Source organism: Perissodus microlepis, chromosome 10 (assembly GCF_051167445.1).
Source record: "Perissodus microlepis isolate ML-2025 ecotype Zambia chromosome 10, ASM5116744v1, whole genome shotgun sequence".
Taxonomy (NCBI): Eukaryota; Metazoa; Chordata; class Actinopteri; order Cichliformes; family Cichlidae; genus Perissodus; species Perissodus microlepis.
In genome coordinates this window covers 17,873,943-18,018,121 of record NC_140470.1, presented here as the reverse complement: position 1 = coordinate 18,018,121, position 144,179 = coordinate 17,873,943, and the positions used below count along the sequence as shown (strand labels likewise).

At 41.1% G+C, this 144,179-nt stretch overlaps 10 protein-coding genes and 1 non-coding gene across 12 annotated transcripts; 3 read left to right on the top strand and 8 right to left on the bottom strand.

Annotated features, from left to right (window-relative positions):
- Positions 1–4,998: 4,998 nt before the first annotated feature.
- Positions 4,999–5,970, bottom strand: LOC146379220 (olfactory receptor 1500-like). Its single transcript, XM_084941652.1, has one exon. The coding sequence runs from the start codon at positions 5,968–5,970 to the stop codon at positions 4,999–5,001; it is 972 nt and encodes a 323-aa protein (XP_084797778.1).
- A 7,699-nt stretch (positions 5,971–13,669) lies between these two features.
- Positions 13,670–14,641, bottom strand: or80a8 (odorant receptor, family 80, subfamily A, member 8). Its single transcript, XM_084941651.1, has one exon. The coding sequence runs from the start codon at positions 14,639–14,641 to the stop codon at positions 13,670–13,672; it is 972 nt and encodes a 323-aa protein (XP_084797777.1).
- A 6,159-nt stretch (positions 14,642–20,800) lies between these two features.
- Positions 20,801–21,742, bottom strand: LOC146379218 (olfactory receptor 1500-like). Its single transcript, XM_084941335.1, has one exon. It carries the CDS (start codon positions 21,740–21,742, stop codon positions 20,801–20,803), a length of 942 nt encoding a protein of 313 aa, XP_084797461.1.
- Positions 21,743–33,899: 12,157 nt separating this feature from the next.
- LOC146379217 (olfactory receptor 1500-like) lies at positions 33,900–34,883 on the top strand. Its single transcript, XM_084941516.1, has one exon. It carries the CDS (start codon positions 33,900–33,902, stop codon positions 34,881–34,883), a length of 984 nt encoding a protein of 327 aa, XP_084797642.1.
- A 19,120-nt stretch (positions 34,884–54,003) lies between these two features.
- Positions 54,004–88,782, bottom strand: ubl3a (ubiquitin-like 3a). The gene is made up of 5 exons (XM_084940439.1): positions 88,036–88,782; positions 62,958–63,066; positions 59,874–59,960; positions 57,535–57,612; positions 54,004–55,837 (listed from the first exon to the last, which is right to left on the bottom strand). Exons 1-5 carry the CDS (start codon positions 88,060–88,062, stop codon positions 55,785–55,787), a joined length of 354 nt encoding a protein of 117 aa, XP_084796565.1. The 5' UTR covers positions 88,063–88,782; the 3' UTR covers positions 54,004–55,784.
- Positions 88,783–109,825: 21,043 nt separating this feature from the next.
- Positions 109,826–113,892, bottom strand: hmgb1a (high mobility group box 1a). The gene is made up of 5 exons (XM_084940437.1): positions 113,760–113,892; positions 111,333–111,493; positions 110,926–111,074; positions 110,664–110,838; positions 109,826–110,564 (listed from the first exon to the last, which is right to left on the bottom strand). Exons 2-5 carry the CDS (start codon positions 111,477–111,479, stop codon positions 110,415–110,417), a joined length of 621 nt encoding a protein of 206 aa, XP_084796563.1. The 5' UTR covers positions 111,480–111,493; positions 113,760–113,892; the 3' UTR covers positions 109,826–110,414.
- Positions 112,933–136,444, top strand: alox5ap (arachidonate 5-lipoxygenase-activating protein). The gene is made up of 7 exons (XM_084940438.1): positions 112,933–113,345; positions 132,446–132,545; positions 133,291–133,401; positions 133,479–133,560; positions 134,365–134,435; positions 136,042–136,123; positions 136,202–136,444. The coding sequence occupies exons 2-7, from the start codon at positions 132,503–132,505 to the stop codon at positions 136,362–136,364; spliced, it is 552 nt and encodes a 183-aa protein (XP_084796564.1). The 5' UTR covers positions 112,933–113,345; positions 132,446–132,502; the 3' UTR covers positions 136,365–136,444.
- Positions 116,576–130,923, top strand: uspl1 (ubiquitin specific peptidase like 1). 2 transcript variants are annotated; one of them, XM_084940435.1, is made up of 10 exons: positions 116,576–117,591; positions 118,584–118,655; positions 119,035–119,194; positions 119,800–119,922; positions 120,007–120,895; positions 121,279–121,389; positions 125,527–125,656; positions 126,103–126,228; positions 127,537–127,697; positions 128,814–130,923. In XM_084940435.1, the coding sequence occupies exons 3-10, from the start codon at positions 119,066–119,068 to the stop codon at positions 130,589–130,591; spliced, it is 3,447 nt and encodes a 1,148-aa protein (XP_084796561.1). In that variant the 5' UTR covers positions 116,576–117,591; positions 118,584–118,655; positions 119,035–119,065; the 3' UTR covers positions 130,592–130,923. The 2 variants fall into 2 exon arrangements, with proteins under 2 accessions (XP_084796561.1, XP_084796560.1); XM_084940434.1 differs by having other exon boundaries at positions 118,581–118,655.
- trnae-uuc (transfer RNA glutamic acid (anticodon UUC)) lies at positions 131,517–131,588 on the bottom strand. The gene has a single exon. It is a non-coding gene; the product is annotated as a tRNA-Glu (tRNA).
- Positions 136,445–136,499: 55 nt separating the features above from the next.
- Positions 136,500–138,147, bottom strand: LOC146379211 (mesenteric estrogen-dependent adipogenesis protein-like). The gene is made up of 5 exons (XM_084940436.1): positions 137,842–138,147; positions 137,599–137,735; positions 137,226–137,341; positions 136,976–137,143; positions 136,500–136,870 (listed from the first exon to the last, which is right to left on the bottom strand). Exons 1-5 carry the CDS (start codon positions 138,039–138,041, stop codon positions 136,856–136,858), a joined length of 636 nt encoding a protein of 211 aa, XP_084796562.1. The 5' UTR covers positions 138,042–138,147; the 3' UTR covers positions 136,500–136,855.
- Positions 138,148–141,608: 3,461 nt separating this feature from the next.
- Positions 141,609–143,372, bottom strand: LOC146379210 (mesenteric estrogen-dependent adipogenesis protein-like). The gene is made up of 5 exons (XM_084940531.1): positions 143,023–143,372; positions 142,780–142,916; positions 142,407–142,522; positions 142,157–142,324; positions 141,609–142,051 (listed from the first exon to the last, which is right to left on the bottom strand). Exons 1-5 carry the CDS (start codon positions 143,220–143,222, stop codon positions 142,037–142,039), a joined length of 636 nt encoding a protein of 211 aa, XP_084796657.1. The 5' UTR covers positions 143,223–143,372; the 3' UTR covers positions 141,609–142,036.
- Between the last annotated feature and the right edge of the window lie 807 nt (positions 143,373–144,179).

Genomic DNA, 144,179 nt, shown 5'->3' with positions numbered 1-144,179 from the left:
AGTTTTCTTATAAGCAATGAATGCAATACGTTAATGATTTGTGAGAGAATGTCATGGTCTGTGGGAGCAGCTTAGGGGCTTTTTGCATTTTGTCATCAGTATTGTTCCCTGGCTTCTCTCCTGGGCGGAGCCACCTGGGCAGCACCTGAGCCCCAACCGCTGCCAATTACAGGAGAACTATTTAAGCCAACGCTGCCTGCTACTGATCGCCGGTTTGTTCAGTTATCTACTGCAGTAACTTAGGGATAAGCCCTAAGACTACGATTTTATATATTTGGTTATGCTGGTATTTTTAAACAGTGCAATAAAAGTTTTGTTTGACAATTTTCTCTCCTTCAAGCAGGCCTGCATGATTGGATCTGAAAGCGTTATGTAACATTTTTGCTGGAAAATGATCGCAAACTGAGCTTCTCCACATTACAATGGGCTCTGGAGAAAGTCACTTATTTGGGACGCAACCAGATAGGGAGTCCCTGCCTAAAAGGATTCAGCGAGGTAATCCATTCTAAAATTCTTTTTTTGTTCTTTTTGAAATGTCATCATATTGCTGGCAGTAGAAACTTAATGTGACACGAGAGGTTCGGCTATCAGCAATAAACATGAGGACTGACTGGACTGACAAAAACTTGACTGACTTGACACCAATATGCAAGATTGCACCTCCACCCACAGAGCAGAAAGGGTGGAGGATGAAAGCAACATCTTAGTTTTGCATGTCTTGTAGGCCATGCAGATCTTTTGGTTGCCAGTTTTTTCTGTGTCTATTTACAAGCAGTGTGTTAATATGACCTTGTATTGTTTACAATGCAAAGGTCACTGTAAGAAAGTGTGCATACAAGATGCACTGGGCTAACATCTACATCTACTTTTTCTACAGCAGAGGGTTAATCATATGATTTAATCACATGATTTGCAGCAGGAAACACCACTGGCCAATTTTCTAACCACAGGTTTACAGGCCTGGAGCAGAGCTACTCCATGGGAGAAGCCCTGGAAATTTTAAGAGAGAATGGGTCACTTTATTGTGCATCTCTAATTGTTTTGCATTGACACATGGCAAGGACCATGTGGCAAAAGGGGTTTGCCAGGGTAGTTTTAATTTTTAATTACAGGTGCAGTGACCAAACTGACGGAAGGAGATCATTCATAAGATGCAGACTGAGACCTGGAGAGAAGGCTTCAAGAGCACCAGATGGGCGACCAGTCTTATCCCCAGAGATCAGAACAAGAGCTATTGAAGAGGCACATGGGTTACAGAGAGAGCACAGCTTGCTGCAGGAAGCTTACTGCAGGAAGCCTGGTGGGTACGTCTGAAAGTGATCAAAAGAAAGTGGCCGGAGCCGAAGTGGACAGGATATCGCACGCTGTTCGACTGAAGGGCAAAGGCGAAGCCGGGTAGCACTGGAGCCAGTGTGCAGTAGCTGAGGAGCCAGGAAAGTCGGTGAAGGAACAAGGAGCAACTTGAGCACCAAAGGGGGAATCGAGCCCTGACTCAAACGAGTCAGAGAACACCCAGACCTCAACCACGGGGGCAAAATAATCCCGTGGTCTGTAGCAAGGTCTCAGGGTAGTCTCCCCCTGAGACTGAATAAAGAAGAGGAGGAAGAACGCAGAGACTCACCCCACGCTGGAAAAAGAAGCCTGAGTGAATGGATGTTGATGGTTGTCTACTCCACACCACCCTATTCAAGCAGTTAAACTAGGAAGTGGGAAAAGCATTCACACAAAGAGAGTCCGTCAGGTTTAGGAAACCAGTTTTCCCCCAGGTTGAAGGACAGGTGTGATGTGATCTCTCATTGGAGAGATAAAAAGGGGGATTGTTGAGAATAGAAATAAATCAACTTAAGTTGTGCGCTATTTGAACACCTTGCCTGCCTGCAGCACTAAAGGACTCCGTGAGAGACGTCTGTCTCACCCTAGCAGCACCTGTCCCTCTCCTCCTCTTCAGTTCGCCTCAACATACGCTCGTCATATTCTGTGATATTCTTTACTCTGAGGTGTTTGACAAGGTTAGTGGTGTTGCCACAACCATACATGCCAACCCTCCCGATTTTTCCGGGAGAATCCCGAATTTCAGTGCCGCTTCCGAAAATCTCCCGGAGCCACCGTTCTCCCGAATTTCTCCCGATTTTCCACCCGGACAACAAAATTGAAAAAAACCATATCGCAGAATTCATAGCGCGGCCCAGCCAGTTCCAGCTACTTAGTTTTAATATTACTCTTATTTCTCTTTCTGAGTCGTGTTGAGAATAGATTTTGTAATATACATCAGAGTTAAAGAGAATATAGTTTGGTCGAAGATCAGACACCAGCGAGGGAGGATAAGAAGGACAGACGCAACAACATTGTCATCCCCTATGTACCCGGTGTATCAGAAAAACTCAGGAGAGTTTTCTCCAAGCATGACATCCCGGTGCATTTCAGACCCAGCAACACGCTCAGACAAAAACTGGTTCACCCGAAAGACAAAACTCCAAAACACAGACTTAACAATGTGGTGTATGCGGTACAGTGCAGCGAGGAATGCCCAGACCTCTACATTGGAGAGACCAAACAGCCACTTCACAAGCGCATGGCACAACATAGAAGAGCCACCTCCACAGGACAAGACTCAGCAGTCCATCTACATCTGAAGGATAAAGGTCACTCTTTCGAGGATGCCAATGTTCCCATTTTGGACAGAGAGGACAGATGGTTTGAAAGAGGAGTGAAAGAAGCCATCTATGTCCACTGTGAGCGACCATCTTTGAACAGAGGCGGTGGTTTACGACACCAACTGTCTGCCATCTATAATCCAGTTTTGAGTTCCCTCCCCAGACGCCTTAACGCCCACTCACATCCTGGGCCACCTGACCTCAGGAATTTGCATGATAAGGTGGGGCCAGGTTTCACAATGAGCTCACCCGAAACCCTGGCTGATTGGGACCCACACCCAGTTTCACACCTTGGCTCAGGCAATTAGAGGATCATCAGGGGGTCCTTTTGTCCCTCTGTGGGGGGATACTCCCACTAGGTTTAAATCTGGGACTCCCCACCATTTGACCTTAGAACTGAAGAAGCTTCTCGGATGAGAGGTGAAACGTCTTCAAGCAACTTAAAGAAGTCCAGACGCTTTTCTTTGCAAGCTCCTTTGACTACGATGACCTGGATGACTGAGAACCTTCACAGACATAGTTTGGGATTGTAATATTACAATATGGCCGTTAATGGGTGTAAGAAGGCCTGGAATGGGAACAAAGAACTGGGGTGCAGGGCAGGAGGACAATCAACCCCCACCCCCAGGCCAGGAAGCAAGAGTTACTGAGGGTGAGGGGCAGACAAAGGGCAAACGGACACTACCTTAAAAGGAGATGGGGGTCAGGGTGTCAGCACCCTTGGCCACTGTACTAGTGTATTTCCATTGTGGGGATGTTTACTGTAGGGGGGAGGAGACCAGAGGTTATAACTGTAACTGTTGTGTGGAGTTCTTTAGATCAGCCTTTAGCATAGGACTGCATAGGATGCAGTGTGCTGATCTCCAGATGGATCTGTAAGAATAATGGGTAATAAAAGGATTGTGTAAAACATGGAAACATCTCAGCGTGATCTCTACCAGGACCAAAAGAAACGCAGAGACCGGCGTTGTATCAACAATCGCAAAAAAACTTTTAACATATTTTCAGGTGAGAATGTAGCTGTGTAAACTTCAAATATCTGAGCCGACTGACACATCATCTTCAAACCCCCGTGATCTTTCACTACTCGGGTTAAACATGATATATAAGTTACTTTGATAACTTAAAAATGTTATTGTTTGGCTTTTTCAGTGTTTTATTTGTTCATGAATAAATTGGTTTGGCTGAGATTAAAGTTATTAGATTAGATTAAATTTAATTTAACTTTATTAATCCCTCGGGAGGGTTCCTCCGGGGCTTTCACTCAGTTGAATAAACGTCAAACAGAAAATGATTAAACAGAAGTTTGAGACAGTCGAGAGTTTACGTCAGCGCCCGGTTATATTTTAAATAGCAAGGAGCAGACAGCAGAGTTTCACTCCACCGAGGGAGCTCGTGCCGTACTACCCGGCTTTCTTTAGACTGCGAAGGCCAGGGCCTCAGGTGGAAGCAGCCTCTTAATTTGGACACCACCGCTGTTTCCGGGCCGGCCAATAATAACGGTGACATTTAACGTATTTTATCCGATAGATAAACCCTGTAAAATGTATTTATCCCCCCCCGGCCCAACAGCCCTTTTGAATATCTCCCTAGTATGGCCACAACACCTCACTCTTGGAGCACTTTTTTGCCACATGTATCGCAAACCACGTCTCAGCTGTTTGTGGAGGTAAAATACGTCCACACATGACTCCAATTACGCTCAGCCATTGCTGTGAGTCAAGGGGCTGCGAGACATTTATACAGCCGTATTTCGCACATGACTGAAAGGTGGAAGAGGAAGTAGTTCCTTTGAATGTAGACAATCCGAATGTTATAGTTTCTTTCCACTGTGTTCCTGTTAATGATAAACTACAAATTTAATCTAAATTATTAAAACATTGATATTTTAATGTGAGAATCGATATATTTTTTGTATTTTTCACATTTTTTTAGTATGTGACACGTGGTATTGTACGACTTTAAAAAAATAAATGATTATAATGGAAAGCAGCTTTTACAATTTCATTTTACTATGGTCATGCAAGAGAAATTACTCTGGTGTTACTTCACTTATATTTTTATTGTTGAATATTCTTTTTCAATTATATTAACTTGTAATTTCAATTCTATGGTCATTTAGATTCTATAATAGTACCATAACAGTGGCACACGCAGGTACTGAAACAACAAATTCAAAGAAACAAGAAGATTGCTGCTACTAAAACTGACTAAAGTTAAAATAATGTCTACATCTTACTCCTGAAAAATGCAGAGGAGCAGAATCTCTTTGGTCACAGAAAGACTAAATCTCTTACATCAGATGGCAGAGGGCACTGCAGACATTCAAGTCTAAATCCTTTTCTTAATATTTTGTGGCAATTTTGGATGTAACTCGAGTTTTCAGCAACTTCTTTAATGACTCTTTGATCTCCTGTGTCTGAAGAACATAGATAATCGGGTTTAACATGGGAGGCAATACAGTGCTCATAGAAAGGCTTATGATTCTAGCATTTGGATGTATTACACTCCCAAACATATACACAAATGTAAATGGAAGGAAATAAATTGCCACTAATGAAAGGTGACCTGTGTAGGTTTTGAAAGCTTTCACTCTTTCCCTAAATGTAGAAATTTTTGACAAAGAATAGCCAATACAGCAGTAACTTCCTACAATAAATGCCAGTGGAAACCCAAGAATTATAACTAGTGCCAGACCAGCAAATGCATGATTGGGGGTATTATCATTGCAGCCAAGACGATACATAGGACCATGATCACAATAGTAGCTCTGAATAACAACAGACTTACAAAAAGAAAGTCTTGTGAGAAGGCCAACTGCAATGAGTATAAGAGTTATGGCAAGAAGCCAGAAAAAAGCGATCAAAGATAAAATGAGCTTGTGGCTCACTCTCATTTGATAGTGCAGCGGGTACATGATAGCCATGACTCTGTCAAAGGACAATACAACCAGATTAAAACCTTGCATAAAAATTGAAGTAAAGCAGAAAAACAAGAAAGTCAAGCAGTCATTGTAGGAAATATAATAATGGTTAAACAGAAAAATGTCAACAACCTTTGGAACCAAAGCAGAGCTACTTAACAGGTCTGTAAATGCAAGGTTAAAAACAGCAATATATTTAGGACTTCTCAACATGTGATCCAATGTTATTACAATCATCACTAATGTGTTTCCCACCACTGCAAGAATGTAAATAAAACACAGAAAGACAAAATAATATCTAATATTAGGTATGCCAATAAAACCACTTATTATAAAATATGCAGGTCGCACAAAGGTGATGTTGTTCTCAGCAGCTGAGTTAATCAATGCCATGTAAAGAGCTTCTGTTAATCTTCTATAATTCTCTGTACTCGTTTGTGTAGGCTGCCTCCAGTTTGTGAAGGCTAGCTACAAATAGAAGCAGAGCAACTTTGTGCTCTGATACTTATAGCAGTACTCTGTTCTCTTGTGTATTGCTCTCCTCATGTGTGTGCATGTGTGCATAGGGTACACAATTCAGCAGCCAGCCAAACACCATTCAAAATACGGGAGTCAGATAATAGCGTCCAAGCTCCAGGTGCTTTATTTTAGGTTGCAGCTGTACAGCAGGTCACAGTGGTTGTATTGGACTACCTGGGTTCACAAGTGTTATCCACCCACTTAAAAAAAAAAGAAGAAAGAAATAGGCTTGTCCCTTGTCTTCTTGGCAGCTAAAGGTCAATCTCATAATTCCCATTCATTGCTAAGACTTATAATATTATTATTGTTAATAATAATAACTTAATTATATCACCCTTTCGAAACATCAAGTTACAGTGCTTTACAGCTCAAATAAAAGCAACACATAGAACAGATAGAAGTTAAATCTACATGTTAAAACATAGAGACCCATAAACAGGCATATAATCAGCCATACTGAGGGATATTCATCCCTACATACACGCATACATGGCTAGAAGGCCCTGGTTAGATCCAAAAGGTCGGCTGCATTGATAAGGTGTGCAGGGCCCTGTCCATGTAAAGTTTATATGTTAATAACATAATTTAAAGTGGATTCTGAATTTCACTGGAAGCCAGTGAAGGGAAGCAAGGATAGGTTTAATATGTGACTGCTGGCTAGTTTTCGTTAGCAGCCTTGCTGCTGCGTTCTGAACTAATTGAAGATGAGCTATGAAAGAACTGAGAGATGTACGTGAAAAGTGAATTGTAATAATCAACACAGGAGAAAATTAAAGTGTGTACTAAAAGTTCAAGATGACAAACTCACAGTAAAGGGTTGTTGTTCGCAATATTTCTCAGATGAAGGAAACAAGACTGGGTAACCTCTGAGATATGACTTTCAAAATTCAAGTGTTGATCTTGGTATCAAAAAGGATACCAAGGTTTTTAACCAGATGATTTGATGGTATTAGCGAGGGCACTGATGTACTGGCTAACTTTGAATGTTTGGGCCAAGCACTAGAACCTCAGTTTTACTTGAATTGAGATGGAGGAAATTAGAATACATCCAATTAGCAACACATGAGCGGTGCAGATGAGAACATACATTGATTAATATGAATTCATATTACTCATTTTACAGACCCAGCTAGTCTTAGAGTGTCCAACAAGATTTTGATGTAATGTAATATAGGCGAATATTGTGTTTTCCTGACGATGGACCTGACCTCTGCCTTTCATTCTGTTGAACATTATATTTTGCTCGACTGGCTGAGACGTTCTACCTGAGTTTGCATAGCTTCCACCTACAGTACATACACATGCACTTAGTGGGGTTAGGTTAATTGGTGATTACAAATTGCCCATTGGTGTGAGTATGAATGTTTGTCTGTGTTTTTTTTCTTCTTTTTTTAAGTTTTAGCCTGTGGGAGACAGGTGTCATAACCACAAAACCTTCTGTAAATTAATAGCATTAATCCCACATGAGCCTCCCTCCATATGCAGTTACATGTTGTCATAAATGCTGCCAATGGAACTTGCGTATCACACACAAGTTTTCTTATAAGCAATGAATGCAATACGTTAATGATTTGTGAGAGAATGTCATGGTCTGTGGGAGCAGCTTAGGGGCTTTTTGCATTTTGTCATCAGTATTGTTCCCTGGCTTCTCTCCTGGGCGGAGCCACCTGGGCAGCACCTGAGCCCCAACCGCTGCCAATTACAGGAGAACTATTTAAGCCAGCGCTGCCTGCTACTGATCGCCGGTTTGTTCAGTTACCTACTGAAGTAACTTAGGGATAAGCCCTAAGACTACGATTTTATATATTTGGTTATGCTGGTATTTTTAAACAGTGCAATAAAAGTTTTGTTTGACAATTTTCTCTCCTTCAAGCAGGCCTGCATGATTGGATCTGAAAGCGTTATGTAACATTTTTGCTGGAAAATGATCGCAAACTGAGCTTCTCCACATTACAATGGGCTCTGGAGAAAGTCACTTAATTGGGACGCAACCAGATAGGGAGTCCCTGCCTAAAAGGATTCAGCGAGGTAATCCATTCTAAAATTCTTTTTTTGTTCTTTTTGAAATGTCATCATATTGCTGGCAGTAGAAACTTAATGTGACACGAGAGGTTCGGCTATCAGCAATAAACATGAGGACTGACTGGACTGACAAAAACTTGACTGACTTGACACCAATATGCAAGATTGCACCTCCACCCACAGAGTAAAAAGGGTGGATGTTTCTTTTTTTTACAGGAACAGGAGGATGAAAGCAACATCTTAGTTTTGCATGTCTTGTAGGCCAAGCAGATCTTTTGGTTGCCAGTTTTTTCTGTGTCTATTTACAAGCAGTGTGTTAATATGACCTTGTATTGTTTACAATGCAAAGGTCACTGTTAGAAAGTGTGCATACAAGATGCACTGGGTTAACATCTACATCTACTTTTTCTACAGCAGAGGGTTAATCATATGATTTAATCACATGATTTGCAGCAGGAAACACCACTGGCCAATTTTCTGACCACAGGTTTGCAGGCCCGGAGCAGAGCTACTCCATGGGAGAAGCCCTGGAAATTTTAAGAGAGAATGGGCAACTTTATTGTGCATCTCTAATTGTTTTGCATTGACACATGGCAAGGACCATGTGGCAAAAGGGGTTTGCCAGGGTAGTTTTAATTTTTAATTACAGGTGCAGTGACCAAACTGACGGAAGGAGATCATTCATAAGATGCAGACTGAGACCTGGAGAGAAGGCTTCAAGAGCACCAGATGGGCGACCAGTCTTATCCCCAGAGATCAGAACAAGAGCTATTGAAGAGGTACATGGGTTACAGAGAGAGCACAGCTTGCTGACCCAGCAACACGCTCAGACAAAAACTGGTTCACGCGAAAGACAAAACTCCAAAACACAGACTTAACAATGTGGTGTATGCTGTACAGTGCAGCGAGGAATGCCCAGACCTCTACACTGGAGAGACCAAACAGCCACTTCACAAGCGCATGGCACAACATAGAAGAGCCACCTCCACAGGACAAGACTCAGCAGTCCATCTGCATCTGAAGGCTAAAGGACACTCTTTCGAGGATGCCAATGTTCACATTTTGGACAGAGAAGACAGATGGTTTGAAAGAGGAGTGAAAGAAGCCATCTATGTCCACTGTGAGCGACCATCTTTGAACAGAGGCGGTGGTATACGACACCAACTGTCTGCCATCTATAATCCAGTTTTGAGTTCCCTCCCCAGACGCCTTAACGCCCACTCACATCCTGGGCCATCTGACCTCAGGAATTTGCATGATAAGGTGGGGCCAGGTTTCTTTTTTTTTTCTTTTTTTTTTTTTTTTTGCCTGTCCCGTTTGGCTCTTTTGCCATCAGAATTATTGTCTAAAGGCAAAGAAAGATGCCCAACGGATTTACTTTACCAAATTGACCATCCCAGCCTTGCCGTAATGGTCCATTTGATTCACCTTTTATTGTTTATTTTATTTTCACTTGCTGAATACGGGACAGACTTGACTGGGGGAAAGAAGGGGAGAAAGAAAGAGGGAAAGAGAAACAGCTGAGAAGAGGGACAAGGGCAAAAAACAAAAACCAACAGAATGGGCAGAAAAAAAAAAAAAAAAATGCATCTATCGATCACCTGGATCACCTGTTGAGAAAGAAAAAAGAAAACAAGCAGAGGAGAACAAGAGTAATAGAATAAACAACATCACAATGATATATGGGAATATGACAGTAAATACTAAATATTAAACATTATTGTGCAGCACATAAGATCAACAGAACACAGTGTGCTTTGAGGTAGGAGCCAAAAAGGGTGTAGTTTGTGGGTGTGATCACCCGTGTGTACACCTGTGAGCATGGACGCGCTTGTTTTTTTTTTAAAAGATTCCTTCATGTAATGATCTGCTAGAGGGTGTGGGGGGGCCACAGCCCCGTCCTCCAGGGCATGAAGCAGGTATGGAGGAGATCAAAACTCCAGACATCCAGATGCCCCCAGAACACAAGAGACCAAGGAAGACCAACAGAGGGGCAGCCGCGCCACTGTCCCAGAAAGAGCTGAGGAGAGTCCCAGATGAGGGCTCACCCAGCAGCTGCGGAGCAGAAGCCAGGGGGGGTTGCAGTGACGCGCCCGTGAGCTCCGCCGGCAGCCAGCTGTGCCTGAGTGACCGAGCCCCAGGCCGAGAGGCCGGGGGCACCCCACCTCCGAAGTGGCCCGAGCGAGCCCCAGGCTCCAGGCCCTGATAAGCGGCCGCCAAGGAGTGAGCCGGTGTGTACCTGGACGCCCATCCCCAGACACAAAGAACCACCAACGCACCGATGTCTGAGGGAGTCCGCCACTGACAGGGGAAGTGGTGGTGGGGGGAGATAGGCCTCCATACCTTGGAGGGCCTGAGATGTCCCCAGAGAGGTGGCGTCTGATACCCAACCTGACATATAGACACAGACATACAGGCACACACAGATACAAACATCCATTCCCACCCTCATGCTCTCATATGCACTTACTCCACACTCAACCAACGTGGAGACAAACATAAAGAGACGCTGTACACACGATCACACTCCCCAAGCGTACTCTACGAACCGGGTCTAGGTACCCTTGCCCCTGGAGGGGGGAACTGCACCCAGACCCAGGTGGTGTAACCCTTTTCCCTGCGGTGGGGAGAGGCAGACCGCCCCGACTCCGCAGCAGCAGGGAGGCCCCACACTCCAGACCGCAGTCGGACGGCCAACTCCTCCTTCTAGCCCCCCCGCTCCAGCAGGCCGCAGAGAGCGGGGGTGAGAGAAGACTCCAAACCTCCCTCCACCCGCTCATTGTAGTGTTGATGCATGTGTGTTCTAAGGTGCATTTAAAACCCAGGAGGGCATGGAGCTACCTGCCAGAGAGCAGCAGGTAAGCGCATAGTCCCTCCTGCTAGCCCTCAATGTCTACGTGTATTTAAAATTGAGAGGTGGGCAACGACGCCAGGGGTAAGGTGTACACCCTGATGGTCTTTTGGAATCCGTGTAGCGTGCCCACCCCCAAGATCCTATATGTATGTGTAATGAGAGTGTGAGTAATGTGAATGTCTAAGTTGTGGGATAAAATTGAGGCAGAGGCAGCCAGAAGGGGACAGAGGGGGGGGGGTAGCCTCCTCTGCACCCTGGTGACACACCCCTACTCCAAGGCCCTGCATGTGTGGGTGGTTGTGGTGGAGCGGGAAGGGGGAGGCAGCTGGAGATGGGGAGGGAAGGAAGGGAGGGGCAAGTGACCCCTCCCTGGGGCCAGCTCCCCGCTGACCCCAGTAGGCACCCCCATACTCCGCGACCCGCCAGGGAAAGGGGGCCGAGGCCCATCCAGACCGGGGCCCAGTGCAGCAGCGCCGCCCGGCCCCACAGAGCCCGGGACAGTCCACCCAACCCCACCACAGAGAAAACTGCACCCACCCCACCATCCACTCATCTTCCAGACTACATAAGACAATAGACGCCCAGGCTGAGATCTTCCTCCACCTCTCCTGTATCTCCCCCTCCTGCAGAGAGAGTTCCTGAAGAGAGGAAAGCTCCTGCAAGATGTGACGACCTCCCTCACCAGTTGAAGAGCCCCCCAGGTGGCTCGACGCACCGGCGGCACCCTGCTCCAGGGCTGCACCATTTGACCTTAGAACTGAAGAAGCTTCTCGGATGAGAGGTGAAACGTCTTCAAGCAACTTAAAGAAGTCCAGACGCTTTTCTTTGCAAGCTCCTTTGACTACGATGACCTGGATGACTGAGAACCTTCACAGACATAGTTTGGGATTGTAATATTACAATATGGCCGTTAATGGGTGTAAGAAGGCCTGGAATGGGAACAAAGAACTGGGGTGCAGGGCAGGAGGACAATCAACCCCCACCCCCAGGCCAGGAAGCAAGAGTTACTGAGGGTGAGGGGCAGACAAAGGGCAAACGGACACTACCTTAAAAGGAGATGGGGGTCAGGGTGTCAGCACCCTTGGCCACTGTACTAGTGTATTTCCATTGTGGGGATGTTTACTGTAGGGGGGAGGAGACCAGAGGTTATAACTGTAACTGTTGTGTGGAGTTCTTTAGATCAGCCTTTAGCATAGGACTGCATAGGATGCAGTGTGCTGATCTCCAGATGGATCTGTAAGAATAATGGGTAATAAAAGGATTGTGTAAAACATGGAAACATCTCAGCGTGATCTCTACCAGGACCAAAAGAATTGCAGAGACTGGCGTTGTCTCAACAGTCGCAAAAAAACTTTTAACATATTTTCAGGTGAGAATGTAGCTGTGTAAACTTCAAATATCTGAGCCGACCGACACATCATCTTCAAACCCCCGCGATCTGCTTGGGTTAAACATGATATTTAAGTCACTTTGATAACTTAAAAATGTTATTGTTTGGCTTTTTCAGTGTTTTATTTGTTCATGAGTAAATCGGTTTGGCTGAGATTAAAGTTATTAGATTAGATTAAATTTAATTTAATTTTATTAATCCCTCGGGAGGGTTCCTCCGGGGCTTTCACACAGCTGAATAAACATCAAACAGAAAATGATTAAACAGAAGTTTGAGACGGTCGAGAGTTTACGTCAGCGCCCGATTATATTTTAAATAGCAAGGAGCAGACGGCAGAGTTTCACTCCACCGAGGGAGCTCGCGCCGTACTACCCGGCTTTCTTTAGACCGCGAAGGCCGGGTCCTCAGGTGGAAGCAGCCTCTTAATTTGGATACCACCGCTGTTTACGGGCCGGCCAATAATAACGGTGACATTTAACGTATTTTATCCGATAGATAAACCCTGTAAAATGTATTTATCCCCCCCGGCCCAACAGCCCTTTTGAATGTCTCCCTAGTATGGCCACAACACCTCACTCTTGGAGCACTTTTTTGCCACATGTATCGCAAACCACGTCTCAGCTGTTTGTGGAGGTAAAATACGTCCGCACATGACTCCAATTACGCTCGGCCATTGCTGTGAGTCAAGGGGCTGCGAGACATTTATACAGCCGTATTTCGCACATGACTGAAAGGTGGAAGAGGAAGTAGTTCCTTTGAATGTAGACAATCCGAATGTTATAGTTTCTTTCCACTGTGTTCCTGTTAATGATAAACTACAAATTTAATCTAAATTACTAAAACATTGATATTTTAATGTGAGAATCGATATATTTTTCGTATTTTTCACATTTTTTTAGTATGTGACACGTGGTATTGTACGACTTTAAAAAAATAAATGATTATAATGGAAAGCAGCTTTTACAATTTCATTTTACTATGGTCATGCAAGAGAAATTACTCTGGTGTTACTTCACTTATATTTTTATTGTTGAATATTCTTTTTCAATTATATTAACTTGTAATTTCAATTCTATGGTCATTTAGATTCTATAATAGTACCATAACAGTGGCACACGCAGGTACTGAAACAACAAATTCAAAGAAAAAAGAAGATTGCTGCTACTAAAACTGACTAAAGTTAAAATAATGTCTACATCTTACTCCTGAAAAATACAGAGGAGCAGAATCTCTTTGGTCACAGAAAGACTAAATCTTTTACATCAGATGGCAGAGGGCACTGCAGACATTCAAGTCTAAATCCTTTTTTAATATTTTGTGGCAATTTTGGATGTAACTCGAGTTTTCAGCAACTTCTTTAATGACTCTTTGATCTCCTGTGTCTGAAGAACATAGATAATCGGGTTTAACATGGGAGGCAATACAGTGCTCATAGAAAGGCTTATGATTCTAGCATTTGGATGTATTACACTCCCAAAGATATACACAAATGTAAATGGAAGGAAATAAATTGCCACTAATGAAAGGTGACCTGTGCAGGTTTTGAAAGCTTTCACTCTTTCCCTAAATGTAGAAATTTTTGACAAAGAATAGCCAATACAGCTGTAACTTCCTACGATAAATGCCAGTGGAAACCCAAGAATTATAACTAGTGTCAAACCAGCAATTGCACGATTGGGGGTAACATCATTGCAGCCAAGACGATACATAGGACCATGATCACAGAAATAGCTCTGAATAACAACAGACTTACAAAAAGAAAGTCTTGTGAGAAGGCCAACTGCAATGAGTATAAGAGTTATGGCAAGAAGCCAGAAAAAAGCGATCAAAGATAAAATGAGCTTGTGGCTCACTCTCATTTGATAGTGCAGCGGGTACATGATAGCCATGACTCTGTCAAAGGACAATACAACCAGATTAAAACCTTGCATAAAAATTGAAGTAAAGCAGAAAAACATGAAAGTCAAGCAGTCATTGTAGGAAATATAATAATGGTTAAACAGAAAAATGTCAACAACCTTTGGAACCAAAGCAGAGCTACTTAACAGGTCTGTAAATGCAAGGTTAAAAACAGCAATATATTTAGGACTTCTCAACATGTGATCCAATGTTATTACAATCATCACTAATGTGTTTCCCACCACTGCAAGAATGTAAATAAAACACAGAAAGACAAAATAATATCTAATATTAGGTATGCCAATAAAACCACTTATTATAAAATATGCAGGTCGCACAAAGGTGATGTTGTTCTCAGCAGCTGAGTTAATCAATGCCATGTAAAGAGCTTCTGTTAATCTTCTATAATTCTCTGTACTCGTTTGTGTAGGCTGCCTCTAGTTTGTGAAGGCTAGCTACAAATAGAAGCAGAGCAACTTTGTGCTCTGATACTTATAGCAGTACTCTGTTCTCTTGTGTACTGCTCTCCTCATGTGTGTGCATGTGTGCATAGGGTACACAATTCAGCAGCCAGCCAAACACCATTCAAAATACGGGAGTCAGATAATAGCGTCAAAGCTCCAGGTGCTTTATTTTAGGTTGCAGCTGTACAGCAGGTCACAGTGGTTGTATTGGACTACCTGGGTTCACAAGTGTTATCCACCCACTTAAAAAAAAGAAAGAAAGAAATAGGCTTGTCCCTTGTCTTCTTGGCAGCTAAAGGTCAATCTCATAATTCCCATTCATTGCTAAGACTTATAATATTATTATTGTTAATAATAATAACTTAATTATATCACCCTTTCGAAACATCAAGTTACAGTGCTTTACAGCTCAAATAAAAGCAACACATAGAACAGATAGAAGTTAAATCTACATGTTAAAACATAGAGACCCATAAACAGGCATATAATCAGCCATACTGAGGGATATTCATCCCTACATACACGCATACATGGCTAGAAGGCCCTGGTTAGATCCAAAAGGTCGGCTGCATTGATAAGGTGTGCAGGGCCCTGTCCATGTAAAGTTTATATGTTAATAACATAATTTAAAGTGGATTCTGAATTTCATTGGAAGCCAGTGAAGGGAAGCAAGGATAGGTTTAATATGTGACTGCTGGCTAGTTTTCGTTAGCAGCCTTGCTGCTGCATTCTGAACTAATTGAAGATGAGCTATGAAAGAACTGAGAGATGTACGTGAAAAGTGAATTGTAATAATCAACACAGGAGAAAATTAAAGTGTGTACTAAAAGTTCAAGATGACAAACTCACAGTAAAGGGTTGTTGTTCGCAATATTTCTCAGATGAAGGAAACAAGACTGGGTAACCTTTGAGATATGACTTTCAAATTCAAGTGTTGATCTTGGTATCAAAAAGGATACCAAGGTTTTTAACCAGATGATTTGATGGTATTAGCGAGGGCACTGATGTACTGGCTAACTTTGAATGTTTGGGCCGAGCACTAGAACCTCAGTTTTACTTGAATTGAGATGGAGGAAATTAGAATACATCCAATTAGCAACACATGAGCGGTGCAGATGAGAACATACATTGATTAATATGAATTCATATTACTCATTTTACAGACCCAGCTAGTCTTAGAGTGTCCAACAAGATTTTGATGTAATGTAATATAGGCGAATATTGTGTTTTCCTGACGATGGACCTGACCTCTGCCTTTCATTCTGTTGAACATTATATTTTGCTCGACTGGCTGAGACGTTCTACCTGAGTTTGCATAGCTTCCACCTACAGTACATACACATGCACTTAGTGAGGTTAGGTTAATTGGTGATTACAAATTGCCCATTGGTGTGAGTATGAATGTTTGTCTGTGGTTTTTTTTCTTCTTTTTTTAAGTTTTAGCCTGTGGGAGACAGGTGTCATAACCACAAAACCTTCTGTAAATTAATAGCATTAATCCCACATGAGCCTCCCTCCATATGCAGTTACATGTTGTCATAAATGCTGCCAATGGAACTTGCGTATCACACACAAGTTTTCTTATAAGCAATGAATGCAATACGTTAATGATTTGTGAGAGAATGTCATGGTCTGTGGGAGCAGCTTAGGGGCTTTTTGCATTTTGTCATCAGTATTGTTCCCTGGCTTCTCTCCTGGGCGGAGCCACCTGGGCAGCACCTGAGCCCCAACCGCTGCCAATTACACGAGGACTATTTAAGCCAGCGCTGCCTGCTACTGATCGCCAGTTTGTTCAGTTACCTACTGCAGTAACTTAGGGATAAGCCCTAAGACTACGATTTTATATATTTGGTTATGCTGGTATTTTTAAACAGTGCAATAAAAGTTTTGTTTGACAATTTTCTCTCCTTCAAGCAGGCCTGCATGATTGGATCTGAAAGCGTTATGTAAAATTTTTGCTGGAAAATGATCGCAAACTGAGCTTCTCCACATTACAATGGGCTCTGGAGAAAGTCACTTATTTGGGACGCAACCAGATAGGGAGTCCCTGCCTAAAAGGATTCAGCGAGGTAATCCATTCTAAAATTCTTTTTTTGTTCTTTTTGAAATGTCATCATATTGCTGGCAGTAGAAACTTAATGCGACACGAGAGGTTCGGCTATCAGCAATAAACATGAGGACTGACTGGACTGACAAAAACTTGACTGACTTGACACCAATATGCAAGATTGCACCTCCACCCACAGAGCAGAAAGGGTGGAGGATGAAAGCAACATCTTAGTTTTGCATGTCTTGTAGGCCATGCGGATCTTTTGGTTGCCAGTTTTTTCTTTGTCTATTTACAAGCAGTGTGTTAATATGACCTTGTATTGTTTACAATGCAAAGGTCACTGTTAGAAAGTGTGCATACAAGATGCACTGGGCTAACATCTACATCTACTTTTTCTACAGCAGAGGGTTAATCATATGATTTAATCACATGATTTGCAGCAGGAAACACCACTGGCCAATTTTCTAACCACAGGTTTGCAGGCCTGGAGCAGAGCTACTCCATGGGAGAAGCCCTGGAATTTTTAAGAGAGAATGGGCAACTTTATTGTGCATCTCTAATTGTTTTGAATTGACACATGGCAAGGACCATGTGGCAAAAGGGGTTTGCCAGGGTAGTTTTAATTTTTAATTACAGGTGCAGTGACCAAACTGACGGAAGGAGATCATTCATAAGATGCAGACTGAGACCTGGAGAGAAGGCTTCAAGAGCACCAGATGGGCGACCAGTCTTATCCCCAGAGATCAGAACAAGAGCTATTGAAGAGGCACATGGGTTACAGAGAGAGCACAGCTTGCTGCAGGAAGCTTGCTGCAGGAAGCTCGCTGCCGGAAGCCTGGTGGGTACGTCTGAAAGTGATCAAAAGAAAGTGGTCGGAGCCGAAGTGGACAGAACATCGCACGCTGTTCGACTGAAGGGCAAAGGCGAAGCCGGGTAGCACTGGAGCCAGTGTGCAGTAGCTGAGGAGCCAGGAAAGTCGGTGAAGGAACAAGGAGCAACTTGAGCACCAAAGGGGGAATCGAGCCCTGACTCAAACGAGTCAGAGAACACCCAGACCTCAACCACGGGGGCAAAATAATCCCGTGGTCTGTGGCCAGGTCTCAGGGTAGTCTACCCCTGAGACTGAAGAAAGAAGAGGAGGAAGAACGCAGAGACTCACCCCACGCTGGAAAAGGAAGACTGAGTGAATAGATGTTGATGGTTGTCTACTCCACACCACCCTATTCAAGCAGTTAACCTAGGAAGTGGGAAAAGCATTCACACAAAGAGAGTCCGTCAGGTTTAGGAAACCAGTTTTTCCCCAGGATGAAGGACAGGTGTGATGTGATCTCTCATTGGAGAGATAAAAAGGGGGATTGTTGAGAATAGAAATAAATCAACTTAAGTTGTGCGCTATTTGAACACCTTGCCTGCCTGCAGCACTAAAGGACTCCGTGAGAGACGTCTGTCTCGCCCTAGCAGCACCTGTCCCTCTCCTCCTCTTCAGTTCGCCTCAACATACGCTCGTCATATTCTGTGATATTCTTTACTCTGAGGTGTTTGACAAGGTTAGTGATGTTGCCACAACCATACATGCCAACCCTCCCGATTTTTCCGGGAGAATCCCGAATTTCAGTGCCCCTCCCGAAAATCTCCCGGAGCCACCGTTCTCCCGAATTTCTCCCGATTTTCCACCCGGACAACAAAATTGAAAAACCATATTGCAGAATTCATAGCGCGGCCCAGCCAATTCCAGCTACTTAGTTTTAATATTACTCTTATTTCTCTTTCTGAGTCGTGTTGAGAATAGATTCTGTAATATACATCAGAGTTAAAGAGAATATAGTTTGGTCGAAGATCAGACACCAGCGAGGGAGGATAAGAAGGACAGACGCAACAACATTGTCATCCCCTATGTACCCGGTGTATCAGAAAAACTCAGGAGAGTTTTCTCCAAGCATGACATCCCGGTGCATTTCAGACCCAGCAACACGCTCAGACAAGAACTGGTTCACCCGAAAGACAAAACTCCAAAACACAGACTTAACAATGTGGTGTATGCGGTACAGTGCAGCGAGGAATGCACAGACCTCTACATTGGAGAGACCAAACAGCCACTTCACAAGCGCATGGCACAACATAGAAGAGCCACCTCCACAGGACAAGACTCAGCAGTCCATCTGCATCTGTAATATTACAATATGGCCGTTAATGGGTGTAAGAAGGCCTGGAATGGGAACAAAGAACTGGGGTGCAGGGCAGGAGGACAATCAACCCCCACCCCCAGGCCAGGAAGCAAGAGTTACTGAGGGTGAGGGGCAGACAAAGGGCAAACGGACACTACCTTAAAAGGAGATGGGGGTCAGGGTGTCAGCACCCTTGGCCACTGTACTAGTGTATTTCCATTGTGGGGGTGTTTACTGTAGGGGGGAGGAGACCAGAGGTTATAACTGTAACTGTTGTGTGGAGTTCTTTAGATCAGCCTTTAGCATAGGACTGCATAGGATGCAGTGTGCTGATCTCCAGATGGATCTGTAAGAATAATGGGTAATAAAAGGATTGTGTAAAACATGGAAACATCTCAGCGTGATCTCTACCAGGACCAAAAGAATTGCAGAGACTGGCGTTGTCTCAACAGTCGCAAAAAAACTTTTAACATATTTTCAGGTGAGAATGTAGCTGTGTAAACTTCAAATATCTGAGCCGACCGACACATCATCTTCAAACCCCCGCGATCTACTTGGGTTAAACATGATATTTAAGTCACTTTGATAACTTAAAAATGTTATTGTTTGGCTTTTTCAGTGTTTTATTTGTTCATGAGTAAATCGGTTTGGCTGAGATTAAAGTTATTAGATTAGATTTTATTTTATTTTATTTTATTAATCCATCGGGAGGGTTCCTCCGGGGCTTTCACACAGCTGAATAAACATCAAACAGAAAATGATTAAACAGAAGTTTGAGACGGTCGAGAGTTTACGTCAGCGCCCGATTATATTTTAGATAGCAAGGAGCAGACGGCAGAGTTTCACTCCACCGAAGGAGCTCGCGCCGTACTACCCGGCTTTCTTTAGACTGCAAAGGCCGGGTCCTCAGGTGGAAGCAGCCTCTTAATTTGGATACCACCGCTGTTTCCGGGCCGGCCAATAATAACGGTGACATTTAACGTATTTCATCCGATAGATAAACCCTGTAAAATGTATTTATCCCCCCCCGGCCCAACAGCCCTTTTGAATGTCTCCCTAATCAATCACACTTTTCCATTACTGTAGTTGTCGATGCCAATCTTTTTTTGCTCCACCTCACTCTTGGAGCACTTGCCACATGTATCGCAAACCACGTCTCAGCTGTTTGTGGAGGTAAAATACGTCCACACATGACTCCAATTACGCTCGGCCATTGCTGTGAGTCAAGGGGCTGCGAGACATTTATACAGCCGTATTTCGCACATGACTGAAAGGTGGAAGAGGAAGTAGTTCCTTTGAATGTAGACAATCCGAATGTTATCGTTTCTTTCCACTGTGTTCCTGTTAATGATAAACTGCAAATGTAATCTAAATTACTAAAACATTGATATTTTAATGTGAGAATCGATATATTTTTCGTATTTTTCACATTTTTTTAGTATGTGACACGTGGTATTGTACGACTTTAAAAAAATAAATGATTATAATGGAAAGCAGCTTTTACAATTTCATTTTACTATGGTCATGCAAGAGAAATTACTCTGGTGTTACTTCACTTATATTTTTATTGTTGAATATTCTTTTTCAATTATATTAACTTGTAATTTCAATTCTATGGTCATTTAGATTCTATAATAGTACCATAACAGTGGCACACGCAGGTACTGAAACAACAAAATTGCTGCTACTAAAACTGACTAAAGTTAAAATAATGTCTACATCTTACTCCTGAAAAATGCAGAGGAGCAGAATCTCTTTGGTCACAGAAAGACTAAATCTTTTACATCAGATGGCAGAGGGCACTGCAGACATTCAAGTCTAAATCCTTTTTTAATATTTTGTGGCAATTTTGGATGTAACTCAAGTTTTCAGCAACTTCTTTAATGACTCTTTGATCTCCTGTGTCTGAAGAACATAGATAATCGGGTTTAACATGGGAGGCAATACAGTGCTAATAGAAAGGCTTATGATTCTAGCATTTGGATGTATTACACTCCCAAAGATATACACAAATGTAACAGGAAGGAAATAAATTGCCACTAATGAAAGGTGACCTGTGCAGGTTTTGAAAGCTTTCACTCTTTCCCTAAATGTAGAAATTTTTGACAAAGAATAGCCAATACAGCAGTAACTTCCTACGATAAATGCCAGTGGAAACCCAAGAATTATAACTGGACTCAAACCAGCAATTGCACGATTGGGGGTAACATCATTGCAGCCAAGACGATACATAGGACCATGATCACAATAGTAGCTCTGAATAACAACAGACTTACAAAAAGAAAGTCTTGTGAGAAGGCCAACTGCAATGAGTACGAGAGTTGTGGCAAAAAGCCAGAAAAAAGTGATCAAAGATAAAATGAGCTTGTGGCTCACTCTCATTTGATAGTGCAGAGGGTACATGATAGCCATGACTCTGTCAAAGGACAATACAACCAGATTAAAAGCTTGCATTGAAATGAAAGTAAAGCTGAAAAACATGAAAGTCAAGCAGTCATTGTAGGAAATATAATAATGGTTAAACAGAAAAATGTCAACAACCTTTGGCACCAAAGCAGAGCTACTTAACAGGTCTGTAAATGCAAGATTAAAAACAGCAATATATTTAGGACTTCTCAACATGTGATCCAATGTTATTACAATCATCACTAATGTGTTTCCCACCACTGCAAGAATGTAAATAAAACACAGAAAGACAAAATAATATCTAATATTAGGTATGCCAATAAAACCACTTATTATAAAATATGCAGGTCGCACAAAGGTGATGTTGTTCTCAGCAGCTGAGTTAATCAATGCCATGTAAAGAGCTTCTGTTAATCTTCTATAATTCTATGTTCTATCGTTTGTTTAGGCTCTATTTTGTGAAGCCTAGCTACAAATAGAAGCAGAGCAACTTTGTGCTCTGATACTTATAGCAGTGCTCTTTTCCCTTGTGTCAGCTGTAAGCAGGCCAGTTTACTCCGCCTCCATTACAGACAATTAGACATGGAAGTAGTAATATTTTAGTTTTGTAAAAAAATTTGTGAAAAATGATTGTCGCTACATTACCGTTCAGTTTGAGGCTTACATCAGAAAATTATATGTTTATTGTTCTCACGTGGTATGGGACAGGATTATTTTTAACAAACAAAGGACATTTTGCCTGATAATTATTTTTATCCTCTTGTAACTTTACTGTATAAAGAGCTAAAACCTCCAAAGTTTCAGAAGTAGTTTATCGTTATAAGAAGTGTTTGTGAACTAAAAATCAAGAATGTGGGATGCTGTTTGCCCATGATTTCGAGAGCCCAGCATGTGCTCCCAACGAAGGGGAAACAAATTCTTTCAGGGACGCCCACCCCAGCATGACACATACCCAAAAAGTTTCATGGTTTGAAAAAAAAAAAACTATGAAAAACACTTTTTTTACGTTTTGTATAGAAATTACACAAAATACAGTCAAAGGTTAAATGTGATAGAAATAGCTTACACTGACATACATTTTGAAAAAACATGAGTGTTGTGAAGCCGTGTTTGCATTTATTTGCAACGCTTTCCACTCTGGATGTCTATTTATGTTAAACTTTAAGTTTAAAATGGTCCATTCTACAACCTGTTTTTTTTTTAGTTGTTGTATATAAACATTATTTTGTGCTGCTTTTGCACTTCTTTTTCTTCAGAACCAAAAAGTTTTGAAATGCATATAATTGCATTTTAAATTACATTTGAATAATACTTTGAATACTTAGATTTAAAGTTCTGCTAAAAGTTCAAATAAAAAGATCAGTATTGCTGAACTGCAAAATATCTTGGGTGCAGTTGTATTTTTGCACACAAGTATAACAGAATAGCTTTAGTGTTTATTAAAATTTTACTATGAACTTATACAAAATGTAGCAAGACAATAAACAAACAGTTTCATTGATTATGAATTAGACAATATCGGATTCATATCGGTATCGGCAGATATCCAAATGTATCTTTCGGACATACAGAGCATACAGTGGTATCGTGCCATCTCTAGACCTCACCCCTAGTATAAGTCGTGCCCTTCCCCTCCAGACCAGGGATGTGATTATTAAAGATTATGAAAGGCCTGACGGGGCAGCATGGTGGCTAGCACTTTTTCCGCACAGCAAGAAGGTCCCGAGTTCAATTCCACCATCAGGCTGTGGTCTTTCTGGAGTTTGCATGTTCTCCCCGTGTTTGCGTGGGTTCTCTCTGGTTTCCTCCCACAGTTCAAAAACATGCAGTCAGTGCCATGTGAATTTAGAACTACTCGTATGCTCAAACATAGTGGTTAGTAATGGGTCAAGCTGTGGTTGGCACAGATGACCAATAACAGAACACAACTCTGGTTCAGATTGACCATGATGTTCCTCCCAAGCACTCATGCAACCCACCCAGCAACTCCAATAAGACTGGGTACTCTGAACTGTTTTTGGTGTACAGACACAAATGTCATTGAGAAGCCATTCTGACCTCATTTGGTGATTTGGACTATTCCATTTCACAGCTGTTGTTACATTTTTTTCCCTTTATCTCCTGTACAGGCCAACGCAATCTATTTATTGTTTCAGGTTGTAGTATTACACAACATTTTCAGATCTAATAGAAATAAAATTAGTGTTTTGTAATTCATTCAATGTATTGTCTTTATTTATAACTGGCATTATTGTTTCATTCTATTATAGAATCTTACAAAAAAAGATGCAAAGTTGTATTCCATTGTGCTTTATTAGCTGCTTCGGTGAAAAACAAATCAACAATGCAAAAATAAAAAATAACCATTGCAAAACAACATACTGGAAAACAGTTATTTATCACGTGATTGCTTCAAACAACACTTGGGCACATATATGCCTGACTGTTTGTGGCTGTTTTGATCTCGCTCGCTCTCTCTTAACCAATCAAATCTCACTGTGGTAGCAGCTTTAAACTCGGTATGACCCAGGTTGATAGAGGGCGCCCAGTCTGGATCGCATTCCAGCATTTTTTAGGCTGGTTTTCCTACAAAACACAACAAACATTAGCCCGCAAAGTGAGTTGTGAACAGTGAACAAAGCAGCACAACGAATTCTATTCAAATCAATATAAGGCTTATTTGTAATCTACATCAACAATTATGTTATGATAAATTGTGTAATAACTACAACAGAAGACTGCTTGGAGCAGACTAACATGTGAGCTGGAGTGTTCTGGAACGTTATATTTGGTCTTCGAATGGCTGCAATCCAGGCCATCCGTCGGCTCTTTGTTACTTCGGAAACATGGCTTGAACAATTTCTCTTCCACGACAGAATCTGATAAAAACCGATCTCTTTACCCGTCGGCTTCCCGTGGCTGTCATGCAACCTCGCTATTGCAGTTAATAATACAACACCTTCTTGCCATTCTTTGTGTTCCTTTTTATCGCTGTGTGACTGTTTTCTTGTAAAAGCCTGCGTGCGCTCGTACCTACAATCCTTTGCGGTTTTACCCCGGAAATGACGTCACATTTTCAATCTCTATAACGCAGTTCACCCTTCGCGGCCTCGCTGTTCCGTTGATTTTTTTTGTGCATGCTTTTTTTTTACAGTGCATTGTGTTCTGCGTCCTGATTGGCTGCAGACCATTGTCAATCTCATGCCATGTCTCCTGTACAGTACAGAATGCATTCAGCTTGTCAACTTTACATAAATGTTCGATCACTCGCAGTGTGACTGCTGTACAGTATGTCTGTAAGTTTTCTCCCCAACAAACACCAATGTCGATGAAACGTTTTGCACCATCAAAGGCAACCGTGGGTGCCTTTGGATTCATTTTATAATCCATCCATCCATTCGCTTCCACTTATCCCTTTCAGGGTCGCTGGAGCCTATCCCAGCTATCATAGGGCGAGAGGCGGGGTACACCCTGGACAGGTCGCCAGCCTGGGCCAACACACAGGGACAACCATTCGCACTCACATTCACCTGCACATTCACACCTAGTGGCAATTTGGATTATCCAATTAACCTATCCCCACAAGCTGCATGTCTTTGGACGGTGGGAGGAAGCCAGAGTACCCGGAGGGAACCCACGCAAACACGTGGAGAACATGCAAACTCCACACAGAAAGACCCCGGCCTGATGGTGGAATTGAACTCAGGACCTTCTTGCTGTGCGGCAACAATGCTAACCACCGTGCCACCATGCAGTATTTTAAAATACTGGACTTATCTTTCTATGAAGGTTTAAACTTTGAGAGTGTTTAAACAAGAGAGAAAAGTATGAAAATGTTCATGCCTGTCTGAGGAAAGTGTATACCATCCAATATCACCCAGCTTGAGGAATCCAGATCCTCACTCAAACCTGGCAGCTCTACACTCACCTTCAAGACTGAGGACATGGTGAGATATGGTGAGGTGAGGTATATATATACATATATATGTATATATATATACACACACACACACACACACACACACATATATATATACACACACACACACATATATATATATATATATATATATATATATATATATATATATATATATATATATATATATATAGCCATACTTGACTGTGGATCTCCACAATGTCCAGTGACTTATGACATTGTGATTGAGGAGTTATAGAGTCTAACTGCTGTTGGGATGATCTGCGAAAGCGCTCCTTCCTGCAGCGAGATGTGATGTGTAATGTAAAACAGATATAATGTGAAGCATTACCAATATTCCAAGATTCTTCATTTGTCACGTGCATTGTCATACAAGTACAACCCACAGTGAAATGTGTCCTGAACTGCTCCTTGACTGTGCAAACATTATAAACAATAAGTAAATTTAAATTTTTAAAACACCCAGAATTTTTTAATTAAAAAACTAGAAATGTAAATTGTGCAAATGGAATGTTAAAGTGCTTTGTGCCATATTACCACAGCAATCTATTAACAGAGCAATGCAAGTGGAATAAACAAAATGACCAAAGTAATGTAAGTGGTGTAATTTAACAGAGTAATTGAATGAGTGACCAGAGTAATATAGTGTAATGTAAACAGAGTGACCAGAGTAATGTGAACAGAATAACCAGAGTAATATAAGCAGTGAAGCAGTATGATCAGTGTAGCAGTGTGTGATGTAATAATAAATCAGATATAATATGAAATGTGACAGTGAGAATTATGAAATATGACAAGAATATGATAATAAGGTTGTGTTCCAGACCCTTATGGTGATGCTATGAGGGGAGTGGGGGCATATTCTGATTTAGGACTCAGATGGCCTGAGGATAGAAGCGCATCTTGAATCTCTCCGTTTTTGTCCTGATAGTGTGGAACCTTCTGCCTGATTGCAGAAGTGGAAACAGTTTGTTACTGGAATGGGACGAGTCCTTTAATATCTGAACTGCTCTGGACCAACATTTCCTGTGGTAACTGTCCAGTAGGGAAGGGAGAACAGACCTGCAGCAGTCGTCTGCCGCATGGACCACTCTCTGAAGAGTTTTTGGTCATGAACACAGCTATTCCCATACCAGTATGTTCTGTGTGAGGATGCGCTCCACAGCACCTGAATAGGAAGTCCTAAGGATCATTTGAGAGACCCCATCCCCGTCGGAGATGGTACAGGTGCTGCCTGTAGAATGACCACTCGGTAGCTTTCTTATGATGCTGCTTTATTGAGCGTGTATCCAGCATGGGTTATAACAGCACAACAACGGGTGTGGCAGCTAAGAGAAGAACTGGACATAGACGGCCCTGCCGCAAAGCATGTCCTAGTGGCGTAAAGCCGCAACGCCCACCCGCTCGACACAGGCAACCCAGTATATGACATCTCCCCCCTTTTTCATGTTATTTCCAATAACAAACCCCAAATAGAACAGCAACGACACAATGATAACATGTGACACTATAATAGCCTCTGGGCGATTCTCTTAAGGACCGGGCACAAATGGCTCACTGTCGGCCCGAAGGGCAGTGTCCACAAAACAGGACTTATTAAACATGGTAAACCTTTACGGTAATTAACTCAACCAGGTAACAGCAGTATTGGTTGCAGCTGAAAACACAAGTGCAAAACAGCAACAATACAACATTCCCACTCCCCAGTCCTTCCTTCTGTCCCATTACCCCAGTGTCTACAGATCCAGCCTCTTGACTGGCTTGCGTACCCGGCCGCACCTCGTGCGTAACTGATCCGGTACGTCGGCGTGAGTGGGTGCAAGCGTTGGGGCAAGACTAGGGGCCAAAGGTGGGGTCTCTGGAGTGCACGCACCAGCGCACTGAGATGGCAGCTCCTCAGCGTCCACAGTGGGTGTTGGAGGGGGTTGTGGCATAGCCCGTGGAGATGGTTCGAGCCGGAGATGGCGGCGGTTCCGTCGCAGCACCGCACCTTGGGGTGTGGCAACGAGATAGGACCTCGGAGTGACGCTCTCCTTGGAGATGATGGCCGGTGTTGCCCAAGCCTTCTCCTGGTCCAGCTTAGTTAGGACAGCATCCCCTGGATGGAGTGGAGGTAGGGGCTTAGTACCATGGCGGCGGTCGAAGTAGAACGCCTGCTTGGCCTTCTGACCAGCATCCCTGCGTTTAACCTCTCTTTTGTTTGGCCATTTAGGTTGAAGATTCTTCTCCAAGGTAGGCTGGGTTGTCCTGATCTTCCGCCCCATAATAAGTTCCGCTGGGCTGAAGCCTGTAGTGGTACAGGGAGTAGACCTAAAGCACATTAGTGCTATCAGTGGGTCAGTGTGCCGGAGGATTTTCTTTGCAGTCTGTACTGCCCTCTCCGCGTGACCATTTCCCTGTGGGTGGTGGGGACTAGACGTTATGTGAGCGAAATCCATCTCTCTCGTGAAGGCCTGGAACTCAGAGCTGGAGAATTGCGGGCCATTGTCACTCACCACCTCGTCAGGGATCCCAAACCTAGCAAAGGTCGACTTCAGTTTCTGAACAACTTGGCCACTGGTCGTGGATGGTAGGTGCAGTATTTCCAGAAAACGTGAGTAGTAGTCCGACACAACAAGATAATTATTCCAGTTGTGTTCACAGAGATCCAGGGCTATCCTTTGCCATGGACGATCCGGCAAAGGTGTGGAGATGAGCGGCTCCTTTGTCTGTGTTGGCCTCTGTGCCAGACATGTTTGGCACTGCAGCACTGCATTCTTTAGCTCAGTGGAGAGCCCCGGCCACCACACAGATGAATTAGCCCTATCCCTGCACTTGGTGAGGCCTTGGTGCCCTTCATGTAGTTTGTGTAGAATGGCTGTTCTCTGTGACTTTGGAATGACAATTCTGCAGCCTCGTATAACCAGGCCATCAGCCTCTGATAGCTCGTTTTTCACTTTCATGTACGCTTTAATGTTCAATTGCACACTAGCTCCGTATGCAGGCCAACCCCTGCGTATGTACGTGATGACAGTCTGTAGTTCAACGTCCGTTGCAGTGGCTGCTTTAATGCTTTCCATTCGGCTTGGGGACGCTGGAACGCCCTGTAACACGGTGGCTATGTAGCAGTCCACTTCACTGTGAGTGCTAGTGTCATCCTCAGCCCGAGTCTGTGGACTCCGTGACAACGTATCGGCGATGACAAGCATTTTGCCAGGGACATAGACGGCCTCCGGCTTGTACCTCATGAGCCTCATCAGGAGGCGTTGACACCTCAATGGAACATTGTCAAGGTCCCGGCTATTGACCAGGGGCACCAAAGGTCTATGGTCGGTCTCAAGCCTGAAGCGATCTAAGCCACATAGATACTTATCAAACTTCTCACAGGCCCAAACACTTGCCAAACACTCCTTTTCGATTTGTGCGTAGCGTGTTTCAGCCTCCGTGAGGCGTCTAGAGCAGTAGGCAACAGGTTTCCACTCTGCGCCATGAAGCTGAAGCAGCACAGCCCCAAGCCCGTAGCTACTGGCGTCGGCAGATACGGCTGTGAGTCTGTTGACGTCATAGAAGGCAAGAACAGGTGCTGATGTAAGCGCTCTCTTAATGTTCTCGAAGGCTGCCTGCTGTGGGTGGCCCCAGGTCCAATTGTTTTTGCTTTTAAGCAACTCGTACAGTGGCTGGCATACGGTGGCAAGAGCAGGAATATATCTGCCCAGGTAATTAACCATTCCTAGGATCCGTTTAAGCTCTTGCACATTTTCTGGTGACGACAGCTGAAGAATGGCGTTCACTTTCTCAGGGTCTGGCCTGACCCCATAATAGTCGATCAGGTGCCCTAGGAAGCGAAGCTGGCTCTGTCTGAAGGAGCACTTCTCTCGGTTGAGCTTCAATCCGGCTAACTCAATGCGCTGCAGCACCTTCTCAAGTCGGGTGTCGTGTTGTTCCATGGTGGCCCCATAGACCAGGATGTCATCCATAAAGACCTCCACACCTTCGAGCCCCTCTAAGGTCTCCAACATCTTTCGCTGAAAGATCTCTGGTGCACTTGTTATCCCAAAGGGCAGCCTCTTAAAGCAATACCTGCCAAATGGCGTGATGAATGTCGTTAGTTTGCAACTCTCGTGATGCAATGGGATCTGCCAAAATCCACTGGCTGCATCCAGCAAGGAGAAGACCGTTGCCCCACTCAACCTGGACATGGTTTCCTCAGGGGTAGGCAAGATATAGCGCTCTCTTTTGACAGACTTATTCAATTTTGTCAGATCGACGCAGATCCTGGCCCTTGCTGTGTTCTTCTTCAAGACAGGCACCATTGGGGCACACCATTCGGTAGGTTGGGTCACCCTCTCAATGACACCATGGTTCTCCATTCTTTGTAGTTCCTCCTTCACTTTCTGCAGCATGGGGAAAGGCACACGGCGTGCCGTATGCACCGCGTATGGCACAGCATCGTCCCTTAACTGAATTTTGACTGGCTCAGTTTTTAGTGTTCCGTGTTCACCGTAAAGTGGTTGGTTCCTGGTGGCAGTGATCGTTGCCTCATCAATTCTTCTCACCAGGTTCATCTGCACTGACAAGGAGCGGCTGAGAAGGTTGCTAACTCTGTGTCCACGAACCACATACACCTTGGACAGGTAGTCTTTGCCTTTATAACTTATTGTGGCCTTTAAGTAGCCAAGACATAACAGCTCTCCTCCGGGGCTATCTAGAGGGAGATTAGAAGGCTCTAGTGTTCTCTTATGAGCAAGTGTGTGGAATGTGTCTTCATTTATGATAGTGACATCTGCTCCTGTGTCAATCTTAAATTCTATTGGGGCAGAGTCTAGCAGTAACTGCACAGTCCATGCTTCACTATTTCCTTTTGCATTACACACTGAGCCTAGAAAATATGAGGCCTGCTCGCTTTTCTCCGTCTCTGTAACCTCATTCACTGATCTGGTGTTACGACACACCCTGGCCCAGTGCCCAATTTTTCGGCAGCCATGGCAAACAGATTTTGCTGCCGGGCACCTTTCATCCCTGGCATGCTGTGTCTTCCCACATTTACCGCATTTCTTGTCACGCCCCGCCCATTTTTTTTTCCGCGGGTAGCCTGCCTCGCTGTTGTTGTGATTTCCAGTCCATGCTTTTCCGTTTATCCCGTACCTCCTGTACTGAGCCTCCCGCATCTCCCTGCAAGCTGACCTGCGCTGCAACCTCCTCTGACTGTCTGACGATCTGGGTCGTTTGCGCCAATGTGAGGTCCTTCATCAGCTGTAGCCTGCGGGAGAGGTCCTTGTCTCGTATCCCGACCACAATACGATCGCGGATATTTTCCTCTTTACATGCACCAAACTCACAGTGCTCTGAGAGGTCATACAGGGCTCGGATAAAACTCTCCGCCGTTTCGCCTGACCGCTGGACACGCTGGTGAAAACATGCTCTTTCATGTATAATGTTCCGCTGCGGGAAAAAGTACTCGTCGAACTTCCTCATTACGACAGCGAAGTCGTCACGACTTTCATCGGCGGCGAAGGTGAGTGACTTGTAAATGTTCTCTGCTTCATTTCCCATCGCGTAGATTAGGCAGCTCACCTGTACTTGTCCTTCGTCTTTGTGGAGTTTCGTGGCGATCCTGTAGCGCTCGAAACGCTGTTTCCAGTCCGGCCATTCCGTCGGCTTATCGAAGGGGAAGTTTGTTGGGGGATTAAACTTAGCCATTCTGTTGTTTTCTCCCTTATGGCGTTATTCCGGCGATGGTCCGGGTCGCTTCTGACACCATGTAGAATGACCACTCGGTAGCTTTCTTATGATGCTGCTTTATTGAGCGTGTATCCAGCATGGGTTATAACAGCACAACAACGGGTGTGGCAGCTAAGAGAAGAACTGGACATAGACGGCCCTACCGCAAAGCATGTCCTAGTGGCGTAAAGCCGCAACGCCCACCCGCTCGACACAGGCAACCCAGTATATGACACTGCCTAGCCTTTTTGGACTGGACCTCAATGCAAGCAGACCATGTCAGGTCTGAGGCAATGTGAACACCTAGATACTTCAGGGCAGTACCCTCTCCACTGGAGCTCCATTGATGATAGACTCACTGCTGACCCATTCTAAAGTCCTCCACCAGCTCCTTGGTCTTGGTCAGATGTTCAGCTGGAGGTGGTTGTCCTGACACTACGATGCCAGGTTCTTCACCACATCCAAATAGGATTGTTGACGGAGCAAACTTAACAATGGTATTGGAGCCATGAGTGGCCATGCAGTCAGAAGTATAGAGGGAATACACCAGTGGCGAGGGTATGCACCCCTGTAGTGCTCCCGTGTTGGTAGTGATGTTGTCAGAGACACACCTACCCACCTTCACCACCTGAGATCTGCCAGTGAGGAAGTCCAACACACATGCGCATAGATGGCTCTTAAGTCCTAGAGTCTGGCTTGTTGTTGTTGGGCACGGAGCAATGGAGGATATTTTCAAGCATGTGGGGACCACGGACTTTACCAGGGAGTCATTGAAGATAGAAGTGAATACACCTACAAGCTGGTCAGCACAGCAATGCAGCAGATGGCCAGTGATGCCGTCTGTTCCCGCCACTGTTGTGGTGTTCACTCTCCTCAATGCCGCTCGGACGTCGTGCTCCACTATGCTGATTACCTGTTCCTCGGTGCTGACGTCACCGTCCTCTGTTGTCAGGCTGTAGTTAGCACTAGCCACCTGGCTAACCTTGAAACGGGCGTAGGACTCGTTCAGCTCATTGGTAAATGCAGAATCGACATTAATTGTCGTGGTGTCCTTGGCTTTGTAATCTGTGATGGTGCGCAGTCTATGCCGCATGCTCTGTGTGTCACCCTGGTGGAAGTCAGACTCCACGCACTCCCGATACCTGTGTTTGGCATCCCTCACCACTATACAAAGCCACTTTTTAGGCGCTCATATTGCCAGTGGCGAGACCAGCATTGTATGTGGCGGTCCTGGTGTTCACTGCAGTGCGAATCAATCCGTCCACCACGGTGTATCTTGACTCTTACAGTAAGGATGATCTCCCCTGCTACCATGCTAATGAAGCTAACTGCTACTTCCGTAAACTCGCTAATGTCATTGATAACCGAAACATGTCCCGGTCTACGTGTTTAAATGCTTTCTGTAGCGTAGCTTCTGATTGGGCAGACCAGCATTTCACCTCCCTTGTGACTACTCATCAATATGTATGTTTTGTTTATACTAAGGAATGAGGAAATGGGGTTGTGGTCAGATTTGGATGTGAAACAGTTTTGTTGCCCTACTTGTATGGCGTGTAGCAATGGCCCAAAATTCTTTCTCCCCTCATCGGACACGTAATGTGTTGGTAAAAGTTCGGCATAACTTCTGTGAGGTTTGCTTTATTAAAGTCTCTTGCCACAATGAGGGCTGTACCTGGATCTTTGTTTTGAAACGCACTCAGCATATCATGTAGTTTAGACAAAGCCATACTTGTGTCCGCCTTGGGGTGGGATAGGCGGTGGCCAAGGTGAACTCACGACACAGGTAAAAGGGGTGATACTTAATTGTCAAGTATTCCAAATGAGGCGAGCAGTCACTGGAGACAGTAGAAATGCTCTTGGCATCGCACTAATTTCTGTTTACCATGAGAACCACCCCTCCACCTTTGGTTTTGTTCAACTCTCCCGTTCTGTCCGTACAGAACACTGAGAATCAGTCCAACAGATTTATGGCATGGTCTGGCACAGATGGGGGTCAGCCCTGTCTCAGTGAAGTACAGAATGCTACAATCCCTCAGGAAAGTAACTCTGGCCCTTATGTTGTCCAGCTTGTTCTCCCGTGGCAGTGCATTGACCAGCAAAATGCTGGGCAATGGTGCACGATGCGCCAGAACGTGTCTCCTGGCGTTTCTTTGTTCTGCACCTATAAGCGTCCCGTCCCCTGCTGTTGACCGCACCGCGCAGTATCTCAGTTGGCCATGACAGGTCAGGTTAAAAAAACATATTATCAATGTTGAGAAGCATTCTGCTATCATAAAATAGTTAACCAGCTGACTTTAGAATACGAAATAAATAAATAAATAAAAAACTAAAAAAGAGTACAGTCTGTGTGGAGCGGTCAGTCTGGACGTGGCCACACCATCTTTTTGTATAAAGCAGATCCAGACAAACTGACACACTAGTTCAGTCAGTCAAACAATATGATGGTCAACAGTATTAAAGGTAGATTTCAGGTCCAACGTCAGCAAATGCCATTATTTACCTACATGACTTTGAAAAGAAGATGTCGCTGGACTCTGCAAATGGTTGTTTTTGTAAAATGAGGTCTGCAAAGCCAGACTGAAAATGATCAAGATTCCTTTATTGCTGCTGCTTGGCCACAACCTTTTCTAAAACCTTAGCAAGTAGCAGTAAATATGAATTATGAGACTGGCATGTAGCTATCAAGAAGAGAAGAGGCAGACTTATTTTATTTTATTTTTTTCAAATGGGCCGATAAAAACATTTGTGAACCCAGGCCTGCTTACAGCTGACACAAGGGAAAAGAGAACTGCTATAAGTATCAGAGCACAATGTTGCTCTGCTTCTATTTGCAGCTAGGCTTCACAAACTAGAGGCTCCCTAAACAAACGATAAAACACACAGAATTATAGAAGAACAACAGAAGCTCTTTACATGGCATTGATTAACTCAGCTGATGAGAACAACATCACCTTTGTGCGACCTGCATATTTTATAATAAGTGGTTTTATTGGCATACCTAATATTAGATATTATTTTGTCTTTCTGTGTTTTATTTACATTCTTGCAGTGGTGGGAAACACATTAGTGATGATTGTAATAACATTGGATCATACGTTGAGAAGTCCTAAATATATTACTGTTTTTAACCTTGCATTTACAGACCTGTTAAGTAGCTCTTCTTTGATGCCAAAGGTTCTTGACATTTTTCTGTTAAACCATTATTATATTTCCTACAATGACTGCTTGACTTTCATGTTTTTCAGCTTTACTTTTTATGCGATGCAAGCTTTTAATCTGGTTGTATTGTCCTTTGACAGAGTCATGGCTATCATGTACCCTCTGCACTATCAAATGAGAGTGAGCCACAAGCTCATTTTATCTTTGATCGCTTTTTTCTGGCTTCTTGCCATAACTCTTATACTCATTGAAGTTGGCCTTCTCACAAGACTTTCTTTTTGTAAGTCTGTTGTTATTCAGAGCTATTTCTGTGATCATGGTCCTATGTATCGTCTTGGCTGCAATGATATTACCCCCAATCGTGCAATTGCTGGTTTGGCACCAGTTATAATTCTTGGGTTTCCACTGGCATTTATCGTAGGAAGTTACTGCTGTATTGGCTATTCTTTGTCAAAAATTTCTACATTTAGGGAAAGAGTGAAAGCTTTCAAAACCTGCACAGGTCACCTTTCATTAGTGGCAATTTATTTCCTTCCAATTACATTTGTGTATATCTTTGGGAATGTAATACATCCAAATGCTAGAATCATAAGCCTTTCTATTACTACTGTATTGCCTCCCATGTTAAACCCGATTATCTATGTTCTTCAGACACAGGAGATCAAAGAATCATTAAAGAAGTTGTTGCAAACTAGAGCGCAGTTTAGAATTGCAGCAAAAATACTGATAAGGATTTAGGCTACGTCCACACGTACCCGGTTTTTTTTTGAAAACAGAGATTTTTCTATGCATTTTCACCTTTCGTCCACATGTAAACTGCGTTTTCGGTCACTGAAAACAGAGATTTTTAAAAACGCCTATCAGGGTGGATATTTTCGAAAACTCAGTTTTTGCATTTACTGTGGACGAGGAAAGCAGAGAAAACGCAGCGTCAAAGGTGTGCGCCTTTTTTGATGTCACACTGTGCGCCACGTTATTGTTTCAGTGAAATGAATTTCTACAATGGGGGAGACTTTTACTGTTAATTTTACTCTCTGCAGTGTTTAAATGCTTACACATACAAAAACAGTTACTGTCCCTCCACACATAGAACTCGGTTCTGCTTCTATGCACCATCTTTGTTTACTATCTCCCACCGAGGCGTCTAGACTTCTGATTGGCCAACATTTCTACACAGTTAGGAATATATCACCACCTGTTGCTTTGGCATGTTCCTAGCAGCGTTTTTCTTCATTTTTGCGTTTACGTGTGGATGGGATTATTTTTTAAAACGAAAACGGAAAATCTCCGTTTTCAAAAATACCCGTGTACGTGTGGACATAGCCTTAGACTTGAACTTCTGCAGTGCCCACTGCGATGTAATGTAAAAGTTTTTTTTAAAGCTGAAAATGCTGACCAAGTATTTTATACAGAATACTGCATCTGAATGCATTTTAAGACACACACATTAGTCTTAATAAAGGACTAATGTATTAGTCTTCATATCCAATGTTAAAAATATTGAAGTATGTAGTTTTCACTGTAAATCAAAATCTTTAAAAAAAAAAAAAAGAAAAGAAAAGAAAAGAAAAAGTTTAAAATACAAATTTGAATCAGTGAATTCAGATTTTTCTGTGACCAAAGAAATTGTCCTCATTTGTATTTTGTTGGAGTAACCCCTTAACGTGTAGATGTTACATCAACTTTTATCAGTGTCACAGTGGCAGCATCACTGTTAGTACTAATATAAAATTATAAATTTAGTTTATGTTCTTAGGAAATTAAGGGTGCACTAATATTGTATGTGTGGGTGTGCATTGGAAAGAATAACCTAGATCTAGAAACAAGTGGGCAAGTTTGTGATTTATTAGACCTCTATAATGTGTGTTAGTCTGACTAACACACATTATAGAGGTCTTTATTGGACTATTGAAAATTGTGCTATTGACTATACTGAAGTACTGCAAGTGAGTATAAATGAAAGCAAAACTCCAACTATAACTTACAACTTTTCTTTCCATATTGAAATAGGTTTTGTATGACCATATTAAACTGAAACTGGAAATGCTGTCTGATATTTATGTTTTTAAGTCATATATGCAGTATGCGGTGCGACACATTCAGCTATTCTTCAGATATTCAGACACTCTCCTCATGTATTCTTCTACAACAAATAGTCCAAAAAAAACAAACAAACAACAAAAGCTGTGAACTTTGTGTGTGAAGTTTTTTTGTTCTGACTTTTATGGATACAGAGTATTTCTTCTATTAAAAATGACTAAATATGTTAATCTGCATGACAGACTATAAACATAATGTCATTACATAAAATTTTAAAAATGCATATATTTGAAAAATGCTTTCTTATTTCTTTCATTTCATTACTATGCCTACCTTCACAGATTCATAGAGTCTCAATTCAGTTCAATTCAATTTTATTTATACAGCGCCAAATCACAACAAAAGCTGCCTCAAGGCGCTTTATATTGTAAGGTAGACCTAAAATAATACATAAGGAAAAACTCCCTTGTAACAGGAAGAAACCTCCGACAGAACCCGGCTCAGGGAGGGGCGGCCATCTGCCGAGTACTGATGGGGTGAGTCTAAAAACAAAACAGAAAACTTTCTGGAGATCCTTTATGTTAAACCAAGTTAGTAAAACCAAAGTAAAAACAGGCTAGAAAGCACCAACAGCACACACATGGTTGGGCAGGTTCCATTCAATGGCTTGAATTAGAAAAGATGAGTGAGGCCTTGCATACAGCAAAGGGCAACACCCCCTGTGTTGACTCATGTGTCATTCATGCCCCTATCATTATCAGATGATGAATCATATGTACTCCTGTAACATCATAGCAATGAAAAACTGAAAAAAATTTCGAAATGATAAAGTATTCCAATATCCTTCATTACCACTCTACACATCAAATTTTGAATTTCTGGGTATTACAATATGTGCCATTTAAAGCAGCAGTCCCCAACCCCCGGGCCACGGGAGTTGAAGCTCGGGTGTGAAATTTATGGTTTTTGGGTTTTTTATCGTTAACTCAGTTTCCCTGGTTCTTTCCCCGTGTTGTAGTTGTGTGTCTTATTTTGAAAGAAATATTTACACCTTACCATAGCAACCAGATAGCATTAAGGGGCAGAGAGGTGGACGTTTCTCTCAATGTTGTTGGCGCAGTTCAAGAGGATGCTGCTAATAAAGTTACACAATTACACAGTGAATTTCACATTTATTATTATATTTACAAAATACCACAAATTTTGTCGTGGTTGTATCATTTTATTTTGTTGTATTTATCTGCGACACCTTAAAGAAGTCCAGACGCTTTTCTTTCCAAGCTCTTTAGACGACCATGACCTGGATGACAGTTTTCGGCTGATGTAAACCACAGGTTGTTTGATCCCCTTGCTGGGTCCAAACAACTGTCAGCCCTTTGCTCAAGGCATCAGTCTACAGAATGAAAGGGCGATCCAAATAGAACTCTATGAGTGTGGTGCAACCGGGCAGAGGGAGAACACATCTGCTCTCTGGGCTGGTGTGAGATGGTTCTCACAAAGGAGCGAGGATGGAATAGATATGTTAACTCAGGCCTGAACTCATCTTGATACCAGGCCTCACGAGAAGTAAGCAGAAGTTGTTGATTTACCGGTCAGTCTGCATTCTTACCCTTGCCTACGGTCACAAGCTCTAGCTAATGACCAAAAGAATGAGGTCATGGCTACAAATGGCAGAAATTAGTCTGCTTTGAAGAGTGGCTGTGGTCTTCCTGAGAGAGAGAGAGAGAGAGAGAGAGAGAGAGAGAGAGAGAGAGAGAGAGAGAGAGAGAGAGAGCGAGCATCTCCTACTGCGAGAAGGCCCCAGGGCAGACCGAGGACTTGCTGGAGAGATTACATCTCTCAGCTACCTTGGGAAAGACTGTGTCCCCGCAGATGTCCATGAAAGATGAATGGATGGATTGCAACAAGATTATAACATGATAAAATGTGGACCAAGTGAGCCGTACAAATACTTTCTAGATGCACTGTAATCTTTTGCACCAACACATCTGCTTCCTATATGGACTTTTCTTTTGCACTTTTTACTAATATATACATGAAGCAAAGATCAAACGATATATGATTCAACGCACAAATGACTGGTCTATGTATACAGACTGTCAGGGCTCTGTGTGCGGGCAGGTGGAAATGTGGATCCAAATGCAGGACTCCGAGACAAAATGTAACTGAAAACCACAGCTTTTATTGCTGGCATGAAACAAAAACAGAAACCAAACCATGAAACCAAACAGGAACACACAGGCAGGATCTGAGGGTACGACGCGACAATGAGTACAGGAAAACACAGGGCTAATATACACAGGGTGGTAATCAGGGAATGGGCAACAGGAGGGAGACACAGCTGGGAGAAATGGGACTAACAAGACAAGGGAGCAGTAGAACTGAACATCTTGAACTGTTAGGTTCACTTTATAGTAGTCCAGGGAGAAAGGAGCTTATGTCAGGTAAATTGTAAGAACAGGAAAAATTAAATTGCCTCATGAAGTTAAACATTTTTCATGACATTGGATTTACAGCCAGAGGATGTCATATTCCACACAGACAGATGAGGCAAATTTACAGGTTACTTAAACTAAATTAACTTCTGACTTGAAAAGTGTTGATAATGATATTTTATACTCAGAAGGACAAACGGAGGTGGTGAACACACAGTTTCCTCAATACAATTACATGAAAGTGTAGTGTTAGGAGCCCTTAACCAATCAGAATTATGGTGATTGGATAGTAAGTTTACTGGCAGGAAAGTGGCTTATTTTACAAAAAAGTTCATACATTTTCCCCATAGTATATGTTTAAGTTAAATGCATACAATGCTGATTAAAAGCTGTGGTGCGTGTATGTGTGTGTGTGTGTGTATACCTGTTTGCACTGCACGGGAGTTTAGTATTAAAAGCATTATTAAAATGCATGAGCTCTTTAAGCCCTTTAGTCAGTAAGATTGAAAAAACCTACTATATTAATAAAGTTTAGCTTACTTCAAGCCAGTAAGGAGAGCTGGCAAAAATGCTGTGTGAGTTGACAGATTTATCACAATTCTCTTATTGAGACATTGGTGAATTTGACAGATTATTATTAGTATTTCATTAAATTGATGTTTAAACAACAGTTTTAGTCTTTTCTACCTACTGCCGCAATAGCATTTAACCTTAATCTGTCTGCTAATTTGCCGTATGGTCAACAGATTAAACTAGAAATCTACATTTAGAGAATTTTTGGCTTTCTCTAAGAGCAACATGACAAAATTAGAGCTGTCAGCGTTAATCTCGTTAAAATGATGTTAACACCTTAACCGCATTAACGCGGCAAATCTCTGTTAGCGAGTTACTGCGGATCGCCCTGTGCGTGGGGCTGCACATCGTCAACACGTTAACGAGCTAACCGCATATTGCGTTGACGCTGTGCATCCCCACGCCTTGCTTTACAGGAAACTGATGGGCAATATTTAGCATTTTTCATATTTTAGGATTATATACTGATGTATATAATCTGGAAATTGTGAAGCTGTTTGCAGTCAAGTCAAGAATAAAGTCTAAGAATCTTTATTTATTACCAATGAAAAACAGGGAAAGACAAAGGAACTAACCCTGATCCTTTCTCAGAGGTCTGAGGGATATTTCAGGAACTGTGACTCAATTTTCCTAAATGGTTATTAGGCAGTGATTTCATGATTGCTGATCTCTTATCCTGAACACATCATACCACTTCCATGTCCTGAGTGCTAAGGCTAGTTAAAGTAGTTTGGGTGGGTGGAGGTCAGGGGCTGAGGGTATCTCAGTCAGAGGGACTTTTAGAGGCAAATATAAATAATTTTTTTTTAGTTTTTTTATTTTAAAAGGGTAAAATACTCCCAAACTTATGTCACTTGAGGCTCGTCAGTGTGGATTTCCTGATTCACCTGAGGCACCAGAACTTCCATTTTGTGCCAGAATACAAAACATAAAACTAATGGTTTGCTGGTTTAAGTAATGTCATCTAACACTAAAATTTGATTAGATGACATTTGCTCTAGAAAACACAGGTTACAACTTTGTTAACTTTGGTTTTTGTTTATTTTTTCATTCTGACTATTGCGACTGATTAGATCAATTACCAAAGAAAGAAAGAAAAGCACCAGGGTAGAAAAAACATTCACATACAGTACACTTCTTATACAGCAATGTCAAAAAGAAAAAAAAAAATACTCCAGAGACTATTAAATCTCCAAGGGCTCTAAATTCAAACTATTACACTGAATATTATCCACAGGGACATATTAATAAGATATTGTTGCCAAACAAAAGAAATTAGTTCCCTGGGTATATTAGAGATGTTCAGATAATCCCTCAGAGAGAAATAACAGACTGCTTTAGGCCTACAGGAAACTGATCTACATTCTGTAGCGTCGTGTTGTAATCAAGATGATTTCCAAGAAAACTGAAACAGCACTGTGGTTGTAACTTACACTTAGTTTCACAATATGTTGGACAGTGTTTGGAGTTTTGCCTCTACGCATCACCATAATAGATATTAAAACAGTCAAGATATGATTCAAATGGAGAGTTTGTTTTCATTTAAGAGGTTGTATGAAGTGTTACATTAACTTTTCAGGTATTGGAGGCATTTTTATGTACTCCTGCTTAGATTTAACCTGAATGAGTGAGCTCCAGTCACTAGGAGTGCAACGATATACAAAATTCACGGTTTGGTTCGTTACGATACTTTGGTGTCACGATTCGATATTTTTTTGATACAAAAAAAAATGTTCATGCCTTTTTTTAAGTTATTCAAATTATAAATTATTTCTTTTAACTCAAAAGTATAGTTTTTAAATTAAATGTTGCTGAAATAACAAAATAAAAAATAAAAATTATCTGATGGAGAAATCACTCATCTGTGGAAAAGAGTTTATTACAGAGAAACTGCTCTTTCCAAAATAAAAGCTATTTTGTCGACAGCAATAAAAGTAGCAATTGCCCTGTTTATCTCTTGCCCTCTTAGAATCATGTGCTAACGGCTGTCTAAATGACTTGGGTAAAGTTTGTAGCATGCGTGTTTCTTGTTTTTGTCTGCTTCCACTTGTCTTTGCATTAGCGTGATGTCAGCGTAAATGTGCAGTCATATTTGCTGTGTTCCGACCAATGTAATTGAGCATTGCGTGGCACATTCGGCATACTGTTGTACTTTTGTCCACGACGTGCTTAAGTAGGGTCTTACTTCACATGAAAACCAAAACAGTTCCAAACGCCAGATCTGAATGACGGTGGATGAGGTTCAATTTTGGGTAGCGTTGAGGCAGTTGCCATGCTAACTTGAATGAATGCATATGGGCGGCGCTCAGTGGATCTGCGCTCGACAATGCAGCCTAGGCGGAGTAATCAAACGCAGATCCACTGATCCCTCAACACAGACGGCATCGTCAGAAGAACAGTTGATCAAATAAATTAAAAATTTTGTATTGTTCAATACATATGCGTACTGAACCCAAAGCACTGTATCGAACGGTTCAATACAGATACATGTATTGTTGCACCCCTACCAGTCACATATTGATTTATTTAATCAACTGTGGTGACATGGAGACAAAACTGTGTGTATTTGTCTGATGAATTTTGGGCCTAATTATTGATCTGTGATTGACTCTTTCAGTGAGTTTGTTCACCAAATCACTTGGTGTAATACAGTCCCTAGGCCTGAGTTGCCTGAATAATAAGTGAAAAGGCCCTAAAAGATTACAGGTTTACAGAATTAGCATGATCTTACTTTCCATCCTTACAAAGAGGTCTGTGAACTACTCTTCAGGCTGATCCCAGAGGAATCCCACCACAGTGCCACTGTATCTTCTCATTTTCCCCCCACAAGAGGCCTGATCTGTTTTTCTACTCCTAATAGGCTGTTCCTTGGAGGACAACACTGTTGTCTGCTAAACTTGTTATGACCAAACTGACTAATTGATCCTGAGTGGCTTCAGAGAAAAACACAAATATTTATCACACAGATGGCTCAACTTATAATTGTTCAAGAACTTTTTGTTTTTTCTAGTCATTTTAAAGGTGCATTCAGATGCTTCCATCACAGGGGTCTTTCTTACACATCAGACTATGACATTTTGGTTTTTGAGCTTATATCTTATTTATTATTTTTGTGGATTTTTGCTCTGGAACAGAAAAAAAGCAGAATATAGCAGGTAGTGTTCTTTCTTAAAAGAGAATTTTCATTTAAATTCTTTTAAATAATAGAATTAGTGACTTTTAGATGAAAGCCCGTGCTTCTCTGCACAGGGTCTACAAGGCCTGCAGCAAAACACACAGTCTTGGTAATGTTCATTATGTGGCCTCATGTAGTGGCTTAATTTTGAAGCCAATCCTCACATTAAATCAAAACACATGAATTCCCTTCAGTTTATCTCATATAACTCACATAATATTATACTCACTGACTCAATGCTTTGTAAGGGTCACGGTGATCAATCCACTTCTTCATTCTGGGTCCAAAGACAAAGGGCTGGCGGGGGGACTTTCCAATTCAGCCAAAAATGTGCAATACATCAGAGTTTTATATGGTTACACAATAAATCAAGATAAAAGGTGTGACACTTGACTCCACTGACCTTTACTTATTGTGATAGGCCTTGGTATAGGCCCCATTTGTAATATAGTCAACTGCCCCAAATAATTGAAGGTAAATTACATTTTGACCACAAGGGGCAAAGAACAGTATGAAAAGGCTGATATGGCTTCTTTTACATGTAGCAGGCTGTCTTGATAAATAAATAACCTTTATAGCTGCCACAATTTTGCCTTTAGGCCTAACTTCATTCTTCTTCATTAAACAAGGTGCTGGAAACAATCTTCGCAGATTTTGGACACATCATTTGCAGTTGCTGCAGATTTGTCAGGTGTGCATGTCCTGCGCACTTGCCAGAGATGCTTATTGGACTGTCATCTGGTGAAATCTGGTTTCTTGAACATGACTCTTTGGCATGTTCAAGAAAACAGTTTGAGATTATTTGAGCTTTGTGAGCTTTGGGTGGTACAAAGGGCCCCAAAGTGTGACAAGAAAATATCCCGGCACAATTACAGCACTAGCAGCCTGAACCATTGATACAAGGCAGAATAGATTCATGCTTTTATGTTGTTTACAAAAAATTCTGACCCTACAATCCACATGTCAGAGCAGAAATTGAGACACTGAGAAATTGAGATGTTTTATAAACACAAGTGCATAAGGACATTAATTTCAACTTTCACACTTATCAGGATCATTGCATAATTTGCAATTATGGTGTGATGATGACCTGGTTTGACCTCCAATGGAAAGCAAATGGTTCAGGCTGCTGGTGCTGTAATTGCCCCTTGAACCAAATATGTTGAAAAACAGCTGAAAGAAGCCTACACTCATAACAGACTTGTGTGCTTGATTTTTGTAGAGGGCCTGTCTGTGTGGCATACAAGAAATGGAAGATGTGTTAAAGATGATGAAGTAAAGAAAAAAGCCCTGAGGGTAGTGGGAGGGATGAGGACAGAGTGTGTTAGAAAACTGAGACAAAAATAATATCACAATGTAAAGTTTTTGTTTTAAATACCATAGAAATCATAAATTCTTAAATAAAAATGAAGAAACTGATGAACATTTAAGGCTGATAGCTGAACTCTTTTAAACCATGAAAGTAATTGTAGACTACAGTATGTTGAAAATTAAATTGAATTGTGCAGACTTATAAGCATATTTATGAAATGTGGTGTAATTGCTCAGTTTATGACCACTAGGGCTGGTCCATATTATAACGTTCATGGTAATACAGGTACAATGTTTGGCAACGATAAGAAAATAAAATATTACGATAGCATATGGGTAAAACGCAGTGCCTTTGTTTTCATACGCACATGGCCAAAAAAGCAAGGCGGCAACGGAGAATGAGAAGGGGGAAAGGGGATTGTTGAGTGAAACGGATGAACCAGAATTGGTTTGTAAAAATGGTGCAACTTCAGTGATGTGGAACAGGTTTGGTGTTTGTCCGTCAGATACCCACCAAAGCACATTTTTTTGTGGAAGATGCAAGCGGGCCGTCGTTATTGCCGTATTTGTCGGACTAAGGTGCTCGTAAATCTGGGAGTAATCTGGGTCCAAAACGCCGTCCGCTTCAGGTCTAAAAATGGTAAATGGTAAATGGCCTGTATTTGTATACCGCTTTACTTAGTCCCTAAGGACCCCAAAGCACTTTACACATTCAGTCATCCACCGATTCACACACACATTCACACAGTGGTGATGGTAAGCTACATTGTAGCCACAGCCGCCCTGGGGCGCACTGACAGAGGCAAGGCTGCCGGACACTGGCGTCACCGGGCCCTCTGAACACCACCAGTAGGCAACGGGTGAAGTGTCTTGCCCAAGGACAGAATGACTGAGACTGTCGGAGCCGGGGCTCAAACCGATTACAAGACGACCTGCCAACTTCTTAGCCACGATCGCCCCAAAACTGTCTAAATTCTTTCAACTTCAATAAAACGACCTGCTTTACCAGGTGTAACACTTAAGTTTAACATCCAGGCAGCCGTGAAAACAGAATTCATTACATTTAACGGAGTTAGAAGTTAGTAGGAAGTTAGCTCGCTACTTTCGCTAGTTACCTAAGCATGATATACCATGTTCTGACTGAGAGATTTCTGAAAAAATTCAAACGTACAGCTCTATCACTTCCAACATAAATGAAGACAGGAAACTAAACAGCAGTGACGGGTTACTGAAGTGGGGCTAGGTGGTATATAATGATGAGCAATGTGAACGCTAGCGACACAGCTATGTTAGCATGACATAAACAGTGAAGCTGCAGGATGAACGCTAACACTTTTCCACTCGATAAAAGTTAGTGTGAGGGTTCCTGATGGTTAGAGACAAATGCAATTGCATGGCAGGGTGCTGTAAACGGACCAAACTTCAGTCAGAAGAACAACTGAGATAATCCATTCATAGTACGAAGTTAGTCATTAATATACTGCAACAACATGAGAATAGAGCGGCTGTGACAGAATACAGCATTAATGAATCAATGGTACAGAGGTGGAGGAAGCAAGAAGAATGAGTTGAATAAAGTTTGATTTAAGCCAAACAAAGCAGTCAGATAATGTGCCTTATAATCCCGTGCACCTTATGGTCCAAAAAATACGCATTTGACTTTTTTCTTTGGCACACTGCAGTTTAATGTTGCAAAGCACCTCTTTTTAACTTCAGTGAATATTATACATGGTTATGCTCAGGATATGTCAGCCCATTTCTACTGGAAATGCCTTTTGGTTAAACTTTCAGCAAGAAATTGCATTTGCACTGTTACATTTTTATATAGCTGTAATGCACATAAAAAACAGCTGATTCTTTAAGCGAAAATAAATGGATGGGTTTTTTGTGCTATTAAAGTTGTGGAGTTGTATTTTGTATTTTGTCTCGCATCAGTTATATCGTCAGCTATAATGTTATCGCAAATTTTCAAATATATATTGTGAGAAATATTTTTGGCCATATCGCCCTGCTCTAATGACCACTGCAGATTGTTGAGCTTAATTATTTATTTAAAAAATGAACAGGGCCCACATTGACCTCTTGTGTACAGCACAGTGTGCATGCACAGTTGTTTTATCATATGCATATTAAGGGTGCTGTTAATTACATTTTTAAACATGAAACATCTCTTTTTCCACAAACACAGACGGTAAAGAACAACTTAAACGTGCACAGCTTTCATGCGCTTCAATAAATGATACACCTGGACACCCTCAGTTAAAGCTCTTTCCTCCATCCTCTAGATGCATTTTGGAGATTGATTGTCAGGACACTGACAAGACGACGGAGGATGGTGGAGACAGGGAAATAGAAACAACAAAACTCACATCTCAGGAACAAAAACTGGCAACAAACCTCAGAGCCACAATAGTGGATTTATTTGATCTAGAAATGTGATCTAATTGTCTCTGGCTGTTAAAATATTGGGAAAAAATGCCAGGATATGTTTTAACCATTTGTTTTGTTTTCCAGGTTTTTATTTCGTTGATTTTCTCTTCATACAGATACTTTGATGTCTGAAAAACATGTTTAAGTCGAAGATTTACATCAACACAGTGTCCATCATAATAACATCTATAGTATAATATCAACCATGTCCATAATCTTAAGGTAGTATATGTGTTGGTTTCAATTTAATGAAATGGTTAAACCTCTGCAATTTAAGCCAACATTAGTGACAAGCCCAGTGCTAACCCAAACTCTATTTTTATGTAGAAGGATAATTCACGTATTAGGATTAATACCTATGGTAACCTAAATCTCAGAAGGTCAGGGCCCACATATGAATTATCTAACTCCATCTTCTCTAGTTACTTTTCTTATTCCATCTCCATTTTCCTCTAGGCCTCATCACACTGGCTTTGCATGAGCTGATTGTTCACTACCATGTCTATAATGTCTATCCAAACTACTGGTGGAATGATAGGAGCCTTTGCCTCTTCCTCATCCACATAATCCACTCGTCCAGTTCCTTGAACTCCCAGATCTTGCCCTGCTAAGATTTGCTTTCCATACAAGTTAAAAGAAAGGCTGTTGGAAAATCCTTTCTCTAAGATTCACAGAATCAGAATACGTTATTCTCCTTTTTATAACAAAAAAACCCACAATAGGCCTAATAATAATCTTATATAGTGGATTTTGACACCAGAGATGGGCAGTAACATGTTAAAAGTAACGTGTTACTGTAATCCAATTACTTTTTCTAAGTAACAAGTAAAGTAAGGGATTACTATTGCAAAAAAGCAATTAGATTACTGTTACTTTCCTGTAAGAAGGCTGCGTTACTGCGTTACTAAACCGTGATTTCGTTTGTGAAAGTGTCTGATGACAATGATGTATGAGCAGTAACAGATGTTTGTGGATCAACAATGGATAATATGGAGTGTGCAAGAGTATGACCGTGCAGCGTTTAAAGCCTGGAAGTACTGACAATACTTTGAGTTTGATTCCATAAAAATTAACAAAAACACTGTACACTCTGGGAAGAAACTTCTTTCTACAGCAAAAAAAATTACACTTCAAATCTGAGCAATTCACAGAGAAAACCCCAGATCCTCCCACTGACATGCCTGCTGTGGCACCGGGCAAAACTCCACCTGCCCCCATTCCTGCTAACCAAATGAAAATAGATTTAACCACTTAAGCCCCACTCCCCGGTACCGGGGCAAAGAGGAGGAGATCACGTCAAATCGGTTATAACATGGGGTGAGAAATATAAGCCCCAACATGTGTGGTATTCACAGAAACCTCAGAATCTCAGCTAAAATCTCATATAAACCATTTCTACAACTACCAAACACAACGAAAACAAGCCATGATTAAACGAGCAGTTACATAAATGCGCACAAGACCACTAAACAAACAAAACTGAACAAGAAATTCTTCAAACTTCATGTAATCGGCTAAAGAAGGCTGGTTATCTTCCAGAGCTATTACTGACTCCAAACACCAAGTTTCACCATGCTCTGATCAAAATTCACTGAATGAGCCGCCCTACTTTGGCAAAACGTCTTACCGTAAATAGTTTATGCACATTTCTGCTGTCACAGAGTAATTCTAGCACAAATTTAAGTAGGTATGACGGTTTGCCATTTAACGTTGCCCATCAGAGTATGCTTGTAGCTAGGACTGGGCGATATGACCCAAAATTCTTATCTCGATATTCTTTATCTGGGTGGCGATATACAATATATATATATCGATATTTTTTAAAGCCATAAAGTAAGAACAAAAAGAGAACTGTGTCCCAAGAGCTAACGAGACACGTAAACTTAACACAGAGACATCAGACATGGCAACAGGGAGGGAACATAGACACAGAACAGAAGGCGGTCAGAACACAAAACAGAAACCAAACCCTAAGAACGAGACAATCTTAAGAATTAATCTGAAACATAAAATAATAGTATTCAGAATCAAAATCACTAAGTCAACAGACTCAGGACCGTGACAAAAGTCATCAGATATCCAGTTAGAATCATGTCAGAAGCTACCAAAGTGTCTGGTTGTGTGAGAGGGGGGCAGAGGCCTGTACCAGAACTGGACTCAAGTGCAGGATTGAGGTGCGGAAGCATAACAATTTAACTAAAAAGAAGCTTTTATTTACAATGACATTGGATTGAAAAGGCGAAACAAAACCTAGAACCTCGGCTTGATAGCTAATATGATACTAGTAAGGGAATACTAGCGTGGTGGCTTGAGGTATGTTACATAATGGGTGACTGGTGGAGTGGTGCTCAGGGGGCACACTGAAGAGTAAGAGAAAGAGTTAGTGGGTGCACAGATTGGGCCAGAGGTACAGTGGATACTGAGATGGAGTGGCTCACTTTAGCAGGTGAAGGCTAAGGCTTGGAGGGGGAGGTCTGAGTGACTGGCAGAGGAGCGTTAGATGTTCTGATCTGAGTTTTTAAGGATCTGCGTGAGTGGTGATGGCAGGAGGGCAGGCAGGTTAGTGTGATTGGTAATTACTTCCTGGAGTGTGGCTGAAATACTATGAGGGTTGTGATGAGAATCCAAGAGGTGAGTTTTAGTGGTGTTGTCGTGACGTAGCGAGCCAATGGAACTAGGAGCAAAGGAGATAAGGTAAGCAAATAAGAACTTGGCTCTCGAGCTAAGAGTGTGAGCCTGTTACCAACCTAGGTGGGTTGATGAACTGGCAGTGAAATAATGGTGAAACTGGCCATAAATACCCTCCGCTGATTGCCACAAATTAACTCCAGGTGAGCTGCCCAGGTGAGAGAATGGCAGGCTCGACCCGAGACAAGTAGAGGAGGCAGGGATCCACACAGGACACTCCCAGCTGCTCATATTGACCAAGACAGGGCGATGCACAAGTTGTTGAAGGACATCAAATATTAGTGAGGGTGCATGTATAATTTTCAGTCTGTTTGTGTACTTTTAGGCCTGCGTAGATTAGCGGAAATCCAAAATCATTTTTAATCATTCCACCCTGGAAAAATAACTGTTCAAAGAAAAAATAAAACACCACAATTACCATGACATTCAGCTCCATGGTGAGTGGATGTAAACTTTTGACCACAATCGTAACCATGACCTTTGGAGAGCTGAGTTTCACCTAACCTAAGGTGGTCTTTGATATTTACAGCTTGTATATTAGAATAGTACAGGCTCTTTGCATTCACGTCTTTGATATTATTCATGAACTTTTAACTATAAAAGTCTTTTCCCCTCTGGGCAGAAAGAAGATCTTTAGCTGCCATATAAGTGCCATCTGTCGTCGACCACTTTCCTTTCTGCTTTACATTATTCTTCCAAATTTCTTCTTACCTGATAATAACCCTAAATATTGTATAGCCACCAATCTCTTTTCCAGTGTTTCCAAATGAGTCAGATAAATGGATCAATGTTTGAGCTAAAAGGGCAACATGTCTATAAAGTATGTCCAGCCTTTTCCAATTACCAAATCAAACATCAAAAGCAACATTATTATTGATTGTTCACTTCCATTGAAACACATTGAAACATTAACATGAAAAATACATGACATGAATGCTACTGTGGCGACCTCTTGTGAGGAAAGGGAGTAACTGAAAATAGCTTTCTCTTTATTGCATGAATTTTACCTTTGTGATATATGGGTATGGAGGGCTTTGAATGCCAAAATGAATGAATAAAATAAATAATTATGTCATGGTCCTTAGTCTGACGACTCAGTGTTTTGTGTTTCTTTATATCATCCTATGTTCTTGTTTATTCTGTTATGTCTTTTGTTTAGGTTTGCTATGTGTTTGGGTTTTGTTTTATGCCTGCCTGTGTTCCCTCTGTCTGTCCACGGTGTCTGCTTGTAAGTCTGTTAAGTTCAGTGTCTTGTCAGGTCCTCTGTGTCTGTTAGTTTCCTGTTTTATTCTGAGGGTGCTTGTCTCATGTGGGTGTGTTCAGTTTACGTTTCCCCTGTCTCGTCAGCTGTGGTTTGTTCCAGGTGTGTTCCCCTCCTGTCTCCCATCCTCTGATCACTGCTGTGTGCATTTAAGCCCTGTGTGTTCTCCTGCCTGTTGCCGGTTCGTCTGCGTTCATGTCCTCCGTCACCCTGAGTGGTTTCCCCGCGTCTCTCTGTCCCTTGCCGTCCCTCTCCCCGTTCGGTTATCATTTCAGGTTTGCTTTTTAGTTTTCCCAGTTTTGGTTACTCTGTTCTGTTTCTCGCCTCCCTGGCCTTGTGCATTAGTTCCACCTCCTTCAATAAAGCCTCCTCACTTCTGAAGTGCCTGCGTTTTGGGTCCTTAAATAATTCCACACGACTGCTGCCCCAGCCGTGACAAATTATCTCTTAATTAAATGTGTCAATAATTAATGCATTCATTATATAAATAATGAATCAAATATGTCATTATTTCTTACAATTGTAAATAAATAAATAATTTCTTAAATGTTTTAAATGATTTGACATTTAATTAATTATTTATATATTTAATTCATGAATTAATTCCAATTTTAATTAATTGGTGACCCACTTAATTAATTATTTAATTATGTATTAAATTCATTCATTCTGGCACTCAAGGCCCTCCAAAGACGGTATAGATGCAGTTGAGATTTATTGTTAAACAACATAAGGTGAGCGTATCAATTTAAAGCAAATGGTAAAGACTTTAAGCTATTTATGGAGAATAGTGAGAAAAAAAGAAGTTACCAAAGTGGTACAGCATGTTCATCAGAGCTGATCTTAAAACTCATCCACCAACCTATAGTTATTTATATATATAAACACACTCACGCACGCACGCACGCACACACACACACACACACACACACACAATAAATAAATACTCAAAGCTATCAGACGACGTGCATTTATAGTGTGGAACGATGAGCTGTCATAGAAGTATTCTGCCAGAAGATGGCATCATCCTCAATCTTTACTGCAAACAGAATTCACCCGCTGAATTCAGGCAACTCCTGCCTTGCAACTCTGTTTGAAAGACCTTTTTCCATAATTATATTTTTTCCCTTATAATCGATGTAAGCACAATAAAGGAATGCTGAGAGAAGCTTCATGAGAAGATATCACTGCACCAGGGTTTTAACCCTGTTGTTGTGGTCTGAAGTAAGCATGAGAGATACCTGTTTTATTAATGTTTACAGCCAAGCTCAACACTTAAATGTGGATTTGTATAGATCACAGATATTTAGCTCATACTGCAAATTAGAAGGAGTTCTTACGGAGACTCAGATTTCCTTGGGAACACTGATTTGTACAAATACTGTTGGTGTATTGTTTGGAAGCAAAGCAGAAGTGATGCTGGCATGGTTAATGCCTCACGCACACACACACAAACACACAGAGAGTGGTGCTTTTCACTACTGTAACCACAGCCCGCTCTGTCTGTACCCAGTCTCTTCGAGAAAGAATAGCTGTATTCATGTTAAATGTGGCCCGCGTTACTGTGACACAGCATGGCTGCAGGGAGGAGAGGAGGGACAAAAACTACACAGGACTCCACTGGTAACACAGAAACAGTCAGCATCTTCAGTTTGAATAGCTCTTTATGCTTCTCTTACACTGCACTGCTTTACACCTAGTGATATTCTCAGACAGATATCTTTTATTTCTTTAACCACTGAGCAAACAACACATGTAACATATTTTGTTTGCTCAGTGTGTCGTTAGTAGACGAGTACATGACGTTTAACACGTTTGCAAAACTCTCCCAGGGCAGCAGGCTGGGTTGTTCTCTGTGCTGCTCCTCCTGCTGCACTTTGGTCTACTCGATGTTGAGCAAACTCGACAAGTGACTCAATGCCATCACGTTGTTGTTTTTTTTGTTTTACAAATCAGAGTTTATTCTTTCTCGCTGTGTACGACTGTATCTGTAACTTTGAGTCAACATTCTGACTTACTTGACGTGTTGAACACGAGAAACAACACAAGCATTAATCAGGGGTTTTTATCCAGTGAGAAACTGTTGACTGTCACCTCACAGGAAGCATACTCCTGCACACGGACATGCTTAGTTGTTGCATCTGTAGTGTTTTTCTTTCAGTGTACCCATACTCATTTTTGAAGCGTCATAAGATGTACTGCAATACTTAATAATACTTAATATTTTGTACACAAAAAACTGCAGTACCCCTCACATTTTTAAACACCTGAGATTTTTATACGCAGCAATAATTGCGCATCATTACTGCGTGTATCAACTATAAATATGTTATTATTCATATTTATAGCTGATACTTCATTTAAGTATTTAAGTTCATTTAACTAAAACAAGTAAAGGAGGAAACAACATTTCGATCCTGTGTGTGCGTCCTGAACAAATTGCAGACTTGACAATAATGTTGAATTTGAAAATATTGCTTTATAGAGTGCATCAATAATTTATGCAGCAATCTTACACATCAGTTGAAAAAGTCTTTAGATCATTTACTGAAACAACAACTTTCAGTAAAACAATAAAATTCTAGTGTCAGCGGCACTGCTATTATATTATTAGACTTTTTGCATCATTTTGAATAATCAGCTTTGTTATTACAAGAGTGTTTTTACAAATTTAAGTAAAATCTATTGAGTTTTTTTCTTATTTGTGTAGCACAGCCTTAAACACTTAAAACATCTCTACCACTGCTAAAATTGGTGGATTAACCTCCCACCTGATGTGTTTTTGTATATTTAATGAAGCCGTGCAAATTCTGTGCAACACAGCATACCGCAAGATGTTTCCCACATACTCAATTACTTTTTTTTCTCCAATGTGTACTGTGATAGTGTTGCTTTCTTGTTAGTTTGTACCGCCTGTCTGATTCCACCACCAGATTGTGATGATGTGTAATCTTGGTACACATTCATCTTTTCTACAGAGACATGAAAATAAGGAGCTTTCAGCTTCAGGAGGTCTAAAGTGATATCTTGATATGACTCAGAAAACAGATAAAATCATTCAGGCTCCCGCTACTGGTTTCTACTATTCTACATCATACAGTCATGTGAAAAAGTTTTCATAGCGCTCTATGGAGTCATCTGAAGTACACTCCTACTGCTTCCATAAGGATAAGTAGCAGCCAGCTGCTTCTAATTAAATGGACTTGTTTAATTGATCATCAGCAAGTGTGAGTACACCTATAAAAACAGAGGTTTGGACAGTTTGCAGATCTGGAGCATTCAGCTGTGTCTAAAGGATTCAGTTAGCACGTTAAACACTACATTTCATGGCAGTACAATTAGAAAAATACTACGGGGCTTGGTTTTTTTGCCACTAGAAATGCTTTTCTCTCAAAAAACAAAAAACACAGCAAGATGGTTTAGGTTTGCAAAGCTGCATCTGGACAAACCAAAAGACTTTTGGAGCAATGTTCTTCGATGAAAATCAAACAGCATATCAGCACAAACCCCTCGTACAAACTTTCAGCATGGCGGTGGAGCAGTCATGATTTGGGCTTATGTTTATAGCCAAAGGACCTGGATACTCTGCAGCTTCTCTGTTAACAGCACCATCATCCCAAATTTTACAGTTTTGTTAAATTATTGTGATATTGATGCTCAAAAGAGACTAAATGTGTTTTACTTGTTCCAAGAAGTTGAAGAATCAAAATTTAAGCCCACCTCTATTTACAACACTAACCTGTGAGTGATAGTTTCAAGGTGAAATTCAACATACCAGAGTCACTGTAACAAGAAAAACTCTTTTTAGAATAATTTGCTGAACTTGTTAAGATGAAGATTGGAGTCCGGTGTCTTGTTCAGCCCTCTGGTTAAAGTCCCACAGAATGATTAGTCAGTGGCACTTAAAACATTACAGTTCACGTGCAATAAATCATGACAACGAGGTAGCGCACTTCAATAACTTTTATTTAGTTTACAGATGTATTCCATTTTGAAGTTTGCAGGGGGGGAGGGGAGAGCATTAGTGCTATTTACAATTGGTTTGAAAACGTGTATCTCTGTACAGATTTGAACCCTGATCAATATAAACAATATTTTTTTAAGACCTAGTGCTGTTACAAAGCGATTCTTTAAAGCAAAAACAACAAAACCCCACAAAGAAACAGGATTATATTACTTTATAAACAAATGAAAAAGAAATGAATAATAAAAGAGAAAGAACAAAAGAAAGAAAACAAAAATCCATCAGTCCATAAATGATTAGGGAGGATTTGCTGCTGTTAAGCACAAGACATTGTCAGAGAGTGACTGTGAACTGGCTAGAAGCTAACCGTATACACAATCATAGACTAAACACCAATATAATGTATATCACCAAGATCTAAAGTCGTCATTTTCTATATAAGATTCATATTAAATATATTCTACACATGTTACCTTAGTTTGGAACATTACTTCCACTGGAAAAATATAAAATAAAACAAAGCTTTTTATACATTTGTTTTAATAATCTAATGAAGGAGCACATGCTTTAGTTGTGCAAACTGGACTTATTAATGCAGATTTAAGAGGCAAATTAAGACAAATAAGGACCCTTTTCCTTCTGAGTTAATGTCCGTGCTTACAAAGCAACTGTCTGAGAGATCCTTCACAATACTGCTATAAAAATAAAGGGAGGGGGGGCACAGTGAGACAGCGACGGCGTGTCACGGAGGAAAGAAAATTGGCATGATGTTTCATTAATCACAACACTAGTCGGTCGATAATATGAGTGGACTGTCAAAACACAGTCACCAAAAAAAAAATCATGAACAAACAAATATCGAAAAACAAGACCTTAAAAAAATGGTTGTTTTCTATTTGTTTGCTTGTTAGGCTTCGTTTGGCTAAAATACAGCGGGCTCAAAGGAGTGGGATGTGTCGCTCTCGACATAAAAAAAGGGAATCGTTTCTCTCTTGCGACCTTTAAGGGCACATGCAGACGAGGGCAGTAAAGAGGGCACACACGTGTGTGTTATTATGTGTGTGTGTGCGTGTCATGTTTTGAGTTCTCTGATCAGGCACGTCTGCGCTTTGTCTGCCGCACTAAGGGGTATCACGCAAGCACGCGCGGCTCGATGTGAGGACAGGAAGTCGGAGCGTGCGCGTTTGTTGGTATGCTGATGAGCTGTTAGTGGTTAAAATTCTCAGCGGTCTGTATGAGAAAACAAGGCCACACGCACAAATTTGGGCACTGCATTACAATGACAACCGGCCAGAGTAAAGAGCCAGTTAGAAAGGTGACTTGTAAGAGACCGCCTGAGGATGGCTCGATAAGGTGTGTGTGTGTTTACTGCAAATGTGTGTGTGCATGCATGTGTATGGCAGAAGGCTTCAAAAGGATTTCATTAAGAAAGAAAGAAAAAAAACATGCAAATCCAGTTCCTTCTCATTTTCAGTTATGACAGCAAATCAAGTACAACAAAGGAATCAACTCTATCTTTAATCAATTTACTGCTCTCCAAGTCTGTCCTGGATCAGCCTGAGCCTGCTGTCCTTCTATGCATGTGTATGAGGGAGAAGGGGAAAAACAGAGAAAGTGCGAGTTTGTTTGTTGCGTTAAATGTCTCTATGAGTATTCGCAGTGTAGACAGGCTACAGGACAAGGTACAAGCTCATTAGGTCCAGGACATGGAGGGCGAGAACGGATGCAAAGGATGAAAGGGGGTGGCGGTGGAGGTGTGTATTTACAGAATGACACAGCAGTTACTCTCCCCGGTCTTCTCTCTGTTCCTCTGACCTGGACACACAGCACACAAACGTCATGATTAAACAAACACCCACACAGCACTGTCATAGAGTTACTCAGCTCAATAGTCAGACATCACCTCAAAAGGACAGATTTAGAAACATACTGGTAGGCCAAGTTCAGATACTGCAACACTGCATGGAAATACTTTTGATATACTACAACCATATAACATATGTGCCTCATAAATGTTCTAAAGAAGGTCTAAATCTCCATCTCCTGCAGCTGAGCAGCATTTTGGGATTTCATGAGACTGGATCTGTTGCTCAAACTCTTTGAGTTTGTTACATTTCCTAGTGGTACCTGAAGCAACATAGCCTCGTTTTTTTTTTTTTAAATGTAGACTCTTGAAATCTACACTTACAGTGTTGTGTAAAAGTCTTAACCCATCTCTCATGTCTTTACATTTTGTTAAAATGGGAAATCGGTGCTGCAATTTACTGAAATGTGGAAATACAGCATAAAAATCTTGAAAATCGAGATTTGGTATGACCACAGGCTTAACTTTCTTAGGCAGGATGATCCCACACTGCTTTAATAAGTTTGGGGAGGCCAATTCATGAGTGATAGTGCTCCTGACTTTGTGTTTTAATGCTTTTCCTGCTTTGGCAGTGTGTTTGGGATCATTGCCATGCTGAAAATGTATTAAATGTAGTAAGTCAGATGCTTTCCAGTTGGTACTTCATAGTGGATCAAAATCTGATGGCACTTTTCTAAGATCTCCAACACCACTGTCTGAAATATAGCCCCAAACCATGACACAGCCTCCACAGTCATCTAATTCTACAGATGCTTGGAGATAGTCACTGTTGTACCTCTCTCCTGACCTCCAACGTACATATTAATACCAATTTGAACTACAAAATGTCACATTTGTATTCATCACTCCATAAGACCCATTGCCACTGGTTTTCAGTCAAGATCTTGTGCAGTTTGGCATATCTCAGCCTTTTCTCCCTGTTTCACTTCCTTAAAAACATCTGCCCAACAGCTCTTTGGGAATCAACTTGTTGGTGCAAACATGCTATTTTATGTCTCTCAGACTGTGTTGTCTTTGAGATTTTTCATAGATTCAACTAAAGAAACGCTGGCTCATTCCTTAAGTTAGGTTCCATTTTTTATGCTTAAATGATTCACAGGTCAGTGTGAGGTGGCTTGATAAACATAAAAAACATTTCTCTGAAAATGGTCAGGTACAAGGACTGGACTGAAAAAGCAACCAAACTTTTAAAAGCCTAGAGAACTGCTGCTCAAGAGCACTATAAAAAACATACAAGACCAGAAATTTAAAAAGAGGGTCTTTTGTACAATTCACATAAAGAGTACTTCAAATCTAACTTTGTAACTGTTTCTCCACATAACAAAAGTTCATTCAGTTTCATTCTTCCTCACATGGGCTCACAGATACCCAGTATGAGAACTTGATGTCCATTTGAACTCTATTCGTTTGTCATAGTCATAAAAAAATGAAGCAAATCTTCTGGCATGATTTATATTAGCTGTAAATTCTACACAGTGTGTTGTATCTTGGGGATACACTTCAAGGAGCCAATTATTTGCACTAGTGGCTGCTCCTAAAACAGAAGCCATGTGCAGAAATAAATAATGGCTGGGAGCGGAACATTTAACGTTGTTCAGCATGTGAAAAGCCTCCTGAAAGGAAAAAGGGGAGACGGGGAGCTGGTTACCTTGGGAATTTGGCTCAGGCAAAGTCTCTCTGGCAACTAAATGCATCACTGTGGTCTTCCCCAAGGGCAGTTTGAGAGCTGAGAGAGGGAGAGAAGGAGGGAAAGGATGAAAAGGTTATTCAGTGAGCTACATTATATTTGCCTGCACAGTGTCACTCAGCAGAAGTATAACATGACTTTTTAACAGCTTTCTGAAACTGAGTGTAAATTATAGATTGGATAGTGCTGAGCTACACATAGAGAAAATTGAAATGTCAAATTATGCGATTAAAGTGGGATTGCAGAATAATAATCACTTGAACATGAGGAAATTGTTGGCAATCTGAATCCATATGTAACTGAATCATTTAAAACACTGTTCACAAGCGGCTGAAGGAGCGGCTAGTTTCTTGCTCTTGAATAAGACGACTCGGTTCCAAGTTTTATTGTTATTTGCAGATAATATTGCAACATAATTACCAGTAATAAAGGTGCAAATTAAACGATACTTAACACTAAAAAGGATTAATTAAAAAAGAAATGCACAAAATATCTGACACACGTGTAGAGTGTAGTATGTACATGCACATGCATACAGTGGATTCAAGTTCAACGGGATTAGTTAGCAGACAAAAGTGAGAAAACACAAATGTGGAGGTTGCAGAGCACCCTCTGGTAGACATGCTATGTAACATGTTTGAAGGGTGTTTTTCCCATTTCTTCTTTAGTTTTTAAATTTTAATTTACCAATACTGATATATTAGCTACTATAAGCCAATATATCTGCCCTGCCAACATATCAGTTGAGCTTTATTGGTAGGCATTCATGTTAGTATGAAAAATAATGGAAAGCAATGGCTATGAGGAAGGCAGGTGAAATATCAATAAAAAAAAAAACAACAACTTTGTAATACCGAATAGACCAAAACCAATAGATGAGCTGCTGGATACCCCTTAAAGAGATAATATAATCCAACTTGGCGCCTGCAGCCTGGGTCAAGAAGCCAAAAGGAGTAAAATCAGAGGTCGATCAGTGCGCTTGAAAGTAAATCAGCAACATCAGCAAGGAAAAAGCAGCCAATAAGATTGTAAAATATTATTTTATTATTGTCTCACTGCACTCTAATGAACCTAAAAAACAACCCACCCACACGCCTCGGAACAACCCTGCAGGAAGGTGAGGCACCACCGGATTTTGTATGAATGCAGCATAAATGCACGCTTCATCCTGTCCACTGACGCCACTCGGCCCTGCATGCGTGTGTGTGTAGCACAGCCTCGCCCTTGGCCACACAAACACACAGACCTGCTGCTCTTTTTAAAATCCATGACACAGACACCAGAGGAGAGAGATGGAAAAGGAGCACATTCAGTCTGAAATGGTGCCTCCAGGTTCATCTAAATGTTTCCATGAGACGCTGTGGTATGCCCTCGCCTTTGGTGGGTGTGTCAGAAGTGCTCGTCAGCAGTAGCAAGTTGAAAAGGTAGCGCTCACAACAGACCAGCCATAGGTGCATAACATAACAGGTTGTTCAGTGCAACCCTGCTTCTGTTTAAATAAGAGTTTTGCTACCTCGTTGTTGGAGCTGGGCACAGTCTATTTCAGTAGTTTTTTTAGAGTCCTCAGACTACACACACAGCTGTAATTGGCATGGGGTTAAACAACCACTGCCTAAAGGCTGGAGCCCAGAAATGTCGTGAATACACAAAATAAGAAGGAAAATTTGCAGGATCTCTCACCGCTTCGCATAAGTTCATATATAGTTATAACTTTTAAAACTGCACACTGCTGTTAACATGTAATAGTTGGCGACTTGGTGTGTGCTTTAAAATGTGTGTGTCTGTACTCAACAAGGATTCTGTGTTAATGTGCAAACATGCTAAAAGATAAGGGAATTATCAGATGGATGGCAGATAGAAGACTGCAAAAGGGTTAGGGTGCGCTGTAACACCGTTAACCACAAAGCACCAGTCAAATCTAAATTGGGTTAGGCAGATAAAAAAGCCTAAAAGCTAGAGAGAGTGAACTGGCCTTCCACAACAGAAGACGTCCTTTTCTGCCTTTCACTCTCGCTTCCTTTTTCTCTCTCCTTTGTACCACTTGAGGTCTCCTTTAAACGCCAGTCTTCCCTCTTTCCTGACCAGCCTCTTTCCCCTCTTTTTCTCTATTTCCTCTCTCCTCCCTCTTTCCCTGTCAAAGCAAGCTTGTCCAGAGCACTGAGGTACCTCTGTTCTGTGACTCAGGAAAAGGATGAGAACAGCAAAGAACTTTCCAGCAGCGCACGGCTGTGATTTTGTGTGCATGTCTATGAGCGAATGAGCCATTTTCTCTGGGTGGTGTAGCTTCAGTGTTTTCTCACCTCCTAGTGTTACGTTGCCGTGTAGAAAACGTCCCTGGTAGATGAGCCTCAGGATGTTAGGACTGCTGACCTGCTCTTCCTCCCAGTCTGTAGGAAAGCAGAGAGAAAGGAGGAGACAGTTAAAGAGAAAGGAGCCCTGCTGGTTCTTTCATTTTTACCTCTTATTTTACTCGTTTTCCATGAAGTATTAATTTGACAGTTCACAAGTACAATTTAATGTACTTCAAAACCCACAATATACAAGAAACCTAAAGCTGTGTATAAAAAGCTGTCGTGTCGGCGTGATGAAAATGCTGAACACAGTGTAGTGAAAAGAAATCAGTTGCTGCCTGGTAAAGAAAAAAAAAAAGAAGAACCACAGACAACCACACTGAAGATATTTTAAGACATTTAGGGCCTTTATTTTAAATCCTTAAAGGCAGAATGTATAATATTTGGGCTTTGCGGGATGCCCTACAGAACGTGAGAAAGAGCCGAGGCAAAAGAAGAAGACGAGGTGTGGCTCGGGAAGAGCTAAGGACAAAAGTGAACGCATTAAATGAGAGAGAAACGAGAGTGCGGAGTTGCGCAGCAACAGAGTCTGGCCACCAGATGTTTGTCTCTAGCTAAGCGCAGGGTGTTGTTGCTGACTGAGAGCCTGCTCTGGGTCTCTCAGGGTTCAGATGGGTTGTCTGGGAGGAACATAAGGTGCTCCCAACACTGATGGGATTGAACAGAAAACTTCTGTTGTCGAGGAGAATTCGAGTCCAACTGTGTAATTTGTAGTTTTTCATGCATCGTGGAGTTCTCTTAAACTGGAGTACATTTGCGGCACCGTGGGAAAAAGCTAGAGTTTTGAAGGTGACGTAAGGTGAGCAGTATCAAATGAATTCTAACCCTGGTGCACAGCAGCAGTGAGGCAAGTGGGTGTATTACAGAAAGGAAGCGGCTGCACTGTGATCCCACATTCCTGTATGCAATGATAATCAGGCTGAAAGGAGTTCATTCTAATTACCCTACACCAAAGATATGCACATTCCCCACACTGCTATATAGACCTGCATGTAAGCAATTAGCAGTTGGTCTGACAGCAATAAGTCTGATCAAGTAGTTTCTAAGCAAATTAACAAATATTTGTTTACAGTTAAATTGTTTAATTAGACCTTTTACAGAGATTTGGTAGCTGTGCCTGCGTAATGATGATATTTATTAAACGCCACATATTAAATGCAAAAATGTTAAAGAATATAGAACTGTAAGTAAAACCAAAGCTGATGCTAAAATCTGACATGTGTAAAGCAGATGTGAAAACCCAGATCTTTCTCATGTAAATCAAATAAATAATACAACCGTGTTATAAGCACCTTTGTAATGAGGTAAGAAAGAAAGTCAACTCTAATGCAAATTTTGCTGTTAACCTAAACCTTGAACTGTGCGTTAATCTTGTTTGCGCATTACAAGCTAGAGCAGCTCCACAATAATAATAATAATAATAATAATAATAATAATAATAATAATAATAATAATAATGGATTGCATTTATATAGCACTTTTCGGGACCCCTCAAAGCGCTTTACAATACCACTATTCATTCACTCTCACATTCATACACTCATCCACCGTCTTCGCTAGCTCGTGGCTGACTGTTTGGTGTCGAGCAGGTACATTTTCCACGTGTTATTTTTTAGTTTTTAAATGTCAAACATGAAAAAAAAACTTCCAATACTGAAAAAAGTGAACTGAAAAAGTACAACTGCAGGCTGGGCAGGTAAACAATATTTTTCTTTTGCTACAGATTACTATTATAAGAATATATATTTAACCTGCTTTTTCATTTTTAAAAAAAGTCAATCAGCTTTGAAAATGTGGTTACTGTAAAAATAAGTTTGTAGATGTCTGTAAGAATTAATCAAATATATGAAAAGCTATATGTTAAAGAGGGAAGAGAGAAAAAACAAGTGTGCCCTGACTGCTTCCAGGAGTACCCTTGTACTGCTGTACGGATCATGAGTGCATTGCCACGTCCATAAAAACAAAAGTCTTGGCAGTTTGTTGGCGAGGTATGTATTAACACAAAGCCACAATCTTCCCAGGAGGAGATGTCCCAGAAGGTTCACCCCAACGTCAGACCATGCAAAAAAAAAAACTGTACAGAACCCGAGAGCTAAATGTCATACTCTACAGGCCTCAGATAGCATTTTAAATGTCAAAGTTCACAATAGTAGTACAGTTTAAAAAGGCCGAACAAATATGGTTTTGTTTGAAAGGGTAAACAGGAAAAAGCCTCTTCTCACTAAAAAGAACAGGGCAGCACAGACTAGCTTTGCAAAGCTGCCTCTAAATGAGTGGAGATGTTTGTCTACAATAGAATGCTCCGTGTTTGGTGAAAACCAAAAACACTATATCAGCACAAATACCCCATACCCTCTATCAAGCACAGTGGTGGAGGGCTTAAGAGGTAGGCTTATTCTGTAGCCACAGAACCCAGGTATCAGGTCATTGAGTCACTGAGTCGACCATGCACTCGTCTCTATACCAAAGTATTATTCAGAGTCAAATGTTAGGTCTGTCTGAAAGCTGCACCTTAGCTGAAATTGGGTCATGCAACAGGACAATGATTCCAAGCCAATCTGTAACAGAATGGCTGAAAAAGGAAATAATCAAGGTGCTGCAATGGCCTAGTCAAAGTCCAGACCTCAAACTAATTAAAATGTTGACAACCTTAAAGAGAGATGTGCACGAATACCTTTAAAGCTCAATGTACTGAAGCAATGCTGTAAAGAAGAATGGGACTAAATTTCTCCACAACAAGAGCAAGTTAGTCCAGCAGAAATACAGATACAGTCAAGCAGAAAAAATATTTGTGTTATTGCTGCTAAACGTGGCTCTACAAGCTACTGAATCTTGGGGTGTGCTTAGTACAGTGAAAACTTTTTCACCGTACTGTAAGCGACTGCCTTAGACCACAATGATTTTATTCATAACGTAGGAACTTGTTATTGCTTTCATATTTATATTGCACATACATTTATAGCAGACTCATACCTCTGCATACCGATGCACATGTATCTGATGTGAATAGCAATACATAATTGAGCTACTCACCCATTGGCCAGTTGTCATAAACGTGTTTGGCGATATCTGCTGCAGAGTCGTTGGGAGAGAAGAGGAATTCTTTCGTCTTTCCACTGACCAAAATCAGCCGCAGGTTTATCTGCAACACAGGTAAAAGCAAAACAAAAAAAACAGCATTAGTGAATGTGAGAAACAAAAAATGAAGACAGAGAAAAAATGCACATTCAAACAAACAGCTGTCCCATATGGCCGATTATAGAGCTGGGTCAGGAAGCACACGGTTTCAAGTTAGTAATTTAATAGGAAACAGAAGAAGGATATGAAGACCCTGAGGAACATCCTTCCGTTGGATGAAGTCCCATCAGTCTCTCCAACTTCCTCTTCAGCTTTCTCAATTCCCTCAAACTGTATTTCTTTGTCTTTGGTTCCCAAGTCTGAAATTGAATGGAAGTTTGTCTCTCGCTTACCATTCCTCATTTTTTTTGTCCCTGTAGGTGTTTGAGCGAGACATTTTTCAGGCAACTAAAATTAAAGATTTTCTTAAACCTTTACCTGAAATTAGAAATGCTGTATCCATGTTTGTTTTGTACTGTAGTTTATGTAATACAGTAATTAGTCACCTGTGTTTTTAATTACGTTTCCACAGTCATGCCATGTATGTATTTATTTAGGTTAATTTCCTGGATTTGTGTGTAGAATTTAACCCCTCCAATGTGCGATCACTGAGTAACTTTAGATTGATACTATTTATAAATCAGATTGTGAAGCACCTTAGTAACTTAAACACTACCACAGCACATGTTGACCTAAACATTTTGGTTTTAACAGTCTTAGTTATTGTTGTTGTTGTTTTAGTTGTTTTTATTGACTTATTTTATTTATTTATTTGTTTTTTCTCTATATTTTACTGCATCATTGCGGTGCATTTTATTTATTTTAGTGGCATTTTACATTGTTAAGCACTGCAAGCAGCATGGACTGTTTGGAAATGTGCTATATAAATAAACTTGGCCTTGACCTAGACTACCTAACTTCACTATTACTGAATACAAACTCTCATTATGTGTACTGGATAATTCAGCTGACACATTACAAAAATACATCCACTGAATTCTTCTGTACTGAAAAAAGTACATACTTGGAGTTTAACAGAGAGAGAAAAAAAAAACCCTCAGTGGTGATCTCTGCCCCGCGTAGAGACAAGGTCATTATTCACCAATGTGATTGTGCAACTAAAAATAACCACATAAATGAGAGGGACACACGTGTTTTGCTTCCAGCCACATGATTTTGTTTCTCTCACCTTAGATCACCAGCTCCCAGCGAGAAAATATACACAAGTGAACTGAACACATCGTGGGGGTGTACATTTAGAACCGTTAATTTGCAGAGCAATTAAACTGCCGAGCACTAGGATGCAGATGAGAGGCCTGATATGTGTTTAGCAGTGGTACAGTGTGCCTTTAAGAGCAGAACTCAGTGGTGTGTGCTTGCCTTTGCTTACTGTATTTGTGTGGCTGGGCCCCTGTGTGCGCATGGCACAAGCACGTGTGTCATTGTTGTCAGTGTGTTTCCATGTGCCAAGTATCTGTTAGCCTTCTACACCACACCCCGTGTCCTACCAAACCCACTCTGCTGAGCGCCACACACACACACACACACACACGGAGCCGGGTGGAGTGATGTAACAGAGCTAACACCAAAGGATTGAAACTGAGATCTCTTTAAGTACGTAACCAAATCAGCTTATAGGTTTAAGCATGGACGAGCCATACAAAAGCATGTATATATATATGACATACACAAAATAAACATAAATAAAATAAACCTACAATAAACATAATGAGCACAAACACTGGTAAATGTGCCTCTAAGAGATTAAATCAACTTAATAATGAGATAAGATCATTTCAAGCTTCAGTTTTGTGTGTGTGTTTTTTTCATGTATTTGCAGGTGCACTGTGTACAAACACATGCATCCAGGCAAACAGACTCACACAAACACACCTTTAACGACTGGGAAACGCTAGAAATAATTCACTGCTGCTTCCGGCTGTGATTCACAAAATATACCTTTAACAACTTTGATGACACAGATCATAAAAGCATGAATTTGCATCAGGTTTTTGAGCGGATGCTTGAAGGTAAACATGCACACTGTTCCATCTGTTTGATTGTTATAAACACAAACACCTGAACATTACAGGCAAATGCAGAAAAGAAGCAGAAATGAGCACAAAGTAAGATTCAAAGGAATCCCCTTTGCATACGAGAGGTTTTGCTCCTTCCTAGTAGAACACCTGGTAGTTACCATGGTGTCACCATGGCAACAGCCAGTGGTGAGCGGCTTAACCTGATAACACCTACAGGATAGCTTCGCTTCAACCTCCCACCCCCAACCCCTGCCCATTTTCCATTGCTGTGTCACATCAAACCATCTTCCCATGCTTGCTGCAGTCTCTGCATCACCTCACTCACTCTGTCTCTTTCACTGACTCCATCAATCTCTGGCTCTGTACAGCGTACAGTGGAGAAATGTACAAGGCCGGAATAACAAGAAGAATTGACCTAGCCTGGGTTAAACAAGGCAAACTAAGCCTTTCTTCTTATATATGTCAGCACAAGGGTGAATTTCTGCCTTTGCCTCTCTTCTCTGTCTCTTTTTCTTTGCTTTCTCTATTCTTACAAGTCTCTTTCTCTCAGTGTACTTCCTGGAAAATGCAAATTATTAGAAAAAATAAATGCATGACAGATGCAGATGTTTCCACTCCAACTGAGAATGTTTGAAATGGTTTGCGTATCAAAATTATGCAAATCTCATGCTATGGCCAGTGCAGCCGCCAGATTTCCACAGAACTGAAATTCCTGCAGGACTTGTGAACAATGTGCAAGCCACCTGGAACATCAGAGCATAAAATTAGAAGAAAAAATCTTTACAAAAGACTCGTGTGCACTTCAGGGACATCAATGAAAAGTAACAGTCATTGTATTCTGGTGGCTCATGGTGGTGTAAGACCTTACATTGAGCTATGCTGCTACAGATGAATTTCTCCCCTTTTCCCTCTCTGTTCTAATTCTGATTTCACCTGAGTCGAGATCTCAGCTCTCCCTTGCCATTTTTCCCTTCCCTGCCCCCTTTTCCCAGAGGCTCACTGCGCCTTTCTCTCTACCGTAAAAGGGCAAGGTAATGAGGTTGCACAGCCAGCTCAGGGAAGTATATTCAATTACAGTCTATTCTCTCTAATAAATACAATTGCTCCAGGTAAGGGGAGGAAAACAATTCATGCGTAATCACAGTACAAACACATATCTCCAGGCAGACTGCTAGTTACTCATGCATACAAATACTACATCCTAACCCACTGCCAGACGCACTCTGAAATGCCAGAAATTAGCACTGTGAACATTTCACTAGCTTGCAGAGCTTGTAGAGCGTTGAGAAGAAGAAGAACAAGTCACTTAGCAAGCGTTTGCAGAGCTTGCAAACACTTTCACGTCCTCGCGTTGGAGACACGAAAGTGTGCAAGCTCCGGTAACAGAATGCGGAAGCATCCTTGCTCCTATTCCTGGCTGCTTCTGAAAATAACACAATAAAGAAACAGGTTACTTATGTGGAAAATTGGTGACACAGCTTTTTGCCTGTCGAGCCTCTCTGCTCCACTGCAGACAGACATTCACAAAGTCTAACACTAATGTGACCCGGCTGCCAACAAATGCCATGCCGTAAACATGTGAGCAAGCAAGCCCTCTTAGCTAAACACCGTTTGCACACGGAGGAGAGCAGGAAACTCAATGCCATCTATAATTATTCCTCCCTGAGCGCCGCTCTCAACTCTTTCTCAAGGCACTGTTGTGTGTGCATATGCACGCATGTGTCTGTGTGTATGTTTACAAGTGCATTAAAGAGTATTGCTGCTCTTTAGACCCTCTGCAGCAGTCAACAAATTACAGAGTGGGAAGCCATCCTGTGGGAATATATTAGAGCAGCTTTATATGTAGTCTGCGCAATAAGGTTAGCTGCTGCTGTCAGAGCGGATTCATAACTGCATGAATGAATTTAAGAGAGGACATGGGTGATTAACCCGGCTGTGGTCTGTTTAAAGCGAGGCAGCTGGATCCAGCAGCCAGCTCGCTTTGACTTGCCCGTTAAATCTGGAGAAAATTCGGCTGTAAACCTGAGAAATGTAGCTGCACAGCACTTTAAATACTAATGAATTCTACGTCAGTGATTTTACAGACAATTGCGGAGAGGTCGCTTTTCTTTCTGCCACTGCTCTCTGTCTGTAAATATTAAATGCTACAGAATAGGCCATGTTCTGGTAACCTGTAACACATTTGTTGCATTTTTTAAAATGACTTAAAGACGTGTGAAAAAGAAACAGCGTTGCAAGCTCTCAGTAATTTTCCAAAGACACAAAAAAGAACCACGATGTTAGTCTCCATTAGCGTCTAAATTATGCGCAGGAGCCTTTATTTTCTTTAATTAAAAACACGCTGAAAAGGGATAGCGCTTTTAGAAAATCACTGTGCATATTGGAAGTGCTGGTTAAATGCGTGTATTAAAAGCCACGAGCTTCATCTGCACCCATGTGCAAACTGTAAGCGAGCGCATGGGAAAGCAAACTCTTTCGATTTGTCAGAGAGCCTCATTTTGAGTTTGACATAATTCAATACTCTACACAGAGGTATTTTATCGCTTGCACGAGTTCCCTCTCTTACGTTCACACATACACACAAACGCAGTCGTTACGTAACAGTGGCTGACTTATAAACGTGTGATACAAAAAAGCAAAGCCCAAGGCAAAGATTTGTAATCTTTGAGTCTCTGTGCATGTGTGTGTCTAGCAGCGTTCGGGAGGGGGCAATGCTCTAATCACATTAAACGTTAGCTTTTGTAAGCTTATCTTTCTTTCCACCCTAAAATGTGCTACCACTAATCTTTGTTTTCAGACCTGAAACATTGCAAACTGAAGTTTAGCAGTTTCAAGCAGGATCCTTGAAATTATGCTGAAAGGGTATGCCAGGCAACAGATTGGTGAACCAGCTTGTTAGGTGCACCAATAGCCAGGCCAACTTTACTTCTTTATCTTTTAATGAATGGGTGACATGCAATGACTTCTCCCCACTAAGGGAGGTGGACAAATTGCGATAAACAAATGTGGCTTTATTAAAAAATAAAAATAATATGTGAAACAACAGGAGATGTGGGTGTCTTTTGTGTTTTGCATTAACCAGTGTCAATGAACTTCTTTGCTAGTGATGCGATAAAAACAATAAAAACTGTGACGTAATCGGGACTGGATATTTAATTGACTAACTGACTGCTTTTCTTCTATTTTTCATATACACGAGCGCGTCTGATCAGAGAATCAGCCTTGATGAAGCTCTGAACTCTCCATTGTTGTTTAAATAAACTGCATTTTAACAAAATGTTTCCCTGGCAAAGCAATGATGATGTGTTTAAGTGAAAAAGTGAAATAATTAAGCTCAGGGACAGAGAAGAAATATGGATTAACATAATTTTTAAGAAAGATTTTTAAGAAACAGTGCAATACTCATGCATATTCATACAGACATGACTGTGCAGATGATAAATTTGGATATCAGCATGTTCACTGTAGGAAAAGATAGAGCAAAAGGACCTTTACCCAGTTGAAATGTTTATTATTAACTTTGCTATCTTTATAGACCACATATCTACAATTGCTGGTGTGTCATGCTTTGTTTTGACATGACTTTCCAACAAACACAGATAGGTATTGTTTCCATGAAACAGAGAGAGGCCAGACGAAAGACAGTGGTGCTAAGGTTAAAGAAAGATAATTTGACAAATATATAAACTTTGAAAATAAATGAAGCCAAGAAGAAGTCATTATTGTTACATGTTTACATCATGCCAACAAGGTGCAAACAAACTGGCAGAAAGGGGCCGAGTGAGAATCTTTCAAGCAGTTGCCAGACTGAGAGGAAACCTAATCTTCCTCCAAACTTTTAATGTTAAGAGAAATTGTCGTCTTTGCTCTTGCAACAAGAAAGCTCCAGCAAAGCAGTCTGGCTGGTCAAAATTTATTCCAACACTGCTGATTGTGCCTACAGCCATGCTATGATGGCTGCTATGTCAACACTTGTGGTAAACAGGGGCCTAGTTAGTCATCTGTGCTATTTTGTTCTGTTTTTCTGGATATATGTGAGCTCCTCTCTGTGATCATGTAATCAGTGTACAAAATAATAAAAACACCATCTGACTGAAGTCCTTGCAGACTCGAAGCTGGAAGTTAAATGTGGCACATGCACTTAGTTTTGTGGTGCTCGTCTTCTGTGTCCGAATGACAAAAATACTGACCAGGATGCACGCGAGCTAAAAAACGCAGTCAAGTTTGCACCTATTTAATACATTGTATTGAAAAAAGTATACGGACACTACACCTACAGGAGCTGCTCGGCCCATATCCATACCAATAGACGCTCCTGGTGCACAATTTCTGTCCTGATGTTAATGCCAGAGGAGGTTTGGGGCTCTGCAGTTAGTCAGGAGTGCATCAGTGACTTTTACAGATGCTCAGCGACCTTGTAACTTTATGTGGTCTGCCACTTTGAAGCGGAGTTGTTGTGGCTTCCTCTTTGCAATAACACCACTTACAGCTGATCGAATATCTGAATATCTAGGACAGAAGAAATTTCACAAACCGACATGCTGCAGCAGCTGCATCCTGTTACAGTATCACAGTACCAGGGAGCGCTTTAGAACGACCCATTCTTTCACAAATGTTTGCAAAGGCACGCTGCATGGACAGGTGCTACCTACCTGAATTCACAGTTTAAGATCAGTGTCCTAAACCTTTCGCCCTTTTAGTGTACTTGAAGCTCATGCTTTATGGTTCTTGAAGCTTGCTCTGTTTCCTTTCTCACATTTGTTTAGGTAATTTGCATATTTGTGGTCTTGAATACTGAATGCAGCAAGAACAGAGAAAGAAACCTTGACAGTGTTCAGCCTTGCTTGCATTTCCTGTTTTAAATGGAATTTTCAGACCTCACTTTATTTTTGTTTTTTTCCACTGTAGCACAACCACAGGAAGGAAACAACAGGGCAACGGGTGTTTATTTTTACATAATGACCCTGACGGTGCTGACTTTTATTTTGCTGTTATTAGTTGTCCTCCTCCACTGGTGGGAATAATTTCGGTTATTTTTCCTTTTGTGTCCTGATTGCTCCTTTAGCTACATTTTGCAAGAACACATGTTTAGCACTGCTCCTGTGAAATAAATTCACCTTTTGATGAACAGGGGACTTGTGACCAGCTGTTATTTATCCTTTCAGAGACTCTTATCCTCACAGTTTTTCAAACAGCAACTAGCATTTCCCCTCCACTGTTATATGCCTCCACAGACCAGTCAAGATGCAGTTTAGCTCTGTGTTACATTTGACAGTTTAATGTAGCTGTTCCTCATCTCACTAGAGGAACTATGGGTCGTAGATTTTGTTAGCTGTGCAGCTATGCAGCCACACTTCTGATTTCTGATATAGATGCAAAATATATTACAAATATATTTAAAAAATCATTTGACTTGTTCTTGTTTTGCTTTGTGTCTTCTGTGTTTTTGAACAAATTTAATGTGGGAAAATAAAAAAAGAACGGTTCCACAACAGCCCTGGTTTCTCATGTGACCCCCAATCCTGATCTGTACTTTCACCATAATTTCAAGGTGGACACCAAAGATTATTGTGGACCAATCAGTATCCAACCTTGCTTGTTTCAAAAATAAACTCAGTTTCCGAGTTACGTTGTTGAATGTAATAAAAGAGGTGTTACCACTGAAAATTATGGTGTCTTGGGTATGAAAAGGGAGCTATCTTATCATAATCCCACCCATTTTGTTTTCCTCAAGACAATGTGGGAAGGGCTGGAGTCTAACCCAGTGACAAGACACCAGCTTATCACAGGACTAGCAGAGGGAGACAGACAACCATTCATACTCACTCGCTTCACTTATGGACAATTTAAAATTACCAGGTAACTTAACCCTGTGCATGTTTTGGACTGTGGGAGTATGCCCACACAGACACCTGGAGAACATGGAAACTCCCCACAGAAAAACCCCATTTGACTGGATTCAAACCCAGGACCTTCCAGTGCTGCCCCCATCTTTCCATAATTAACATATAAAATCCAAACATATGGACAAGAAATTTTATCATCCTTCACCTTTGAACAACACAATCGAATCTCTTCATCCTTGACTCAAGCTGTGTGCCAGATGCACAGAAATACCCTTCAGGTATTTTTGATACATTGTGTTAAAGAGAATGAGATTGAAGTGAGGTCTCACAGAGACCTTGACCTTTAACAGTCAAAGTCTAAAGAGTTACTTTATGAATCCAAACACATACATGTACTAAATGTGAAGAATTCCCTTAAGGAAAGCATTTTAGGACATCCGGAGCCATGAACAGCTATGCCATTTTTAAAAAGCATCATATATATGTTCTCAAATCTTAACATAAATGAACATGATAACAAGCTGATAATTAAGTGTTTAGAAAATCATATATCTCCCTGCCTCAATATGGGCAGAAGCTTGTTCAGTGACCATAAAACACCGCCCTATTTCCTGTTGGACTCTATTAGGGGACATTAATCATTAAATAGAGTATCTACTGTAAGATCGATTTTAAAAGCACCACAGACCTTTATCAGATGCCCTTTCTTAGGCTGCTTCCTAACTTCCTGTAGTATAGGCAGCTAATGGCTGCATTACAGTACTAATAGCATTGTAATAGTGTGCTTTCTTTCCTTCGCAGCATCCTCAAACTTTCTACAGCAGTTTGATTGGGCAAAGTAAAGACACCCTCCGCTTAGAGATCATCTGCAAAGACTAAAAACTCATAAAGGTTATTCTATGATCATTGTATAACACTGAAGGCCTTTCTTCCCTGACTTTAGCGCTGACCTTGTGGTTTGGATTTGCATCTATGGAGCTTTACTACACCTCCAGGTTTTGAATCCAAGGGTAATCCGATCCAAGAGAGACGAAAACTCGCTTTTTCGGCAGCTCCCACTACTACCAGTCACATGTCTGATTACACAGTTGCCCCATCATGCCTCGCATCTCTCTCCAAGCCCTTGTCCCTTTGTAGTGTCATTCAAAAAGACCCATCCTTTGATATGACGACATCCTCATCATAGCCAGAATCTGCTCTGCTCCTCTTTCTTTTTTTCCTCTCTCCCTCTCCTTCCTGTCACAAGCAAGATCAGCCGTTTCCTGTGCTGTACCTGACAGCTCTCTGCTGTCTGTCCTCTCTCTTCATCCTTCTCCTCTACCTACAGATAAACCTTTAATCCATCAGCTGCTTCTCTTGTCTCCAGAAACAGGCTGGGCCTTCTTTTCATGCTGTCATCATACTCCTCCCAGCCTTCTTCTCTGAAAACCTGCTTTGCTCGACACACACACACACACACACACACACACACACACGCGGCTACATTCCTCTCTCTCTTATAGGCACCAGGTAGGTGCCTTTGTTCACACATTCCTTCTATGCTTTCTCTATGTGTTCGGAGCTGTCACACAAAGGTTTACTTCTTGCGGCTTTCTCCTGTGTCCCGTGTGACTGTTAAGGACTTCACACTTTAAAAATGGCTGTTCAACACATCAGGAACAAATGAATTAGCATGACAAATGTGCACAACGCTATAACCGAAAGACAGTGAGTTACCTGCAGATAGCCCACACTCTGACAGGATACTGTATGCTGAATGTGAAGCAGAGAGGTCAAAGAGATCTTTATCCAACAATGATATAAGAGTCAGAAAATGTTATGGTGATGGTGTAAGAGCTGACAGACAGGACCATGCACCCGATTTATCAGCCAGGGTTCAAAATTTCCCTGTTTATAGTTTACTTTTGGTAAAAAGATTGAAAGAAAACTGCTTCATAACCAGTTGTATCAACTGATTATAAAGACAACATGGTTTCTACTGTAGAGAGGCTGAGGGTACAGGATGGTTGTTATATGCAGGTCAAAGGTCACTTCATGCTCTTTCCACAATGAAATACACCATGTCGATTTTTTTAAAAACAATAATAAAAGTGTTTTAATTAAAAGTGCGCAACACACCTCGGGGTTAGAAAATTGCGTGGAAAAATTTTACGCATTTAATAAACAGAAGAATGGAGGAGACTGTGAAGGGCGGTACGCAGAAACATTAATAAGAGAAAAACGATGATGGTTTCACAGAAATATCCGAACAGTATTTTCAGTGTCACTTCCCAGTGTCTGTGAGCATCTGTAACAGTTTAGGGCTCTGTAACAGCCCTATCCTCACCCTTCATCCAGGGGAGGCTCCACTGTCATCATCTCAACAGGGAAAACAAAACTCCACTAAATACTTTTAGAAAGAAATGTAGGGAAAAAAGACAAAAAACACAAACAAGTTGTCAACTGGAAGAAATTTTAAAGCTACAAGAGAGAAAAAGAGGTTTGCAGAGTCCTGTATCCCACAACATTACCAATATGCAGGTCCGATGCAGTGATGACAATGACAAGTCTGAAGCCACAGCATACATAGGAACCCCTGACACTTATAGTACTGAGGAAATGAGACAGTGTCACAGCTGAGACAGAGAGGCCCAAAGCAGGATCAACAAAGGTCAAATAGAGGCAGTAAGAAGAGGAAGCATGATGGTGAACAATGAGATAAAAGGACTTTCATGTATCCACCATATACAAAAGCATATGCACACACATGAACATACAAACATTTGTGTGCGCATTTAAAATGACTGCTGTGGGAGCTGGCGACGCTCCGGTTTTAAAAATGTGGGCAGAGATGTCAAATTGCTCTTGTACGCTTCAATCGATTCTTCTCTGATCCACCTGTGAACCTCTCGACTATCCATTTCTCACTTTGCGGGTAAATTCGAGGCAAAGTGTGACAGAAAAAAAAGAGATTACAAGGTACAACGTTTGATAAAGTGATAAAAAAAATATATCACTGGTTGCGCAAAGCTGTGATGAAATTATGCTTTGCGTGGCTGAGAAAGAAGTTGAAAATGATGCGTCCGGAACTGATAAAGAGTTCACCAAGACGTTTGTTTGCCCACGTGTACGACTCGCTCCCGCCTGTTGGGTTAATACACATCACCTGTTTCTGAAGTGCTTCTGCATGAAAGCAAAAAGAAACTGAGAGTTATTTATAACTTTCCTCCGGAAAAAGGCTATACGGTAGGTGCGATGCATGCTTCATCACGAAACCTCAGAAACCTCTCTTCATAAATCTTGCTCTTATTGGGTTTTCTTAAATACTGTCTCTGTTACTCTCCTTGTATAAAGGAATGCATTTCTAGGAAACCTATATCTATAAAAACATGCATCTTTTTTCTCCCCTACATGAACTGCATTCAATTTGCACAACTTATTTCTTTCTTGAAATGTGGGCTTTTGGAACAACTAAACACCTCTAACTTCAGTCTTATCTTACCCAAAGAAACCACAACCTTAACCCTCTTAACAGGTATACGCACAGTTTCCTATCCTCTGAATGTCAAGTGTATTCCTCTAAAAGTTATTGTCTTTTTCTTGGAAACCTTTGCTGAAGAGGCTCAAAAAAAGCAACAACAACAACAAAAACTATCAACTTGTTCACCAAATAATGCTGACAGAAAAAAAAAAATTCAAGGTCAGTGTTTGTAATAAACACCATGAACAGCAGTATAAAGATTTTAAGGTACAGAATTACAAAAAACAAAACAGCAGTAATAATGATAATATAATAAATGGCTTAGTGAGCAAGAAACTAACTTATCTAGCCTCTATTAACTGTAAATTTTATTGGAAACTGAGATTTGTCTTTTTTATTCCACAGCAGGTCACAGTGTTATAGTATCACACTCAGTTCACATTGAAATGCACAGAATTCAAGACAAGCAACACATTGCTGCAGAAGTGATGATGCAATATCACAACTACAGTCACATTCAACTACAGCGCCTTATTTGTTTGTTTGTCAGTGCATCTATGTCACGTCGTAACTGACGGTAACTGACGACTAAGCTAACGACTCTTGTTTACATCGCAGTCAAAAAATAAAAGGTTGAAGCTATGTTTTAAGTGTAGTGTTAAACTAAAACTTTAAGAGCAGTCTCAGATATGAGCTGTGTGTGGGTTACTATTTGCCTTTTGTGCTCTACTGTAACCTAAACTGGTGCAGGTAATGAGTAAATGGTCACGATGCAAGTACATTAGGAAACACCGACACCATAGCACGAAAAACAGCACGGAAAACACTGGGTGTTGTCTCCTTGTTTTGGCTCCCATTAAGGTTTTTCAGGGTTTTGTTATCAGTCAACAACTCTCAAGGTGTGCTTAAAGAACAAAACCAACATTTGTGTGTGTGTGTGTGTGTGTGTGTGTGTGTGTGTGTGTGTGTGTGTGTGTGTGTGTGTGTGTGTGTGTGTGTGTGTGTGTATGTTTCCTTTTTTTTGCATTCAGTGTAACTGAAAGCTACAGGTGTTGAAACTGCCTGGAACAACAGACTCTAGGGACATGTATGACTTACCTGCTTAGGCAGCCATCATCAGACACAAAGCCAAAAGGTCAGCATGCCACATGCAGGCGTGTTGCTGGTAAAGTGACCAGACACACACACACACACACACACACACACACACACACACACACACACACACAAACACACACACGCAGACTTGATGATTGCTGGTGATGACACTAAAGTAGGGACATCCTGTCCTTTACCTCATTCGTCCTACCATTTGCTCAGCCTGCTCACGCCTCCTCTCTTTGTCCTTTGCTTCCATCACACAGTGTCTCACCAATGTGACTTCCTCCCGTGTGCTTTCCCCTGCCAATTGCTATGTAAAAAACCCTGGAGACATGTAAAGCATCCCCATGCTGCTCTTCCCCTCCCTACCTCCCTGCCTCCCAAGAGAGCTGCATGCTCTGATGTGACCTCTGCCTTCCCCTGTCTCCTCTTCATCCTCCCTACTGTGTCAGCCCCCCTATCTCCCAAGAGGTGTGCAGTCCAGCACTCCAGGTAGTCAATTTGTAACTTTCAGGTTGCCCCCGCCCCCAAAGAACAAGCTTTCCCCTGTACTACATCATTGCCACTAAAATTAATTGATCACATGCATTTTCAGATTCATAGCCAGCAATTAATTAAGAAAAGAGGGCAATCCCTCCCCTGTTAATCGCTTCTAGAGTGTGAAAATTTGGAGGATTAAGTGAACAAAATAAAAGGAAATGGCCATCAACAGATTTATTGGCATTCCTCCTTGCAAAAATCTTTTTGGCGGTATTTGCAGGCAGCAGATTAATGCAAATCAGTCTTGTCTTGAAATTAAAAGTGCATGTTTATGAAGTAAAAGCTTAGCGGGAGTGTTAAAGACCAACTGATGTAACATGTGAGGGGGGGACAACAGAGTCGAGAGTAGAAACGGCCCAGAGACAGCAGTTATATCCACGACACTGCATTTTCTTTTCTCCTTCAGAAACAAGCACTGCCCTGTAGTCACGACTCACGTGATGCCGAGTGTGTGTAGAGAAGAAACTGTGTGTGTGGATGTGTCTGTGTATGTGTGTGGGTCTGTGTGTTGGAGGGGAAGAGAGGGAGGCACACACAGAGACATAGCTGGCAAGCTAAAATGCCCTCTGTGCAGGAATTCACCAGATGGTACTGGACAGAAACCAGGGCTATGACACACACACACACACACACACACACACACACACACACACACACTACATTATCTGAGCCTATTTGAGAATGAGAATTAAAGCAAGTTATTAAATTCTGACACAAGATTATGCAGTAAGAAACCAAAGAATTATTAAAATGAGCCTAAAGCAAAATTTAACTTTAGGTCATCCGGCTGTTTGCAATTAAAAACAGACTATTAGGCAATCACAATATTAACAATGCAACTAGCACTAAGCCTCATAAAGTCAGACAACAGACAGAGGATTGCAAGAGTAGGCACATTAGAGATTTCACCATACCATACAATCCTGTATAACATAATGCAATCTAATGAAATGGCCTTACAACAAATCAATGGCTCTGCGATGAATGTTATCTCCATGATGCTCATTTGCTGTTTGTGGAAATATCTACATTTATGTCTAGTTTCATTTCTTGAGAAGGGCCGTGGTGTTGTTGTGTTAGATAACACTGTAGCGTATGTTACAATAGCTCACCGGGTTGAGAAGGGGGGCCCAGAGGCCATAAGGCTATTGCAAAGGCGTCTCTTCCCCAGCTCTGTCTCACAGCTTTCCTCGCCACTCTCAAATGCCCTGTCATAATAAAGACTAAAAGTCCCCCCCCTTCCCGCCCATTAACATGATGCATTTACTTGCATCACCCACACAATAGCCTAAACATTCCAAACTTCCAAAAAACCTCAACAGAAATCTCCTACAACTTCAATTAAGTGATAATAAAAAATGTATTAGTTATCTGATCAAAACAAACATAAATTTAGCGCGTCTTTGTGTCTGCAGAATATAAGACATGCACCGGCAGTTTTCATCATTGTTTATTTATTTTTTCATTGTTCTGGTTAAGGCTTTTAGCCTCCGATTATGCTTGTTTGTACACAACAGGAAAAAGGAAGCCTCTGTGGGGAGACAGTGGAGGCAAGCAGTTACACAAGCAACAACAGGAAGGCACAGGATAGCGACAGAAGGGGGAGGGGATTCATGAGGTTTCATATTGTTCCAATACGATACAGACGCCCGAGTGAGGTTAAGGGATGTTGTGCTGCTTCTGTAATGTAAGCAGAATTGAGATGATGGCACACACGTGTCACAATAAAGGAATCTGCGTCACACATAACCACCTGAGATGACAGAAGTGGCTGAAGATGCAGAAGTTTGGTTAACCATTTCAGAACGAAGCACAGCACGCTTTCACAAACAAGGGTGCTTTTTATACAATGCTGTGACCTTTAGATTAAAAATTAAACAGGATTACTGTGCCTCTCAGCCTTAATGGTTCGTCTGAGCTTTAAACTCCACTGTACCAACATCAGCTGACTGAGGAGTCTGTGCTAAATGAAAGTCAGCTAAACTTAGCTGAAATGTGCCAGCTTTATATATACAGACACACACAAGCATCTGAGCTTCCAAATGCCACTAGCCTCAAACACTAATTTAGGGCCCACTGACTGGTTCTGTAACTGTATATCTGGCACACGGGAGCCACTTCACAGAGATGTGTAATTAGCCTAAATCATGGTTGATATCTGATGTCTTCTATGTAAGTCAAAGTTCTGCCATTTCCCCCCGACATAAACGGTTGTTCCTTATTTCCAGAAACTGAGAAAAACAGTTCAAAAGCCTTCAGTCACGTCAGTTCAAGGTCTAATGCTTCATTGCTGCTAGCTAGTTTAGATAAGAACACACACACACGCGCACACACACAAGTGTGCACACACACAAGTGTGCACACACAAAACCCCTGCCAGGATCATTAGAGATCTTCATCGAGTGCTCCATAGCATCTAACATGCAGTGACAAATTTGTGCAAGACACCATGAAGGCCAAACATACCCTCTCTCTATTCCCCATATCAACCAGCATGCATGCACACAAACACACATACACACACACACTCTCCCTTTTTAACTCTATGACCTCTGCCTCTTGATTCCTCATTGCCCATTTCCACCACCTGATACAATTAAGACAAGTCAAAGCATGGCATGGTGCTCATCATCTGATGATTGCAGACAATAAATCATCTCCTTTTCAGAGAAAGCCATTACCTTATCATTAACTGTGCTATATGTAACTATCTAACGCTGTTCTCTACCTACCAGCAGGCTGACCATGTCACTGTTGTGCCAGATCTCTGTGTTTTTCAGAAGCTGGTGATTGGATGGGTCTGCTCTCCAGGGGATACCCTACAACCTGGAGGACCACTCTAACCAGCACCTCCACGACACCGTGAACTAGGTGACTGCCAAACAGCCACTACAGCTGCAGTAAAAGATGATGATGCTGAAGTCCACATCTAAACTCACAGCTAATCATGAGACCTAAATCTGTTGGGTGAATCGTGACTCATATCTTGGATCTTGGTCATACCACATAAAATCATCTTCATCATCATAATCATCATGTGGCCAAACTGCCCTCCCCAAGCTGCTTCTGAATGACACTAGGCTGGGTTGATTTTAAAAAAAGAACAAGAAGCTGTGTCAGACTTTTTACATTTTGAAAACACAGAGAGGAAAATCTATGACTGACAACCACAACGGAGTACAAGTCTGGTTTAAAAGACATGTGTTTGATGACCTGAGGTCAGCGGATCCTTTTGGAACATCCAGTCAATGAGGCTTAACCTTTGGATGACTGCTCCATGGCTCACACCTCCCCTGTTTGGGGCCCAAAGAGTTTCAACGCTGACCCTCTAATTCTCTCGGTACGTGCTGTCTGTCTGAGTGCTCTGGCACAGGGTGTCTGAATATCAGGACAGATTTAAGCACTGATGTAGAAACGGCAGCCTGTCTAGAAATGTATGAGAAAGAGGGCTATTTGATTCATGCCCGGTTCTATTCAATTCAATTTATTGTCATCACACAAAGCAGAGCCAGTGCAATGAAATTTGCAGCATCAATCAGGGCAGCACAGCGACACGACAAGTGCACAGACCGAGGCCTTCGCTGGCTCAAATAGAAGGAAGATCAATACAATGTTCTCCATAGAATTACCATACGATAACATGCATGGGAGTATAGGGTAAGATAAACAGCAGATTAACGAGTTTATTAGTAACCTGTTATTACTGATAAAGTGGCAGAGCATGGCAGTCTCTGATCCAGTCATTGTGTTGTTCCATAACATGAACAGCGCAGACACACACATATACATAGAGCCTGTCCTGGCACAGCGAAGCTTTAATATAAATGTCCCCTCAGCTGGAAATTGTTTCCAGCGCAGCTGAAAGACCGCTTTTATTGAGCTAGTTAAACACCCCCACCCCATCCCCCTTTTCTCCTACACACAACCAGCACACACGCTCCCTCTTTATACTCGACATAATACTTCTAAAGAAACACAAGGTATTTTTCTGCATTTGTAAGCCTTTTTTTAGATTTACTTAAATTATACACCGAAAAAACAACAGTGTCACAGTTTTAAGTAAAGTCCTCATCGTGTAATGTCGTTTGAATGACATTAAATATAAAGCATGACATTATAAGAGGACCCAAAAGTCTGCAAATGTAGTTAATGCCTGGTGTAAACCTGAAATAAATGCATTACTCATTTAGAATGAACATGTTTGTGCAGAATTTTCATCAGCGGGGGGGGGGATGGAAAAATACAAAAGCGTCCAGTTTGCATTAATGATTCACATTAGTTCACATTGCCGGTTGGGAAAAAAATGACAATGAGCAGAATATTTAATGACGCTATCATGCCCCCTTTGCACAACTGCCTCGGGTGGTTGAGAAAACGATATAAATGAACAAAAGGTTTTCACTCGGTCTCCTTTTGGAAAACAAGACTTTCTATGTAAAGGACATTATAATGAGCTTTTGTTAGACTGCTCATCTTCCTTTTCCCGTCTAACTCTGTGGCCCTTTCTCAACTTGTGTTTCTCTTCCTCTTTTCATCTTCTTAATTCAGCCGACTGAAGCATGAATTTAATTCCTTTAGTATTAGGTGGCAGCTCAGCTTCTCCTTATCTCTCTTTTACAGTTAAGCTGCTGTTTTCTTAGACGTTAACTTAAAATACATTGTGGTCCTGTCTTTGATTATATTTCTGGGTTTATGGCGATTTAAAACAGATGAAGAACAGTGGTGGGATTGTGCATTTGGGTGTTTTTCTGCCAGAGTTATATTTGCGCCATCGTGGGATGGGCCTTCAGCTACGTCAAGTTGGGAGATTTACAATTTACAGGAAACATAATTGAATGTATTGATGACATTTGCATGATTATAGACTCAAAGTGTCTTTTTGCATGGCTAGCCAGTGACATAAGGCGTTAAATGATGCAGTGCCAGCAGCACAGTAGCAGCATCATTACATACAAACAGCGGCTTTTTGAAGCCAGTCCAGTTTGTCCTGGGATCTGGAGCAAAAGTGAGCTGGCGTGGGTGTTACTCCACCGGCAACACCAACAGCAAATACGTCACATTTAACAGCAAGAACAGGTTGTGCGTTCGCTGCTTCCTTCATGCAAATATGCACATGCTCACATTTGTCAAAAAATAAACATGCACATTGACATCAAAAGCAGCTGCAAGCACACAGGGATTCATTTGTTGAGTGTGCAAGCGCTTGTGTACGACTTACGTTCATACCCCCTCATTTAAGTCATGCTTGGACTGAACCATTTGGCACAAAAGCCTAAGAGTATCCTCGGTTTACTTTTGTCCTGAGGTGTTTTGTGTCCAGCATCTACTACTAAGAACATTTCTGTTTTGGAAGAGCTCAATGCCAAGAAATCACAGTTGTCACATCACTATTATTGCTCCAAGGACACAAACATTTACAACTACAACCTGAATTTTATACAGTTTTGTATTTTCAATTGAGTGTAGTCATAGCCGTTTAAATTCACTTTAGCTTTTATCATTTAAAAATGTTCTGTTTTAGTTTCAGTGTTAGTTAGTAACTGCATGCAACAGCTGCCTGTCTACTATTAAGACTATTAAGAGGATCAGAATCAGACGAGTAGACCAGTTTCATCTTGAATTACCAGCCCCCACTCGCCCCCAAAATGATGAAGCAGTTCAACGCATTCCTCAGCCTGTGCAAAGCCATACCTGCCAACACCAACTGCTGAAAAGGGGAGGGTTTTCTAACGTAATAAGTGCTTATCCCAGCACAAGCACAATCTGGCTTTTTCCTTGTAATTCCTTGGGGTGACTTAAACAACTATTCCCTCTTTTAATAAAATCTGTGCCAATCCTGAATTCAAAAATAGGAAAAAACTTTAACTTTAATATAAGGATCCAAACGAGGAAGTAACACTTTATTTATACTCCGCAGTATTTTGATTGTGGAGTTAATGTTTAAAAGCACCTGTAACAGCACAGAGGCTGAAGGGAAACCTAAATTCTGCAGAAAACAAATTGATCATCATAATTGATGTTTATTGTTTTTGCTTTGGGGAACTTAAATATCAATGAGATTGCTTTTTTATAAGTGGAGTTTTTTTATTCCTCCACAGCTGCTCCATATGTTACTCATTCTTCAAGCATAATGTTTTACTTTGGTTCGGAGCAGCCAAGAAAAAAGAAACAAAAAAGCAGGTTAATCATCAACTGTATATAAAAGATGGCCCCCAGCTTCCAGGTAAGAAAAGTCTGCATTCTTTCCAAAGGCCAGTCCTTTTTTATGTTCAGTTTGTCAATTATTTTCCCACAGGGAGAATAACTGATTACAAAGGATGGCATGGAAAAGGATGGGTGGGCAATGTCCAACAAAATAAAGCCAACATGGAAGTGGCAAAAACTGCAGGTCCTCTAGGTGTCACTTGAGGCTGGCTCCAAAAGACAGCCAATCCCCAAAATGAGTAACTTAACAGCATTAGAAAGCATGGTTATGGCCTGGTACGAAACACAGGTTGAACCTTTATGGACAGTCTATAGACAAGTCAACTCCCTGGATAAATTCGGGGCATGGCTGAATTGTTTTGACAGGTATCCCAACAATGGCACCGGATTAGCGTCTGCTAGGCTTCATCCACATCCTTCCAGTAACTAAACTGGACCTGTTCACTCTGTGTGTGTGCTGTAGGAGCATTTTTAAAGTATTATCTGTCTAATTTTCTTCCTTGTTTTCTACTACAGACCAGCCTATATGTTTGTGCTTTAATTTTGGTGACTGATATTCAGTATTTATTAGTCTGTTCCTTAGCACTAATTAGCTGATATGTGCATATCTGCACTGGACAGTTACAGTTTATCAATGCAGCTTGCTAACCAAAGTTTGTCACCTTTATCACTCCACCCATAAGATAACGTCCGGCGTCAACCCCCCCACCCCAAAAAAAAAAAAAACAAGGCGTCCCCCAAAGCACTAAAGGTTAGATTTCAAAATGCAGAGTTAGAAGTCAGTGATCATGTCATTGATGCTACATCCATCTTTTATACTGCATACTGCATGCAAGTCCATCATTTACGTACAGTCTATGGTTGAGATGAATGTAAACACGGTATTCACTTACAGCACTACCGTAACTCTCCAAGCACGATACCATACATGTATAGAAGAAAACTTGCAGCTTCTTAAAAGGTTATGGTCACGACGTTCTAAAAATTCATATTTTTTACATTAACAAGGACAATACTGCTTAATAGAACAACACGTCAAAGGAAACAGACAAGCTGGGAGAAAGAGATCAGGGAGAACTAACAAGTACGTAGCACTACATATTTGCAGCACATTCACAGGATGCACATGCCCAGACACAGGCCACAATGAAGAACATGCAGGCAAACACAAGCAAAAAACAGTTACATAACCAATCGATAGATGACAGCTTCTCAGTTGGACTTCCTGTTGGTGTTGTGGACATGCATCAATGCAATTAAATTACCTCTATACAGAGGACTGCTGGGGATATACATTGACAAGAGCTTTTCTAATATCATTAACTGTAAATACAGCTTTGAAGAGTGATACAGTCCATTTTGCAGCGACAAAGCATCCCCTCACAAATTAACTATAAATACAGCAACACAGTCCACAAACAGATCATAAAAAAACTTGACAACTCTTTTTCTTTTCCAATCCCATCAATCAAAATATCGACTAAATGTATTTGGCTCATTTATCTTTGTTAAAATATTTATATATATTTTAGCTGCTGTATCTATTCGAATCTCCTGACTGGCTTGAAATTAATAGGAATCAGGCACACAGCTCCTGCACCTTCAGAACTACCATTAGAACTTTCCATGGAACTGCGAGGCCTGCATGTGACGATGCCAGAGTCAATATGTCAACTGCTGCACGGGGGCAAGATGACGTAATCCTGATCTGTGACTCAAGACGGGCAGTACATGGCATTGGTAGCACACACATATCCAACGACATGCTTTCTCCAACTGCCGCTGTCAGGCTTCAGTCATATTCTCGCTCCCTCTGAAAGTGTCAATCAAAGCCTTGTTAGCATCTCCAGCCTGAAGCTGACAACGCCTGCAGATCTGTCACTGTGGCATACGTGCTGAGCTAAGCTCTAGCTGGAATCAGAACATCAGAACTGGTAGCGTTGTTTTCTGCAGCAAGGATTCCCCACCCATTGTTTCTTTCATTCCTCATCTGCCACCGACACACAGTGGCCTCTGACCCTGACCTTTGACTTCTTTTGTGTGTGTGCGTGCCTGCGTGCGTGTTTGTTTTGTTTGTTTGTTTCAATGATCAAGTTGTAATGAAGCTAGGTCCTCCACGCCAAAATGATCCAGTTTGGGTGGTTTGGCATTTAATAAGAATGCCTCCCGGGTGGGCGGCTTCCTCAGAATGTTTTCTGGGAACGCCCAGCCGGGAGGAAACCCAGGGGAAGACTCAGGAGGAACCGGGAAATGCTGTTTAGCCTACTGCCACCTCAGTCCGACTCCCGAGAGTTAGAACTGTACTGTACCACCTGGTTTGTTTTGAGTCAGAGCTGCGATCACCTCCTCCAACACAAATTAACATGTTCTCGCCAGTCCACAAATGACGGGGTGTCTGAATACTACACTTGTTGTGTGTGAGTGAGTATGTGTGATCACAGTCTTTATTTCTTCATATCATCTCATAGCAGGATCGCATGTGTTCCTGTAGTAGTAACCTCATCCAACCGGGAAGAAGGACCAAACAGTTAAATTCATTTAAAATTTGCAGGAGCAGTTGATACAAAACTGGATACAAACTATTTCTTTTTGTGTCAATCAAACAGCTAATTCCTAAATGACTGCTTATTTGATAAAATAGCTGGAAAATGTCCGCAAGTTCTTAAGGACCAAGCGGAGGATTTCAAAAAGCTGCATTTTTGCTTTAAAATAGCAGCTAGCTAAACGGCTAATTCGCTGACTTGTGGAAGCACCCTTCACTGACGCAGTCACCAAAACTCCTCTGTATCACTGACAAAAATCTGAGATGTGTCGATATGATTAAGAGGTCTGCAAACAGGTTAAACCAAAACTTGCTGTTGTTAATGGTTTAAAACAAGCATTAGTATACAAATGCTGCTGTTTCATGGTCTGTTACAAGTCTATGTAAGCTGAAGCTCCCTGTCTTGCCTGTTAAGCTGGGACATATCGAAAGCAGCGATGTCTGAAATTCACTCTCTGCTCTGTGGGCCTTTCAGTCTCGTCTGTGGCGTATTCATTCAGCTGGGCTTATCTGAAAAAGGGCGCTGCTATCTTCTCCTCTTCCCGCTACTCTCTCAGTCTCTCGTCTCGTCTTGTTGCCACAACACATACCTGCAGTACACAAAGACCTATCCTTCTACATACTTTCACGCAGACACACACCCAGACTCAGATCCAAGCGTCTCACTGTTGCCATGGGGACTATTTCAACCCTGTCAGCACTTCTAAGATCTGCCCGGAGAGAGGCAATTTGCCCCTCTTCCCATGCTTCGCAGTCTTTCTATCTACCCATCCTCCCCTCCTCCTGCTCCTGCTCCTCCTCCTCTTCTTCTTCTTCTTCTCCCATTCGAAGATGGAAAAAAAAATCCCATCCTCCATTCTCGAGAGGCATGACTATTGCTTCTCCTATTCTTTCTGTCAGATTCATTCACCCACAGTGTTTGGCACCAGCAATCTCCTCTCCTCCTACTCTCACTCCCACTCTATACAGCCTTTATGAGGCTGTGTGTATACACTTGCTTCTTCCTCAGGCTGAGTGAACATTGAGGTGGGGGGGGGGGCTTGGGGAGAATGTGCATCTGCTGCTGATTTCAGCCACACAGGATCAGCTAAGTGCTGAGAGCTGAGATTTTCCCCCCAAATTTCCGTGGGGAACACAAGGGGCCAGTTTGATGTATCGACTGAGCCACACCACAAAAGGGAAGATTAGAAAACCTGAAGTGTCTTACTCATGTGGCGATTTTGACCTTTATGTTTCTTCTGCAGGCATTTTAATAGCGTAAGCCTGGAGCAGGCATAAAAAAACGATTTAAAAAAGGGGGAAAGGATTACTACTTTGGAGAAGTGAAAAGAATATTATTACTCTACCTCTTAAGAAATGAACTTTATGGCCAGCACTGCCGATAAATGATGTAATAATAATGTGATACTTCCCCAACGGGGGAAATTCTCAGAGAACAAATCAGGCAGAGCCATAAACCAGCTGGCAGGGATTCACTGAGTTGCTTGAAGACAATTTAGCAGGAGGCTTGTGGCTCAAAACCAAAGTTCACTGGCTGAACGATGCTCTTGTGCTACCATAAAAAAAATAATAATAATAATATCCACACCCACAGCCAAGGTGACATAATATTTTAGTATTCAGCTTCCAGTACTTTACAGGTCAAAAGATAAAAGATCCGGCTCATAATTATGTCTGTAATCTGTGAGAATCCCTCGCCATGAGCTACACTTTGAGATGCTCTAACACACATATACACAGTGGACGTCTCATTTACTTCCTCATAGCATTATCCAAATATCCCGACAACATTATGGACCTGCAGCTAAGGGGATCAGCTGAACTTGGACAGGCCGGAGCAGGGCCACAGCTGGGATAGCTGATCTCCCGGAGGGGCCATATTACACGGTTTATCCTTTCTATACATAGACCTGTAAGTATTCTTAGTGCCACCACACGCTGGCAGCAAAGATAACAGCCATAAAACTGTCATGCCCACGGGAAGGGACGCACTACGTCAAAGACCCAAACCCAGCTAAATGCACTTTGTGATGCTTTTAATTTGTGACAGTGGGGAGACAGGAAGCTGACGTAAATCCTTATGTGGAGAGCTCATAATACACATGACAGCCAGTAAGCTAGTGTAAAACAAGTTAAGATGTCACAGTGACTGAAAGAGTTGCCTGCTGATGACCACTTTTTACTGCCTTTGTTTTAAGGTCTACATCAGTAGGTGTGACATGTCGCTGTATGACGCTGATTTTATAAACTCCAGGGTGCTTTCAGGCTTTCTGCAATGGTACAAAGCTCCAATCTGATAAAGGCATGAGGAACAGATCTGAGCGGGAAGTATCATCAAACTGGGAAATGCAGAGTAATCGCAATACGATAAATCACAGCAACATAATTAAAAGTATGTGTCCCCACAGGATCGTGCTGCTGGTTATTGCAGTTTCTGCTCATGTTTTACAAATGTTTGTGCATGCGCTGCCTTCTTTTTTCATGTGTTTGTGTGTGTTTTAAAATGTACTGATCTTTTTAAACTTCATATAACGTTTCCAGGATGCCATTGTCTTCCACGGCTCCCTCTGCAGCGTGAAGATGAATTTCTAAACCCTTGTAACTTTCTTGAGTAATGCATGTGCAATTAACTCAACTTTTCTTTAGCTTCAGGATTTACGAAAGGGTGCCGACCAGAGCTCAAGTGGAGCAAATGATCTGTCCAGCAGTTTGTAATCTAAATATGTTCAATTCAGGTCTGAGGTTCTGATTTCTTCCAAAAGCTGGACCCAGGTAATGTTAAGCTTTATGTCATGAACAAAACTGCCTGCTAACCTCCACAATCAACTTCTTTCTTCACATTTCCTAACTTTTTAAGCTCTCTCTGGATGCAACTGCCTCACCACAGCAAGATAATATGATGCATAAAAATGAAGGTACACTTGATGATGGATTGTAAATGGAGTATAAAGCTTCCAGAGCTTGCTAATGGAGCTTCACACTTAGTCAATGGCAGCCTAAAACTTTTTACAACATGTACTTTTAAACAGTCAGCAAGAAGAAAAGAAAAAGTTAAACTTCCACATTTTATTTCCAGAGAACCTCTGGAGACCCAAATTTGATCAGCCATAAAGGGTCACACATACAGCTGAATTAATAAAAGCAGAAGTAGCGGTCGTGGGCAGGACACGCTCAGACGCGTCTGCTTTCAAGTCCAAAGCCTGAGGAAATGAATGGGTGTGAATGTTAAAACAGCGGAGGAGCTGACAGGCATTTCTCTTACCATGTCCGCTGGGGTGCTGCCCGTCATCGTGAAGCTTCTCCCGGTACTCGGAGGTGTTCAAACGCACATACACACACTCACAACTCTCCCTCGCAGGGCAGATGCCAATATTCCTTCTCTTTTTTTTCTTCCTTTTTCTCGCACTTGTAAAAAAGCTCCCCGCAGCTCTGACAAACGCGTCCTTGTGATGTTTTAAAAGCAGGAAATAATTTTTTATTCCCGGCGACTCGCTCTTTCTATCTCTGTCTGTCTTTCTTTTTTTCCCCACAGTCACAACACTGAGGTAGCCGAGACGTGTGAAAATGCCTCTTCCTCTCTATTGCACAATCATTTCGTTAATTTCTCTCCCTCACAAATCACTGATTTGGGGAAATATACTTAAGATTAGAGGGGCAAACTGTCGACCCGAGGGCCTCCTTTGACCCTCAAACATCAACAATATCCCGATTCAGAAAAAACAGAGGTGCCTACGACATGCGAAAAAACCAATACTGCTGGCACATCCGGACGCGGACCTTGTTCTCTCGGGGTGGAAAAAGAACAAAAAAACATCCGCAAGGTTAACGGCTGCCGTCCTCTGATAAACTCGGACACGTCCGCCGGTCGGCGTGAAAAGGCGAAACGGTGATATGAGCCGGTCCTGCTCTTTAAAACGCGGGTATGACCGCTGTTAGCGTTTCAGACTGCACTGCTGCACCTTTAGGACCCGTTCAGCTGTCATTCCGCTGCCTTGAGTCAGAGTAAAGCTAGCCAACGATTCAGAACTTCCGGTGTGGGTTTTCGAAATAAAAGAATGTAACCGCTTAAAGTCTTTTTGTGTGAAAGTTTTTCTTTGAAAAAAATGGAAAAAAAATAATGTACAAATCATGACATTAGTCTAGCATTCTGGGGTTTCTATCTGTCTATCTATCTATTTATCTAGCTATCATTTAATTTTTTTCATATCATAGAACTTCCTACTTAAATTATAATTCTGAAACATTATGTGGTTGTCTCCTCCCACTAAAGCAAGTAATAATATTAATAAATATAAAACACATTAATTCATGAACAATAATAAAAAAATAAAAGTATCTATCTATCCATCACTACTAATCCTATTTTCTATTATTATAGTATATTATACTATTGTTTTAGTTGTTCACTGGTAATTTGTCTGATTACTCCAGAAAACTACTCATGTAAGCTGCACAGCTATTTTATTGAAGAACATCTATACAATAGCCTATTAAACATTCATCAAATATTTCATTATCCTTAATGAGCTGTGGCAGTGCACCGTGACCACAAAATCCCAAATGAAAAATTATCTTACTTGTAGGGCACAAGTGGCCTCATGTTATCATTCGTAGTTATTCTATTCATCTGATTTCTTTGACCAGTCTATTGCTGGGCCAACGCAAAGACACAGTCACACTCACCTGTGGCCAATTTACCTGACCCATGCATGTCTTTGGACTGTGGGGAAAAACAGTTTTCCCCATGCATGTGCAACCTCCTCACGGACTGGTGGATTTGAACCCAGACCTCATTATTATTATTATTATTATTATTATTATTATTATTATTATTGCTCTATGACCTATCTATAAGTAATAGAGCAATAATAATGGAAGTGTGGGCTGCTACAGGGTTAACATTTTGGTTGAACTAATTGGCAATAAAAAAATATATATATTATGAAAACCACAAATTCTTCAGAAATTTTCAACCATTATGTCAGGGTTCATTTTTGTTTTATTTTGAAGTAAGAATTAGCTTATATCCGGATGTCGGCGTCGTTTTTTTTATTTAACATGGCGTCAGTAGCCAGATTTGGAGGGTGGATCAGGAAAGGGAGTGTTGAACATATTTAATAAAAGTAGTGGGACCGTGGATTGGAAGACAGCGCAGTGCAGTTTGGTGGAAGAATAACCAATCACACTTCCACAGCAGCAAGAAGGGCAGAGAACACACAGGAGGGACAAAGGTGGAAATCTAATAGGGCATATCCAATCTTGCACAGATTGCTGTAATCTTATTCTTCTTTTGTCTTTATTTACAAAATCTCAGTTAATAAAGCCTTTCTTAATCATTTGTCACTAAATGAAATTAATATATCGTGTTGATTGATACCCTTCTTCGCCAGTGCCTCTGGAAAGGTTAAAGGTAGGGGATTCAAAGTTGTACAGTTGCACTTGCAGACAGGACTGTGTGACATCACTTCCATTAGTGAGCTGTGACTTAGACGATGAGACAAGGCAACAAGGATCCTCCTGTAATCCTCCTTAATCAATAAATCAGACATTCAGTACACAGGGAAGAGTAAAGAGCAGCAATAAAACAGTACTGTATATTTTACATTTAACATCGTTAGTATTGTATACAATAAATGGACTACTTAACAAGTAATCTGATTAAGAAGTGAAAAAACATGACAGCTTTATAATATGAATTCAATATAGCTGTCAGGTTATTTATAGCATACATCTAATACATGTAATATAATATCCTGTCCTTCATGGAGTGCTCTGCCTTGTGTGGGTGCATGTGCATGTGTGTGCGCACTTGTGTGGCCTTGTTTCCGTCAGGGGTCGAGATATGCATCGGCAGCAGGTCTGTCATCTCTCTGGTGGAGTGAATGAAATCCATTGTGGCATCAGGAGAGGCTTTTTCTCAGAGATCTACTGGATTAACTACCTAATCTCCCCACTATAAAGGGAGAGTGAAGAGGGCAAGTGAGTTACGCACACTCACACAAACACACACACAACCATCAGCATGCCTGTACGAGCATAGTAAAGTGTGGAAGTGGTTTTGTTGGCTTTGTTTTCCAAATTACGGTCAGTGTGTGATTTTCGCCAAGCAAAGGAGGGCATCGATTGAATAGTACTGCCATTACCAAATCATCTCTTAATTATTTTCTACCTGCTTGATAATTATCCAATATATAAAATGATAAAATGTTAGAAGAACTGATTGCAAACTCAAGACGATTGCTTCTAATTGCTGTGTCATTTTAATGTTGAATATATGTTAGATACATGGCACACGTACACTCACAGCCACCTTATTAACTACACGTTAGGTATACCTGACACAAGTATCTAATCAGCCAATCATATGGCAGCAACTCGTCATGATATGGTCAGGACAGCCTGCTGAAGGTCAAACTGAGCATGAGAACGGGGAAGAAAGGTGACTGTGAATGTGGCGTGATTATCGGTGCCACAAATGCTGGTCTGAGTATTTCAGATTTCAGAATCAGATATTCCCACACAACCATCTCTAGGGTTTCCAGAGACAGGCCAGAAAAGCCAAAATATCCAGTGAGCAGCACCTCTGGGTGAAAATGCTTTGTTGATGCCAGAGATCAGAGGAGAATGGCCAGACTGCCTTCAGCTGATAGGAAGCCAACAGTAACGCAAAAGAAAACACTTGTTACATCAAAGACATGCAGAAAAGCATTTATGAAAGGACAACATGTTGAACCTTGAAGCGGATGGCCTATACCAGCAGAAGACCACACCGAGTGCCACTTGTGTCAACTCTGAAAAGGAAACTGTCACAATAATTTCACAACAGAAGATTGGAAGAATGTTGCCTGCTCTATATTTTCTTTGCACACTTAGGGCTTCTTAGCACCAGCAGAATATCACTGAAACACCACAGCCTAGTATTGTTCTAACATGCCATGTCACAAAGCTCAAATAATCTCAAACTGGTTTCTTGAACATGACAATGAGTTCAGTGTACTCAAATGGCCTCCAAAGACACCAGATCTCAATCCAGTCGAGCACCTTTGGGATGTACGGGAGATGCACATCATGGATGTGCAGCTGACTTATCTACTGCAGCTCTTAGATGCTATCATGCCACTATGGACAAAGATCTCTGAGGGATGTGTCCAGCACCTTCTTGATTCTATGCCACAAAGAATTAAGAGTGATCTGAAGGAAAAGTTGTCCATCCTGGTACTAGCAAGCTTATTAAGTGAAGCTGAAATGCAGATATTTTCCATTATGATCCATAAAAGAAACATCTGGTTGTAAAAGTTCCACATGCTTGGCTTGTGTGCAGCCAAGTTCAAGGTTCAAGGTTCAAGGTTCTTTATTTGTCACATGCATAGTTATACAAGTATAACACACAGTGAAATGTAACCTGACACGCATTATTGTTGCATTGTGGTTAGAGGTTGAGGTTATTTGCATTATATTAAAGCTGTACATAAGCCTAATGTCACATGGTATTTGATCTATGCCTTCTGTATCCAAGCCTGGATGCAAGACAGACTTTCCGCGGTCTTCTGCAGATGTGCTCCAACCAAAATGTCTCGTATCTGGATTAAATAAATCCAAGCATTGGTGAGCGTTCAGAGTCTCAGTGTGCCTGTGCAGCATGTGTTTCCCTGCTCAGCACTTGTCTTTTCTTGTTTGACAGTGCAGGTCTGTGTAATATAAACTGCCCAGTCACCTCTGCAGTCCTTTACTTCCTCTATTCAAAGTCTGCTGATCAAATAGAAATGTTACATTCAGTTTAAAGACAGTACACCTCTGTAAGCCTCTGCCCGGGCTCTAGACTGTTCTGCTGTCTCACTCAGGCCACACACATACAACGACACATTTATGGAACTACAATGCTTGGCCACAACAAGGAAACAAATCCTTGGTTGCTTCATAGGTCAAAGGGCTTGATTAGAGATTAAGCAGCACAGTGTATCCACTTTCAGAGAAGATCTCTTTCCACTTCCAGTGACGCTACAAAACAGTTGTCGCATTTCAGCTTTGAAGGGCAGCACTCAGCGGTTAACACTGCTCCATATATAAACACTGACTGTCAGCCTAGCAGCGCTGGGATAGTCCTCTACCAGTGCCCTCTGCCTCTCCATGTTTTCCTCAGAATATTAACATGCGCCGTGTGTCACCAGCTATTCTTAGATCCTGAAGTAGACTTTGAGCTTAGACTGTGGCTCAAAGATTGGGGGGGGGGGGTTGTTTTGTTTTTTTCCTCTGGAAGCTACCAACGCAACACAACACACAGTGTGACGCTTCATGCCCTCAGACTGAGAGGACAATCCAGTTTGTCTCTCCCAATGGAGGTATGAGCAATTATTTCCCTACCACGGGCACGGTGTAACATCTCTTTCCTGCTAATATGCTTTCATGCCCATCAGTCCCTCACTGAGAGAGATCAACAACCTAAATCATTAACCTGCTCATTATTTATCCAAATAATGAGCAAAACCAACAACCAGCCAGTACAAGGAGTGTTTTATAAGAACAAAAAGCCACTGAATTCAACAAGTTCTTTCATTTTAAATAATCCCCCTGTCATTTTTGTTGTTGTTTTTTTGTGTGTGTGTGAAAATCTCCAGAGAATCTTTTCCCAGACTGACAACTCTGCTACAAATATCACCAATCCCAAAAGAGCTGCCATTATTATGCAGGATCAGGTCCCCCTCAAAAGCCGTAGTCTAAACCTGAGTTGGATTAGGCTCAGACTTACCAGGAGACACCCTAAGCCTGAGCTTATCTACAGCGAACTATTGTTGTGCGGATCAAGCGGAGGTGGGTACACCTCTAATCTGTCCACCTGTCTAACACACTTAGTGTTAAATCTGCACAGGCATCTGGCCTGACATCCCCCTGACAGACCTTTGCTGAAGGCTAAATCTAGTCGTGTCTGTGATTTCAAGTTACTTCATTTATCTGTTTGTTTTGAATCGCTGTCGAGTGCAGTTGGTGGTTTCTCTGGAGTTAAGCGGTACATGCTCGTCACAGTTAAAACCTCCCCCCTCCATGGCTATGAAAACATTTGTCATCACCGCACATTTTTGCCATCTGTCTACCACAGAAGGGGAGTAAAATAAACACTCGGCACTTGTATTTTGTATCGACGTGCACCTGCTGCAGGGAGTGTGGAGCCTTATTTCCACACTCTCTGTTTACCTGTGAATGTGAGTTATTTAGCATTTATTCTCTGTGTTTGTAAGAAATGTCCCAGAGAGGCACTGTTCAGTCCATCGGCTGGCTTTGTGCTCTTCCCTTTCTTCACTGCCTGTTCAGCTTGTTCAACACAGTAAGTCTGTAGTGTTGCATGAAAGTAGGCATGTCAGGCACTGCCTGCCGGAATTAGGCGTAACAGGTTTACTCATCAAGCAAAAAAAAAAATGTCCATGATGTTGGATGTGTTTTGCATTACTCACGCTATGAGGACGTAAATCTGCCATCCTTTGGGGAAAAAATGGACAGGTATTTCCACATACAGTGTTTTTCATTCAACCTGATCACGCAATGCACTTTACCCTAGAAGCCACATTCACACAGTGCTTAATTGGCAACAAACACATTCACACATTTGGTTTCACCTGGACTTTAGTATCTCACCTGAAGACACTTAACATGTGTCCTGGAAGATTTGAATTAGACCTGAGTTCAGCCTTGGTCTGAGTAGGATCGGAGTAAGGTTTTGGCTAGGACAATTAAAACAAGGCAGTGTTAAATAAGAGCCAGTGGCATGTTTGCCTAACAGGTTTGAGCTCAGGCAGAGGCACACATACCCTAGAGGTTGTAAGAGGAAGAGCACCTGATGTAAAACTGCCACAGCTACCTGCTGTGGTGAAATCTTGTGAATAGGTGAGAAAGAATGTGATGTCCTCTGATGCTGCTGTATGTTGTCATGGTACATGCTCGATAATCCAGGGTAAGGAAGGTTGGTTCTGTTGTGTTTTTAGTGGGGGAAACTTTTCATCATTTATCCAAGTATCTTGTTTACTCTAAACTGACTGCATGTTTCCCAGCCTTACAAACAGTTGCATAAAGACCGAAACTAGCCCCACTGCCTAACAATGAGCCATGAGCTCAGTTTCATCATCGTTGTTACGCAAACTCCCAGCATGGTTACCCCAGCGCGGTATTCATCAAACCTGCAAAACCCTTAAAACATGCTCCAGGCAGTCCAGGGAAGAAAAACGACAGCCGCTGACAAACAAAAAATACACTGATGGTACCTTAGGTGTCAGACGTATGGGAACAGCTGAGACATATTTTATCAAAACATTGCACCTGTGTGGCTCTAAAACCCCAAAACATGCTACGCCAAAGATTGGCCGACCAAAAGGATCCGGCTCGCTCTGCACAAACTGCAGAATATAGTTTTCTGAATATTTGTTTTCTGACAAAAAACATGACGATAACTAAATAAAAACTAATGCACGAGGACAAAAACTGTGAATATATGATGAAAATATAATACACGAGCTCTAATCAGAACAAATTATAATGTGTAGAAAAGCAGGACAAATTTGGAAGTCATCCAATCAGAAGAAACCTCGTGTAGTAACATTAGATGCACACACGTGATCTTCCAATACAACAATACAACTAGCTGTCATGCTCTTTGTTTCTCATTGACAAAATGTCAAAGCTCAGGACCAAGAGAAAAGAAGACATAAGGACACATTTCGCATTCAATATTAAAAAGCTTTATAAACTGTGGCGCAACTGTCACTGGTAAACACCGGTAAAACTTGCTGTTGACATTGACACTGATATAGTGTACACAGTTAAATGCCACAATGGTGCCATTGGGAAAACCAAACAACCTGGCTAAGCAGTTGGCTCAACACAGAAAAGCTGTCTGGTCAGGACAGGATTTCACAGTCTAGTTACACCTGAGGCCATGGGACACTCTTTCTGAGGATGCACACTTGTTTGAGGGGGGAGGCCATTTATGTGGAAATGAAATAGCCAATGCTGACCCGAAGAGAGAGCCTAAAGGTACATCTTTCCCCAACTTACAATGCTACCACTCACAAACTGAAGAGTAGCCATTGATCAACAATCATTAGAGTCTGAATGTTAACAATCATGAAACTGAGCTTGTGGTTCAATATTAGGAAATAGTGCAAGTTTCTGCCGTTGTGCAACTGTACTGTTTATAAGGGTGGACAAACATACCGTCAGCTGAGACTGAAAACGCTACGTCAAATGAACAGAATCAGCTTTCTGGGGAGTATATGCAACACCACGTAGATTAAACATTCATGATAGAGGAGATTTATACTGATGAGTTAAATCTACGTCATATGTACATCACCAACCAAAAGTTTTACTTATCATTATGATGATTTTTATGATCATCTGACGTCTCAATTTTCCCCAAATGTGACACCCAAAATTTCAACTCTGAGGACAAATGTCACAAATTGTTGCACAAAAAACTTTCACTAATTCACATCATTTGCAAACTGTTTAAGTATGTTACAAAATCTCTCTTCTGACACCACCGTCTGGCCAGTTTATACATTCATCCTATTTACAATGAGTGTTTTTGTCACAATAAACAGTGCGGCCTCACGGGGTTGTCACTGTGACTCATCAATCTGTAACTATCATTACCTGTCTGCTATTTCTGGAGATACATTCATACACACACACACACACACACACACACACACACACATATATATATATATATATATATAGAGAGAGAGAGAGAGAGATAGATAGATATGCAGAAACACACACACTTTAATGTCTAACATTGGCATGAGTCCCCGTGGTTCAGTCCCCTCTGGGATCATGAAACACCGGCACAGCAATGTTTCACCAAGGTGTGGCCGCACTGCTTTTAGAGCAAACCAAAGGCATGACCAGCCTCCACCTAAACCTCCACCCTCTCCAGTTTTTCCACGTTTCACTCTGCTCTCTCTCACGGTGACTAAAGTAGAAAGGTGAGGTGCTGTTATCAGTATCACTTGAATAACGTTATGGCCACTGTGCGATAAAATTGCTACGGAACAAAACAGCAGCGATCAGATGAGCTGTGGCCCTCCACAGAGAACAAAAGCAGCTGGAAGACAAGTCCAGGGAGGATTCTTTGGTCACATAACAGAAAAGTAGCTTATGTCACACAAAAATAGGGATCATGTCATCTGCTTTATTCAGTCTTCATCCAACAAACACATGTAACAACAAGCAAATAATAGGATTATGTGTTATTTTTACTGAGCTCAGTCTGCAAGTAGCCGCTGTTTTTCAGGTGTTCACTTGTTTATTTGCTCTGTGAGTCAGCTGGTGGGAGTGCTGTGCTGATGCAGGGTTTATTTTTTGACAGAGACAGGATAACAGATTAATCAACGCTGAGTGTTTGCAGAGCTTAAAAGAAGAAGAAGAAAAAAACAAACAGACAAAGACAGCCTGACTCGCCAATGGGTTTGTTTGAGGATACAGGAGGGAGGGGGCTACAGTAGTTCTGCAAACTTCTGGCTCCATTCAGTATTTCACATGCTGAAATACTACAGACAACATCAAGAAGACAAGCCAGCTTTTAACGTGTGCCACATTTATTTTTAACGCTTTCTTTCTGGCCGAGTTTTCTCAATAATGTGTCTTATAGACCATGAAACAGCAGCTACCGTAAGTACAACACTATATCTACAACGATCAGGCAGAACGTTATGACCACTGACAGGTGGAGTGAATAACACTGATTATCTCTTCATCGTAGCACCTGTTAGTGGGCGGGATATATTAGGGAGCAAGTGAACACTTTATCCTCAAGTTGATGTGCTAGAAGCAAGAAAAATAGGCAAGCGTACGGATTTGAGCGAGTTTGACAAGAGCCAAAGTGTAATTGCTAGATGGCTGGGTCAGAACATCTCCAAAACTGCAGCTCTTTTGGGGTGTTTCCAGTCTGCAGTGCTCAATATCTATCAAAAGTCATCCAAGGAAGGAAAAGTGATGAAACAGCGACATGGTCATGGGAGGCCAAGGCTCACTGATACACACTTTGAGCAAAGGCTGGACCGTGGGGTCCAATTCAATAGACGAGCTACTGTAATTGACAAAAGAAAGTAACACTGGTTCTGATAAAAGGCTGCCAGACTACACAGTGTATGACAGTTTGTTGTTAGGGAGCAGTCAGGGTGCCCATGCTGACCCCTGTGCACCACTGAAAGCACCAACTATGGCCACATGAGCAATGAAAGAAGGTGGCCTGGTCTGATGAATCACGTGTTTTTTTTTCTTCTGCATAACGTGATGGTTGGGTGGGTGTATATTGGTTACCTGGTGAACACCTGGCACCAGGAATCACATGGAGGCAGTGTGATGCTTTGGGTAATGTTCTGCTGGGAATGGTTTGAGGAGCACAAACTCAAATGAGTTTGAATATTGACTTGGCCTCCAAATTCCCCAGATCTAAATCCAATCTAGCATCGGTGGGATGTGCTGGACAGACAACCTCACAACTTACAGGACTTAAAGGATCTCTTGTTAACAGCTTGGTACCAGAAACAACAGCACAGCTTCGGGGGGCTATTGGAGTCAATGCTTCTGGGGGTCAGGGCTGTTTTAGTAGCAAAAAGGGGACCAACACAATATTGGGCAGGTGATGCCTGGTGAGCGTATTACTGTCCGCAATAAATCCCATTCAGTAAGACAGTTTCTTCATGGAGAGAGGCAACTTCCTGCTTTGGTTTCCATCAGCTTACTTTTATTGACATAAAGAGATAAAGGCACACAACAAAACACGAGGCTGATTTGGCAACAATGTCTAAACGTAACTGAGTTATTTAGCTCGGTATTAAATGGAATAATATTGCATATTATCATTTCACCGTGATTAAACAAAGAAGAATAAAGCAGCTTTTAATTAGTTGAAGAAACAACACCACATGCCAAGCAAAGAAAAGCCAGCATATCTTTGATTTAATACTATGTATATTGTGATAGACGAATTTCATTATTCAGGCCTGTAGTGAAATTGCATCATTGCTCCGTCCTTAATATGAGTGCACTGTAATCATCTTGGCTTTTCCCTAACATCCAATCAAGTTCTAAAATTTAATCAGTGTGATGATTTAAGCTGATAACCATTCTGTTAATGAATGCGCTAAATCTGCATCCCAATTCTACAGTGAAGACCTTCATTTAAGAGATTTCGACGCTGTAAACTGCTGGCAAACGCTTTGAAAAAGCACACTTATTGGGTTTCTGATAGCGTCCTACTTCTCAATCTCTGCTCCCAGGTCACTAGGTGTTCAGCAAGAGAGGATAGGCAGATGTTACATAGACACTGAGGCCTTTAAAGTTATCTTACGAATCTTTGCACAAATACATCATCACAAAATCCATGATTTGGACACTCACCACAGTGTCTCATTACAAACGTCATCACTTCATGCTTGATAAGTGCTCAGTGTTTTTTTTTTAACGGGTTTTACTTGTTGTTCAAAGTCTAACCAAAAGAATCCATAGAGGTTTACAGTACAGCAGGACAGGGGTGTTTAATGTTTAACTCTCTAAATGTTATTGTGGAAACGATGCCTGCACGTAATTAAAGAGGAAATGCAGCACCTTGACTAGTGATACAGGTGATACAGGTTTAACTTCTGCTGGCTGCCTTGCGCGCGTGTCTGTGTGTGTGTGCGGTTTTCTTCCATCACTGAAGACAGATGGAGGACAGTTGGCAAATCAGGAAGTGCAGAGGATTAATAAGGAGGAAGTGAGGGCAGCTATGAAGAGACTGAAGAGTGGAAAGGCCAGGTGGCATACCTGGTATGGAGATATCTAGGGGAGAGGGCAGTGAAGTTTTGAATCAGACTGTTTAACACAGGGTGATGTGTAGGAGCTGCACTGTCTTTGCAAATGAGAGGGAAACAGGTGTAAGGTGGATGAGTTTAAATACCAACAATTCAAAGAAAGACACTACAAGAGAGCTAAAGAAGAGAGTGCAGGGGGGATGGAGCAGGTGGAGATGAGTGATGGGTCATTTGTGACAGTTTCTGCTACCCTGTGACAGGGTAGCAGAAACTCATTGTCAGTGTTTACATTTGGACAAGGATATGAACGATTTTGTCTTGGAACATCAAAGGTGTGCACCTTTAACCCCTATTTTGACATCAGACTGTGCTCCATGTCACTGTTTGTTGTTGTTACAACGACGCTTGTGATTGGTCAGCGGGGTTATATCTGCACTTGCTATTTTTAGCATGCTCTAATTTTATGGCGTTTTCATGTGGACAGAGATATTTTTAAAAACATTGCTTTGCATATGGGACCTTTTTATGAATGTGGAAAATCCCGCTTTTAAGAAATACTCACGTGAATAAAGACGTATTTTTCTTTTATGTTTTGCATTAGTTTTACTTCCTCCTTGTTTGTGTTGATTTTCAAACGTGTCCCATCGATTACTACCCAATCAGTTCTCAGTGTATAAATAGCCCAGCTTGTCTTTGTCAAAGCACCTGCGTATGTTGCTGAATGTGGTTCCTTGCAATATTTATGCTCCGAGTCCTCCGGTTTTATCTGGTTCTCTTTGTTATTGGACTCTATTTAAGTTTTCAACAGTTACTGAAGCTCGCTTTTTAAATTTTAATTTCTATCGTAGTGAAAAACATCAACTTTCTCTCATTTAACCGTTTATCTGTTACTTAATTTCTCCACTTTAGTATGATTGGCCACAGGGGAGGTTTTCAGGAAAAGCTGTAAAACGTATGACAATACAGTTAAAAGTCAAAAATCTTTGCTCTCCACATTTTACAAAGCAGTCTAGTGGGCCAGATTGAAGTCTTGGGTGGAACGATTCGAGGCCCCGGTCTGTATATTTGACATTCCTGCTCTACACCATAACCTGACAGATGATAAACAATTCAAATGTTGTTAAGACATCTCACTGTGGGAAAAATTGTGTTTTCATTACAAATCTGTTTATAAATTCTGTTTTCTCTGTATTTCACCTCTTCCATCTTCTCCTGCACTGGCTACAGGTAAACATTGCTTGTGCACATTGTTCACATAAACACAAAGAAATGCATTTCTTCACTCGTGTTCTCACGGCCAAAATGCCAATATTGTTCCACACAAAAGACTTGGGCGCACACACACAAAGGGAGAAAAGACATGTGAGATGATTCACTCGATACAACCACGAGTGCAGGATGACAAATTCTGTTTCACAAGAACTCAACATTTGTGTCACCGCCTACTCGATCGTTGGCAACACTTTCCACGCTTAAAAACAAAAGGACATGCCAACATACATGTAACTGCTGTCACAAAGACAATTTCATACACACATACATGTGTGTTTTAGAGCAGTACCGATAGATTCGTCTCCCACTGTGAAAAGCCTTCACATACTCACATAGTTCTTTTCTTTGGGGTTCAGTGGAATGACACACATTTTAAGCAGTTTTATCTCAGTCTGAACTATAGAAATAAAGAAAATAAAACATTTAACACAAAATTAATGGCTGATCTTTTATTTTTCTGGAAACCCTTTCTCAAAAAAAGGGGGAAAAATCAGATAAGAATAACGTTTTGGGTTTTTATCAATAGGGTTCTAAAATTAAAACATTTGCTACCAAACGTTAGTTTCTTTGTTTAGATGTTTGTGTGCCTCTAACCGCCACATTTATTCATCGCCCAGTTGTAATTTCCTGCCGTTGTGCTTTCAGCATGTATCAGATCATTTCAGGAAAAAAACTATAGAGCAAAAACGTGTCTGGGGAGTGCTTTGATGATAACTTTGGTTTCCTCACTTTGTGGAGGCAGTGCAGGGATGTATCGCAAGTGATTTCATGGGATAGATGTGAAACTGGCAGCGCTGTAGCCTACAGTGACAAAGGATTCAGAGGGGAAAGAAGACTAAAAAAAAAACCATAGAGTGAGAAATTACACTGAGATCTTTTATTCTTCTGATGTGTTATTGATACAGAAAACAGGAAGGCTGGGACGAAAGGAAATTCAAAAATTACACACCTTTGCAATAGCTCCACCAAGTGGAGATAGAGTTTATAACTAGACACTGTTTGAGTGAGAAGATCGTGACAGAATCGAAGTTAGTTCCTACAAATATACTACAAATATACTGGAATATACCACAATATCCAAATGTCTTCAGCCCTCCTTTGCTTATATGTTGCTTTCAAGGAGCCACACTTGAAATGTTTTAACATGCTCTTGAGCAATAGTTCTCCAGGCCTTCTGAAGGTGTTTGGACATTCGCTGCTTTCTCACTCACTTTTCAGTCCATTCCAGTGTGCCTGACTATTTTCAGAGGAATGGGCTTTTTTGTTTACTTTTATTTTGTTTATTTGTTAAGTCACTTAACACTGACCTATGACTCATTCAAGCATAAAAAGGCACCTAATTCTAAACATTAATCACACATAACAAACTTAGCAAAGAAACAATTTGACAGACATAAAATAGCATTTTGGTGCCAACAAGGTGATTCCAAACAAGCCATTTACTGAAGACTTTCTATAAATCAGCATGGTAAATGGACTGGTTTTTATATAGCACTTTTCTACTCTGAGTACTCAAAGCATTTTATACAACTTGGCTCATTCACTCATTTATACAAGCACTTTTTTCTGCCTAAGTGTTTTTTGTTTTTTTTTTCTAACATTCACACACATTCATTCTCTGGTGCATCAGAGAGCAACTTGGAGTTAATATCTTGACCAAAGATAGTTTCCAGCCAGGGATCAAACCACCAACCTTCATGGGTGAATAGATGACTTGCCCTACCTCCTGAGCTACAGCCACTCCAGCACGCAGATTAAGTACATGGTGTCCAGTGTGTCCTTAGAAATCTGACAAAACTGGACAAGTGGAGTACACAAGAAGAAGTGACAGGCCAGAAAATATCTATTAAAAATCTGCTCTTTATGGAATAGTAAAAAAAAGTCAAGAAAACATCTGACACAGAACCTGAGAGATGCATCTGGCTCTTCAGATGATCCATCTACTGTTCACTGGAGCCTCATCAAGAATGTTCAGTTGAAGGGTGGCTGTCAAGAAGCCATTCATAAGGAAAAGAAATCAAAAGAAAAGGCTTAGGTATTCAAAATGGCACAAGAACAGAAGTGAAAATCAGTGGCAACAAGTCTGATTGATTGATGAATCCAAATCTGAAATATGGAGGAGGTCAGGAGAGAGGTGCAAGAGTGAGTTTCTACAGTTTCTACAAAACAAGGTGGAGGTTCTGTCATATTTTTGGAGTCGCATGTTAGCCATCCTTTTAATCCTTTTGCACAGCAACTCATCTAAGCATGTAGACATGGTCAAGACAGCCTGCTGAAGTTCAAACCGAGCATCAGAATGGGAAAAAGGTGACAGTGAATTTGGCATGGTTATTAGTGCCAGACAGGGTGGTGAGTATTTCACAAACTGCAGATCTACTGGGATTTTCCCCCAGAGAATGGTCCAGCAGTTATCTGAGTGAAAAATGTCTTGTTTTTGTCAGCGATCAGAGGAGAACGGCCAGACTATTTTGAGTTTGATAAGAAGCAACTCAAATAACCACTTGTTACAACCGAGGTATGCAGAAGAACGTCACCTTAAAGCAGTGCTATAGCAGCAGAAGACTACACTCCTGTCAGCAAAGATTAGGAAACTGAATACCACAATGAGCATCATTTACAGTCAACACACAAAAACAAACCATGTCACAAATTTCAAATGATCTCAAGCTGGTTTCATGAACATGACAATGAGTTCACTGTAGACAAACGACCTCTACAGTCACCAGATCTAGGGCAACTTTTGGATATGAAGGAATTAAGGTAGTTCTGAAGGCAAGAAGGGTTCAACCTGATACTTGCAAAGCGTACCTAATAAAGCAACCGGTGTGTGTGTGTGTACATAACACGCAAACTAAACTAATAAGTACAGCTGGTTTCTAAGGAAACATCAATGAATGCATGCGTGCTGAATCCTACCATGGCAATGTCCTTCTATAAAGTTTCCCCTCAGTTACATTCTGAACTTTACACATTTATAATATTAATAATTCTAATAACACACAAATTCACTGTTTTAATTTGCTCTAACAACACAGCACCTAATCTAACAACCATGGTATTCTGTGATAAAAAAGTACACAGTGTTATGAGACCATCCCAGTAATGGAAAAAGAAAAATGATTTTTTTAAGAAAGCAAGAAAAAGTAGCCTGATCATAATATTTAGGTGGTCTCTTCTTTTACCCAGAGGAAGAAGCAGTTTTTGAAACTGTTGTGCTAATCTTCTGCAGAGCCCCATAAGTAAACTTCAGGTTTCTGGCTGTGCAGAGTGACTGTAGAGAACAGTGTTACTGTCGAGGAAAAACCATTATTAGGACCAGATCTTACATCAGCGGATGACTGCTACTTCCTACTTAAAAGTGATGCTTTTGTGCTTTTTGTTGCAACATTCCTCATCGCTGGAAGCCTGATTGATGTCTGATTGAAGTCTGATTCGGATCTAAAGGTCTGAAATGAGGCAATCAAAGTCTTCTAAATACACACACGAGGGATCAAAACAGAAGCAATGCAAAATAAGTAATGGTAGTAATAAATACTTTTATTTATAGGATAGGTTCAATAAGTGAAAAGGAAAGGTGGTTCACACAGACAGACTGGAAAATAAACAGCTTTGAAATCCAACAGCTTCATCTGCAGTGACGAATGATGGCTATGCTTCAGTTTTTATAATGCTGCCACAAAATACAGGATTGAGGATCCAAACGAGGACAAGCTGAGGAAGGAAACACAAAACACACATTTAACAGAATACACAGAAGAACATAAATCTGTTACACTGAGAGTATAACAAATGTTGTGCCAAAGGAAAGACAGCAATACACACACATACTGTGAGGGATAATCAGGGTAATGGAAACACCTGCGTAGCATAGCACAGCTGACAACAATCCCGACAATGAGGCAAAGGAATTCAAACTAGACATGAAACACAGGCGATAACCAGCTGTCAAAATAAAACGGGAACCCAGACTAACGTATTCAAACTTGACAAAGAAGCACAGAAATGGGGTTGAAAACGACACAAAATAACAAACTCAGAGGTTACGACAATCATAATGCATGACACAAAGCTGGGAACAGGTGAAGTCATTTTGAAGGGAATGTGCCGGTTACAGCTTTACTTCACTTGTAATTACAGAGAAAAATAAGATGGAAACAGAAATTAAGCTTATCTTACATTGCAGTTACTATTGAAGCAGCTTGTCTATGCCTAGACTTCCTATATATGGTAGATTTATACTCACCCCCATGACGACAACAATAAAATGCAACAGGCAGAGAGATTAGCAGGTGTATGTGGCTTTAATATTGGTGTTCAGTAGATCTTGGCAGTCAGGGGCTTGCTGATAATCAGTATATGATATGGCTCTGGGACTGAAACCTAAAATATAAACTCACTGTGGACAAAAATGATGACTGTGAAGAATCCAGCCACAGCGCTACTAATTTGTGGAATTAAAAGTATTGACAATTATGCACTGCTCTAGGTAAACTAAGCTATTCCCCTCCCAAAACAGTGATGAGCAATATTTCTGGTGTCACTCTGTAAAAATCCCTAATGCTCTTCTGTGCATCTTCAAATTGGAGTGACCGGGCAGCCAGCTGCAGGCCTTTTCATGTGATAGTATATCTGTACTGTACTGTGGCAAAGTACCAATATATAAACTATATAATGTGCAAACATTCATGCTAATGCAGTACACAAATGAACAACAGTAATTCTAGGAAGCTTGAATGTCATGATTTGGTACGACCACCTTTGTTCTTCACCATAGCCTAAAACTCTCTTAGGCAAGCTTTCTTGTAATGTCTTTAAGTAATCTTTAGGAATAGTTCTCCAGGCTTCTTGAAGGACATTCAAAGCTCTTCTTGTTGGTTGTTGTTGGATGGCGGCTGCCTTTTGTCCCGTTTTCTTCTTGATGACCCCACACTGCTTCAATAATGTTGAGGTACGGACTCTGGGGAGGCCAGTCCATGAATGGACTGAAAATCACCACCACTCTTGCTGCTATCCTCCTGTCACTCATCTTGACACTCCTCTTGTCACTCATACACCCTGCCTACACTCGCTTCATCACCTCTCTTGTGAGCTGTCTGTTGCTTTGGATGATTGAGCCCAAGTGCTTAAACTCATCTACCTCTACTACCTGTGCTCCTTACATCTTCACTGTTGCCTCTAATTACTGTATAATGAAAAGCATTTGCGAGCTGTGCCATAGATGCGGTGCTGGCAGCACGGTGGCATGGTGGTTAGCACTCACCAAGAAGGTCATGAGTTCAGTTCCACTACAGTGGCTTGCAAAAGTATTCAGCCCCCTTGAATTTTGTCACATTACAGCCACAAACATTAATCGATTTTATTGGAATTCCATGTGAAAAACCAATACAAAGTGGTGCACACTTGAGAAGTGAAACGAAAATCATACATGACTCCAAACATTTTTTTACAAATAAATAACTGAAAAGTTGGGTGTGCGTTCAGCCCCCTTTGGTCTGAGTGCAGTCAGTTGCCCATAGACATTGCCTGATGAGTGCTAATGACTACATAGAGTGCACCTGTGTGTAATCTAATGTCAGTACAAATACAGCTGCTCTGTGACGGCCTCAGAGGTTGTCTAAGAGAATATTGGGAGCAACAACACCATGAAGTCCAAAGAACACACCAGACAGGTCAGGGATAAAATTATTGAGAAATTTAAAGCAGGCTTAGGCTGCAAAAAGATTTCCCAAGCCTTGAACATCCCACAGAACACTTTTCAAGTGATCATTCAGAAATTGAAGGAGTATGGTACAACTGTAAACCTACCAAGACAAGGCCGTCCACCTAAACTCACAGGCCGAACAAGGAGAGCGCTGATCAGAAATGCAGCCAAGAGGCCCATGGTGACTCTGGACGAGCTGCAGAGATCTACAGCTCAGGTGGGGGAATCTGTCCAAAGGACAACTATTAGTCGTGCACTGCACAAAGTTGGCCTTTATGGAAGAGTGGCAAGAAGAAAGCCATTGTTAACAGAAAACCATAAGAAGTCCCGTTTGCAGTTTGCCACAAGCCATGTGGGGGACACAGCAAACATGTGGAAGAAGGTGCTCTGGTCAGATGAGACCAAAATGGAACTTTTTGGCCAAAATGCAAAACGCTATGTGTGGTGGAAAACTAACACTGCACATCACTCTGAACACACCATCCCCACTGTCAAACATGGTGGTGGCAGCATCATGCTCTGGGGGTGCTTCTCTTCAGCAGGGACAGGGAAGCTGGTCAGAGTTGATGGGAAGCTGGATGGAGCCAAATACATGGCAATCTTGGAAGAAAACCTCTTGGAATCTGCAAAAGACTTGAGACTGGGGCGGAGGTTCACCTTCCAGCAGGACAACGACCCTAAACATAAAGTCAGGGCAACAATGGAATGGTTTAACACAAAACATATCCATGTGTTAGAATGGCCCAGTCAAAGTCCAGATCTAAATCCAATCAAGAATCTGTGGCAAGATCTGAAAACTGCTGTTCACAAACGCTGTCCATCTAATCTGACTGAGCTGGAGCTGTTTTGCAAATAAGAATGGGCAAAGATTTCAGTCTCTAGATGTGCAAAGCTGGTAGAGACATACCCTAAAAGACTGGCAGCTGTAATTGCAGCAAAAGGTGGTTCTACAAAGTATTGACTCAGGGGGCTGAATAATTACGCACACCCAACTTTTCAGTTATTTATTTGTAAAAAAAATGTTTGGAATCATGTATGATTTTAATTCCACTTCTCACGTGTACACCACTTTGTATTGGTCTTTCACTTGGAATTCCAATAAAATTGATTCATGTTTCTGGCTGTAATGTGACAAAATGTGGAAAAGTTCAAGGAGGCCAAATACTTTTGCAAGCCACTGTATCAGGCCGGGGTCTTTGTGTGGAGTTTGCATGTTCTCCCCGTGTTTGCGTGGGTTCTCTCCGGGAACTCTGGCTTCCTCCCACATGCACTTAGTGGGGATAGGTTAATTAATCAGTCTAAATTGCCCATAGGAGTGAATGTGAGTGCGAATGGTTGTTTGTCTCTGTGTGTTAGCCCTGTGACAGACTGGCGACCTGTCCAGGGTTTTCGCCCTAAGACACCTGGGTCAGGCTCCAGCCCTACCGCGACCCTGAAAAAGGATAAGCGGAAGCGAATGGATGGATGGATGCCAACCCAGCTGCATAATCTGTCACGATCAAGCTCATTAGAGGACATAAGGAAGGCGTGAGCTGTTTTAGATTTCTTCCAGCTAAGGCTTTAAGCTTCTACACAAGTTCATATCCAATAATAAAGTCCACATTAACATTGAACCAGCGGCTTTCAGCTTTAAATCAATATGTAATCCAAGGACTTTTAATGTTTACCCCAAAGTTAAGTATTTATTGACTGGTTTAAACTATAATCGTGAGATTTCATCACCAGTTTGGATGCAAGCGCACAACGTGACCACTAGGTGTCGCCCGGAGCCCGCTGATGGAGCCCAGAGCGTGCCCAGAGAACACCAGGTGGCTGGGATTAGCGGGCTTTTAAGATCCAGCAGTGGCGCTGTGTGGCTAAAGCCTGCAGTACTGTATGCGCACTTCAGGCCTGGAAAAAACAAAAGAAAGAAACGAAAAAAAGCCCCACACAGAAACTGATCAACAGCTGAGTGCAACTGCAACTGTTTCTGCATAGTTTCCTTCTTCCTGCCACTCACCACCACACAATCCGATCCAGTTGGCCCGTTCAGTGGATGTTGAGTGTAAACATTCACCGTTTTAACCGCTTCCCACAGTCTGCTGTACACTGAGAGCAGACCATAGTGGCACAGTGAGCACAGAGACAGCGGGGAAATACCCAGCAGCGCGAGGAGTGTGCAGCTGTCAAATATTTGGTAAGTGGGTTTGCCTCGAGTCAGCTTTGGGCAGTTTTGAGGAACAATGGGAGATAAAAACAAAACAGGAAAGAATTTTTTTTTTTTTTTTTTAGCAGCTGGATTCAGAATTAAGGCAGTCATCTCTAGGCTTCAGAGTAGAGAGGTGACTGGGCTTTATCAAAGCAGTGCAGAGGTCAGCTGCTGCTCTGTGTCTGCCTGTCTTCTGGCCCACTTCATACCAAAGCTCATACAGTAGGCCTAGGCTGACCTTAGTGCATAGACTGAGGACTGATATAGCCCAGTGGAAGACATATCCTAGTAATTTACACCACAGCCCTGCTCCTGCTCTGTGCAGACTTGTGTATACTCTCAGACTGGGAGTTGGTAAGCCCCTTCTTCCTCAATGAGCACTCTCCCACGGGGAAAGGGAGCGCTGCCGAGGCCTCGATGCACAGCCCAAGTGTGGCTTTTAGGTTCGACTGCACCAGCCATATTCTTATGTCACTGGGTTTTTCAAAGCACATAATCCTTCTTATATAAATGTCCCTCTTTTTTTATACCCTAGATGAGACCAAGAGAGTACAGGAGATGAAGCAGCTGATTCTAAATAAAACAGGAAGAGTCAGTGATGCATGTTGGCATGAAGAGAAGGCAGTAAAGCTACAACTTTCAGTGGACCTCCTAGTGTGGCAAGGAGCCTAGCAGCTTTTTTGCACGCAGCCACAGTAGACTTATAAACAAACAGAGGATACAAACAGTTGTGGTGATGAGTCATACTTCATAGGAACAGCTTATCAAGGCCCGAGTCGTTAGACGCTTTCCCGCTCTCTTTAATTGCGTCCGGGTCTCATAATGTGGAGTCACTTTAACTTAACCGAGGCAGCAGTGCGAGTTAATATACGTCTCACCTTCCAGAAAGATAACTATTGATCCTCAAGTCTCGAAAGAGAATGATCTGTTATGGTGTTAGTTTTAATTACATTTGTTTTAATTGCTCACATTGATTCTTTTTCCCCCACATAGAGCTGCCATTTAATCCAACTCATCCTACTCCTGCTCTACCAGCTTAAATCTCACACACGTTTTGTTGTTTTTTTAAACCCATAACCTGTACACAATAAAAAACCAATTTATTAAAAAAAAATGTTTATTGACATCAGAAGCAATTTAATTTTCAACAATAAACAAGGTTTTTTTTTTGTCTTATTTTGCTATTACAGTGGTACATAAAGATCAGTAAAACAACTGTGATACGTCAATTTTGATAACATGTAATTTAAAATAAAAACACACAGGTGAAGGAGGAAAAAAAAGGAGGAGAAGAAGAAACACTCAGATCTAACTCAGAACATTTTTATGTGCTGTGCACCTCTAGCTAAGGTAAATACTGTAAAGCCCACCCCTTTACACTGTACCAGGCAGGATAGTGGTCTAGTAACTACCACTGGGGGAAAAAAAAAAAAAAAAAGAAAAAAAAAGAAAAAGACTGGCAGAAAGATACAGACACGATACTTGTGTAGTGTTAACTATACAAAAAGGAGAAAAAAAACTGTACAGCATAAAAACAACTGATATACACAGCCTTTTTTGTCGTTTTATTTATTTTTTTTTAATTTTTTACCCCTTGGATACTAATGAATTTTCTTTCAGTAAGTGAAGTGTGTACAAGGGGGTTAAATGCTTTATAAACAAGAAAATGACCACTTTATGTCACCTGCCACCTACTAATCATCATCCTCATCGTCATCATCTTCTTCCTCCTCCTCATCTTCGTCGTCGTCGTCATCATCATCGTCTTTCTTCTCTGCCTTGGCCGGGGCTTTCGCTGGCGCACCGCTGCCTGGTTTGCCCTTTGCGCGATACGCCGCGATGTCCTGCGAGGGAGGAGCGAAAACGCGGTGAACCAGTGTCGAGACACAAAAACAGACAGCTGTCACCGAAGAGCTCAGTCGGCGTTCACATTTTACTCTTACCTTCTCATACTTCTCCTTCAGTTTGGCCGCCTTCTTCTCGAAGGGCTGCTTGTCCTCGGCTGCGGTGCTGTTCCACATCTCGCCCAGCCTCTTGGCAACATCCCCGATTGACAGGCCAGGGCTCTCGCCTTTCACCTTAGGGCGGAACTCTGAGCAGAAGATGAAGAAGGCAGATCTGGGGGGGGGACAGAAAAACATTTATTTACACAACTCACTCGCCATACATCTCAAAAATCCTCAAATGTGGTTTTGCAGTACTTACGGAGGTCTCTTGGGGGCATTAGGGTCCTTGTACTTCTTCTTCTTCTTTCCCCCCCTCGCCGGAACGTAGTTCATCATCTCCCTTTCATAGCGCGCCTTGTCCTGCCTGGCCATGTCCTCAAATTTGCCCTTCTCCTTGGCCGACATTGTCTGAGAGCAAAAACAGGCATCTCACCAACTGCACCTTCTAAGGCGTCACCCTCTGTACCCAAGCTTATTTATTTCTTGTTTTGTGTTAACTCATTACACAACACCTGCACCCTTTCAGCTAAAGTCAAGAGGTGTAACCAACAACATCCCGCTTGTCATATATCCTTGACCCCTCAGCAGGACTACAAATTTCACTTTCCAAAAAAAAAAAAAAAAAAAAGACAACCCAAAACAAAACCTCAAGCTAAACTCTACTACCTTCCATCGCTCGGAGCACTTCTTGGAAAACTCAGCAAAGTTAACCGAAGCCTCGGGGTGTTTCTTCTTGTGCTCCTCCCGACAGGTCTGCACAAAATATGCATAGGAGGACATCTTCCCCCTCGGCTTGGTTGGATCCTTCCCCATCCTGGTGACAGTATCTAAAAACAATTAAAATAAAATAAAATAACGTATATCAACAATTTAATGATGCAGTATTCAGCTGCAATATAATATTAAAATTTAATAAATAATGCTATGTGTCATTTAAATTATTAACTATATTAACTATAATAAGAAAATCATAAATAAAAGTGACCTACAATGTTTGTCCAACCCACACAATCATGTCTCTCTACTGACCGCACGCACTATATAAGTCACCCGCCCTCCCCGCTGTCAAACTGCACTAAGTTAATATCACTTACAGCAGTCCTGTGAAATAACACCGCCCAAGACGGACGGAGCTGATGTAAAAAAAATTAAATAAAATAAAAAAACGTTTTATTGATATTGATACCATTTATTTATTTATTACAGTGGCCTTAACATAAAATCCGCGGTCAGCTCCTCATTATGGTGTTTCACCAAATGACTAAACACCGCTGCGTATTAAGGAAATCCCATCATCGCAGCCAGCAGCGATCATTAATGTGCGTTTGGTTTGCAGCGATAAATGTCCCGGAATCGCTCTCAAACACCGAACTGCAAAAGTTCAACTGCATGGTATAAACCTGAACCATCCGTGGTGCTATATGAGTGGATTGGGCGTTAAAAACAAACAAACAATATTTTTCCTTGCCCCCCGTCTTTTTGTTCACTTTTGCAACATAAATATCCTCAAATCTAACCTGCAGCAGTAATAAATCACATGAAAACCCTTCGTTTTACTAGTGTTCGTGTTTTTAATCGAAAGAAATAACTTTGACACAAAGAGACACAAATTGGAGAAAAACACGTATTTATTGCAAATAAAACACTCCAAACTGCGCTTCCGTGACATAAACAATCATCTCTCATAACTCTTCTTTGTCTCTTATTCGGGAAATAATGTGAAAAGCTTTCGAAAAATGTTTAAAAAACTGTTATTTTTCTCCCCCTCCCCTTTACATTTTCCTATTAAATGCTACTGTAAGTCCCAAGTAAGCTGCGTCGAGCGAACTAGTAATGGCGCAAAGGCTCTCGTTGAGGAAAAGGAGGTCAACAACGACAGCAATATTTCTTCTTCCATTTTGTGAGAATGCCTTCTTCATGAAAGAAAGTCCCCCTCAAATGTCTCCTCCCGCCTCCCAGTTCGCTTTGCTACGCGACAAATATGTCTAGAAAGCCGGCGATCTTGACTAAATATTTCCCCGATTGATTCCTATTGCACTAGCCGCCTTGTATAGTAATACATTGGGTCTGTACTGTGTCTATGAGCGGGCTGTGCTACTGACTTGGTTTCTATGAGCTCCTAATGGCCGCTCGTCTTCATCCACTAACATGGAGAATATGGCTCCTTCTCTTTGTGTCAACGCTCAGCCATTGCACTGCACGCAATAGAGGGCAGAGCGACCGCGGCCACCACTTCATTTCAAGCCCCGATTTAAACCTTTTCCGAGCATCGGAAAAATCTCCCCTTGGTCTCGTTCGAATCACGAAAGATTGAATTTTCTTTTGCCGTCGTCACATCTCATAGTTACGAGTTTGTTTCTCGAGAAAACACGGTTAGAAAAAGTTGAACTGAACTGCGCCTCTGTCACTGGCTTCCCATTTGCCTCGCTGCCTTGTTTCCTATGCGAATACAGTCAGCCATTACAGTAAAGCGCAGATCGTGAGGTATTTTTTTTCGCTGTCTTCTCGGGTGAAATGTGGCAAACAAACATTTGCCCGGGTGTATTTTTAGATGCTCTCTCTTTTTCTTAGGTTTTTATAAATTTTGATGCTCGTCTCCAGACTCCGCACGCTCCTCCGGTCTTCGCATGACAGCCGTTCAGCTTTGCAATGCACTGCAATGCCAATGGCTAGCTAACGGTGAGTCTTCTACCATTGTCGCTAACCGTGTTGTCCGCTAGACATTCCTGATTTTTTTCGCGATAACTACCATTTGATTCGACTCCATTTTGCGAAAACGACACGATTGTATTATACAAAATTATTCTTATTTAACGAAATCGACGCTTTGCGTCGAATTTCGTCAAGGTTAATTTTCAATTCTTCTTTTTTACTGAGCGTCTGGTCCTCACTCCCAGGCAGAGTAATGTAACGATACCTGCTTAGCGCCGGCAATTTTGTTGTTTTTTTAAGGGTTCCCCGCAATAAAATTATTTGCAAACAGTAAAAGGTTTCGCGTGTAACCGTGGCAGACATATAAGTAAGATATTTTTGAATGTTACCGTCATTTTCATCCTTACGGACACTTAAAATGTTCGTGTGTGTGATACTTACCCAGTGACTATCGCTGGATCTCAATGGTCTGCAATGGCTGTGTATGAGGGAGCACAGGCGATACGCAGTGTCTTCAGTCTTCAGCTCTCTAACATTACTCTCGGCGGGGCTCGCACGCCATTGGACAGCGCCCAGTCTGGCGTCCCTGCGATTGGTCGAAGGCTTTTCATTGTCCTAATAGAAGACGAGGTTCCATTGGTTGTCTTTTGTGAAACGTCACCGAAGTTTTGTGAGGCGCGTGGATACAAAAATATTTCTGTCCGAGCATGCTGGAGCTGGTAGTAGTGTAGTGTGTTTGCCATAGTATTGAATTCACTACGTTGAGCTCAGTGTACAGTAGGCAAGCTAAATGAATGAGACATCGAGGAGCGCTTGTAGCCAGCGAACGAGGCGGCCGTAAAATGTTGTCAGATTGTGTTGGATGGGTTGTACGTCTCCTTATCAACAGGCTCCATTGTGCATTCTGCACAATACACGTGAGCTTATTTGCAAATTATGTCTTTAAAAATGTATAGGGAGGACATCGCAAATTCCCGTGTAAAGGGCATAAAGAGCGATTACCCGTCCCATGCGTGATAGTTACGTCCAGATATGAAATTTTTTAAAAAAAGATTTAGCTCTTAGTATGCATGAAAACCATAGGAATTCAATGAATGGCCTCCCTTGTGATCAGTGTATTAACCATGATTATCATTTATGCCCATGATCGACAGAAAGTCCCTGCATTGACACTACTAAACCGTGTTTTCTTATTCTCTCTGACAAGTATCCATAATTATTCGTTTTTTAAGCACTTATTCTGTGATTTTGACTATGTTTACTTACGACCCAATATTAATAGTAGGATAAAATGGAGCTGGAGATAATAAATTATGGTAAATATATTTAATGGGAAATTAATATTAAGATCTGTCAGTTAATGTTTTTCTACACAGTATGTTTTTTATCCTGATATTTCGAGGTCTCATATACATTACCTGATTAGGAGATGGTCATGTGCTTATTGTTAATTAAGACTTATGAAGATCAAAGGGAGGCTGCTCAGTTTAAAGCAAATGCAGTAAATGAGCATTTTGACTGACTTTATTCATTCAATTATTTATTTATTTTTGCCCTAAAAGATAGTGAGCTTTTACTTGGAATTTTAGATATAGTCCAACAGGTCTGTATGATAGCCTCATAGCAGAGGGCTTCTTACTCCCAACACCTGGCACGTTGTTATAATAAACATAATACAATTGTCATAGACTCAAATTCCAATACATCCAAAATGGGGGAAAACAAACAAACCCAGGAGTCTGTTTGTTTTGTCTATTCATGAGTGCTTTTCAATCTAACCCACTCTACACAGCAGGTATAGTACATATAGTGCATATGCATGTACAGTGTATATATATTTTCTATATTAATTTTGCAAGCTGTTTTGTTCAAGATTATCCAATATTGTATTAACAGTACATTCCTAATTTATCATTTATTACCGATTGCCTTACAAAATATAGCATATAACTTATTGTATATGAGGTTTTAAAGGTTTTTGTCACTTTTCCCTGTACAATATGCATCTGTTACACATTTTCTTTGTATTACTCTTATGCAGCTGAATAATGTGTCTGATTAGTACAGCCAAGAGGTGACACAAATACATTTTCTTGTATGTCTGATTAACAGACTGGGAAATATTAGATTCTGAACGCAGTGTGCATGGGGTAACCTAATGAGCTTTAGTGCCAAGTGGCATTGCTCTACCACTACCATCAGATAAGGAGTAGATTAATTTATTGAGTGTGCCTGTTTAGCATGGCCTACCTTATAACATATACAGACATGAAAATTGCTATTATCCTTGATAATACAGCATAATATGCAGTTATACTGCATTATATTCAGTATAACAGTGTGTAACTTAGAGTTATAAATAATTACCCATTACACTACCAGCACAGAATAACTGCGCAGAAGAATGAGCTGTATAGATTCAGATCATCAGTCTATAAAATGCACATTTTGTCACTTTGGGACCTCAGCTCTAGCGCCACCATTAGACAGAGTTATATGGAAAGTTATATGGAAATAAAGGCAAAAAGAGCCTCCACAGAGTAGAAAAGACATTCCAGGAGTGTGATTTTAGTCTGTGACAGAGGCCCTTCCTAAAACGACTTGTTTTGCACTGAGTGGATTCAAGCCAGTAATGTAATTTGACTTGAAAGGTTTGTCTGTGTGTTTGAATGTGGCTGGTGAAGGGGGGTAGGGGGGTGGGGTGCTTAAATAAAGAAGGTGCCCACAGTCTCTCATGATTTCAAATATAACCACATCGCTACAGTAAATTTTCCTTTAATTGCGCATGTTTAAAAATGAATGAATTGTTTCTTTATATGTTTAAAGAGAATAAATAAACGGCTCTTCTTCTTAGCAGCTAACATAGAAACAAAGAAAAATGGCTGACAGAGTTTATTCTTATCCTTGAATTAAGAACGGGAAGGGTGAAGTGATTCCAAATGCCAATCACAACCCAGACTCAGGCCACATGTCTGCCAGTGATGCTGCCTGTCTGTGTCTCATTTTGCATCAGGAGATGCCACGGCGGAAAGCTATAGCCTGCTCGTGAGGCTAGGAGGCGGCCGGTTTATGCATTCTAATGAACGCTCCCTGGGAAAAATATGCAAATTCATTTTGTCATCAAGAGGAAAATAGAGGACAGGAGAGCAGCAGATACAGGAGGGGCTTAAGGGGTGGGGGCACATGCCATGCAAGAGGCAGGATTGGGTGGAGGGAGGTGTGTGTGCATATGTGTGTGTGGGTGGGTTGGGCGTGTGTGTGTATGGGGGGGTACAGGAGCCTGCAAGGGCTGGTATTATGAACTGAAATGGGGGACATATGTAAAATCCATCCCACCCCCCACCCAATCAGCAAAATTAAGCATACAGTGGGCTGGCAAAAAAACAAATCACCAGAGAAATAGTCGCCCTTATCGTTCATTTACAAAATATGCTATGTGAAAAAAGAGGGGTAAATAAAGGCTGTTTTTTCAAATCAGCAGATTTTTTTAACAAGTTCGTTAAAATATCTGCCTAAAATATTCAGTTCTGTTGGTTATGGTTAATTCAGACAAGAAAAACTCACTTTGTGTGTATGTGTGTGTTCAGATAGAGTGAAGGGGAATGACAGAATAAAATAATAAAAATAACAAAACTGCTGTTTAAGAACAACTAAAACAACAGCACACATTCTTCCCTTCCTTGATGATAGCTAGGCAACTTTTTTTGGAGGTGAGCAAACGGGGCTCTCGGTGTGTCTACTGAGGCCTGGTTACTTGCTCAGTAAGTATTTCAGTATTTTGGGGGGCAACAATTGAAAACAAATGTATAAATAATGGTAACATAATAATAGAAAAGAAAGAGAAGATATCACTGTTATCATTGTATTGATTACTGTGATAATAATAATAATTACAATGAACAGTAATAACAGTAAATAAATAAATAAACTGTGCAATAGACATCCCCTATCTCATCCTACAAAAATAATATACATAAATAAAATATTATTAGTATCCTTAGTCGCGCAGTGTTGGTGATAGTATTGTGTCAATATAACTTCAGCCCACGTTATTGCAGTTCACTTGAACAGCCGAGTGGCGGCCAGCGGAACCATCAGTGATAGAGGGGGGGAAGACAAAGGCCGCTGCACAAACCGGCGGTTGGGAAAACGTTTGTGACACGAATCGATAGAAAGATGCACATGGACCCATTACACCGGCGGGACTTAAAAACTACAGCTTAATGTGCACCGACTTCAGTGTAACAGCAAATATAACTTAACATTTGTTTGGGTACGTATGATTTATTTATTTATTTTTACTAAGAATAATTTTTAGCCGCGAGTTAAACGGTTGCCCGGCCTTAGGCTAAGCGTTTAGCATGCTAGCTTCCAGGCTCAAGCTGTCTGATAGTTCAGTCAGGGCATGCAGACTGGTTAACAGAACTGATTTTAACGTATTTTTTTAATTTCCCAAATAAAATCACTATATCCTTACAGCATTAACAGGGTAATGGTAACTAAGCATTTTATTACAGAAGTGTTTTTTAAGTGAGGTTTCTTTTTTTTTCTTTTTTTTTTTGCTTGCTTGCTTATGTTAGTGTTAAATAGCTATCAAAGCTAGTTTTGCTGGGAAACTAATTGGTTCCTGGTTTGTGTCGTGTACTATTATTGATCTAAACACCTTTGGAGAAAAATGCGGAGAAAACATGTGGGCAATATGGTTAAAGCCTTGCCAATTAAAGTGTATACTTTATATACTGTACCCTGTGAATGTTCTAGAAAGATGAATGAGACGCTCATAATAAATAAATTTAACTAATTTGGAAACTAATAGATTGACTTTAGGGGTAAACACAAGCATGCTGCAGTCATGCCGGGGCCATCCTAGAAAAGTAGTCCTTTATTGTAGTTAGAACCTTGTGGGGGTTCTTTTATAAATTTCAGAGAAGATCAATCTCTATACACTGTTGTTTTGGTCAATTAAATGTGACTTATATATTTAAAAATGTATCCAAACCATCTGTAAGAACTTATAGGAAAGAAGGGCAGCTTTCTTATATGTTTGAAAGATAAGTTCTGAATCAATTTAAATTCCACTCAGTGATCATCACCTGTGCTCAAGAGTCTATTGTTCTGCCTTCAGACTGCCTGTAGATTGACAAAGATTAAGCGTAAACATTACGCCAGTGAAAAGATTAAAGAGTCACCTTTGAGCATTTGCAAGATTTTTCTTTTTTGGGGGTGTTTTAATGTATTTATTGTGTACATTTATTCCTTTAGTAGGGATGCTGCAGTATCGTGCCTGAACATCGTTATCTGCTAATATCATCCTTGTTGACTGCCATCTTCCTACTGGTAAATACAGATGGCAATAGTTGATGTTTTTCTTTTGTCAAATCATTTCGTTTCAGCTAAATGTTTAAATATGGTTGAAATATGTAAAATAGTTGAACTATATTTTTTTATGAGTGCGCTATTTCCCTGCATAAGAATAAATAAATAGCATAGTATTGTACTGATGAGGAGCAAATTCCTGATTAAACACAGATTAATGTACCTCTAATGTTATGCATTACCATCACTGTTTCAAGCCTATGAGATATAAAGTGATCTTTCTTTTTTTTTTCTTTTTTTTTGCAACACAACCAAATTTATTAAAAGGAACAAAACTACTTTCAAAGCAACTTGTACCTTGATAACTTCATAACATACCTGTTTTCTTTTTCTTCCTTAGCGTGCTCGGAGGTGAGAGAGTTTGTGGTGACATGGTTATATATTGTGGATGGCACCGGACAGCCATGGACCCGAATAGCCGCAGCAGCTGTTTGCCAATAACTGGTGAAGACACTGGTTTGGAGGCTTTGGCCTCACCACTGGCGGGGTATTTGGGAAAAGTCAGTAGAGCTCTTGTTCTCCTCTCATTGTCACTTGCGCAAAGCTGAATTGTATTTGAAACTGGACTGTGACTGGACAGTACCAAAGCAAATTCAAAAAACAAACAAAAACGGAAATCTTTGGTTGTAAAAGGCGAAAGTTGGTACGTTACTTGTCTTGACAGGCTTGAAATTGGCAAATCTGTCATACTGTAACATGGGAAACTGTTTACTACTTATGATTTTATTACAAGTATGCATCTGCTTTCAAGTACTTGACTCCCCCTGTCCTGCCTCACTTGAACTGCTCCTCACTACAAGCATTTAAAACATAAATCTTGATCGGTCTTGTAAGGTAAATCAAGTAAAGTATTTCAAGTTTCGATTCATGTGTACATAATGTGTAAATATATAAAAGTAAGGCTGCTGACAGATAAAAGAAATGGTTGATTTAAAAAAAAAAAGTAATCAGTTGCAGTCTAAAATCTAAAATGTTAATGAATCTCATCAGTTAGATCTTTTTCTAGATTTGTGTTTTCTTTTAAACTGTTGTCTTCAGTTCACCTGTGAACTTGGTAAACTTCGTAGACGTCTGGGGCTTTAACATACACCATGTTGTTCCCCAGGTGCAGGGAAGAGCTGCTTCACTGGACTATTGCCCTTGGTGTACATCAAAGGGGCTGAGCTATGCTCTACGCTCGTACCGAATCAGCCTCCAGGATTCGATCACTGTCTGCACAAACCCACAGGTAAGTCCAACCACTCAAGTCACAGTTTCATGTATTTGTTTTGCCGTCATCTTCGGTAACCTCTTTGTATCCATTCTCTCACAGTGCCTCTTCCCACTGGTCAGCCGCTCCTTGGAGGATGTTTTGGCTAGCTTGGATGCCGTGGAGCCAGTTGTTGGGAACAAAAGAAAAAATGCCTCCACACAGGAAAAGGAAGAGTTGATTAAACCTTCATTCAAACGTCTTCGATCAAGTGAACTTGGCGGTCTCGGGCCACAAGGTGTAACTGCCACACCTGTTAGCCCAGCAGAGGATGGTGCTGTAAATGCTGTCAGAAATGACCAATATGCAGAACCCACGACAGATGAGGAAAAGCTGAATGGATACCACAGGGATTATCAAGTTGCAGAAGTGACAAATAGGGAATCTGTGAAAGAAAATGATCCAGACTGTGCTGCTTATGCAGATGGTCTTGCCCCCTCTATACTCTCAGCTGAAAGCTCCCTGCAACTTTCTTTGACTACTGATGAAAATGAGGCTGTGCTCAGTTCTCATTGCAGTGCCCATGGTATATCAGGGATTGAGTTAAACCACGAGAGGAGTCTTCCTGGGATCCAAAATGGCTTTGAACAGGACAGTCATTTAAATGAAATCGATATTTCACAGAGTCCTCAAAGTGAGCTGACAATGTGTACAGAAATATCACGGACTGAAATCTGTAAGAATACAGAGGGCGTTAAGTCAGAGAGTGAGGATCTGTCTGGTTCACCATTAAAGGAGTCAGAAGATCTTGTACCTATTCCTGATCAGCTTCTCTGGAGGAACAGTGACAACCTGTGTTGGCTGGACTCGCTGCTTGCTGCTCTGTTCAACTGTAAGAGTTTGCAAAGGTGTAAACCTAAAGACGAACCTCAACAGTCATCTCTGTGGCAGCTCCTAAAAGGATATGAAGACATATGTGCGGCCATTCAAGTCCACCAACAGACTGGCAGTGGTAAGTTGAAGTGAATTTCAATCTATGCACGAGTGTAATGTCTAACTTTTATTCGTTAATGTCTGTTTTAGAATAGAATAATCCTTTAATTGTCCCACAAGGGGAAATTTGGTTGTAACAGCAGCCAAAAAGACACATATACAAACAAACAGTACGCAGGACACAGAACAGAAACATACACAGATGTTTTCATCTGTTGATTGTTACAGTGAACAGCAGGATAATAAGATGCATTAGTAGTTATAGCTGTTGTCTAAGGAAAACAAAGTTCTTAACAGAAAGTGGCTGTGACTTTAGCCCCATAGACCTCCATGAATAGACTTGTGGAAACCCAGCATTTGTTGTATTTGTTTTGCTTATGTGGAAAATTTTTTTCTGACTAGATGGCATTGTGCGGGTTCCAAGTCATGTGCTGCAAAAGGCCACTGCAGACCTTCAGAGTCTAAGAATGTCAGTCTTCAGACTACTGCAACCCAAACTGCACTGCAAACTCGGTAAGCTCAAGAGTTTTACACTTAATGAAGGTTCATGACAGGTTGGTAAGTGTTTTCAGGCAGTCTTAAGTCATGTCTTTAAGAGACAAGTTTTTCAGGGAATGCTATTTAAAAGTGTAAGCAGAGTGGTGTTCTCCTGTTGAAGCATTTATCAGCATGTCTATGTTCAATGAGAACATTGAAAATAAAGGTGTAGCTGTGCTGAGATCCCCATGAGGAATTTCTGTCTCTAAGGAATGTTGTCCTGTTTCTGTGTATTACTGCTACTGGTTTAATCCACACACATTATCAGCTCAGTCACACTAAAACCACTCAAAGCCTTAATTATAAGGCAACTAGTGCTGGAGGGGTCGCGTTTGCCCAAACAATACAGGAAGTAGGGTGGGGCAACTAACCAGATTTTCTTTTCATTTATGAGTTTGACATTTAGAGATTATGTAAACAAGATAATAGAGATAAAGCAATTATTGAATTTGTTTCACTTTCACTGCTTCTTTTTGTCTGGTGTTATAAAATCCAACATTCATTAACAATGCCAGATTTTCCTGGTTAGTGCTGTTGCCTTACAACAAGAAGGTCCTGGGACTGAATCTACCAACTGGCCAAGCATTTCTGTGCAGAGTTCTCCCTGTTTCCGTGTGGCTTCTCTCCGGCTTTCTCCCACAGTCCAATGATATGCATTTAGTTGGATTAGGTTAATTGGTGATTCTAAATTACACCATAGGTGTGAAAGTGAGTATGAATGTCTGTTAATCCTTCGACAGACCGGCAACCTGTCCAGTATGTACCCTGTCTCACACCTTATGGCAGCTGGGATGCGCTTCCTGCCCCTGAATTGGATAAGTGGAAGAGATGACAGATTTTTCTCTTTCCTTAATAAGACCACCCTCTGCCACTGTGTATTATATTTTGTTCAGTTCAACCAAGAAAAAGTTCAGTAAATGTGTCTTGTCTCTGATGTCAGACTTGTGTTCTTAATATTGACCAAAATAGTCATTGTAATAGTTTTTGTCATAATTGAGCAGCCTGGTGAGAAGGTCATTCCATAAAAATCTGCATTGTTTTCAGTGAATGCATGCAAAACTTTGCCTTCATAATATGAAAACTGTGCTATTTGCAGAATTTTTAAATGCACAGGTGTTGCTTGATATTTAGCATTTATAATTTACATTGTTCCTGGGCTGATAAACGCATTCAAACGCAATCTATAATTAAAACGTAATCTATTTTACGCCCAGTCCAAGCGTCACAATCTACAGCCAAAATATTTTGTTCAGCACAATTTGTGATCAATTTTGAGCACAAATATCAAGGTAAACGTATCATTGCTTCACTGGCCCAATTTAATGTCTGTTATGTAGAGTAAGCGAAATAGTCAGTGGTATCCTGAATGTTTATCTTTTTGTGTGTGTGTGTTTGTTTTTGAGAACAGATAAGAGTGTATTTTGGGTAAGCTTAGGTTCATATCACCATTTGGGAAGAGGGCCTGTAAGAGCCACAGTCTTAAGAAGATTTAGTTTAAATTTTGCGCAGACTGCAAAGTTAGTTTCTAATTTTTGCATAAGAAAAGCATAATGTATAAACATAAGTGCATGTGCATTTGATTGTTAATGTTGCTGTCTTTATAATAATGAGTGACAGCGTACAGTGGAGTCAGACAGGGAGCTTCATTAGGTATTGGTGGGTGTAGTTTTTATACCGTGTGACGCTATTTTAATAATATAAAGTAAACCTCTTAAATCAGAATTACATGTCCTGTCGCACGCCTCAGACCTAAGTTACAGCTCATTAGTGTCTTGTTTAGATACTCTGAAGCAATACCCTTACATCGGCCGTTCAAAACAACTTGTAGCATCTGAAAGGTCTTTTTACTAGAGGTGGGAATCACTGGACGTCCTACCATATGTTATTATTACAGTACTTCACCCACAATACAGTATTATTGGAATGTGTTTATTTATTGTCAGATTTTGCAATATGCTTTTATTGTTGTTGTAATAGTTATTAGTTTAGAATTATTGCATTAAATGTGAGTTCTCAGCGCCAAATTATTTCCTTAATAATTTGCTTCAAGTTTCCAGCCAAACATGAAGCACAGCTGGATCTTGGGTCCCTGAAGGTTCTTATCTATATCAGATAAAATGATTTGTTATTTTGCCTAGCAACGGGCTAAAATTACCCATTTATAGCAGCGGTCTCCAACCTTTTTTGCGCCACGGACCGGTTTATACCCGACAATATTTTCACGGACCAGCCTTTAAAGTGTCGCGGATAAATACAACAAAATAAAACTAGTACCGGTACCGAAAAAAGAAGATTTATTCATAACACACGTGAAAAGACCCAGGAAAACCGAGTTAACGATCAAAACGATAACAAAATAACGCTGAAAACCGATAAAAACCCTGAAAACCATACATTTCACACCTGAGCCTCAACTCTCGCGGCCCGGTACCAAGCGACTCACGGACCGGTACCGGTCCGAGGCCCGGGGGTTGGGGACCGCTGATTTATAGCATATAAACATCATCTGCCATGGTTGGGGGTTGTTGGAGGGGGGGGGCATTTGCTGTTTTTTGATTTTATTTTATTTTTTTCCCTTCTCCACCTCTCCACAAGGTTTCATGATCTTGCTGACAGACATGACACTGAACATGAAGTGTGGCAGAAGAAAAGCTGCATGTTTGTTTATAAATACATGTATTTTATGACCAGGGGTGTTTTCTTTAAGTGTAGTTTTAAATATATACATTGAGCTCAAAGCATGCATTAGGTAATGGAGAAGGGCTCCAACTACCAACGTGTCCAGGAAATGTTGCCTTTACATTATTATTTAAGAAAATGCTGATCATTAAAGCACTTTTCAGTCTCTTTGCTGCAACAAGTAAAGTCCTCAGTGTGACTCAGCCTTTAGTCTTCAGCCATTCAAGTCTTAATAGGTCATATACCAGACAGGTCTTGCTGCCCAGTTCTGCATGTCTGGTTCTTGTTTGTTCAGGATTTAGCTTGTTGCAGCACATTTTAGCTGACAAAGACTAAACGTTTGCATTAGGAGATGATAGAATTGCTCAAATATATGTTTTAAGAAAAAAACAGGGGGAAAAAATCTCTAAAGATCTTTGGGGAAAAAAGGGGGGGGGAGCAGTTGATAAACACTTTTCCCTTGGCTTTTTGAGGGTTTTTTGCTAGCCATATTTGCCATAGCTTTTCCTGTACATTTGCCGAGTAATTTCTTCCCACATACTCCCCTAATTCAGAAAGTTTAGTTGGACCACATGCAGGGTAAAAAAAAACAACAAGATTCCTAGCGTTGACAACTGATATAATCTTAACTTGTTTATTTTAAAGTATTAATAAAAAAGTCAAATGTTTTCTGGACTGCATTTCTGAATCCACCAGCAGTTATAGTAAACCAGTGTTAGGTCAGAAACGATATGCAAATCTCACCACGCTACTGTGAGCAAGAAAGAGATGTCTGAGCGAATGCAAACTCAACCGCACAAGGCTTGTGGGGCCCCTCAAACCCTCTGTTCTTGAATATTAATTTTCAACATAGCCTAGTGCTACAGTTTTTTTCCGGCAGATCAGTGACAAAAGAAGTATTTTAAGAAGCAGTTGGTCCTGTTCTGGCAAGTTCTTTCTGTAAAATGTAAACACGTACAGTAGTTTACACACTATGTGAAACGCCCCATCTGAGAACTTCAAAAAATAAAATACTTGCCTTAAAATTGTTTTTATTTTTACTTTGTTATGTTTAAAATCCTTTTATATATTTGGCGTTATTGAGTACCAGTCACTCTTTTGTGTAGACTTAATCTTAAACCCTTCAAAACAGTCATTATCACCTGATGGTATCAGAAAGACACGGGTCCGGGCAGGCAAACCTTGGATTTTGCTCAGCTTGTTGGAGCCAAATTATTACAATATATAAAATCTGGAAAATGCATGATGTAAGTGCAAAGGGATGGATGGGAATAATGAAGATGAAAGCCAAGCAGGCGATGGCTATCCTGATGTGATATCTAAAGTTTATCTTAATCCCCATCCAAAGATTATGTTTTTAAAAATCACCTGGAATAGGAGCGTGCATCTGAGCGTGTAACAGTGTTCGAACTCTGACATGTTTTTACTTTTCAGGTCAGAGGGAAACTCCGGTATTTGCTATGCCGCTGCTGCTTGTGATGGATTCTTGGGTAGAGTGTCTCTTCCAGGCAACCTTTTACTGGGAGATGAAGTGCAGCAAATGTAAAACACCTGTGAGAAAAAGGTAGGTTCATTTATTTTTAACCAGCTGAGGTGTACAAAATACTGCATTACACTTTATTCCATAAAACTTGATCTTAGTGTAATCACAGCACAGAATAACTATACTGCTGGGAGCAGATGCATTGTTTATTATAAGATTTGGAAGAGGCCCAACTCTGCTTTGGGCGTCTCTCAAGAGGGCAAAGGGAAAATATGAAATATTAAGTAATTGAAGGCAAATTTGTACAAATTCCTCAGCTGCATTTCTGCCAGAAATGTTATCAGATACATAAGAGTTGAAAGCTTAGCTGATGAAAATCAGCATCTCAAATAAATGTGATGCCAATAGATTACAAAAAAATTGGTAGTGGCATGTTTTTTTTTTTTAACTAGTTAGTTGCACTTCTCATCATCACTGTATTGTTTTGTGTCTGAATCCTAAATAAATTTTATGCTGTAATTTTTCAGGGATATGAAGACTCTTCCTACTTTAACAAATATTGTACCTGATTGGCACCCACTAAAAGCAGCACACTTAGGCCCCTGCAATGTGTGTTGTAAGAAGAATGAGATGAGGACTATGGTGTGGGAAAGGTAGGAATCAAAAGAATCAAAGTGTTGTGGGTTGGTTTTTTTTTTTGTTTTGTTTGTTTTTGTTTTTTTGTTTGTTTGTTTTTTTGGGGTTTTTTTTTGGATTTGGATTTATGAACATAAATTAGCATCTTGTTGAATTGTTTTAGTCCAGTGTCTTCAAACCACAGAGGTTGGTGGAAATTACTGTATCCAGTCATGGAAGGGATTAATAACACATTAATAGAAGTAAAAGATCAATAAATCTAATCATCGCTTTTACCAATAAACTCACTGGACACCTTATTAACTACCTTGCTAGCATAAATTCCCCACACCATTACCCCATCATCAGTCTGAACTGTTGACACACCACAGATTGTAGATCTGTGCTGCCATGTTTTTTACACCAAATTCTGACCCTTCAGTCTGAATTTTACTGAAGATATTAAAACTCATCAGTTTATCCAATCATCTGTTACTCAATTTTGTTAAGCTCGTGTGAATTGTAGGACCCGTTTGTTTTGCTTAGCTGACAGGAGCATGAGCCAGTGAAGTCTTAGGCATCAAGGTTCAAACTGCTCTTCATTCAGAGTTGTTTTTCTTCATACCTTGTTTCTAACAAGTAGTTATTTGAGCTACAGTTGCCCTCCTATAAGCTTAAAGCAGTCTGGCTATTCCTCTGTGACCCCTGCCATCAAAAAGACATTTTAACCCAGAAAACTGCTGCTCGCTGGATATTTTGTCTCTTTCAGACCATTCTCTCTGAAACATAGAGAGTAAATGAGCAGGTTTTGAAAAACAGACCAACCTGTCTGACGCTGACAGTCATGCCAGTTGAAAGTCACTTAAGTCTGCTTTCTTCCTCATTCTGATGCTTACTTTGAACTTCGGCAGATGCTCAGTTCGTACCAGCATCTGCACCACCTGATATCATGGTCTTAAATGCAGTGACTTTTTGCCATGTGATTGGCTGATTGGATATTTCCTTTAACGAGCAGTTAATTGTCCAGTGAGTGTATATGTTATGCAGATTTTTTTTTTCTGCTTAAATATAAATGGAAATACAATTTGACAAAAAAAATTGAAGTGGGTCATCTGTAGCAGTGGTGTCCTTATGAATATACTGTGAGAGTAATACAGAGAGTGCAGCTCAGACTTCAGTTATTGCAGGGTATGTTTTTCTTTGCAAAACTAATGCACGGAGTGGTTAAAATAAATAAGATTCTTTTAAAAAACAAAACAAATACATTGTTAAAGTCTGTCTGGATTTTCACTTTTTTATACCTATAACCACTTTTTGCTTTTTTTGCCTTGCTTTGTGTTTTATAGTCTGCCTCCAGTGTTTGCACTGCACTTTGTGGAGGGGCTCCCTAACAACGATGTCAGTACGTACACCTTCAACTTCAAGGGCAGAAACTACTCCATCACCACTGTCATACAGTACAAGAGTCACCTGAAGCACTTTGTCACCTGGACTTGCAGCGCTGATGGTACGTATTTGTGTGTGAAATGTGAACAGACGACAGAATTATTTAATGTTGTGCAAATGAGAGAGTATCAAATGTTGAAACTGAGAAATATATATTTATTTATTTAAAAATATGCCAATTTCAAATGAATCAGAAGCATTTCAAAAAAGGTAGGACGGGGCATGTTTACCACTTTGTTGCATCAGCTCTCCTTTTAACGACAGCACGTTGCTGTAGATCAAAAATAAAGTTGTTTTTCCATTCTCGCTTGATTTTAGATGTTCAGTAGATGCTGTGTACAGACTTGTAGTCTTCTTCTAAGAGTGCTCAACAATCTCTCTTTGTGTCTGAAACAGTTTCTGTGGGATAAATGGTTTCTTTATTGTTACGCAACCTTTTCAGCCTTTTGTTACCCCTGTCCCAACTCTTTGATGCATATATTTTCTTTTTTTTTATAAAATCATAAATAAGCATTTCAAAACAAAAGCAATTCTCACTTTAAACATTTGATATGTCATCTTTGTAATGCATTTTTCCTTATACAAGTTGAATTTGATTAAGTAGATATTTTGAAGTTGTTAGTGCAGTATTTTTACACAAATAAATGAGGTCAAATTAGGTTTTTTGGTTTTTATTAAACTGGAGGTTACATTTAAGTGCTTTTCTTTGTGGTTGAAACACTTAATGGTTGAGTCTGATTTGACTCTGCCGTAGTTTGCCAACAGCACATTCTGCTGGACAGTTCATGCAAGAGAAGAACCCTATTTGCTTTCTATTTCACTGTCATTTAATAATTAGATTTATTGAATAATTAGATTTTATTTTGTATCTAGCTTACCGATTTTGCAAATGTAACGTTATTGTGATGTGTAGCTATTTCTTTCACAAGTTAGATAATTAACTAGTCTGCAGTATGCTTTGAATAGATTAGACATATGGCAGACTGTGTTGCGCAGAGTTGCTCTTGGAAGAGACCGGAATTCTGCATTATTTATTTTGTTTTATGTTATTTCAGTTCTTCTTATTCATTGGTCACATAAAACAAACCCTTGACATAGACGACCAAGTTGAACCTGCAGCATTTTGCTGTAACCATTTGTTGTGCTTTTTTTTTTTTTTTTTTTTTTTAATTTGCAGGCTCATGGCTGGAATATGATGATTTAAAATACCCTGACTGTAAGACCCACCAGAAGCTTCAGGTCCCTGCTAATGAGATGCATATCGTCTTCTGGGAGGTGGAAGACGACAAAGAGCTTCACATCTGTTCTTCCTCCTCCACATCTGCCCTCTCTGACAATGAGAGAAACAACAGTTTAAATGAAGGTTCGGTAGTGGATGGGGTGTTGGTTCACAGTCCAAATCAGTCTCTTCTTATTCCTCATAACGACACCGACATCATCTGCGCTCTCACTGAAGACACCAGCAGCATCATGGACACAACAGTCACGGCAGGCTTTGATACTTCCATAGGTGCCACCACTTTGCTCGACACCTTTGAGGGCCTAACCCACAGTGAAATCATTACGCTCACACTGGTTGAAGTAAAACCAGATGTAGAAATGCAGTCTTTCAACAACAACAACCACAAAACTCTAGATCTGAACACCGCTGGTAAGAATGAAATTCTTGACTCCACACCAGACAGCTCTTCTGCTGCTGAAGGTAATGAACTGCATCACTGTACCAGTGTTGACCTTCCCTCCACCTCAAGTGATCCCGACTCAGGGGACGGCTCGTCCAGCGATCCGACATTTGTGCCCAGTGCCAGGAGAGGACGAGGGAAAGGAATCAGCAGGGGGAAAACCGTCAGCAGAGCAAAAGGTAAAAAGGTAGCTTCATCAAAAGCAGCTTTGCATACTTCATCATCGACATCTTCAGAGCCCTGTGGAGTAAACTGTGAACAGCCTGTGGTCCCTGGTACTGAGGATAAGAGTCCATCTACTGAAATTACACAACAGGGTTCCCTCATGTCTTCTACTGATAACCCACCCCTCTCTGCCAATGAGAGCGATCCCACATCAGCATCACTACTAGATCAGAATGCTCGCTGGTCCTTCCTGCTTAGCAAACATCCACTAAACCAAGTTCAGAAGTCCACTGCTAAGTTTGCCCCTGCCTCAGACACACAATTAAAGCCCCCTCCTCCTCCTCCTGTTCACTCTACCCCCAACCCTGTGAAAAGACCGCATCTTCCAATGGCGCTCTACCCAAAACCACAACTCCGGACAGAGGACAGCGAAGATCTGCCAGTGAAAGCTGCAGACATGTACGGGGCATTTCGTGCTAAGAGCTTAAACAACCAGAGACCCCTCCTATCACCTACTGTGCAGTCACAACCAGTCACTTCTAACCACCTAACCACCCGTACAGTGATGTCTAGTACGTCCCTGATTACACCTGGAGCAAAGGCACTCCTTAAAGCCTCTCTAAAGAGACATGGCAGCCATTCCTCAGAGGTTCCTGTAGGCCTCGGCAGCACAGAAGCCCTCAGATACAAACTGCTTAAGCAACTCAAATCAAGGAAGAAGCAGCTTGCTAGAATCAATAAGATGTTGGATAAACATGGGGGACTACAGCTCCGACCGGACAGCACTGACTTGGACTCTCCCAGCACCGTCACCTCAAGCACCTACGATGGAGCCACCAGTGACGACTTCCTGTCGGACTTGCTCTCGCCGGCAACAACAGCCAGCAACCTTTCGCCAGACAGCACGGGCTTCTTCGAGATGTTCGCCAATAGGCCTGACGGAGCAGAGCGCGTGGTCGAAGCTGCTGGGAGACCATCAGAGATGAACGGCGGAACGAACGGGCAACACGACGAAAACTTCCTTGACGAGTTCCTCTCTCAGGCTGTGAGTCGTACCCCGACCGACATGGAAACCGAGGCACTCAGCGCACTTGACCTTTTCATTTAAGCTGTGATGTTTACCATTATGTGGAGTTGTTTAACAGCAATACCTTGTCTTTTTTTAGTTCAGATTAAAGAAGGGAGAACTCCTCAATGTGTATTTATGTTTCTGTTAATGAAGGTTTGTAGGTGTGTCAGTCATGTTGGAGGCATGTTAAATAACAGATGAAATTTTTTGGGGGGGGGGGGGGTTGGGTTTTTTTTTTTTTGCATTTTTGGCACTTTGAATTAAGGAACTGGCCATTTGAAGCCAATTAAATTTTGTTTCTGTTTGTGTTGATGTATTACTTAGTTATAACTGTCTTTTAGTGTAAATAATAAATTCTTTATATGATTCTTGTATTTGTCAAAATGTCAGTTATTATGAAAAGGAAGGGGCAGGACATAACCATAACCTCCAACTAGCTTCCTGTTTGAGAAATAAAATATTTATGTTCAGATTTTTCAACTTTAGTTACTTAAAACTTTAGTATTAAATGTAAAATGGGCTGGTTTCAGGTCATTCAAGTACCCAGTTATTGGTTGAGTACCATACTGCACACTTGTTGTTTTTAACAATAAACAATTTAATGATATACCATATTCGCAAGAGAATCTCAGGAAATGCTGGTTGGTAGCGGGTAAATTTACTACCAACCACAAATAATTCAGAATTTGCATTTGGTGGCTGCAGCTTTGTTTCAGAACTGTTTATTGGGTGCATGTTTTACACAGCCAGGTGATAAGCTTTAAATAAGATTTAGCATTGGCAACCTAGGCTTTTGAGTTGTGTCATTTATTGGTGAGGAAATTTGAAATTAAGCACTTATTAAAGGAAAGCTGTCTGCGTGTGTGGTCCTGTCGTTTTGTAGGGTGAAGTTTTTATATAAAGCACCCCGAGTCTGCTTAGGTGACGATATGTAAAAAAGAATAAACTCGAGGAAAAAAGGGCGTTCCCATACCGGGAGTCGAACCCGGGCCGCCTGGGTGAAAACCAGGAATCCTAACCGCTAGACCATATGGGATTTGCGGCCAAGAATTATCATCATATCTATATGACAAATGGATAGCAAACGAATCAGGAGATGATAGGATGATAATGGTACTTTTGATCCTGGCGCCATGACGTTCCTAAAATAACTTTAACGTTAGCGATTCGTTCCCCGAAAGCTGACACCGAACAGCATGTTTTAAGCTAGCTCCTTAGTCAAGCTCATCTTCACTGGTGTTTGTAAACCAAAGGCATTATAAACATGTTCGGTGTTACACTGTAGGTGTTAGGAAGAGGTGTGCAAAAACATTTTTTTTAAATTAAGAACGACATTAGTCTCTGGATATCTTCGGGTTTGGGGTTTTGTAGTGCGGAGGACGTCTTTATTTGGATTTAGTCGATACGAGAATGCATCAAAGTCATTCAATATAAAGTTTTGAAAAGAGATTTAAAAAAATCAGCGAGGACGTTGCATTTCCTTTGAAAGGCGCACGCAGGTGCTATTTGACTGTAAGTGGGTCAAATCAGAATAAGAATAAGCCAGCTCTATTTTTACTCTACTTTTACTCTTGTAGGATAAAAAATGATTACATTGTTTCGGGGGGGGTACCTTCTTTTTAAATGCATGTTGTGTTATACAGTATGCTGTAATTTACGTTTTTCTAGGAAACTAGAAAATAGGTCAGCAATTAATTGAAACATCTGCAAACATACTCGGAATTACTATATATAAGGCAAAAAGAGTTTGTACAATTCCAACAAACTTTATTCTTCAACACATCCTGAACTCTTTTCGACAAACTTTCGTAAAGTAGCCTTCAGGAATAACTCAGAAGTCTTCCCGAAGGACATTCAAAGCTTTTGTGTGTTGTTATTGCCATGTCTTGACAGCCTCCCTTCCACTGAAACCATTTCTGATGAAACTTCATTGAAGACAATGGGTCGTCAATGGATCATGAAGGGCTAAATGCATCTCTCGGTGCTGTGTCAGGTGGATTTTTCTTCTTTTTTTGACAGTTTCACATACTGTTCACCTGTTGTAAATCTTTTGTCCTCTACTTGCACACTGTGCTGTAAAATGCTAAGTTTTCAGCTAACAGCTCCTTGGGAATCACCTTCTTGGTACAAAAATAAAATGTTATGTATGCCAAACTGTGTCATCTTTGACATGTTTCATACATTTAACTAAAGAAACTGGAACAAATGACAAAGTACCAAAATATACTATTTTAAAATAATATAAATAACAACAAATGTATATAGAAAGTCTGTCTCTTTTGAGGCAAAATATAAAGAAATGAGGGTTAAATCAAACCTTTTGCACTGTGTTGTATATGTTGACACATTCTCCATGCATGGTCTTGATTATTTATTGCCAGAAATACTTCAAGTGTCTGTTCATAACACTACTCATGTATATAATTACTGGGAGTAATGAGAGGTGACACATAGCGTAATAGTGATGCAAATAATTTTGCAAAACATCAAGCCAGGCCTTTACATGCAATCCAGTCTTACACAAGCACACAGAGGAAGTAGCAGCAAAGTTGTTTGCAGCCCTCTGTATTAAACCAGAGCATCATTTACATAAAGGGGAAGCCACAAACAAGTGTGTATGTGGGATGGAGGTGGGATGGGACAACATGATGTCACGAAGGGAGAGATCAGGTTTATGATTTGCTACTGACTTTAAATACGCCTGTTTGGATGTGAAAGACAATCTTTGTCTCTTTCAGCCCAGCAAACACCTGCTCCTAAAGCTCACAGGATAATCATGGACTCCAACAAAGTGGTGGAAAACATCTACCTCCTGGTCATCGTCACTCTTGTCAGCGTGCTTCAGAATGGTGAGAAACTCTAACCCAGTGACTGAAAATGTACCGCTCACATCACAAATGCTTAATCTTGACTCTCTGTTTTTAAGCTTTTTTCGCACAGAAGGTGGAGAGGGAATGCAAGAACCATAATACCCGCACATCAGCTTTTGAGCGAGTGTCTTGTGCCAAGTGAGTGCTCTTTCTTCAACAATTAGTTCTCTATTGCAACATCAATACCAGCGAACTGAAACAATATCACATTTGTTTCCTAATAAGCTTTCCATTCGGCCTCATAATCCACCAAATGTTAACTCTATCCAGAGGCAGTCCTCATTTGCTTGAACCCTCCCCGGTTGGGGAAAGAGCTGGCTGGCGCTGACCTTATTTGAATACTTGATGGTGAAATAACAATGATGTGTTGAACTCCAGGCCTCGAGGGCCGGTGCCCTGCAGGTTTTAGATGTTTCCTTGATCCAACACAGCTGATTTCAATGGATAAATTACCTCCTCAACATGTCCTGAAGTTCTCCAGAGGCCTGGTAATGAACTGATCACTTGATTCAGGTGTGTTGACCCAGGGTGAGATCTAAAACCTGCAGGACCTCGAGGCCTGGAGTTCGACACCCCTGATTTAAGGCCAACCTCTCATATATCTGTTCCATCTATACAGTTGCAATGACATGTCAAGAAGTTTGTTTGATTGATCTTCAACATGCTAATTCATTCCTTTACAAAGAAGCAGAAAAATAGTAAAGCTAATTGTTGTTTTTAATAAACTATGCTTCAACCTTTGTGAAGTACTTGGTAATTTGGAAACTATCATTTCAAAGTGTCTTCCACAACAATTACAACAAAAACCTCACAAAATGCTAGATTTTGGGACTCAGGCGTTCCAGTTCTTCTGCCTTTAACTAATCTGCCATTGCTTCATAGTTTCTTCACACTTGCCTTGAAATGTGCTAATAACAGCTTTTGTTTAAACTTCTTCTCTAGTCGCAACTGCATGGATGCTTACCCCACTTTCTTGGCAGTAATGTGGTGTGCTGGTCTGTGTCTCAGTCAAGGTAATCATTCATGAATGTAAAGGAGGCTGTAAACAGTGCACACCCACACAGGAAACAAAAGCAAACATTTAGAAAAGTGTTTGTTCTCTCCTTGTAAAATACAACACAACACAATCCAATATGCCTGAAACGCTGCTGTTTTTCAAAGGTAGAAAGTCAGATCTGCACATGACTTTACTGACATTAACCTTCTTTCATGCTGCTACAATTTAAGGACAAGCTTTAGGCTAAACCGATAAAATAAAATAAAGCACAAGCACAAGTGCTGACACAAAATGCAGTTCCTCTAGTGGCTACTTGAGGCTGGATCCAACAGCAAGTTAGTCTCCATATATTCCCATGTCAGCAGACTGGGAGCTTAAAATACCAACCTATGGTTCAAGCCAGAGTTGTGGTCCAGAGTTTACATCAACTCATCATGGGAATGAATGTCATGCTAATTTGGGGCTTTTAATGATTTCTTTCAGCTGTTCTTTTTTCTGTGTGTAGTGATTTGTTTGGATTTATTTTGGATTCTTTGTAATCCACACATGGTCAAAAGTTTAGATACAAGCTCCAATATATACCCCACTAAAATTTAGCTAAATGTCCCTTAGTAATTTGGACCTCAACCAGATGCTTTTGGTAGCCATCAAGAACCTTCTGGAATAACTCTGGTTGGATATTTGACAAGTCTTGTTGGAAGGATTGGTAGATTGCATTTAAATTGGCTGATTTCCTGGCACCGTCCTGGCTTAGCGTATAGGGTTGAGGTCAGGGCTTTGGGATGTTAGCCTGTTAGCAAACACACATCGAAATCAGTTTCGATGTGTGTTTGTTATCGTTGTCCTGTTCAAACACCTAACAGTTTTTCAACAACTGTGTTTCAACAAGTTTTAACTGTCTTGCTGCTGATTTAAGATGACGTTCAAGAATTTGGATGTAATCCTTCTTTTTCATTATTCCATCCACTTTGTGAAATATACCAGTACTGCTGGAGGCAAAACACCCTCAGAGCGTGATGCTACCACCACCATGTTTGACCTTTTGCCACTGCGAGCAAATAGCTTATTTTATCTCTCGTCTGACCACTAAACTTTTCTCTTTACTTGTTGGCCTGTTTCTCTGTATTACCTGACCTTACCTAAAATACCTTATAATTAGTGCTGTGAGCATTAATCTCGTTAAAATGACGTTAACGCCATAACCGCATTAACACGGCAAATCTCCGTTAGCGAGTTATTGCGGATCGCGAATCGTGAATTCATGATGATATTCGACTTCTGACCACAACTGTATATAAACACTTATGTAATAAACTTTACATAACAGTTACAACATTCAATAGTATAGGATTGGATAACTGGATTTTTCCTCAAAAACAGTGCGTACAGTGTGAGTTGGTCAGGGTGTTTTGTACTTATGATCCCTCTCCAGTAAAATGCAAAATGGGCCTACGCTCTGTTTGGGTGCAGATGTCACAAGAATGAAGCACACTATTAGCTGAAATATTACTGTTTGTGCCACAGAGTCGAGATTGACTAGGTGGAAAAAGACCTAAACCCTATAAGACCCACAGCATATTATGAAACCAGATACAGAATCTTTTTCTGTCCTCTGTTTGAAGCTCCCGCTGCTTTCGCTGGGATCATCTATCTCGTCGTCAGGCAGAAGTACTTTGTTGGATACTTGGGACAAACCTCTCAAAGGTAAATTCTTACAGACCCAGTAGCATGTATTCTATGTGTTTAGAAGCAATATCGCATTAATTTTTCACATCTGTACAGCACCCCAGGTTACCTGTTTGGAAAACGGGTCATCACCTTCCTTTCCCTGATGTGTGTCATTGGCATTGCCAACTACCTGCTGGTGCGCTTCTACGGCAGCGACTATAAAGAATATGTGGAAACCATCACTAACGCTGCAACTGCTCTTCTGCTTATCCCTTAAATGAGTTTATGTCATGTAACCTTTCCACATGAATAATTTAGCTCCTGGATCTGTTGCATTAAAAAACACTGTTTAAAAGATTCATTGCATTTTTTTTTTTTTGAAAAATAATAAAATAATTCTCACAAACAAATATTGATTTGACATTACAAAATCTGTAAACATTTTATTGTGCAGCAGCACAAATTTGATCACTATAAAACCCCTCAAACAGTACAACAATTAAAAATCATGTAAAAACAAATATTTACACACACAAAACGATCTTTATGACATTCAGAAAGTCTTTTTCAGTCCTTGTCAGTAGTTTCTACCCACTGAACAGACAGAAAATCTGGACTCAGATCCTCAAATCTCCAGAGGTAGGAGAGCCGTCGGTCTGGCAGGATGATATTTCAACCATTCGTCTATTTTACTGAAAAGCAAAAACAAGCTCCAGTTAAAGTGAACAGTTAAACTCAACTTTGCATCGTTCTTCATCCTCAGCTGGCTCATGTCATTCTCAACTGTAATGGGAAGAGATACAAGAAAAGCAAAGTTAGACAAAAACCTAAAGAGACTCAAAAACATGGATTTAGTTTAAGATCTGATAAGAACAATTTGAGACGCACCTTAAATGTTCTTTTGCTGAAGCCAAGCCAGTGTGGAAAGTCAAACAGAGCATCAGAATAATATTTGAGGGTGAAGGAGGCGTCTCTCCACACGGGCTTGACCTTCATGAGGTCGTCAGATATGAGGTTTTTTGCTGCCCAGCTCTCAATTTCTTCAGTCAGGTCAATCTGAAATGAAGGGAAAGGTAACATATAGTGATTCTGAATAAAAGAGGCTCATGCAACAGAAGCACCATGAAGTCCTGCTCACATCCACTCTGTAGCTTTCTCCAGCAACAGAAGAGATGGTCCCATCCATGCCTCTCTCCAGCTGCCACTTGGTGAACGGCTCGTTGCCGTCGATGCACACCACATACTGCTTCACCACTGAAACGCAGTTGGGAAAGTTCATGAGGAAAGCAGTAAAAAAGTCAGAAAAGGAGAGCGTTTGCGCAGAAACATGGTGTAAGAAGCATGGTTTCACTGTAATGTGAACTCCACCCAAATCTGGAGGCCTGTATGAGTCAGCTGTGCCAGCGAGCAGCCCACAGCTGTAACATACTGAGTTGTTTTCACCACTGTCAGCTCTTTGTACTGTGTGTAATTACTGTTAGATGACAGCTTGTGTGCAGGGAAACACTTACCGCTGAGTTCTCTGGCTGCCTTTTTGTTGCTCACTGAGGATTGTTCTTCGCAGGCTGAAATCAGCAGATAGATCTCCTTGGACAGCAGACTCTTCCTCACGCTGCTGTATTCCCACAAGTTGTGCATTTTCACTTTTCTGTGGTCAAAAGCAAAACAGAAAGAGATTCATATTCATTGCTTGTGCATATGAACGCATAAATAAATGAATATACATTTGGGTGTGCATTTCTGTCTTTTCTCACCTTCCCAGCGAGTTGTGGAAAACGATCTTCTTCCCGCAGGACTGGAAGTCGTCGATGAGCACCAGGCTCTTCTCCTCGTTGCAGCGGACTCGGTAACCCGATCCGAGAGTCTCCACAGAGAAACCTGGCGGTGGATTTCTCACAAACTCCTCCACTTCTGTCACTCTCATCCTGCTGCCCGACTGCTTGTTTACCGGCATGCTGTCACGTTTTCTTCTCTCACCGACATTTATGTGGTCTAGTTGATGGACTTCTGAGCCTTTAGTAACGCCCACCGACCGCCAAGTCTGAAGAGATGAACTGATATGATTTCCGCTTCCTTTGAGCCAAAATAAAAGCCTTTAGTTACCGCGCTATGGAGGTGCTCCATAGCTGTTTGATCAGGTGATTCAACATTTTAACTCATCCTGTTTAAAGACGCCAGCGGCCGATTCCAGCTTCTCAGGAGGAAAGATCGAAGAAGAAGGAAGATTTTGCATAATTGCAGCTGAAATGTATCATAAAAATGCAGTGTCTGTACACGATTAATTAAATATGATTCTACGTCTATCTATGAACGTTTAGAGGGAATAACGTGGTTTGAACTGTTGGCGAAATAAAACATGGTGAAGACGTCGCGCTTGAAATTAATTTGGGCGATCGTGGCTCAAGAGTTGGGAGTTCGCCTTGTAATCGGAAGGTTGCTTGGACAGTCTCGGTCGTTGTGTCCTTGGGCAAGACACTTCACCCGTTGATGGTGGTCAGAGGGCCTGGTGGCGCCAGTGTCCGGCAGCCTCGCCTCTGTCAGTGCGCCCCAGGGTGGCTGTGGCTACATGTAGCTTGCCATCACCAGTGTGTGAATGTGTGGATGACTGAATGTGTAAAGCGCTTTGGGGTCCTTAGGGACTAGTAAAACGCTATACAAATACAGGCCATTTACCATTTAATTTGATCCGTTTTTATTAGAATTGTTTTCTAATTGTGTTTTGTAAAATAGGTCAAGCAATTAATCATAGCCCATAGGCAAGGGGTGTCAAACATAGAGCACTGGGGCTAGAATTGAATCTGGCCCACTGAAGCTTTGGAAAATGTATTTCTGGTTTTTCACTATCTAAAGTAAAAATGCGTGTGTGTGGGTGCGTGTGATTTTTTCATAATGGGCCCACAGTAACAAAAAAATAGATATTTTTTTTAATTACAGGACATTCTGATCAGTGTGCAATCTCTCCTGTATTTTACAGACCTATTACTTATAATTTATGAGAGTCATGTGGACAAATTTATTACATTTACTACAGCATCATTTTTTCAACGTGTCGAAAAACTGAAGTTGTACTTTTTAAAGTATCAAAAGATATCTGGGGGATTCAGTGTGTAGTTAAACTTCGGTACACTGTCAGAAACGGGAGTTTCATTGTGGTCTGGTCTGGCCGTCATATACAGGTTAACTGAGAAAATATGAGTCCTTGGTGCTGTTATTTTGAATTCACTTTTGTTTACTTTCCATAGTAGAGTAGAGCATGATGGATCAGCTTTTATCAAATGACCTACATATATATGCACGAGTAGGCCTGCACAAACAGAGACTCAATGACAACGCAGAGCATTTTAAAACATTGGTGGTTAATGAATAACCTGCAACCTGTGTTTCTGCTTCATTCCAACAGCCTGCCCCACTTATGGGAATTTCTGATCACGTTGCAGGCCCCGTGCTCAAGCTTTGTCTCTATGAGCAAGTGGTTATATTGTTGCTTTATTTAACTTCAGATCACATTTACAAATCACATATCGCTCATGTTTTGCCATTCCTGCACAGGCTCCAGTCACCGTTCCTCCTTGGCCGTCCTTTTACTGCATGCCATTTCCTGCTCTGTTCCCACGGTTCCTGTGTGTCTCTGAGTAGCAAAGGCAAACACGGAAAAAGGTTTGTGAAATTCTCTAAAGTACAGCGTCAACCATACAGGGATATGCTCATCTGTGATGGTATAATATCCCTGCTGTCTTTTTGTTTTTGTTTTATTTTAAAATAAATAAATAAATGAGTGTACTGAAGGAAACTATAAGTAAGACAGAAAACATAAATAACGCATCTTGTGAAGTATGTGTTTGTTACACGAGACCGACTTTGTCAAACGTGCTTTATTGTTTACTGCAATGTATTAAGAGAGTGTTGTCAGCATTTCCTGACTTTCCTTCTCATCTTTGTTCCTCAAACACTTAAAAAGTTTCAGGCATTCAGAAATATGCATGCTTTGTTGTCGTCACAGCCATTTCAGCTCTGCTGTCTGTAAATGATCTGTGATTGTTTCCTAGGCTCTTGTCGCAGGTGACCTCAAAATGTGCTAATAACAGCTTGTGTTTACGCTTGTTCTGGTCGCATTTGCATGGATGCTTATTACACTTTCTTAGTATTAATGTCATGTCTGATTCATAAATGAATGTAAAGGACAGTGTAAACATTGCACACCCACACAGAGAATTTAATTTATGATATAAAGGCAAAAAGATGAGAGCAGCGTTTGCTCTCTGCTTGTAGATCACAGTATGTTTCTGAGAAGAACAAAATCACACCTGCTTCTGAATTTAGTGGTGCTTACATTATATGTCCAAAGGTGTGTGGACACACATTATATTCATATGTAAAAAGGTTAGAGAAGTTATTTCAAAACGATAGACAAGACAAATATGTTACTACAACCTGTGGCTGAAAAGCAAAGCCAGCAAAGAAGTGCAAAAACCTGTAGTTCCTGGAGTGGAGTCAATACCCATAGACTCCCATCTCAAAAGCCTCAATTGGCTATTTTTGGCTGCTCCTTTATTCACCAAGGGTCACCACATTGTTTAGATCTACATCTTTAATCTGGCAGATACTTTACACTGGATTCACTTCCCGATGCAAGAGAATATGTAAACCAATATATCTATGACTGTTGTTGTGATTTAGTGACATAGTTAAAATTGCATTGAACTAAACAACCTTATTGCACATGTTTACAACCTGATACAAAGAGTTTTATCTCTAAGGGTAGTTTTCCCCTATTCAGGAATTATGGGTGGAGATCAATTGAAGTCTTAACCGTAGCTTTGTTTCATAAGCTGCTGTAGCTGATCGGTGCCTCCTAGGCCTCACTTTCACAAACTAGCCCCTCTGACCTGGACCTCTCACTCATCCTGTTGGTACCTTATCACGCTTTAGGTGAAATTAGTTGTACAACTTTTTTACAGTCTTCAGCAAAAACCTGAGCCCCTCCTATAATGTTGATATCGCAGGTCCAACATGGCAGAACAATAAGTTCAGGTGGATGTCGGAAGAATTTACTAATGTAAAGCTGCAACACTTACAATTGCGTTGGAGTCAGGTCAAAATAGATGCAATCTAAAAAAATTTAACATGTTGTACTGATATTAGAGGGGGTGATTAGAAAATGCTTTCCCGCTGGAGAGAGAATTTGTGTTTTTAGAGATCAAAATGCTAATTTTTAGCAGCTGCAACTTTTGCGGTGGAAAAAGCAACTGACTGTCGCCAGAGAGCTTTAGAGACAAAGCAATAACTCTGAGTCTTACAACATTAAAATAGCACATCAAACACATTCCTGTTTACGTCAACTCTCTGCCAAGAAAATGTAAAATACAACTACATTTCGTTTGGGTCCCATTGTCACAAGAAGCACACCATTACCTGGAATATCATTGTTCATAGACCCGAACCATAAAATACAGACCAAAAGTGAATTCTTCATTATGCACTGAAATATGAGATTCTTTGTTTTTAAAGCATTTATTGCTTTTTTTAAAGAAAAACAAACAAGCAATTGTCATGAACAAATATCTTTTTTTAGTGCAAAAGTACGAGCATTTCATTTTGCAGCAGCACAGATTTGACTACTTTAAACCCTTCTTACAGTACATACAGTAGTTAAAAGTCATGTAAAAAAATTATATTTACAGGCACACAAAATAAGTTTTATACACATATTGTGTTAAAACAATCTTTATGACATTCAGAAAGTCTTTTTCAGTCCTTGTCAGTAGTTTCCACCCACTGAACAGACAGAAAATCTGGACTCAGATCCTAAAAAATCTAGAGGTAGGAGAGCCGTCGGTCTGGCAGGATGATATTTCAACCATTCATCTATTTTACTGAAAAGCAAAAACAAGCTCCAGTTAAAGTGAACAGTTAAACTCAACTTTGCATCGTTCTTCATCCTCAGCTGGCTCATGTCATTCTCAACTGTAATGGGAAGAGATACAAGAAAAGCAAAGTTAGACAAAAACCTAAAGAGACTCAAAAACATGGATTTAGTTTAAGATCTGATAAGAACAATTTGAGACGCACCTTAAATGTTCTTTTGCTGAAGCCAAGCCAGTGTGGAAAGTCAAACAGAGCATCAGAATAATATTTGAGGGTGAAGGAGGCGTCTCTCCACACGGGCTTGACCTTCATGAGGTCGTCAGATATGAGGTTTTTTTCTGCCCAGCTCTCCATTTCTTCAGTCAGGTCAATCTGAAATGAAGGGAAAGGTAACATATAGTGATTCTGAATAAAAGAGGCTCATGCAACAGAAGCACCATGAAGTCCTGCTCACATCCACTCTGTAGCTTTCTCCAGCAACAGAAGAGATGGTCCCATCCATGCCTCTCTCCAGCTGCCACTTGGTGAACGGCTCGTTGCCGTCGATGCACACCACATACTGCTTCACCACTGAAACGCAGTTGGGAAAGTTCATGAGGAAAGCAGTAAAAAAGTCAGAAAAGGAGAGAGTTTGCACAGAAACATGGTGTAAGAAGCATGGTTTCACTGTAATGTGAACTCCACCCAAATCTGGAGGCCTGTATGAGTCAGCTGTGCCAGCGAGCAGCCCACAGCTGTAACATACTGAGTTGTTTTCACCACTGTCAGCTCTTTGTACTGTGTGTAATTACTGTTAGATGACAGCTTGTGTGCAGGGAAACACTTACCGCTGAGTTCTCTGGCTGCCTTTTTGTTGCTCACTGAGGATTGTTCTTCGCAGGCTGAAATCAGCAGATAGATCTCCTTGGACAGCAGACTCTTCCTCACGCTGCTGTATTCCCACAAGTTGTGCATTTTCACTTCTCTGTGGTCAAAAGCAAAACAGAAAGAGTTTCATATTCATTGCTTGTGCATATGAACGCATAAATAAATGAATATACATTTGGGTGTGCATTTCTGTCTTTTCTCACCTTCCCAGCGAGTTGTGGAAAACGATCTTCTTCCCGCAGGACTGGAAGTCGTCGATGAGCACCAGGCTCTTCTCCTCGTTGCAGCGGACTCGGTAACCCGATCCGAGAGTCTCCACAGAGAAACCTGGCGGTGGATTTCTCACAAACTCCTCCACTTCTGTCACTCTCATCCTGCTGCCCGACTGCTTGTTTACCGGCATGCTGTCACGTTTTCTTCTCTCACGTCCTGCCGACGTTTATGTGGTCTAGTTCTTCTTCTTCTTCTGTATGGGGTTTATTGGCAGTTGGCAAACAGCAAAATGGTGCAATGTGGTCTAGTTGATGGACTTCTGAGCCTTTAGTAACGCCCACTGACCGCCAAGTTTGAAGAGATGAACTGATATGATTTCCGCTCCCTTTGAGCCAAAATAAAAGCCTTTAGTTAGCGTGTTTTGGTGGTGATCCATAGCTGCAGTTGTTAGTTGATGAAATGGAGAAATAAGAAATGCCTTTTTTTTTTTCAAACCCCTCAAACTGTGCTACCTTTTCAAAAGGAAAGAACCGCTTTTTCCTCATTTATGTCGTCGTAATAATCCATTTGAGCATACACAAGTCAATATATTAAAACCTAAATTAAATTAAAATGTAATGTTATGCAAATGTAATTAATTTCTATATTAAATCACATTACATTTATGTAAATAAATACATAAAGAACAAGAAAACAGCAGAAACTTCCCTCTTCCACAAATGCTATTATTTTGAAGGAACGCCTCTTCTATTTTGTTTGATATGAGATCATTTCAAAGCCAAACTTTATCAGCTGACCTGCTCACACCCATAAAAGAGAATAAGCCGCTGACAATGTGAGTCACAAGCAGACATTAGATATAAGCTCGTCTTCCCAGAAAAGGTGGCGGTGACCATCTGACGGTGACGCAAATCTAATCCTCCTATCTAAAGTACTGTGCAACAGTCTGGAGCCACTCATCATTTGCTTTTAATTTGCTTCCAAGGAGCCAGACGTTCGTTAATTTATTTTATTTTAACTCTTTATTTCTTAATGTCATTTTTTTAAGAGTCGTCTTGAGCAGTCCTCCTCTGGGCTTTATGGTTATAAAGAGATTGTTAAAGCACAAAAAATGGCAACTTTTAATTGGTATCTTTTGACACTTTGT

Coding starts and splice junctions, on each gene's coding strand:
- LOC146379220 (XM_084941652.1), bottom strand. CDS start 5,970: ATGGCATTGATTAACTCAGCTGCTGAGAACAACATCACCTTTGTGCGA.
- or80a8 (XM_084941651.1), bottom strand. CDS start 14,641: ATGGCATTGATTAACTCAGCTGCTGAGAACAACATCACCTTTGTGCGA.
- LOC146379218 (XM_084941335.1), bottom strand. CDS start 21,742: ATGGCATTGATTAACTCAGCTGCTGAGAACAACATCACCTTTGTGCGA.
- LOC146379217 (XM_084941516.1), top strand. CDS start 33,900: ATGGCATTGATTAACTCAGCTGATGAGAACAACATCACCTTTGTGCGA.
- ubl3a (XM_084940439.1), bottom strand. CDS start 88,062: ATGACGGGCAGCACCCCAGCGGACATG. Junction 63,067..88,035: donor GCAGCACCCCAGCGGACATG/GTAAGAGAAATG, acceptor CCTGTGTTGCAG/ATAAACCTGCGGCTGATTTT. Junction 55,838..57,534: donor GCCTGAGCCAAATTCCCAAG/GTAACCAGCTCC, acceptor CTGTGTGTCCAG/GTCAGAGGAACAGAGAGAAG.
- hmgb1a (XM_084940437.1), bottom strand. CDS start 111,479: ATGGGGAAGGATCCAACCAAGCCGAGGGGGAAGATGTCCTCCTATGCA. Junction 110,839..110,925: donor AATGCCCCCAAGAGACCTCC/GTAAGTACTGCA, acceptor TCCCCCCCCCAG/ATCTGCCTTCTTCATCTTCT. Junction 110,565..110,663: donor TGAAGGAGAAGTATGAGAAG/GTAAGAGTAAAA, acceptor CCTCCCTCGCAG/GACATCGCGGCGTATCGCGC.
- uspl1 (XM_084940435.1), top strand. CDS start 119,066: ATGGTTATATATTGTGGATGGCACCGGACAGCCATGGACCCGAATAGC. Junction 120,896..121,278: donor CCACCAACAGACTGGCAGTG/GTAAGTTGAAGT, acceptor TTTTCTGACTAG/ATGGCATTGTGCGGGTTCCA. Junction 127,698..128,813: donor CTGGACTTGCAGCGCTGATG/GTACGTATTTGT, acceptor TTTAATTTGCAG/GCTCATGGCTGGAATATGAT.
- alox5ap (XM_084940438.1), top strand. CDS start 132,503: ATGGATCATGAAGGGCTAAATGCATCTCTCGGTGCTGTGTCAG. Junction 132,546..133,290: donor ATCTCTCGGTGCTGTGTCAG/GTGGATTTTTCT, acceptor TGTCTCTTTCAG/CCCAGCAAACACCTGCTCCT. Junction 136,124..136,201: donor TTGGGACAAACCTCTCAAAG/GTAAATTCTTAC, acceptor ACATCTGTACAG/CACCCCAGGTTACCTGTTTG.
- LOC146379211 (XM_084940436.1), bottom strand. CDS start 138,041: ATGCCGGTAAACAAGCAGTCGGGCAGCAGGATGAGAGTGACAGAAGTG. Junction 137,736..137,841: donor TTCCACAACTCGCTGGGAAG/GTGAGAAAAGAC, acceptor TTTTGACCACAG/AAAAGTGAAAATGCACAACT. Junction 137,342..137,598: donor GGCAGCCAGAGAACTCAGCG/GTAAGTGTTTCC, acceptor ACTGCGTTTCAG/TGGTGAAGCAGTATGTGGTG.
- LOC146379210 (XM_084940531.1), bottom strand. CDS start 143,222: ATGCCGGTAAACAAGCAGTCGGGCAGCAGGATGAGAGTGACAGAAGTG. Junction 142,917..143,022: donor TTCCACAACTCGCTGGGAAG/GTGAGAAAAGAC, acceptor TTTTGACCACAG/AGAAGTGAAAATGCACAACT. Junction 142,523..142,779: donor GGCAGCCAGAGAACTCAGCG/GTAAGTGTTTCC, acceptor ACTGCGTTTCAG/TGGTGAAGCAGTATGTGGTG.